Source organism: Cuculus canorus, chromosome 3 (genome assembly GCF_017976375.1).
Source record: "Cuculus canorus isolate bCucCan1 chromosome 3, bCucCan1.pri, whole genome shotgun sequence".
Lineage (NCBI taxonomy): Eukaryota > Metazoa > Chordata > Aves > Cuculiformes > Cuculidae > Cuculus > Cuculus canorus.
The window spans coordinates 91,735,618-91,879,796 of record NC_071403.1 but is presented as its reverse complement, the minus strand read 5'-3'; the positions used below and the strand labels follow the sequence as shown (position 1 = coordinate 91,879,796).

General features: G+C 39.0%; 1 protein-coding gene across 1 annotated transcript; it reads left to right on the top strand.

The window, feature by feature from the left end:
- The first annotated feature begins 81,024 nt into the window (after positions 1-81,024).
- On the top strand, positions 81,025-122,350 carry LYPLAL1 (lysophospholipase like 1). Its single transcript, XM_054062630.1, has 5 exons — positions 81,025-81,207; positions 86,906-87,005; positions 96,527-96,696; positions 109,088-109,203; positions 109,759-122,350. The coding sequence occupies exons 1-5, from the start codon at positions 81,123-81,125 to the stop codon at positions 109,996-109,998; spliced, it is 711 nt and encodes a 236-aa protein (XP_053918605.1). The 5' UTR covers positions 81,025-81,122; the 3' UTR covers positions 109,999-122,350.
- The last annotated feature ends 21,829 nt before the right edge of the window (positions 122,351-144,179 follow it).

Genomic DNA, 144,179 nt, shown 5'->3' with positions numbered 1-144,179 from the left:
CATCAACTGCAGTATCTGTAATTATTTGATCATCTTTTGGTTTTATACTTTGTTCATGGTTGTTTTATTTTTTTCCCTTGATCCCCTGGTAATCGTCTGATAGCTGACTCCCTCTGTGTTCTATGTTTACTCTGGGAGAAGAATATTTACAGTTGGGTAAGGAGGTGCAATATCTGAGATGGTCTAATTCTGCATCTCTGAATGTCTCCTGCCTCCCAAACATTCTCTATTATTTCTCTATTCAAAAGAAAGAAAAAAAATATTTCTCTGCCAGAATTTCTCTGTATTTTGCAAGATAAAAACATAGTGGATATGAAGGAATAAGGCATTTCTGGAATGTTGGCCTATTTTTAACTCTCTGCATTTCAGTGGTCAAAGTTACACAAGCATTTTCTAAAATAGTGCCACGTGTCCTCATAGTGGAACATGCATACCTTATGGTTTTATCATCAGTTGTAGAAACAGCCTTAAACATCGCAGTAAGACAGCTCAGTGGGTGGTCTGAAACTCTTATCTTTCTTCTTAGAGCAGAAAGGAAACTCAAATATCAAGTCCTTGCAGAAGAGACTAATGTGTGGCTAGAAGATCAGATAATTACAGGATGATTTACACCAATAGGGTCATTAAACCTTGATTTTCTCAGGTTCACATGATTAACAATTTTTAATCAGCAATTTGAGTTTGAAGAAGTGGGTGGCCAGTTAGTATCTCCTTCAGCTTTTCACAATCAATTTAATAATATGCTATGGATATTTTAAAGCATTAGAATCTTTATAATCATACTATAGGTTGCAAAGGCAACTTCTATCTCTGTGTTGGATGGATTTTCCTTCCTTTATAACTACATTAAAATAACCTCTACAATAGGCATGCCTGCAAAAGACAACAGTAGAAGCTTTTTCTTTCTTTCTTTCTTTCTTTCTTTCTTTCTTTCTTTCTTTCTTTCTTTCTTTCTTTCTTTCTGTGAAACCCGTTGTTCAGTAATTTGCTATTTTTAATGTAGTAGTGTAGCATAGTGCAGTGTTCACCAAAACTTTATAAATTTCTTCACACAAAAATTACAAGGTAATTCATCCTTCTGCCTGGATTTTTCAGATGTAATTTTTTATCTGTTGAAAGTGTATCTAATCTAAAATATAGATGACATTTTCAAAATCTCTAAGTTTTTATTTAAGACTCTCATGTTATATGAGTTGTTAACTGAGGCCTTATTCCCTCAGACTTTTCCTTTTCAGACTTTGGATGTAAAGTAGCTTCATTAGCTTGACAGGAGTCTATGAAAGTACAATGAGCCTGCCAACTGAAAACTTCCCTAAAATCTGCTGGTCAAGGACTATTTTCAGATCAAATTAACTTCCACACACTTGTTACTTAGGTCACTTCTGATGGATTTAGACTAGTCATATTCTGCAGATCATATGCCATATAAGATTTGGTTTTTTAGTTCAGGTTCTTAACTTTCCTCAGAAACTATTTATAGTAGAACACATCCAGCAAACTTTGGGACTGTTGTGACAACTTTTCTTTTGGTATAATAGCTTAAGTTTCTTAATAAGTAGTCCATTGAAACTATCTTGAGTTTTCAGATAAGAATGTACATTTTTAAGAACAGTGAAAGATTAATAAAACCTGATGCCTTTTCAAGAAAGTTTTTTATTTCCATTAAATATACTCTCAATACACTCAATCTAGAGTGTATCCCAAAGTCAGAAGGACGGCGTTTGTATTAGGGCAATATTAACTATTCTTCAGTGTAGGTCACAGATTTCTTTTTCTCTTTTAATCAATTCATTAAAGTATTCAAATGAGAAAAGATGTTGCAAAAGCAAAAGATTTGTGAAAATTAGGGAAAAAATGTTTTGGTTAAACTCCAAGCTTCATGATTTTTTCTTTTTCAGTTTGACTGAATGATGTTCAAGTTTTGAAAAAGTAAAGCATTAAAAAAATCACACACACTTTTGAACAGCAATGATGTTTAAGTCTTTGGACAATCAAGAAAACCAAAAGGCATAGGGAGTTTTTCTTCTTCCCGTCTCCTTCCCTTGATGGCAGTTTGACTAAGACAACACATTTGGTGATGGGCTGCAAATGGTGCAGGGCAAAGTAGCAACAAATATTTTTAAATAGCTCTAATTTACCTTTGTCTTTTTAAAATCTTGAAAATCATCCTATTAATGGAGCCTGTTGTAGACTTTCTCTCCTTTCCTACCAAAGCTTAAACTTTTGGTCTAAGTTACTTGACAGTGACCCTTTTCAAACAGTCAAATAAAACATATAACTTCATTTGCAGTTCCTGAGGCAACCACTGTAAATGGCAGGAACACAGAGAATTGCTGTAAGTTTACTGTTATGTCACTATGGTGTCCATATATAACAGCAAACTACTGTTTTCTCTGGAGCTGTAATAAATACATTTTAAGGCGCCCAGTTGCTAAGGGTGCTGATTGCTTTCAAGAAAGAACTCAAAAACAAGTTTTGCTGGTGACTGGAAAGGAGCCCAGGCAGCCCCAAGTGTCCCACCCTGGCGCCCCGCAGCACACCCTGCGACGATTGTCTCTGTGCTGGCTGGCAGAAAAAATAGAAAGGGCTGAGTTCATCCTCCAGGCCAATGTCTCAAAACTGGCGGTGATGGGTAGGTGTCAGGATGTCGGGCAAGATTGATGGCGGGAGACCAGCAAAGCTACCAGTGCTCTTGGGTGGTCTCCCCTCATAGAGTGGTACAGCTCCCAGTGGGTTATCAATTCTGATGACTTCTACCCTCCCCACGCAGCAAGTAGCTTAGGAGTACGGACCCAGACATTCTGCGATTACCATTGCAAAGCTCCCAGTTAGTCATGTGTAACCTTGAATTTGTGCACTCTCAGGCAACCTGTTGGGATCAGGAGGAAAATTTGATGGTGCTACTTAAAAATTTGGTGCTGCAAGGATTCCTGCTATCTTGCTAGTTCTTCCCTAGACATTTTTTAATGGGAAGTAATCACAAAGATATTTTAAAAGGAAAAATTATTAATGAAGCATTGGTTTGAGTCCCATACTTAGCCTATTTTTAGATGTGTAAATGATGCAGCAGGAAACTCAACTCAGGAGAGTCTTTGTGGTAGAGAGTCCCTGCCATCACACCAGGTATTTCTGCATCTGACTCCATAAAATACATCCCACCCCCTTTCGTGACATTTGTTCTTCAGATAACAAGCCAAGGTGCAGACAGAGAACTCTTTCTTCTCTGGCAACTCATGACTTCAGGATCCTGCTAACTGGCATTAGTTGAAACAGTCTGCAAGTTTCTTTTGCATTTGTTATATTTTTTATAATATACATATATTATAGCCTTCCTATGGAGCAGTTTGTTTAAGAGACCCCTCATTCACTGAGAAAAGAGGAGAGAGGAAACGTCTGCACACATTTATTGACAAGGAACTTGGAAGAAACATTCCATGAGCACAAGGGATTTCAGAAGAGGCTGCCTGTTTACTGTTTATGCAATTAAGCCCAGGTCTACACTGATATATGTGTACCTCCAGCACTGTATGCATATGTTTACTGGTGCACCCAGGAGTAGAGGGCTCTGGATGTGTTGTACCTTTCCATAGTCAGACAGGTAGAATTCCATTTTTCATTCTTCTCTCCTCAGTCTAAATATAGTCCCCAAATATACACTAACTGTCCTGATTTCTTTCCTTAGAAAATAAGAGTTATATTTCACAGAATCACCAGGTTGGAAAGGACCCATTGGATCATCGAGTCCAACCATTCCTAACACTCCCTAAACCATGTCCCTCAGCACTTCATCCACCCGTTCCTTAAACACCTCCAGGGAAGGCGACTCCACCACCTCCCTGGGCAGCCTGTTCCAGTACCCAATGACTCTTACTGTGAAGAATTTTTTTCTGATATCCAACCTGAACCTCCCCTGACGGAGCTTCAGGCCATTCCCTCTTGTCCTGTCCTCTGTCACTTGGGAGAAGAGGCCAGCTCCCTCCTCTCCACAACCTCCTTTCAGGTATTTGCCCTAGTATTCAGAAATTTTAATGTTTCAAGCCGGCTGCATAGACAGATAAAGACAATTCATGCACCTAACTCACATCAAAATGTATTTAATAGCATGCAGTTACCATCAAGATGCTGTTAATTGCCTTTTAAAATAATTAAAGCTGCTAACTCACTATTATCCTTACTTTTCACATTACAGTAAGGCAGGAGCTGGTGTGAGTAAGTAGCTATTCCCTTTTCAGAAACTGTTCTTAGAGATCTCAGAAGAAGTGGACATACATTTACCATATTTTCCTGAATGTTGCCCCTGTCATACCTGTATGTAATTTCCTGAGGCAGCTGAAATATTTAAAGATACATAGGTCATCTTCATTATAAAATATGTCTTTCAGTCCTCTGCCTTTGTTTCTACTCATCTTGGTTCAGCCTTATAAGGTTATATTTTAAAAGTACTGAAGTATTGGGGCATGCTATCCCTTCACAGGTGTTGTAATGCAGTTTTAAAGACAAAATATAAATACAGGTAAAATTGCATTACTTTTAGACTGTTCTACATCTTAAAAAGAAACTAACACAAAAATAAAGCCTAAGAGGTAAGAAAGTGTTATCCCAGAATTCTGGTTTTTTTCCTAATTGGGCACCACTATTTCTCAAGGCCAGAATCCTGAAAGCCAGGTCAGACCTGCCCCCATTTTTATTTTCCCTTGCTCTCCTGCTTTTTCATGTAGGTGTTTCTACCAAGACCCTCGAATCAAGCTCATGGTCCGATAAGACTGCACAGTGAAATAACAGTAAGTAATTTGTCTTAGTCACACTGTTGTCAGCTGAGAATCATCTGAAAGTAAACAGCAATTTTATTATCAATAAATTAATTTTAAATGTTTCAAAAAGCTTATGACTCCTGCAATGCAAACCAGACACAAGAGAAATTGCAAGTGATGGGACACTTTTAAGCCACTTTTTAGTTTAGTGACAGCTCTATATTTCTACAGATGCTCTACACCTAAGAAAGAAATTTGTCTTTGTCTCTGAATGATAAAGAAGAGCATGATGCACAGCACCCTGGTGACACGAAACCTCGCTACCAGCCTTAGCAACCTTTCCAATACCATTGCACCAGCTGAGTTTCTGGTCCATTTGGAAAACACAAGACTGGATTTATGCTTTCACATCATCTTAATTTTCTTTCAAAATCCAGCAGAGGCAAGAACCTTTCTGTTGTCTCCATGGTTATGCTTCTGATACACCTGTCAGAAGGGGCACAACTCTGTCCTGTTTGGTCGGACGGCTGTCCAGCCTCAGAGGTGAATGTGCAGAGCACTCTGTGGACTCCGCTAGCTGTGGTGTGGCCATGTGAAGTTAGTACAGTTGCTCCCATCCCAGTTAATCCACAGAGTTGTGCAAAGCTTTTAGTGAGGCTAAAATTTGTTCACCAACAAAAGTAGTAAAATTATGTTATAAGTGAGAATGCAAGAGAAATTCAGGTCCACAGTCAGAAAATTGCATAACTGTGTGGTTACCACTGAGCACAGATGTAAGTTGCAGTGGCTGTGATGAAAGTAATTAATGGGAGTATAACCCACATGTAGCACAACACTCAACCCTTGCAATGGTGCTATGGTGAATATTGAGGCTACAGCTTGTGCCCCTCCAGCTTGCTTTTAACGATGTAAGCAACCAGAGGATGCGAGGCAGAATTTCAGTAGCAATTCCTGTTCTAAAATATCATGACTTCTGAACAACTTTTGGGACTGTTTTAGGAGGAGGAGAGGGCATTGGGGTAAAGGAGGTTGCTAAAAATCAAAATGAAAGATTCCTATGGCTCTTCCATGTTTCTATTCAAAAGCTGAAGACAGTGAAAAAGGAAGTTTTAGCAAACCACAGATACACTGATCTTAACATCTTTCTCTCCAGATTCATATTTTTTAAACATAAAAAGAAGAAATTCTGAACACATAACCTTTTTTTCTTCTTGTATTAAATATGGGAAGATAAATTCTCTAGTGAGCAGAATTTCAAATGGTATTTTTCTATTATTCCTTTTTGAGTGAAAAATACCCCTCAACTTGTACTAGTGGAAAGCTAAGGGGAAGTTTGTGAAAATATAAGTATGTAGAAAGGATGACAGTAAAATTCTTAAGGGATCAACATGGCAATCAATTAGTTCAGTATATGTAGTGCCATTCCAAGTAAGGGAATCCAAAAGAGATAGAAGCATTTTCTTGTGACATGTACAATGTATATCAGGAATAGTGCCAGGAAAACTCAGAGGAGTTCTAAAGATAATTTTTAAACTGAGTACATGGGTTTGGTAAATGGACAATAAGATTATTTATTCTGAGCTAAAAATGCTTTTGGCACAGGAAAGTACACAGCAGGAACCCAGTGGCTGATCATCTGGAAATCAAACATTTTATTCTGTGAAGCCCATTAGCATTTCTTACAATGTCCAGATTCAGCAAGTGTGGTGAGAAAAGACCTTATGTTAGGCAGCATGTTAAAATTCAGCATGTTAAATAACCACCCAAAGTAGACGTATAGACACATTTATGTTTTAATTAGAGCTCTCTTAATTGCATTTTTTTCTTCTGCTGAGAATTGAGAGGTAAAAGAAACTTGGTCTATGTCTGTGCTTTGTGAACTCTTTGATAAGATTTGTCTCATGTCCCAAAGAATTTGTTAAAAGAGACAAGATTTCAGCTGAGTTACTCCAGATTTGATGGTATTACCAGGGAGCAACCCAAGGTAGGAACTGCACGTATGCTTCATTTTAAAAGAAAGAAGACCTAAGAGCTAGGAGGAGTTACCAGAAGCATCTGTTGTAAGAGTCAGCAACAGCACAAAGAAAGAGCAAATTCAAGATGCATAAAAGGATGTAAAGAATGACATTAGTGTATCTGGAAGAATGCAGAGCAGAATATGCAAGTGGAAAATGAAAGATATAGGCAGGTGTGAGATGACAAACACAGCTTCATGAGTAAAAAGTAGCACCAATATTCATGAAATTCAACACAGCAGGCAAAGAAGAAAAGCCCACTATGCACAAATCATCCCTCATAGAAAAGTCTGAGTTTTCAAAAGAAAATTACCATAGCTAGGGTAAACATTGTGGCTGTATTTAAACACCAGCACAAAACTGCATCTGCAAAAGGAGAGAATGAGTCTGCAAACTGTGTGATGTTTCTTTGGCTGACATTCAGCTACTGATACCATGAGCTACATCTTTGTTCCTGAGGGGGCTTCACAATAAAGACAATACAAAACAATGCTTTACTTACACAGACACACTTATCCTTAAACTCCTGAAATTACTTGTGTCTACATCTTAAAACAGCAATGAGGAATGAAGGAAAGGTGGCTTTCCTCTGAAGAGGGCCTCAAATGAATATAGCAGCAGATAAAATCTTCTCTTGCAAAGGTCATGGCCTCTAGAAAACACAGTGATTAATAACTGCCAACTCCAGCACCACCTTTATGTAATGGATGAAGTTAGGAGACTGTTTCTTAGTGATTCTGGTACACTTGGTTTAAGCTGCTGGATTTCTGAAGCGTGGGTGTTCCTGACTCTCTTGTTTATACACATAATATTTAGGAAATCTGTGTCTTCCCAAGGGTCCAATTTTAGTAACAGGGGTCAATGGTGATTGAAGTCAATGGGATTTCAAAATATGCTTAAAGATAAACACATTTTGTTACATTGCTCAATCAGAGCCAGAACAAACGGTGCTGTTCAGCATTTCTGATCAATATGCTCTCGTATTTTTGAGGCGTGTAATATCGGGTTATGGCCTTTATCTGCTCTCTGCCTTAAGACTCCTATTTGTCCTTTTGTTTCAGGGGTAGGTTTTTAGTTTAAAATCTACCCTGCTGATCTGAGAAAATATTCTGAGATGCTTAATAGCCAAAATTGAATATCCACACTATTTTATTTACAACTCACATTTGGCCTTTCAAAGTCCTTATTTCCAGAACCTCTCGAATTTTCTGCTCCATGAATTCTTAATGAGTTCCAGTTGAAAGTACTACAGATACACATTTGGATCATAAAGCCCCTCTGAAAGGTACCGTATGGCTTCCCCCAAATACCCACTCCACCCCACTGGTCTAGCCTCCCTCCTCTTTCTAAATGTTGGCAATTTCACCAGCAGTCAGGCCGACCCGCTATGTTTTAAAATCCTTTTAATCCTCTTTATAGTAACTGAAACATTTGAGAATGATCTTTGAAGGCTTTGTACAGTGCAGAACACCTGCAGCTTAACGTGCCGTGCTGGCAAACACCCTGCATGAGTCTAATGTGGTCTGGCACGTAAGAGCACTGCTGCACAATACCACTGCAATAATGAGGCCGTACCCTCACCTTAGGACCCTTAACTTCACCACTAAATTTACTTTATCGAATGGCATACCAGCCCAACAACTGAATGCATCTCATAGGTGTCATTAAAAATTATTCACTATGTTGACTTGAAGCTGAATGCATGGATACTCCTTCTATAGTACATGGTCTGCCGCTCCATCCAGAGTTATCTTTCTGCTCTGCACCTGGACATATGAAAATTGGCTAACGTGAAACACAACGTTAGATCCAGGCTTCCATATGCACTCATAAAAATATTGTTGCTCACAACCTGAAGCACATGTGACTTTAGACATTACTCTAAAAAAAAAAAAACCAAACTGTTTGCAAACACACAGACAGAATGTACTTGGGAAGAAGAAAAGGTATCAGAAACTTTTAACGTCTTTTAGGAAATGTTACTACAAGAGATGCCATCTATTTCCTACTTTTTTCTTGCTGTCTTTGAGCTGTTCATGATCATACATTTTTTCTTTTAGAAGGACTCATGTATAAAATAGATATTTATTAAGGTGTTAGTTCAGCAACCTCTCTGAAAAAGACATAAGGAGAGAGAGGCAAAACATGAGAAAACCAACCTGTGCTGAAAGATGAAAAGCCACAATTACATGAGTATATCCACCTTGGTATCTCATAGCCAATAAATAAGGGAGTCTAGTGCAAAGGACAGGCAAGGGGGCCATGTAGGCAGTTGTGAAGACTAAAACCTCACACAGGAAGCTGCAGAGCAGGAGCTGCACATTGCTTACTCTGGATTTTTGAGTTTGCTCTGACTGTTTTAATAAGCACAACCAACAGGCTCCAAATCACTAGAAAAGGCTCTTTTTTTTTTTTTTTTTTCACTTAACTTCCTGGCAACACTATAAAGTGCAATTCATCATAAGCATACATTAAAAGACCTTGAGATCCCCAGAGAACACGGACCACAGAAGCGCAAAATGCAGTCGTGACAAAGGCTGCTAGCAGTGGGTTGAATCCTGAGTGGCAGTAACTGGTGGGGCTCTGGTCACGTAAAGGAAGGGAATAAAAATGTTTTTTCTGTTTTATGTACTGCTGACAAGCGTGATCCTGGAGAGAGCAAACGTACGTCACATAGGAAGGCAATAAAGAATTTTGGCTGGCTGTCAGTGTTCTCTCCACATTCCCTCCTCAGCTTTGAAAAATGTAGGAGTTAAATGTTCCCAAACTGATAATGGCTTACACAAAAAATTAATTTTCATTACAAACTAGTCAGACTAGAAGATGATATTTTTTAGTGAGAAATAGCTAGAAAATGCCAACTGCATTTGACCTTTTAAATTCCCAGTTCACCAGCATGTCATTAATAATAAATAATAATTTAATTCATAAAGTACTCTTAAAATTCCACTAAAACATTTTAATGAATCTTTACAGGCTTGAAACTGCCTTTGAACAGAAAATATTGAACAATTTGGTATAAAATGAAAAAGTAATACAGTATCAGGCTATACTTTGATTTTATTTACACTGATGAAAACATGGATTTGCACTTGCACTTCTAACCCACTTTTACGTAAACCTACCATCTTTTCTTTGCCCTGGATTTTTTCCTTGGAAGAAAAAAGTGATGCAATTTTGCTGGTTCAGCAAGTAAATTCCCACCAAAACCAATTTAGGGATGACAGAAAAATAAGGTTAGGTCTACATTTTCTGGGAATTTTAGAAAGATTTTATGTCTCTCTTGACTTGCACCAGTAAATGGGTTTCCAGGAAATAGGGTGGTCTGCTCATTGCCGAGTCTCTGTGACCCTCTGCCAAAGGGTGTGACACTCTTTGGAGTGACCATGGCTTCCATTGGAAAAAGTGTTTTAAGATGATACATTTAGGATTTTCAAAGATTATTCAGCAAAGTGCGCATACAAACTTTTCCATTTCCAAATTGCAAGGTAGTCCTGAGTTAATCTTTAAGAAAATGAGATAAACTGTTGATATCATGCAATTTCACACCGGTTTTACCAGCTGCCATAAGCGCTCCAGATCACACAGGTTCTCAATCAGAGATCTTTCCCTTTTGTTTTTCATTGGAGCTCTATGGTTACATCCTTTACACGCTTAGGGTTGAAATGCCATATGGTATAAGACCCAGAAACTCCTCTGAAATTTCCAAAACAGACCTCAAAGCCCTTCTTTGGAAATTGTGTAAGATAAAGGTTCCTATTTTGAGGGGTTCCATTTCCACCTCCAGACTTCACTCTGACAAATGTAATTGCTGATGAAGCCCTGTTTTCAGATGCAAAAAGTATAAAACAGATCCTTTTCAGCTAGCTCTAACCGAAACCATAAGCAGCACTCTGAGCCAGGCAGAGGAGGAACACTGCTCCCAGCTGAGCCAGGAGGAGGTAATTGTAGCTGCACCATTCAGATGAGGTTACAACACCCTGTCCTTCTGCTTATTGCCCTACTGAGTAATGACTGACACACTGTTCAGTGAAATCTCAAAATCTCCTGCTTTTGAGCTATCCCAAGGAATGTGCACACATGCTTAAATAAATAAATGGGTATTTTTGAAAGTATACCTTAGACCTGAGTGATAGCTTTTCCCATTTTTTTCTGCAGTTGCTATGGAGTCTCTGCTGAATTGTACACTGTAATGCTCGGGTCATTGGAGCTGCTGCCCCACACAGGTCCGTCATCTCAAAGCACTATTGTTTTAACTTGGCATCTGTAAATGGCAGAGAGAAATGAGATGAAGATAGATTTATTTCACTGTGATTTTATATCTCATATTTTCTCACTGAAGTAGTACCTAAATGGCAGAACTCTGACTGGAAGGAAATGCAATATCAAAGAACAGAAGTACAGAAATTGAGAAATGATCCTGCGTTTCTTTATGTTGAGTTCTGGTTCAGTTTAGGAAACATGTTGGAACATTATAATGCAAATCATTAGCAGTACCTCTTTCCTAATAATCTGAAGCAAAAGCTAAAGCTGACCCAAAGCTGGAGGAAATTCACATCAGAATCTAAATTTCAGGACATTGATCCCTACAGTGATGCAGTAATATGCAATAGAAACACATTCTATGGGATGAATAAAAATGTGTCAAACTCCTGCTTGATATTCAAGATCTCTTTCTAAGAAGCTGGATAAACTCTGCCTTGCCAATATTAAAACTAGAAAAATATGTTTTACCTCCATATACTCCCTCGCCATGCACTCTCATCCCCAGAAATTAAGGAGACAAGGAAAAAGTCATGTGAGGGATGTTTCTGCACCCTTCATCCTTGTTTCAGAGGCTCTGAAAAGCTCATAATTAAATAACATTTGTCTCTAACTGAAATTACTAGCCTTTCTTCCACATTTAGAGAGTTTATGCTTGTTTCTTTAATATAGCTCCTCTGAGGATCTGCCAACTTCCTACGCTCGTTTCCTTCAAACTTTTCTCCATCTGTAATTCTGAACGTGTTTATTTTATCAGTGAAACAGAATTCTTAATTGATCTAAGGAAAGGCAATATTTTAGGTTAACCAAGTTCTCAGCTGTGCAAATAAGAATATTTGTAGGTATGTTTCAAAACATGAGCATCAACCATCAAATGCAGGCAAGATATCATGTAGCTGATGTTATAGTGAATCCATATTATGTTCTTAACTAAGACCATGAGAAACATTCACAATAAAACCACACAGTACAAACACAGAAACTTAAATAATTCTCATTGAAAAGTCTGCCAAGGTTCATGAATCTTTTGAGCAAACTTGGGCCTATTTTGAAACAAACACAAAACATGATTTTGTACTGAAACCAGGTGGGAATCAGAGGTTTTTGTTATTTGGGCTTCATTTGGACTTGAAACTTGAAGCTGAAATCAAAGGATAGAACCCAAAAGTCATCCAGCTGAAGAAAATCTTTCTGATATGACCAATGAGAAATCAAAGATTTTTTGGTTTTTTTTTTTTAAGTGAAGCAATCAAAACACATATGCCATTAGACTGTTGAATCAAATGGTTTGATTGTGCACAACTTTTTTGAGAGTTTTGCAGATACTGTCTACAGTAGAAGAAAAGTAGCTAACTCGTGTCTTATGCATAAAGAGACTCAATCTGCATCAGTGAAGAACATATGTCCTCCTCTTATCTTTTGGATATAATCAAGACAGGCAACTAAGTCCAAAAGTCCAAAATTGTGTATTAGCATTGCCAGAGAGAACTATAAGCTGTCAAATGTGATAGACAAACAGAAGAAACAGGTTTTTTCTGTCCCTGTGAAATGCTAAGCATTGAGAGAGTCCTGAAGTTTTGAAGACACTGGTGGCCATAAGACTGTAACAATATGATTATGGGCTTGTATCAAATTATAGAAGGTACATAAACACGGAACTGGTTTTTATTGTCCAGTTGGAGGTCTCTAAATTTGTAGTCCAGAAGTCTCAATTCAGCTAGAAATGAACTCCCTTTGGTGTCACTTCCTCGGTCTACAAAATACATTGTGTGATGCAGAGCAGATTTTGTGAGTGATTTTTAAGATTTTTATTAGAAAAGCACAGTATAAAAGATAACATATAGCATAAAATAGTGAAAAACCTAAAACATGTAATCGGAGTTGCTTAGGTAAATACTCACTTAGATTGGATAGTAGAAGGAAAAGGAACTTATAGGTAAATGTTTAATGTCTTTCTTGATAGCCATGTAAGAATGGTGGGTTCTTTTTTTTTACTAAATATGTGGACAACAAACAACCCACAAACTAAACAGTGTCTTCTGAAGTAGATTCATTTCTGAAGGCAAATTAGTAGATGAAGAAGGAGCTGACTGGCGAAGATTTGGAGTTTAAAACTATTTGCACCAGAAATTATGTTTTTTCACTAGTTCCTACACTAAACAAAGAGAACTTTAAATATGTCTTTGAACAGTAACTGTTGCAGATTTCACAACACACAAGAAAACAAGGCCAAATTAAAGCCCATTAAATTTTCAATACCATGAAATCCTAAAGTGAAGGCTCTGGGGAAAAGTTCAGCTTATTGCCACAAAAGCAAATGCATGAGAGAAAAGTCCTCGCATCCTTTTCCTACCAGAGCTAAAGACGAATGTGGGAAAGAAATTGATTGAATTTTTTAAAATTTTAATGACATAATTTTAGTGGTTGTAAAAGGCACCAGATTGAGACATCTCTGGAGATGGCAAGGACCCTGCCATCCCGATTTTCCCATGTCATCCACTGGGTAGTTTGCAGGTCAACCTAGCTAGTAGAAGTAAGCCAAATCCATTAAAATCATTCCATAAAAACATTGAAAGAGGATCCTGGTGACCTATGTTCACCTTGACATCACAGTCTCTGCAGAGTTTGAAACAGGCTCAACTCAAAGGGTGCCCTTGTCTTAGGTATTAATTTATTGATCCAAAGTTCTCTAAAAGTCTATGTGCTCAGATCAACAACTCCGGTTCATATTGACTTTACACAGTGATATTACTTGCTTAAGAGGATGAAAACAAAGAGCTTGCCAATATAAAATGATCAAAGCTGGTGGAAAACATTTGTTTCTAATATGATTTTTGAAATGATTTAATCAGTATCCCTCTATAATAAATAGGGAAAAGAAGTTAGATAGACTTTTTGTATTTAAATGGAAGTAACCAAATAGAAGTAATTAATAGACATAATAAGGTTAACTCTTACTGCATGGAGTCTGGCTTCATGCTGAGCTGATACACTAAAGTCAGAGGAATGACTTTGCATTTGCAGTTTTGAAGCTCTTAACATATGATGTGATCAAAGTGCTCTTCAATCAAAAATGTGAATATTAGGGCAGCAGAATTGCATTTTCTCTGAGAGGTGACCCACATACAGTCTTGGGTTCCTTTATCACACTGTGCCCTCAGGTCTAACCTGGGATTGCTGGACAAGGAGATAAGAATGAGAGGATTCCGCATAACAGAGATGTTGTGTCTCAACCTGCCCAGTCATCCAAGTACATTATCATCAAGCCCCATGTGTATAAACATCCGAAGTAAGTGCTCACAGGATTTGGTGTCCAATTAGCATTAGCAGATGGTAAGGAACTGATGAAGTAACAACAGCAATTTTCACTTCCACTACACTGCTTATCTGCCTCCCGAGCTGCTTTCTTATTGTTTCAAGCAGTGTCTGTCCCCCCTTCCCTAAGTAATTTCTTTCCACATCCTTTTTCTCCCTCCTTCATTGTACCAAATGGGGAATGGCTATACGGCTGAGTTGTACCCAAGCAGGGGATGCAGGAACAAGCAGTTGGCAGAGGAGGAAAGAAAGGAAGAGAAAAAGTAATCCCATAAACTGATTACAGTTTACTGAGTCCTTGTCAGAATCCAGAAGACAAACAATAAGCATCAGTTTAGCAACCTCATTATTTTAAGCAAGTCTTGTGAGAACTTCATTCATTTTTTCACATTTGGTGTAGCGAATGCTGCCTATTCAACAGTAACGTCTCCCAACTCTTCTTGCCACTCAGCTTCCTAAAATGGAGGGCAATTTTGTGAGTGGGTTTTGTTGTTTTGTTGTTTTGGGGTTGGTTTTTGTTTTTTTGTTTTTTTTTTTAAATAGCAATGATTTCCCATACTCACAAACAAAATCAACAGCTCCCACATGCAACAGTCACAAGTCTTCACTCACACATACTGCATGGTAATGAGAAGAGGGAAGTTCAGGACAGCGACTCTGTTTGCTGGACAACAAAAGTACTAACAAACTGGACAAAGAGCACAGAAGGATTAAAAAAAGTGCTTCTGATTCAAAGCAAATATTTTTATTTGAATTTTCAATGAATGTACTTTTACTGCATTCCTTAACCTCTGGGCTCACTTTCCATAAACACACTAGTGAATGAACTTTATAAACAGCAATAATTGCTAAAAGCTAATTTTAGAGACGGAGTTTTCAACTGTTCTCCAAAACTAAATTCCAAACCAAACTTTAATATGAATTTTACACTTTGCAATACAATTTGGGCATACTTGGCCTAAAGACCACTACTGTTTACCCAGCTATAGCAAGTGCCATCCCCAAAATCTGCTCCCTACCACTGTTGCCACTAAAGGAAACTCTCTTTTGCTCCAAGCCCTAACAGTGCAGCTCTGCCCCCTTTTCTCTCTAGCTCAGCTCTGTGAAATTATCATGATTTAAAGAATGCGAAACTTATTATATTTGGCATTTTTTTTAAACTGAAATGCATAAGACCAAGCCAGAGACTAAAGAAATTCCTAATTAATTATTTAATCAACAGATCGAACAGGACCACAGCTTCTGGCAGAGGGGAAGGGACAAGCAGTCAGGAATGGCCTGGGAGTGGTAATACTTAGCACAGGTCAGCAGCACTTTTTCTGACTTTGACTGCATGCTTTGAAATACAAAGTTTTTGGTGAGCTGTACAAGCCGTCTCACTGGGGAGCACAGCTAAAACCACCAAAAAAACTGCACAATACTGCTCAAAATGAGGTTTTGCCTAATCAGCTGCTTTCCAAATGCACCCCAAAAGTTGTTTTTGCAAAGAAACAAAAATGAAGAATACAAAACATGCTAAGTAAGCATGAACATAAAAGCAGCAATGCCAGTGAATAAATTTCTACTCATTAGTTTTCTAGCTCTAAAGAAAAGTTGCTTCAAACACTTCTCATGGATTGCTGCATCAACTGTTCTACACTTCCACAAGAAGTAAATGGCCAGTTGGTGAAAACTTGCACACACCTTACTCTCCCCAGAGAATCAAGAAGCAACAAGGTTAAAAATTAATCTACCATGAGATATAGAGACATAGAACAATATAAAAAATATGAAAGCAACATGAGGTTTCCAATGAAACCACAACTGTGAGAAAAATCAGAGTTAAAGGAAGTGAAATCCCAGCTCTGGTTCTAACTCACTGTGTGGTCTTGGGCAAGCCACAAAGGGCCATATTTTGAACATCTTACTCACACTAGTAACCAGTTCCTTACAAAGCAGTTCTGCTTAGCACTGCAGTTCATGAAACTTGCACTTGAACTATGGAAACAGCCCGAACATGGGCCTGCTTCTGTGAGGACAAATTTTACCCTTTTTGCCTTGATCTATCCGCAAAAAAAAGCAAATAAAAGGTCCTGCTGCCATGAAAATGGTGTTACTGGGATTCAGTCTAATTAGTTATCGTTTGCAGAGCTCTTGGAAAATGTGAAGGGAGAAATAAGTGCTATGCAGTGGGAGCAGATGTAGTTTAATCTCCCAGATTTGGCTTTGCAGACTTTTTTAGTAGCTGCAGAGTTGAGCTGTTTGTGTGCGAAAAGAGAATAAAAGGCTGTCAGAATCTTTCCAGTCAGACCAAAGCCTCTAAAGAACACAGCACACGTTATTCTAACTTGTATTTCTGTTTGCCTGCTGTGTTATCAGAGTGGCCTGCCACAAGCCACAGACACTGCTTTACATATCTTCTAATGTGCTGGAGAGTCCAAGAGTAACTACACTCCACATCACCATTGTTACATAGTGTGGATGCAACAGCAGTGTATTTCACATATTCCAAATCTTTTCCATACATTTGGCACTGTCATATCTTAGTCCCCTAGATTTTGCTCCACCTTTCTTGTTTCACTAATACGGTTAATGCTACCCAGCTGTTTGCAGTCAACTTTAAACACTATAACTAAATTAGCATTCCTGCTGAATCTTATTCCCTGAGTATATATTCTCTACATTAGTGATGTTCTCCATGCATTTCTTGACATTCAAAAATGGCTCCGCTTTTATGTGCATAGTGTTTTGTTTCAAAAAATAACAGTTATTTGAAAAATAGAAGTGATGGGCCTGGATCAAAACTCTGGATACAGACATTCCCTGGATGCTGGATAAGTTTGTATCCACTCTGAATTAGAAATGTGCAAATAAGCCCTATCACTCGTCAGATTCCCTGTCCTGTCAAACTATGTTCTTACAGCATGTATGTCCTAGTAGTAACAAATTAAGACCGTTCATTATGATAAATTAGGGGGATAAGTTCAATGACAATTATTTAATGCAACAATTACATGTTTAAACTCCAGGGTTGAAATCGTGTCACGTAATGCTTGCACTGCAGAAATGCATTTAGGCATCTTTAATGAACCTTATTTTTCACCTATCCTGTGAAAACTAGGGTGGAGAAAACCCCTGAGATTAGTTATTATATTTATTACTGGTGCGCTGTGCAAGCTGCAGAGCTCCAGCACCAGATTGTGTGCTGGGGGTGCTCAGAGTACAGCCTCACAGCTGGCCTGTGCAGTACCTACACTGAGGCTTTCTTCCCAACAGAGATCCTCTGGGGCCCTCAGGATGTCTTGTCTCTCAGGTTTGGCCCCTCTGAGGTGGGTTGTTATCTTGGGTTGCTGGTTCAGACCTTTCAGGATTCGGTCCTAGAGAAAACGCATGTTTCAGTAACACCAAGGTATCAGAATGTTTGGTTTTCTTGTGAAGCAGCAATGTAAACAACCCCTCAGTATTTCATGTGGCCCTACCTGGATTTCTAAATCTACAAAAAAAATAAATAATTTTTATTATTCATCCACCACACAGTCCTTCCATCCCTGTAAACATCCTGTTTGAGAGTGGCTTACAGACATTTATTGAACAGGATTGTTCACCTATCCAGTGCCTGACTAATGTGAATTTCTTCCCTTTCTTGTTCACTATAATCTGAACAAAACAAATTTCCTCCCTTATTCACTGTTCAGTACCTCAGCCTGTGGTGAGGGTGTTTCCCACCTCCCACTGCACCCTCAGGTACAGAGAGGTGAGTCAGACCCAGGCACCCCTGGAAAGGGCTGAACCTCTCTCAGAGAAACAACAGCTTAATGAAGGAAGAGGCAGGAGAGAAGTAAAAACACATCTGCACAAGACAAACCAGTCCCTAGCAAACTCCGGCTACCAGACTGCACACCAACCTCTGATATGGCAAAATATCTAAACAGAGGCTAAGTAATGATTTCACTGAGGGAGAGAGGAGTCTTTGTGAGTAGAGAGTTCACAGCGTGCTGAAATAATTTGTTCAGTCAAGTTTCAAAGGCCTCCTCTGTCATTTTCAGCACTAAGGGTCAGATTATTAATTTAATGGAGTGGTTGTGCTATACAAGGAAGTGGAAAAAATCTGCTTTCACCTTGGTCAGAGCAGTAAAATCCAGAGCAGGTTTACAAGTTTTTTTATCACTGTTAGTCCCTGCAAGAAGAAGAATTGCATCCCTGCTGCTCCTCACACCAAGAAATGTTAGTGTCAGTCTCAGCATGATCCTTCCTTCCTTCCTCCACTTTTTGCTAGTAGAAAATCACTGATTGAAGCAGACCTAGTGTTTATCCATTGCTGATCCCAGCACAGCCCGCTCTGACAAGCCATCAGTGGATCCAATATAATCATCAGGAATGCATAGCACTAAATATGCACATCAGGGTTTCACATATTTAATTCCAAGTTTTGTTTGAGGGTCTTTAAGTGTGGGGAGGGCTGGATAATTATATGGCGGGGGGTGGTGATGGTGGTGGTGTGTGGGTTACACTAATTTCATAGGAGAGAGATACTTGCAAAGCAATGGTACTGAAAGAGAGCTAATGGATATTAAATTGGATATGAAATTTCCATCTGCTAAAATGGCAAAAAGCCTCATGCAAATATGGGATGCATTTACAGACAATTCTAGTCAGAGGCCAAAAAAAAGGAACTTTCTTTCTTTAGATGGCAAAGTACCAGCAATGGCATAATACCTAGAATGCTACAGTTAGCTCTTGACATTATTGTGTTCAGAGAGTTCAGAGAAAATTAGCAGAAATGAAGAAAGCTTGGAAGAGGAGACCTATAAAAAGTGTTAAGTGACTGTGTGTGTGTGCAGGAGAAGGACACAGTCAATTCAGGCTTTGGCCCCAGAGCACAGTCCAGAGAGAGTCCAACATAACCCAAGCTGCCTTAAGCTTGCATGAACCAGGCCCACCAAAACAGATGCATCTCCAATTCCAAAGTGAAATTAATCCAAAAGTAGAGAGTCTCCCTCCACAAAACTGAGCAGGAGTAGAGCTAGGAGTAGAGCTGGATGCTTTTCAGCACAAAATATTGAGAAAATAGAGCTATTTTTTAAAGCGTTTCCAAGAAACTGTATTCCAGCCTCCTTGTATAGAAAAGGAATCCAGAGATTTGCTCTGAAGATAGTGTGCTGAATTCATTGACCACAAACATTTGATGTGTGCAACTTTAATTACAATTTTCCAAAATAAAAAGAAGTGCCTGAATATCCCATGAAAATAATCTATTGTTTTCTCTTTTATCACTTTTAAACACAACCCGTACCTCAATTTCTTTCTGTGCTTGCCCTACCACAATATCGTGTCCCTGCAGTTTTTTTCCTGCTCTCTTTATAGCCATTTGTCCCTCCCAATAAAATGGGTAATTCACAAGTACATACTGCTCCACTGCAGAGAGTCCAAATAGTCCAACTCTACTTTGTCATGAATCTTGTCCTCACTTGACCTAAAGGTTTAATTGATGTAGATGTTGAATATAATCCAGTATTAGCATTATATAAGTGGTAATTACTCTTATGTTTGAAGGAAGAATTATGTGCCCTGGCCTCTTTCCTTATGGCTGTCCCTCTGGCAATGCTCAGTGGCAGAGGACTATTTCCTTTACTGTATATCCCAACTTAGGAGAACTCAGAAACTTGATATAAATGCGTTTCTGATATTATTTTCTACTTAAATAAAGACTGGTAAGGGACAGGAAAGCACAGTGCCAAAGATGCTTTAGAGGCAAGTACATTCAACTTCAAACTATATCTGTAGTTAGCATTTCAATCCAAAACTGAAGGTTATGACGTGCATTCTGGTGAAATTTACACCTGACCTACTAATTATGAAAGTTATCACAGGATATGCTGCTCACTAATAGGAAATAATAAATAACCATATCAACAAAAAACTGTTTCCTCTACTGCTAATTGCATAAGAGAAATTCTTTCCGGTTAAAGGAAATGATTTATTCAAAGAGCATTATCATTTCTGAACCTAATTGACAAAATGACTAAATGAGTGAGATCAGGAAATGAAGTCCCTGTCCCTTGGAGGGACAGGAAAGCAGCCTGTAGAGATGCTTCTGAGGTGGAGTTCTCACCATATGGGGACCAAACCTAATGAGCAGGATTTCCTCAGAGACCTGGCAGAGGTTGGGAGGAACCCGCGGAAATGCTGAATGGGTTCTGACATTTAAATATGGACAGAGAGGAAAAATGTATTAAAATAAGTTTGTCAATAGAAATCATCATGGAATTAGCATGCCACATCTTTAGGATCTCTATGAAGAATAAAAGCATTTTGAGGAGATAATTTAAAAGAAGGAGACTCTCTGGATCAAAAGTTAGCTCTAGATAAAAACATACACAGTTGTTGGTATAGCAAAGAACAGAAACTGGTGTAACTTTTTTCTGGTCCAATAAAACTTCCAGAGGCTTGGAGTAGCTGAGCTGTCAAATTCCCCAGAGTTGTAGAGTGTGGAAGGAAATGGCCAAGAAGATCTGCCAAGGAATGAATCCATCACTATTGCCCATTCCCCATACTCCCTGTTCTCACATCACAAGTCATTGGAGAATGGCTCGCTGTACGTTTTATTTCAGACAGTTCCCATGTGAGTGGATACAATGATCTGGTTTTCCAGTGATGCTTCCAGGTTTTTGAGGAGTTGTACTGAAATCAGGATATCATCCTGCAGAGTTTGGGAAGGAGGCTGGAAGGAAGAGAATAAAGGGTAAACTCCTGCCAACCAAAAATACGGGCCCCCAACTCATTATTTCCTATGTTCCTTCCTTCATAGTTCATCCAGTCTATCATCCCACTGTGTCATCCTGTGACACGTGTTTCACATCCTATCCCTTGTAGCTCTAAACTCTTTTTCACCGTCCTTCAATTTCTTTCTGCCCCGTCTTTCTTTCAGCAAATAGCCACCCTACATGAGCTGAGCAAATGCACTCACACTGCATGTCGTTAGAAAGGCTTCCAGAGTTGCCTTCCAAACTCTGATCACCCTTCCAGCTCAGAATTGATGTTGAAAGACTTGCATAAATACACACCCTGTGTCTCTTCCCCTGTTCTGTTCTTCATCCTGGTGTGAATTAGGGAAAGTTCTACTAGCATGAGCTATGTTACAGTGGTAGAAAAACGACATGGCTGAGCGGAGAATCAGGTCCATCCATTTTCTTCTTTCCAAATAAAATGACGTAATTTATTTTCCTCCTTAAAATGGAATGGCCTTTCAAAGTTTTTTTTTATTTGCACTGGATATCACATGGGTCTTTCGTTAATAATAACAATAGCTACAAGAACAGACTAATCAAAGCACATGGTCTCCCGATGTTGTTTTTTATTATTATTGCTCTCAAAATTCACTGTTGAGCGATATGTGAAAAGCAGGAAAATAAGTCAAAATATAACCTCACAAAGATTGATTCAAGTTGCTGTTCAGAAGATACTGCACCATATGGAAAATTTAACTGAGTAGCTGACAATTCTGTTTAGTTTAAACAAAGGTAGGTAAGATCAGATAATGCATGGGATCGTTTTGGCACACAGTACAGCTCTTCCAGCCTCATTGCATTATGCCTATCATTGAGTTAGCTCATCTAACAGCACAAAGTGGAACACCCTGACCCTTCTTATCCCTGTTAATCAATTTTAAGTAAATAATACTTCTTTGGAGAATAGTGATTCATATGCTGCAACCAAAGATACAGTCAAGCTGTGAACTAGTCTTCCTGCAATGATAGGTAAAGTCAGGGAGCAAAGATAAGGAAGGATTTTGTCAGACTGTTATCACAACTTCACTTTTTAATTGCCTATCAGTTTTTTAAAGCAGCAGGACAACATTGAAGAACACAATCCTTTCTGTTTTCTTTCAAGACAGTTTCTAAACAGCTGTTCTGTTTCTCTCCCATCGTCACCTATTTAATTTTAAGATAAGGGATCCTTAGGAATCATTTCCTCTGTGAGCAGCTAGGAAAGGTTATATATCTCTAAAATGTCCTGTGTTATTTCCTTTAGAAAAAGTCAGACCATTTTTGGTTTCCTGAGGCATTGTTATAGCCTTGATCATGCAAGACAAAAGCTGAATAAGAAGTTGAGGAGCCTTGTAGTTCAGATGTTTACTTTTCTGCTTTTAATTCTGCTTTCCTTTCCCAGGACCTGCTTGATACTGATATGCTCCTGCATGAACACAGCTTGTGATAGGTAGGATTAGGTTTTTGATGATCTGCCCCTAGTAGGATTTTGGAGAGCAGGGCAGTCAGCTGCCAATCGCTCTCTTGTTACTTTTAAGCTCTTCACTAAGACATGAAACTGAGGTATATCTCTAACTCACCCAGTAAGCTGGCAGTAATAGAGTTAACTCTTATGCACCCATAAGGGTTGTCCATACTGTGAAGGACAAAGTGATACAGAATCAACAAGCTACCTTGGATTGAGCTGTTGTGCACTGTGTGGCCAGGTAAAGAGATACTTGCTCAGGTCCTCAGGTTGGAACAATAGTGCTCATGCACCACATTTCCAGGGCTGGTGACCCATATGGCTATATGGCTCAACTTCTGCTGCTATGGTGTTTTACAGTAATGCTTTTTTCTGTTGTGGGTTAAAAGCCAAGATTTCACTCCACAAAATGTTTAAGTTAGTTATGCAAACTGCTCAGAAACTGGAGTAATTTTTTTCTCATAAAGATGTATGATGTGTGCAAGATGCGTACTTTGCAATGGACAGGTCAGGAAGCTCTTCTTTATATATTAGACAGATACATTAAAAGTTTAATTTCTCAATCCATTTGAAGGAAACACATCATGTTTCAATGAATGGTGACTGTATGTTTTTTTTCCTTTTATTCATGAGATCTTGTAAGTAAAGACGGTGCTGGAACAGACCTGGCTATGGATTTTAAATTGTTTTGATTTGCTCTCCCACATTTTGCTGAGGCTGGGGGAAAGATTGGCATGGTATTTGAGTTGTCTTCACAATGAGTAGGTCCAATATATTGAGAAGTTTAACATATGTGGATGCTTTTATTCCATCATTTCCCTAAGTACTTAGATCATGGTGCCCACTGTTAGTTTTTGTCAATGATTATGTCTACCAAGTCTGCTCAGAAGTCAGCAAGAGGTCAAATGTCCATCTGGTGTAAATCAACAGTACCCCACTGATATCCACAAAGTGAATGGAGCTGTGCCAGTTTAGAGGATCTGTGTGGGCTCAGGGTTTGTGCTGGACTGAATAAAGACTTTTGAGGTGTTTGCAGTTGACTTGAACACACTTATCTTTAACACCTCAGTCGGAGAGACCTGATAATCTCTAGAAGCTGATCTTGAATGCTTTATTTCCTGAGAAACTGATGCAGGGTAAGAATGTGCCTTTCACAGGTCTGCAAAACATATGTAAACTGCTTTGGCAGAGAACCAATTCTTTGTAAGTAACTAACGCTGAATCTCCATAAGACAAATACTTCTCCTATGGAGGTTTTCTGCAGATGCACATATTTGCTTTTTTTATCTCTTTACTTGCCATGATATGCATAGATCAATCCTATAAGTTTGTCTATTTTATTTGTTTTTAAATTCTCAAATATTTAAAAAATTTCATCTCCCTATTTACTGTATGCATTTTAAGATTTGTTAGGCCTATACAGAACTTGAAATAGTTACGGTTCTATTCAATGTAGGACAGAAGGGGAAAAAAAGAAAAAAAGAACCAACATTTTGCTTTTATTAAGTGGGTGATTTTTTTTCTGATACACTTTAAATTTCTGATAGTCCTTCAGAACATGTGTTTAGCATGACTTTATGTGTCAACGTACAGCAAAAATGAGGGATCTAGAAGGACTCTACAAGAGGACTTCATCTTGGGCATTCTTTGAGCCTCCACAAGAAAATGAGGCATCTTCCCCTATAGCACAACAAAACTCCACATGACAAATAATTTGTTCACACTTCAGTGTCAAAACGAATCTACTCTATGTTAAGTACTATAAGTCAAACAAGTGAAAGTTTATATTCCTATAAATTCATATACACATAAACAGGCACACAGGCTCGCTGAACCACAGAATACTTTGTGTTTCTTTATTTCACTTCTATGTAAACAAAACAGAGAGTGCTTACCCAGTGCTTTACTGCTTGACACCACCACTATGCTCAAAGAAATTTTTTTAGTATCTTTGGCACAACTTTTCTTCATGTGTTTGTATCTCTTCACATATAGTTCTCTTCTATCTTTTGGACTTGAATAAAAAATCAATAGTTCTATAGAGACATGCAACATTTCACTTCCAAAAGATGTCAGAAATAGTTTAGTGTCAGAGTATGAGCTTAAAAAATAACAACAAAATAACATATTTATTAAGTTTTTTATCTTATCGTGATCTTTGAAACTTCTGGGTGGTGAATTCATTAAAAAGATGCCAAAATGTAAGCTCAAGGTCTCAAATTTATTTAGTGCTATAGAAACCTTCCATTCCAGGCAGAAATGCATCACTAACTGAATGTGTATATCAAACACCAAACCAAACTATGCCATGTTGATGGCAATGGCTTGAATATTGAATAGTTACCATTAAAACCTTGACACAATGAAAACATTTTTTTTACAGTTTCTGCATTTTTTCCTGACTTTGTTTATGGCAATCAGGTTATGCAACATGTAATTCAGATCAGAATTTCCACCGTACACAACCAGTAACATGTGATGCAAATTAAGGGTGGGCAAACCCATTCAGATACAGGATGAACAAACTCAAACCTGAAACAAGAATTTACTTCAAGGTGCTCAAAATGTGCTCTCAGATTTGGAATGTTTACTCTTTCATTTTCAATCACTTTTATATTTCTTCATTCTGAACAGGCCAGCAAGTACATGTGAATAAACATTGTGATACGTGCTTTCTTAAAACACTCATTCTACTTGTCTTTTTTCATGAACAACAACATTGATTCTGCCAGCAGTGCCAGTCTCGGTCCAGCACCGATTTCTTCTGCCATCTAGCATTTTCTATTCCATTATCCCAAATCCCACAAATTCAGTCCCTAAACTCTGTTAATTTACATCACCTTGAGATGCACCCGTTTAGGAACTACACATACCCCTTTGCTTTCTTGCAAAGTTCTGAACTCTAGGTAAAAGAAGAACAAAACAAAAAGGGAAGCAAAGAAGGCTAGAAAGAATACAGGGTATAAATAGACCAAACCCCCTCACCCCTTTCCTTTACCCCAGAAACCGTGTTGTGAGTGGAGGGAAGGCAGGTATCTCCTGGACCATATCTAGTTTAAAATTTTGCACAAAACCTCTTGTTTCCTTTTGCCCTAATAGTAGGAATTTTACTAAAATTAAAAGGTACTTGGACACATGAATTGATCATTCAGTTCTTAAGCAAGTTTTTTTTTCACAGCTCTTGGCTGAACCAGCTGACTCCATAGCAGGAATTATTACAGAGGTTAAAATTTCGTGAAAGACTTTGTATACATAGAACCAAAACCTCCCATCTGCTTTGAGGGAGCTGCTCCAGAACCTGAACGGGAAAAACTAGTCCACGAAAATTTAATCTTCTCTGCCCTCAAAGAATGACAGCAAAGGAAACTACTTCTCGATAGCAAACCCAGACAAACACTGAGGCAGTGGTCATGGATTTAAAGGAACAGCATGGGAATATTCAGCATGGAAAGAAAACGTATAGAGAACAGCACAGCTCAGGCTACTGGTACCCATTGCGGCTGCAGTGGATGACAGGTAACTGCATGGACACCATCTCATTTCTCTTTAAATGTGCAGAACTGCACAGGCAGTAGTTTTTTTTCCTTTCAGGAAGAACTCTTTTCATCTGATTCCAGCTCTGTTGATCTGTGGGCCCCAAAGGGACAGTGCAGAAGTTATACCACATGTGGACAGATGAAACAGGTTAATCTGCTTCAAAGTAGAGCACTTATAGTTAGTCCGGTTTGCTTAGGGAGTCACATGGGGAAGAACTGTACTTCTTATAGTCAGGATGGAGCTTGAATGCATTACCTGGGAAATATAAGTTTCTTTGTAGAAAATCAAAAGCATCCTTCCTATACCAAGCAGCCAGCATACACCCCCACAACTGCAGAGCAGTCATGAATTCAGGTGCCTGTGACCTAAGGCATCACTCAGAGTCAGAGCTCTGTGAAAAACTCCAAAAACCTGGTAAAAAAAAATGCCCACCATATAAGATTTTTGCAATTCATCAAGATATTTTTCAACCTTACCTCAATGTTTCAACAGAAATCTAAGGCATTTTTAATTTGCTGCCTAAGGGGGGAAGCACTTTTCTGAACAGAAGAACTAACATTAAAACAAAAACCAACATAACAACATAATTGAGTAGGCAGGAACTGGCTTATCATTTCAGAGGAAATTCTGCTGTTTTGAAAGGAACAAGACCTCAAAATTCCCATGAAAAACAAATTTAAAAAATGTTTTAAGTCAATTCTAGCATCCTATCTAGTTAAAAAAAAGAAGATGTATTTTAGTTAAAAGTTGATCACTTAACACTTTAGGTTTTAATACAAAAAAATGGTCAACTTTTGCATCAGGACATGTCTTGGACATTATTGAAAGACTGTTTTATTTTTTTTTCAAAATAGACATCTATTAGAATTCATAGCTTAACTTATTTAGCTTTAAATTAAAATTACACTCCTCTTTCAAAACTTATTTTGTTAAAAATCCTTATTAATATTAATTTCCAAGAGCTGTACCTTTGTTTTCCTTGAGCAAAAAGTTAATGTGTTCATCACTGCTGGGGTTAGTTTCTCTATATCTCAAATACAAAAAAGTACTTTGTCTTATTTTATGTGTTGGATAGGATACTAATATTATTTTAATTTAGACACAGCTGACTAGCATATTAGCAGTATTTCATTCTCGGTCTTCCCTCACAATTGAAAAGTGTGGTTTTTAATTATTATCTCTTATAACATCTAGTCAATCATTTTGCTCATTTTCTGATTGTGTTGTTGTGAGAAACACAATCTACCATTTTCTCCACTTCTGTAAATTTATAAACCTGTTGTTAGAAGTTAGAACACAATGCATTTACAACGTGCATTGTCATGAATGTAAGTGCCTCTTTACATCATTACAACAGAATATGATACAGAATCCCATATTTTAATTCTAAGGTCAATAAATATATAATCATTTCTACATTACTTTTTCTACTTTCTAATTAGGTATTTTCACCATTTTATCCTTGTACATAACCATTAACTTGCATTTAATTAATGCCTGCCTTCCAGACTGGCATGGAAAACCCACCACTTCTCTATAAGTTCTTTAGGAGATAATAATCATCACTGTTAAATCTGCACACTCAGGGACAATCATGTTATTCATGCTCATTCAGAAAACTCATTTCTCTTTTTACATACGGTGCATTTTCTTGCTGCCAGGAAATGTCATATAAACCAAATTCAGTATGCTGCTTGGTCAATCACTCTAAAAGGTAGAGTGATTTCTGGATAGCAGTGGCCTTTTATAAACTAATTTTTTATACTTTGTTTTCAGGTGGCTAATATAAATTGGGGTTTGTGCATTCCAATAAAACTGTGGTTTCGGGTGCAATATATGAAAAGAAATATTTCAGCAATGTATGAAAAGAAAACAAGATAAATGCTGCATCCTTGAAAAGAGAGGAGACTGAATGATATTTCATAACTTATTTTTTGAGAACAGTTGGTTTAGATTTCCAAATAACTCTCATTTCAAAGGGACAGTATCAAAAATACATGCAAAAAATAAAATCCTAAATAAGGCGCAATAAATTATTTCACTGCTTAGGTATTGGATTTCAAAGGGAGAAGAGAGTATGCACAAGGATATTAGAGTGGACTATATTGTATCCTTGGGAATTGCTGTCAAATATTGATGAAAACAGAGAGACTGTTGGAGATCAGATAAAAGAAAGAAAAGATTACATTTGGAAGAACAATGTGAAAAGTGTGGCCAACAGAGATTTCAAATGTAAGCTAATAGCAATCCACCAAAGAACAAAGCTGGAGGAAGTCCCACATATTCAATTGCATTTATAGTCAATGAGCATATGTAAAAATTTATGGTCCATTTTTCCTTGTGCTGTAACACACAAAGTACACCGTTCAGCAGACCTGACTGTGACACATAGTTACAGTGCATTAAGAAGCCTCAACAAAACAGATACGAAAATGACAAGTACAGGTTTTAACCATTTTGTCATGACTTGTGCTTATCATAAAATGAAAACAACTTTTGTACTTTCTAGAATTTGAGTAAGAGACTTAATGATTGTAATGATTTTATGTGTTATACATGCACTTAAGAAAAACATCTTCCAGGTGCTATTTCTGTGAGTGTCATGGTATCTGGATATAGGACACAGAATATCACAGTTTGAAATTTTTATCCACAATCTGAAACTAAAAGCAAAGGTAAGGTCCTTTTGACATATTGCTTTTTCTGGAGTGACTCTTCCTTTCCAGAAACAGTCTCTCTAAACCACGGATTTCCACTAATATAACTGCCGTGATCAGTGAAGATTTTTAAGAACTGTCAAATCAAGATTTCCTAGGCCCACAAAAGATCTATTTGCAAAATTTTTAAGTTAGCATAAATATTTGGTTCTTGGTTCTATTGCTTTTGTAGCTTTGTTCTCCATCTTATTACAGTAGAAATGTAAAATGAGGATAAAGGTATCTCTTTAAACGAATCTTCACAATCCTGTTGCCTTGCCCTTTCGTGACCCCAGGGATATTTTGTTCATACGTGCTTGCAAAGCCTTGCTGAAGCTGAGTAAATCCCCAAGGCAACACAAGACAAAATAAAGATGTTACACCTAAGGGGAAATTCTTTGCCTTGCAGCGCCTGCTGCATTTGGATTTGGAAATGTGTAACATCACCCAAAAGATACAGCACTGATGATTCCTACCATGTTAACTCTGGCACACTTTTATTATAAATACACAGATAAAGCCCTAATTAGAGTAGAGCATTTCTCTAGCTATGTTTCTCACTCCTGCTGGAAGTGAAATACTGGCTGTTACGTGCATCACATAACACCTCAGATCCACACACACATCCCGACTTCTTACCAACTGCATTTTTACTGTATGAAAAAGAAATCCCAGAGGAAAGAAAAAACTTCAGGTAACCTGTTAGTCAGGAATAAACACAAAGCTCAAACCAAAACATATTTGCTCACTTTTTCCAAAAACGCCCATCATCAACCAACAATCTTCTGATTTGCATATCTTTGCCCATTTTTAAGAAAAATAGACATAGAAGATGAAATCATCTATTTTTTATTTTTTCTGTAGTTATGTTCTTCCAACAGAGACAATAGTGAAGCAGAAGGTGGCTTCTGGCTTGACAATCTTTTCTAAAGAGTGCTAAAACAGATAGAAGGTCTTAGAAAAAAGATTAGACAGTTTTCATTTGATACTATACCTAGGAAAAACCAAAGAAGTTGTATAAATCAGTAAAGAAGTTACTTGTTTGTTTCTTTATGAAAAGGAAATTACATTAAGTTGAAAACATACCATACTTCATCTTGTCTTTTAAAAGGTCATGCTGATCTCTCAGAAAGCGCTTAAACTATGATAAAACATCAAATGATCTTTGCTTTTACTGTGGCAGGTCCCCCCAAAAAAGTCAGCCCTGCACATTTTCAAGTTGTCATTTTTCTGTCTTGTGTATCAGTCTTAAAAAAATTGTTTAGTCTCCTAAAGGACATCATGCTGTTGCCATTCCAGGATGCAGTTAGGGATAACTAATATAATCGGGTAAATTGTTGATTACTAACATACGGCAACCACACAAGTATTGGTTGGAGGATTACTGCGATGAACAAAACAATCAACTGAGCATCTGGAGAAAAAGCAAGGTGTCATAAATGTAGCCTGTAGGAACTGGACATTAGAGGAGTTGTACTGGGAGTGCACACAATGGCTGCAGTGTGCATTTTCCTAGTACTAAGAGTACCGTTTATTCTGGAGAGCTGTTCACTGCAGATGAGGACATGACACGGATTTGGATTTTAGTGAAAAAAAGCATCATTATTGATAGCTCTGCATGCTGCCCTTTAAGCTGAACAGAACGGCTTTGATTATCAGAAGCTGAACAAAAAAACTCTGTGCTAAAAGACACTGCCATGGTCCAAATGGAAAATGGTAACATCCCAACTCGTAGCCATCTGCATAAGCTATAGAAAGTAGCTTATAGGTTAGAGAGAGGATGAACTCGGAGAAAACAGTAGTTTCATGAAAGTTCACATGAAATTACTATTCAGGGAACTTCAGCTAGACTTGGAGTTACTTGTAAATCACTGCTTTACTAAAGCTTATTCTATTTACCAAGTTTGGTTGCCTCTCAAGTTTCAGCCTCACATGAAGTATCTCAAATCCAACATTTAAAAGCAATTAAAGTTATGAAACAAATACACCACACCAATGCCAACAGGTTATACAGGAAGGCATAAGATTCCCTGTTTGAAGACTCTGATATTTTCTTGGTTTGCACTGTGTTTATAAAGTTACTTTGCTATCTGTTAAAATTTAATTTCCTATTTTATTTATGTCACAGTAGAGAGAAAAAATATATCTGTTATTGAAGCTTATAAAAGACCTAGATTTCACCAGAGAGGTTGGTGATGTGATCATTTGCTGATTTCACTTGGGCTGCATGCATGTAACTAAAATCAGAATTTGACAATCTGTCCCTTGTAGTGAGAATGTGCAGACATGCCAAATGTAATAAATGTTCCCATCTGGAACTGAGACCTGCACTTTTCTCATAGGGGCAACACATAGATTGGGAAGCTTGTCCTTAGTTCAGAGCTGGGTGGCCTAATTCCTTCTGTTTTAAGTTTTAGACCAAAATGAATGCGTACATATGGGTCGTAAGTGCTGAGAAATCTTGCCTTATAGTGGAAAAGATTACAACAAGCCCAGTGTTAGTAGTATAGGAAGAGTTGACACTGAGTGGTTGGTGGGCCTTTCCTATATAAAAAAAAGACTTTCAGCAGACAGTTTTGGCAGCAAAGAAGAGGAGTAGATGACTGCAGGCCTGAGGCATACTGGAAATGGACAAAGTCAATGACCATTCGGGATGTGAAAATTTGCTGGGTTTGTGTAATTTTGCAAATGTAATTTTGCTTACAGCAATACTGCTTTATTCAGCTCTTCAGAATTCAAGTAGATGAAGAACGAAGAGATTCAAATAAATGTTCCTGGTACAGACTAGCTCTGCAAGAGGGAATTCTGCTTCCATGTCCTCTTATCAGTGGTATTACCAGTTCATGGTCTTAATGTCCATGTCAAAGGTTTCCAGGGAAAATGTAAAATGTCTTTTCCTCAACAGTACATTCAAGCTACTAATGAGTGAAAAACATAAAACTCCTGATTAGCCAGAGCTGCTACTTTGCCCCTGGCCAGCGAGTTCCCTTTGCCACCCAGTACTGTGAGTGACCTTACAGACTACACTTGGAGGAAACAGTAGCAATGCTGTTTCAGCTAAGAGGTGGAGGGGATGGAAGATATGACAAGGAAGAATAGCAAGAAAAAACATTACAAGCACTGGTAGTCCACATTTGGTGAATACTGGCTTGCTAAAAGCTCAGGTTTATGTACACTTAGACAACGTATTAGAATTCTCCACTGTAAGCAATATGGATGGTTTAAGATCATGAACTAACTTATTGTGTCAAAATAAGGAATTCTAAGTATCTTTTGAAAGGCAGAGACTGTTGGAAAAAAGCCAGCCACTCTCCTACTACAGAGGGAAGCATTAGGTCTGCTCCTGACACCCAAAAGGGAAATAGAGCTTCGGTATTATACTTTCTTCCTCATTCACCTTTAACTAGAAAGGCTTTTATCTACCTTCAATTTCATGGATCACAGATAGCAAGTCTCTTGGCACTGGATTTGAAAATTTGAGCATTTCAGGGTCTAGAAAGTCATCTTGTGCCTGAAAATCTTAATGTCTAGGAATAAAGCGGTCCAGGACTGCAATGAAGTAGCAGTTGCAGTTTGTGCCACTCAGTGGTTCAGGTACAGCAGTTTCTGCCTCTTGACAGAGCACCTCTTGGTTTGTGCTCAGCATTCACTTCAAGAGAACGGAGCTTCTTGCGTGGCAAAGGGAGAGGCTGCACTATCTTTCCCTCTGTTCTGAGGACATTATGCAAGAGTAATATACACTCTCTCACAACTCCTCAGTGTGATTCCACATTATCCCCTGCTGAGTCAGTTGCACAGTTTGGCCTCTCTCTCCGAATTGCAGGGATCACCAATGAAAACACAAGTTGTTGTGGAGGTCACTTGATAAGGTTTTGTTTATGCACTAGGAGTAGTTTCTCAGAATCATTAAATTAAATTAAATAACACATTAACTTTTCCGCCAGTACCTAAACTCTAGTGCTAGTCAGTCATCAATTTTGACAGTGGTAAATCCTGCATAAATAGAAAATACCATTAACTTTAAGTAATTTACATAATAATTACATTACCCAGATGAGTATTTCTTCCAAAAGTAGGTTGCATTTCTGACTTTTTATTGTTTTCTGTGAATTGGGAAGACCAGTCTGCACGCAATAATATTGGAAGAGCAAAGCATTATTTAAAAGACACTAGTGTCAAAAGACTGTTCCATAAAAACACATGCACTAAAACCTTCAGCATTAATTGAATCATGCTTGTGTTTTGGCAGTGCTGGAAACCTGGCTCAGTCATAGCTCTGGTGATTCATTAGTGCTAATTAATGCTTTTTCCAGGCTAGTAACAAACTAAAGAGAGACTGTTTTTCTCTACTGATCATTCCACAGTTACAGTAATGGTTTGATTTATGGATCAGCCACTTAATGCCATGTTTCATTCATTTCTCTACAAATTTCAAAAGGACTGAGGGTGCTTATGTAAAAGTTTAAGTCAAGCAAACAGACAGATGTGTTTTCTGTGGGTACTGCTAAGCAACAATGGTGGCTTTTTCAGGGCCTCCTATCCAACCTGCTCTGCCTTTCCTTCCCCAAAACACAAACACCACCTGTCCTCCCAGTAGGACCTTCATGCTCCCTTCCCTGTCCCTGAAAGGCTTGGCTGGGCTGGCAGCTGCTCGTGCCATGGCAGGCGCACGGCTACCAGCCACCAGTTGCCTGGCCAGACTCCTGGCAGGGACCTGCCCATCCCTTCAACGGAGCCACCAACATCATTCGCTTGTTGCAGTTCTGCTGCCAATTTTCCCAAAACCCCCTCACAACTTCATACAGGCAGTTCAACCTGAGGACACAACTGTATCTTCAGCCCTACACTGCAGAGCTGAACTTCAATATTTTTCTGCTCTGAGATCTACAGGGTAGATTTTGACTCCAGTATTTCGCTTTCTCTACAGGCACAAAACTGTCTGTGCCAGCAATAGCATAAAAAGTGTAAATGCTGCAAAAATATGTTACTATTTCCTTTCACTCTGCTGCCCAGTTTAGAAATTTGGCTGGAGGCATTTGCTGCAGTTTGGAATTTTCTTTTAGCATCATTTTTCTGTAATTGTTTTCTTTTACATTTTCGAAACATTTTTAGGGCTTAGGAAATGTCTTAAAGGGGAGACTGGAAACAGAAGCAATTTACTTATCCATAGATCAAGAATAGGATGAGCAGTGCCCTTTGCTGTCAATGAATTTCAACTCTTAGATGAAGTGATCTCCTCAGTGGCCAAGAAAATATTTCAAGCTTCATGCACATTCAGTTCTTGGCCACTTTTGGCTGAGCAGTGACAATTCAAATGTTGTGGATATCTTTCCATTAAGTACAAGGCTGACATCATCAATGCTTTTCCCATATGACAGCAAAAAGTTTCCAGATGGAAACAACTTTCCAAACACTGTTAACGGGACATGAACTATAGTAGTGACACAGAGGTCTCTGCACATCTGAGTCAGAGAAAATTGCTATTGTAAAATAATAATAATAAAGATGATGATTATAATAACAATTATTAATAATAACAATAATTACTAATAATCATACTGACCACATTAAAATACAGGGCTCAGCATGTATGTGAGAGGAAAGGAGGAAAGATATGCTATATAAAGTCTGCTCATGGTACAACCAGAATGGGGTCAGACAGATACCTTTTTACAGAAACAATAAATCATCATGGCCTTATAAGGAAGGTAGGGTAAGTTTACACTTAGAAAACTATTTGTGCTCTCTGTCCTGTTGATATTTCAATGATGAAAATAACACCTCCAAATATATTATATGTATATGTGGAATAATAACAAAATATTACTCTTTCAAAACCCAAATTAATATCAGTGGCAGCTATAAGGCATTTGAAATAGCTATAGCTTAAAATCCAACTAAGGAGAACAAACAGAAGGAATTAGAGATCTGTGTGCAGTTACAGGGTTGCAGCCTCATTGGGGTAGCAGAGGTGTGGTGGAATAGTTCACAGTACTGGAGTGCTGCAATTGACTGATACAGGCGCTTCAGGAAAGACACAGTATTATTTGACAATGTGATGCCCATCTACAAGAAGGGCCGAAAAGAGGATATGGTAAACTACAGGCCTGCCAATCTGACCTCGGTAATGGGAAAGAATATGGAGCAATTGATTCTGTGTGAGCTCACCAGGCATGTGCAGGACAACGAGGGGATCAGGCTGAGCAAGCATAGGTTCCTGAAAGGCCAGTCCAGCTTAACCAACTTGATCTCCTTCTCTGATCAGATGACCCATCTAAGCAAATTAGGGAAAGGCTGTGGATGCTGTCTACCTGGACTTTAGGAAAGCTTTTGACACTGTCTCCCACAGCATACTCCTAAAGGAGCTGGTGGCTCATGAGACATACTCTTCGATGCGTAAAAAAACTGGTTGGATGGCCTGGCTCAGAGCATTGTGGTGAAGAAGCATTGTGCCTGTTCACATCTATCTGTGGTGAGGCGGACACTGTCCTATTCTCCCAAGTAACAAGTGATAGGATGAGAGGAAATGGCCTCAAGTTGCACCAGGGGAGGTTTAGAGTGGATATTAAGAAAAAATCCTTTGCTGAAAGAGTGGTTAAACATTGGAATAGGCTGCCCAGGGAAGCGGTGGAATCATCATCCCTAGAGGTGTTCAAAAAAACCTGTAAATGTGGCACTTCGGGACATGGTTTGGTAGCCATGGAGGTGTTAGGCTGAGAGTTAGACTTGATGATCATGAAGTCTTTTCCAACTTTAACAATTCTATGATTCTGTGACAGGCAGAATGGTGAAGAGTGAATGACACCCTGTCAGAACAGCAGGAAATCATGGAAGTCTCCCTAGGGAGGGATGACGAACCAGCTGAGAGTTTATGGGCCAGGATTAGAATGCAGACAAATGAGGACAACATTGTGGTATGTACATGCTAAAAGACTGTCTGACCAGGAAAAAGTAGATGTGGCCTTCTTCAGGCAGCTGGGAGAAGCCTTATGTTTGCTGGCCCTGGCCCTCATGGGGACTTCAAGCACTCACATATCTGTTGGAGGAACACTACAGTAGGGCACAAGCAATCCAAGAGGTTTCTGGAATGTACTGATGACAACTTGCTGACATACGTGATCAAGGAGCAAATGCAGGGAAGTGGTCTGCTGGGCCTCAGACTTACAAATAAGACACATTTGTTATCTGTGTGAAGATCAGGGGCAGCCTTGGCTGCAGTGACCTTGATATAGTGGAACTGACGATCTTAGGAGGATAGGAAAAAAGCAAAATCAGGACCATAAACCTGGACATCAGAAGAGTAGACATTGTCTTCTTCAGAGGCCTGCCTGGAACATCTTTATGGGAGACAACCTTGGAGAAAAGGGGGGTACACAAAGGCTTGTAGTGATAGGACTAGGGGTAATGGGTATAAACTGGAGAGGGGCAGATTTAGACTAGACATAAGGAGGAATTTCTTCACAATGAGGATGGTGAGGGACTGGAACAGGTTCCCCAGAGAAGTTGTGGATGCCACATTGCTGAAGGTCTCCAAGGCCAGGTTGGATGGAGCCTTGGGCAGTCTGGTCTGGTGGGACATGGCCCTGCCTGTGGCAGGCGGGGTGGAACTAGATGATCTTTATGGTCCCTTCCAATGCAAACTATTCTATGATTCTATGATTCTACAGGAGACCTTGTTGATATTCAAGGATTACCTCCTCCAAACTCAATATGGGTGCAATGCAATGTGCAAGAAATCAAGCAAAGGTGGTAGGAGGACTGCATGGATGAACAAGGAGCTCCTGGCAAAATGCAAATACAAAAAAAATAAGTGTACAAGAAGTGGGAACAGGGGTAGGTGACCTTGGAGTAAGACAAAGAGCACAGACAGATGCAAGAGGATCAGGTTGGGAACACTTACGCAAGCTGAACATCCATGGGGCCTGAAGGGATCCACCCATCATTGCCGATCAGCGTCGCTGAGAAACTACAGTTCATAATCCTTGAAAGGTAATAGTGATTTGTGGAGGTTACTGAGGGCAAAGGACAAGAAGGAAGATCTGGGGAACTACAGGCTGTTCAGCCTCACCTTGACCTCCAAGAACATGATGGAGCTCACGCTTATGGAAAACATTTCCAAACATAAAAAGGGCTAGATGATTTGAAGTAGCCAGCATGGAAATATGAATAGGAAATCACACACAATCATCAGTGGGCAAGAGGAGAGCAGCTGAGATAGTCTGTCTTCACTTTGGCAAGGCTTTTAACACCATGTTCATCAGAAAAACTGATAAGGTACAGACCAGATAAATGGGCAGTGAAGCTGGCTGAAAACTGGCTGAACTGTTCAGTTCAGAGGGCTGTAATCAGCAGCTAGAAATTCAGCTGAAAGCTGCTCACTGGTTGTGTGCCCAGAGGCTGATCCCAGGCCCAACACTTTTTAACATCTTCAGTAATGATCTGGCCAACAGGACAGAATGTGACCTCAGCAAGTTTGCAGACAAAGAAAACTGGAAGGAGTGGCTGACACACTAGATAGTTGTGCTGCCATTCACAGGGACCTCAACAGGCTGGAGAAATGGACAACAGAAATCCCATGACCATCAGTAAAAGGAAAGGGAAAATCCTGCACCTGGGGAGGAATAGCCCCACAGGTGGCTTCCATCGCATTCTTTGGTTTTGTAATTCTGTGTTATTTGATTCTGATCAGAAAATAAAAAGACTTGTCCACTGCATTATTACAAGGGACACAAAACTTCTAGTGATCATTACATTAGGAACCTTGCATTTTAATAACTTTAAAGCATTACCACACAGAAATTTTTTACAAGTTGATACATTTTAAAATAAGACAATAGACTAATTTATTTTTCACTGTGAATGCACTGTAATCTTACCACCTTACCACCTGTTATTATGTGTTCAATTTAGAGAAATTATTAGATTTAGGACAATCCCTTTAATTTATCTATCTGAGCTGCTTCTATAATGAGATAGAGGACTCTTTATTTAGGGAAGTGTCACATTTTAGAGGCAACATAAATCTACATGCCAAATACAGAGGACATGAAACAGTCCCTGACACTTTCTCAACAGTATTGCTGTTAAACCTGCTGAGCATGAAAAATTCAGTTTCCAATAATTATATATTTGCTTCTATAAAAGTCCTCCTTTGACTTCAGCTGGCTGTAATTTTTCCAATTCTCCAATCAACCTTAGAGTTTATAAGCTGTAATTCAACACAAATCAATGCATTTGCACTGTTGCAAAACTATTTCGAGAGCAGAGCCTGATGCAGAATTCTCCTAAATTGTGCTTTCCTGGGCAGTGCTGAACAGCTGCCACACTTGGCTGTAAAACCTTTTTGTTGGGTACATGGGGCATTGATATATTGAACCACAACCAAGTTCAGAAGACAAATGTGCATAGTCAGACATGTGGTCACTGAAGTTATTCCAGATTTATACTACTAAAACTCAGATCAAAAACATTAACTTCTACACAATAACTTTTACATGTTTGCTCAAGACTTTCAAAGAGCTTTTTTATTTTTTAGGTCCAGTTGCAACACAGTTACTAGGAGCCACATTTGTATGGTATTGTTTTTTCAAGCTTTAGCTAAATGCACCAAAAAGGAGGAATGCAATGCAGACCACTTGCTTTGTGGGAGCTGTTTAAGATGTCTACAGTATATATGTCAGTAGCACCATGATGGTGTCCAGAGGGAATGTACAAAAAGTGTAACTTGCATTTAAGGACATTGCAGGATTAAGAATAGGGAACATATTCATTGTACTAACATTAGGAAACTGATAGCTCAGTATGTAAATTTTTATGCCAACTTCAAGACTGGTCTAAAAGCTGAAAGCTTGTAACAGTGTTTTTACTTGCAAAACAGCATGCAGAACTATCAAACTGAGATTAAGATGGATTATTGTTTATAGTCATAAATCTAAATCTGATTTTCACAACAACAAAAAAATTATTGGCAAATATTTAGACCATGCATGACCTTGCTGAATCAACTTGGCATTCTAAAGAACAACAAAATAAAACCAGATGACAGATTCTTGTTTTCAGACTCTACACATGCATCACACAACATGCGACGAAGAAAAATTGCAGTGGATACAAGGAAACTCATCTCATCCTCCATGAACTTCAGGTGACATTTGCCTAAGGCTTTACACATCACTGAAATCTTTCAGGTAAATCCTGAATGGGGCCTTCAGCACAGAGAAGTTTCATTATGAATGCATGGCAGAGCAGACTGTCTAATTAGGAAATAAAATGTCCTCATAAAAGCAAAATCTCCTGAGGGGTACATATAGTACAGCTAATTTTCTGAGCTTTTCTGGAACACAACCCCTCAGAGAAATTTTTGCAATAAAGGTTTTCATGTGGTCTCCCCAATATGTACAGTGGGGAAATCCATGGAAAAAATCCAGTCCCAGCTCTGTGTGACTCTCATTCTTCTGCACTTTTCTTTGGATGCAAATAGGCAACAAAGCCTATTACTGGTCGCTGTGACAGAAGCATCTGAGGCTGGATGTGGGAAACCGAAAAGCAAAATTAGAGTTGCTGTTGTTTTCCTGCACTTTCCACTAGTATCATGTGCAGATATGGGATATAAAGTGGCTGTTCCCAATTCCAAAGCCTGCTTCAGCCATGTCTCTTTCTACCAGAGAGATCTTGAGTTACATGCTAGAGCTGCTGTGGACTTTTTGGGACGATGACTGGAGAATGCTCCACTTGTTCTGCCAGGAGGATCACATTGTTCTAACTCTGCTGCAGGAGCAAGAGCCACTGAACACACACACTCTGCAGTCTGGGAAGGCATCTGTAACACACTCCCTGCCTCCTTCATCTATGAATGTGCATAACAAGAAAGGTGAAAACTGGCATGGTGAAGCAACATAGCCACCTCCCTGAATTTGGCTTTTCTTAACTGGATTAGAAATTGGCAAAAACAGCCTTGTGCCTGTCAATGTCTTGAAAGATCATAACAGCATAGACACAAACGCTCAAGGAAGCTGAAAAAGAGAAAGAGAAACATTGCTTGCTGAATGAAAAATCAACTATTTTCACATGTAGAAAAAAATATTTTGCAGTCTTGAATGTAATCATAACACTGTTCTATAACACATAATCATAGCACAAGCACATCCCTCTCTAACTGCATCATTTGTTCACTACCTATGCTGCCTCTAAAGTAATGGTACATTTTCTTTTTTACTTTGCATCCAGAGTCATGTTTTCATTAGTCAACGTTCACACTTGATTAATGCTCCTCTGCCATCACTACCACAAAACTGACATTTAGCCCAACCATGAACAAGATGTTGGCTGCAGTCCTTCTATCATTAGAGTATATTTCCTTAATATCCCATGTTAATATGGTGTATATGACTAGACAACTAAGCCAGTAGCAGAATTTTCATATTTCACTTCAACACATTGTATTATAGGAGTTGACATTTTGGCACAACACAACTCAGGCTGTAGCTCAGCAAAAATATCATTTGCTTTGCAAGATACTTGTGTACAAGTTGTTAATCGAAAATTCTTGCTCTGTGCTTGGTTGATCTGGATGAAATGCAAATGTATATTCCTGACACTTTGCCTAAGAGGAAGGAAGCAAGGTAGCAGGCTTTCAATGCTCTGTTAGACTGAGATCTGAAGCTTGAAACAAGTGATATTCCTGTTATTTGGTAGGCAAGGGGACAGGCTGAGAAAAAGTAAGAATCCCACATGCTAAATTAATAATAACAACCTGCTTTTTATAAAATCAAAGCTGACACAAAACCTTCTGAAAGGTTTTAAAGTGTTTGTTTTTATTTCCTTTATTTTTATTTTTATTTTCTTTTATTTTTTATTTTCTTTTATTTCCTTTATTTTTCTGTTTAGCACCAGAAGCAGCAGTGCATGTTGAGGCCCGGGAAGGTGATTTTGTTACTCTCAGCACCATCAGACTGGCTGTGAAAGACTGTATGGACCTCCCAGGGCTCAGTTTTGTAAAGGCCTGGTTCTTATCCAGTAACTCTGCTGAGTTTTCTCTTGGGCTTTGTGCTGCTCTTACACAGCCATCGTTGCTCTTCCTTCAAAATAATTGTTTCTGAATCATACCACAGGCTGTGAGAGAGGAGCCGGCTTCTCATTTCCAGTGTGGTTGTACTGGGGTATATTTGACTCATGGGTGTCAGATAATCTAGGTCAGTATCAGCTACACATGCAAGCTCTTGGGTGGTTTTTCCAACTAAAACCATGCTACTAGCTCCAAGCACTTTTTCCTTCGCGAATTGATAAGTGAAAAATGCACACAACTCCAGATGACAGAAGTTACTGAGGAATGGGGAACATTTGAAACTTCATAAAATCATTCTGCTGCGATTGATTATTAATATAGTGATTCCCCAGATAACTTGCAAGGCAACTGACCTCATCTTCTAAAGTATGGCCATTGATGTGTGGCCCATATGGCTGGACTTCTCACATACATACAGCACTAACAGTTCTATGTCACTATGTATTTATTCACCCATATTATGAGCCATGCCTCTCACTTTCAATTTGAATTTACTCCCACCCTCACAAACCAGATGGTATCTTATTAGTAGCAGGAGTTGTGGGGTCATAGAATTTTTGGCAATAAAGGCATGGGCTATAAGCCCAGCCTGCTTTGGAGATCAAAGGAGGAACATAGTCTGAACATCTTCACAGCTTGGTGAACAGACCTCCTGTTCCTTGCAAAAATGAACCTCAAATGAGGTCAGATTCACACTACTGCAACTGACAGGTCCATTTGCATTATAGAACTAAACGAAATACAAGGCAAGGAGAAAGACACAAACTCAAAATGAAGAACTGGTCTTGTCTTACACAACTGCTCATACACCTTTCTTTGATTATAATATGGGTTTTACCCAGCTTTCTAAAGAAAGCTTGGTGTATATTATTTCATGGATTAGAGCTCTGTCAGCTTTCTAAGGGAATTATGACAAGAGAGTCCTAAACATTCAACTTACCAAATTTAGAGCTCTACATTTGACACTGCAAAGTCAGGACTTTCAATTGTTTGTACTCTGTGTAAGAGACTTAAAGAGGCATAAAAAGGGCTGAAATTCCTCCAGCAGACCTTGTCTTGAGAAATTCTTCACTAAAGGAGAATTTCCAGTGTTTGCACATCCAGATCCTCCCACCACTGGCACTGCTCCCATATTCAAGGTATACTGGTGGTGGAGGACAGCATGCGGCAGTGATGGGATAGCAAAGTGAGCAGTGCTCCATTAATCCTCCAGCTAGTACAGTCACAGAGAAGAACTGTACATCCCTCTCATCCAATTTGGCCACCTAAATTTTAGACATACAGCCTACATTAGTAATTTCCCCTCTGGTCTACATGCTCCACTTCATTTCATCCTAAACCAGATTTATGAGGGTGCCTACCTATCTCCACTGACTCCAGACAGAGATAAATTAGCAACACTGAAGTTAGATGAGACATGTCCAACTCTTAAGGATCATGATTCACAAACAAGATTCAAAGTACCCCCTCAGAGATTTCAGGAAGAAGAATTATTACAACTTGACACATAATATTTCTCACAGTTAACTGTTGATGCACTCTATTGAACTGGTGCAAGCAGTGACACTGGATGAATTTGATCCTGCTTATCCTACAGCACCCTACTCGCCCACCAACAAAAAACAAGACATAATACTGACACGATCTCAGTGATATCACTTACTGAAGATAGTATCCAGCCTCTGATGCTTAATCTGAAAGAAGGTGTGATAAAAAAATCAAAATAAACACATTTTGTGATTAATTACAGCTGCGACATTAAGTGAAGCGCTGCTCAAACACGTCTTTTTGTCATAGAACCAAAGAATCATTTAGGTTGGAAAGAACCTTTAAGATCATTGAGTCCAACTGTTAATCTAACATTGCAAAGTCCACCACTAAACCATGTCCCTAAGAACCACATATTTTAAATACCTCCGAGGATGGTGACTCAACCACTTCCCTGGGTAGCTTGTTACACTGCTTCATCACCTTTCAGTTAAGAAATTTCCTAATATCCCACATAAATGTCCCCTGGTGCAACTTGAGGCCATTTAGTCTACTCCTATTGCTTGTTAATTGGGAGAAGAGACCAACACCCTTCTTGCTACAACCTCCTTTCAGGTAGTTGTAGAGAGCAACAAGGTCTCATCAGCCTCCTGTTCTCCATCCTAACAGCCCCAGTCCCCTCAGCCACTTCTCATAAAATTTGCGCCCCTTCACCAGCTTCTTTGCATATGCTCCAGGACTTTAACATCTTTTTTGTAGTAAGGGGCCAAAAACTGAACAAAGTATTCGATGTGAGGACTCACCAGTGCTGAGTAGAGGGGCACGATCATTTCCCTACTGCTTCTGGCCACAATATTTCTGATACAAATATTTCTACTATTTCTGTCATCACTGTAAGGTATTTAAAAACTCAGCACAAGGAGTTCCAAATGAAAACTCCATAAGTTTTAAAGTCCTTTCATTAAGTCTCTAAATCTCTGTAGCTTTTCCCATATATCCCATGAAAAAGATTTTAAAAAATATTTCAGTGGCAGCACCTGATATATCTTCCTAAAGGATCATTAATTAATTAAATATCAATTGCTCCAGTCTTTTTTTAATTTTCTTAACATAAAGTTCATTAATTCACAAACTATTAATTTCTTTCTTTCATCCCTTTCCTCACCTTCTTGTTTTCTTCTTATTGAATCTTTTGATCTAAGTCAAATTAATATACAAATATTCTTAAGGCAGGATGAAAAAATTAACCATCTTCCTTCTCTCTCTCCATCTCTTCCACTCCCTCACCTATGTGTCAGTCCCAATTAGTATCAATTTTCTCACTGCAACATGAAGGATGTTGCATCCTTATAAGAAAGGCACCCTTCCATGGGCTTTAGAATTCAGGTGAGACATTCAACAAAGCACTATCTTGTTCTTTTTCTTTCTTTTTCCATCTACATTTAAATCAGTTCTTTTCTCTCTGTGTCTTATCTGTGTGCTCTGCAAATGTCAGCAGACATCGGTATCGGACTGTGCATGAGAAGTCTGCAGGTTTTCCAAAACTACTGTAATTAAAGCACAGGAGAATTTAGTTCGATCCCTACCAGAACCTATAATGATTTAGGGATCTTGTATTTTCTTGTACAGTAATAACTACTGATCAAATCTAACTTTTATTTCTGGCAGCTTTGACTGATCTGTCTAGTTCATAGATGAGATGAAGGTCTTCCGGACTCTGGCTTTGTGATGGCAGCCTAGTCTATGTAAGTGGGCTGGTAAATCAGACTCCCATGACTCTCTCCAGCAGATATATTTTTCTGGTCAGTTCTGTAGGTCTCTAAAAAGTATAGTACAGCATTTAGGTTACTAGATATAAAAACAAAAATAATAATCCCCAAAAGGATACTCTATTTGAGGAAGACCAGAGAGGATCCTGGAAAGCTGATAGTCTTTTGGCATAATTCCTAGAGGGTGATTCATCACAGGACTGTGATAGGATGGGTGTCCCTCTTTACTACTGTTCCTTTCCCACTCCCCAGCTACTTGTTGCCACTCCTATATCCTGGGGGAAAATCTTTGCCTGCAATATTCCTGTAGCCCTTTTTCAGCTGAGGAAAGGGAAATTTTTGATGAAGAGGCAGAAATGGATTTTTTAAACTGCTGTTTTAATTTCTTACTGACTTAACTGTCTAGGACAATTGACAAGCCTAATTTTGACCTCTTGTCTTGGGTTAATGTACCATTGTCCTCTGGCACTAAGGATCAGAGCCCTGTGATGGGCCAGCTCACCTTCTGGAGGGCACTTGGGTGGTGTGAGAACAGGCTAATCATCACACTCTCATCTTCAGTAAGAAGCCATAAATTTGCTGTAATACACAATTAATTATAGCTGCCTCTCCAGCAGTTGTCCCATTTGGACAACTGCTTCAAGGTCCATATGTTTATCTGTACATCATCCAAAGCTGGGTCCTGTAAGCAGGATGGGAAAACAACTACATTTCTGTTTCCTCTCTTCTTGCTGACTAGCAACTGAAACAATTTCCTTAGGGAAAGTCAGAGAGGACAGAACGGAGAACAAAGAACCATTCTAATAAAAAACGTGTTTTCCTGACCATGATGACAATGACAGGTACTGAATTCAGGAACTGGCAGTCAGAAAAACAGTGGAAGCCTTTTTACCTGGGCCTGAAAATGAGATCACACATATAAAACTCAATGAGGACAGTAATCAGGCTTTGAAGATGTGCAGAGTATGGAGCAGATGGGGAGCAAGAGAGGAGCAGAAGCTCTGTAGTAAGAATGATTTTCATGAACAGACATCCAGCAGGGAACAAGCCAGAAAAACTTGACTTAGTGATTTTACAGTCTAGTAAGTCACTATTAGCATTCCTTTAGCAAATGGCGATTGATTTGCTTTCTGTATGAGAGATTACCAAATGCAGAGATAAAAACTGAAGCTATGCCATGCAACTATTGCTCAAGTCCCTTTTTAAAAGTCATTTGATACCTCATTTAAAATCAGTGTGAGTGGTCACTGGACAACATTAGCTACACGGCATGGCTTCCATTGAAAATGAAAGTTTATAGTTACGTATTCATGCAAATAGAAAGTGTAGCATAAATAAGTAACTCCAGCCTGTACTTAACATCACAATGGAAGTGAACTAAGGCAAACCCAATGCATAAAATCTTTATTGGATCTCAGGAGGAAGAAAACGGTAACTTTTTCATTGAAATGCCCATTGGTCTGTGCTGTCAACACTAGTCCCCCGATGCAGAACAGTCTTCCTAATTGTCCACAGGAGAGGAATATAGTGTTATAGAAACCATTTGGTAAGTTCATGTTAACCTGGTTTCTTCTGCACAGAAGTTTTAACTGTTTACTGATAGTTGCCATGCTGCTCTTGAAGTATAGTTTACTTCTCATTTCTCGTTATGAAAGTTAAAATTAAATCCCCTTCTCGTGCTTCAGTATGAAGTCTTTGGCCTCCTCTCTTAGGACTGAGTGTAGAAACTTCTGTCTTCCATATACTATTCTTTGCAGCCCTCTTCCCACCCATTTGCTAGGAAGTGATACAAGCAGAACGGGACAAGGATCCAGCCTTCTCTTCAACCCATTCTGCTCTTTGATGGGACATGATTTGTTTCACTGCATGAGTACTGGAGCACAGTCTAAGGTAAACTGAGACATTTCCTTCTGATTTAATCCCCATCAGAAAAGCAGATGCTGTCCCAAGCACAGAGGTTTCCCTTAGGCACAGCACAAAAGCCAAGCAAGGAGGGAGGATGACCTTCTGTGGTCCTCTCTCTCTAGCACAACTCTGCATGATGGCTCATGCAATGAAGTTCTCAAAAAACTTGAAAAACAGAGTGAGAGAGGACTGTACAAATGCTGTAAGGTCTAAAACTGACTTATGGATGGTGTGCTGGTTTGGGCTGGGGACGAGTTAATTTTCTTCATAGTAGTTGCACAGGGCTATGTTTTGGAATTGTGCTGGAAATAGTCTTGTTAACATAGGGATGTTTTAGTTACTGCTGAGCAGTACACAGAAAGAGAGGAAGAACCTCTTGCTTGCTAAGTGGCAAAGACATTTTATTGCACTGAATACAAAATAAATAAAAACCAGAAAAAAAAGTTTTCTTTCTTTAAAAAGAGTGGGTCTGATTCTCAGCTTCTGTAGTGATCACAGTTCTAAAACAAAGAATCAAGGGTTCAACATATGCTGTCTAATCAAATAAATTCTAACCAACAAATTCAACTCCCACCAACTTTAGTAAAAATACACAGTGCTGAGTAAAGGACATTCACACTGGGATTCATGTTCCCAGTAGAAAGGAAGAAGCTTATCAGTTTTTATGTTTCTCTAAGATATGTGTTTTTTAAATAAAGTTTGTGAACATATTAAATACATCAGTAAAGAGTGTCTTCAGACAGGAAGAGTTCTGAAAACATCATACCAGAATGTTATGACTTTGTTTAAAATAAAAGCTATTGAAATCATATTTGTGAATATTTATATTTAATGATAAAGAAAAACTGTAAAGAACACTAGCCTCTGCTGTAGCAGTTAGAATTTGGAGGAATTAGTATAAAGTAATTCATCTAATATGGTAGATTTTACACCCAGGATGAGAACATACTTTAAAAAATGGAAAATAAGGAGGTGATCAGTGACAACCAACATGGATGCACCAAAGGCAAATCGTGCCTGACAAATTTGGTGGCCTTCTACAATGCGGCTACAGCATTGGTGGATAAGGGAAGAGCAACTGATATTATCTATCTGGACTTGTGCAAAGCATCTGACACTGTCCTGCACAACATTTTGGTCTCTAAATTGGAGACAGATGTATTTGTCAGGTGGACCACCTGGTGGGCAAGGAACTGACTGCATGATCACACTCAAAGAGTTGCAGTCAACAGCTCAATGTCCAAGTGGAGACTGTTGAAAAGTGGCATTACTTAGGGGTCGGTATTGGGACCGGTGTTATTTAACTTCTTTGTCGCAGACCTGGGCAGCAGGATGTTGAGCACCCTCAGCAAGATTGCCAGCGACACCAAGCTGTGTGGTGTGGTTGACATGCTGGAGGGAAGGGATGCCATCCAGAGGGATCTTGACTGACTTAAGAAGTGGGCCTGTGCTAAACGCATGAAGTTTAACAAGGCCAGGTGTAAGGTCCTACACCTGGGTTGGGGCAATCCCAAGCACAGTTACAGGCTGGGTGGAGAATGGATTGAGAGTAGCCCTGAAGAGAAGGATTTGGAAGTGCTGGTTGATGAGAAGTTCAATGTAAGCTGGCAATGTGCGCTTGCAGCCCAGAAAGCAAATCTTATCCTGGACTGCATCCAAAGAAGAGTGGGCAGCAGGTCAAGGGAGGTGATTCTGCCCATCTGCACTCATGAGATCTCACCTGGAGTACTGTATCCAGTTCTGGAGTCCTCAGCAGAGGAAGGATGTGGATCTGTTACAGCCAGACCAGAGGAGGGCCACAAAGACGATCCGAGGGCTGGAGCACCTGCCCTATCAGCACCTGCGCCAGACCTCAACGGTGAGGACTGGCTGAGAGGGTTGTTTAGTGTGGAGAAGAGAAAGCACTGGGGAGAACATATAGCAGTCTTCCAGTACTTAAATGGGGATTACAGGAAAGCTTGGGAGGGGGTCTTTATCAGGGAGTGCAGGGATAGGACAGGGGATAATGGTTTCAAGCTGAAATTTAGATTAGATATTAGGAAGACATTTATTACTGTGAGGGTGATGAGGCACTGGAACAAGTAGCCCAGAGAATTTGTAGCTGCCCCATCTCTGGAGGTGTTCAAGATCAGGTTGGATGAGGCTATGAGCAACCTTATCTGGGGAAGGTGTCTCTGTCCCTGGTAGAAGCGGTGAAACTGGATGATCTTTAAGGTCCCTTCCAACCCAAACCATTCTATGGATCCATGATTTTATGAAAGAAAGAAAAAGGTGGGTTTGAATTATATGGTTTTCTATTGCCCTCTTACTACACGACTTTATTCATTGGTAAAAAGAGTGAAACACCTCAGACCTCACAGTTCTCGTCTGGCTGATCAGTGGAGATACATTAAAACACATTAAATATTAAAATTAATTTCTGAAAATTGACTTTTTCCATTTGTTTTAGAAGCACAACGGTGACCTGAGGAGCTTGCAGCTTCTCTTGCTGTTTTTAAACACTTCTCCAATGTTTTAAGAGGCATAATCTTCCTTCTGAAGTACTGCAGAAACTTTTGTGGTTTTAATATCCATTTTGTGTTTAATAACAGTTTTTACTTCTGAAACATGAGGTTCCCAATACAAGCATTCAAATCACAGGAAGAAATAATGCTTTAAATTTTTCAATCAATATTTTGAAAATAAGAGTCTCCTTTCTTACTTAGTCTGTTTGAGATCTTTAACTTAGTCTTCTGAAAACAGTTCAGAGGTGTGTGCACATGTGTACTGTGCAGGGTGGGGTTGTTTCCAAATAACTCATAGTTTAGATTACCACCTTTCTTTATTTTCCCACAGCTGTAGTATCCCAATATACTAAGCAGAAGAAAAAGAAAAGAATTTTTTCCTGTTTTTCTTGCCATAGATACTTTCCTAGATGAATTAATTTCCACCTAGAGAACTTTTTGAGTCATCTAAATCATAGGAGACGAGCCTTTTCCGTGCAGAGGGCCAAGCAGACCTTTCATACACCTTTCAGAGGCCACAGATTAACACACAAATTAGTGTTATTTTATAATCTGGGACAGAAAAAAATAAAGCTTCAAGTTATATAAAACAAAGTTGCAGGGTAATTCTGCCAGTAGGTTCTCACATCTTCTACATATGACCTCCCTTGCACAATGGACTCCCACATTTATACATCTCCTTGAAAAACAACTCCCGAATGCTTTATTAAAGGAAATATTACATATATAGCATTCCAGCCCTAGAAAAAAGATCACAAGGAATGTCTCTGAAACTACATAAAAGTGTAGCCCATCTTTGACGAGGTGCTCAATTAGCTTAAAAAGATACCTGCTAAATTAAGAGGACTACATGCATTTTCCCTTGCCAGCTTCTTCTCTACACTGCTGTATTCACTAACAACAGGCTGCACAACAGTACCCGTGGAGTTCTGTTACTGGATGCCAGTTTTAACCTCTCAAAAACGTGTATGTGTAAGCCACTTCAGCTGAGGGAGTGTGAAATTGCCAAGGATCTGGGCACTTTAGACAGGCTGAAAGTCTGCAGGTCTTCTAACAGACAGGAAGAACAGGCAGTGCATCCCACCCTCTGGTCACCCTGGGCATCCACTGCCTGCACACACCACTACCTGCTGAAGCACATCTTAGGTTAAATTCATACTGTCATTTCAGAGGAAGCACCAGGGGAATTACTCACATCTGTATCTTCTCCCAGCTCACACTAGAAAGAGTTCGCAGGACTGTATGCAGTTCCTCAAAGCTATGTTCTGCCTTCACCCATCTCCTGCTCCTGCTCATATCCTTTGTGAATTCATGCTCTTCTCACTCATGCATCTGAAGTTTTCTTTATATGACAGAAATACTCCCATACAACATGAAATGCCTTTGTTCTCTCCCCAGTATTTGTTGAGGAGGATGGAATAGATGTACAGAAAGATCACAGCAGGCATGTGAAAACATACCTAAAACTTAACTTAAGCCCACATGCATTTAGAGTAGAGCTCAAGGCTTTTCTATTGAGGCTTTTAGGACTCCGAGCTTGCTTGCATGCTGTCAGTTAATGACATTTTTGCATGAATTTGTGAAAGGCCACACGTAACAAGTTGTGTCACTAGCTATACATACTAAATGTTTTGGGTTTCCCAGAATATATCCCCTCTTTCTGCCTGGAAATGTTCTCTGGGTAGTAAAAGGTAATTTTTCCCATTTGTCTGTATAAATTAGGCCACAGAAAAGGTAGCACTCTGGCTGCCAGATGTACAGCAGTCCTAGGCAAGTATATGTGGAGATCACCAGGTGGATGTATTGCTTCATGTAGAAAGTCAGATGGATCCCAAATGCATGGATTCTGTTACGTACAGTATCTGTGCCACTCCTCTGGTGGGAAAGCCGGGACAGAAATATTGGAGCTTTATTAGCTAAAAGTCCTTGGGTTTACATTATATTATAGTATAGAAGTGACATCCTATACTTTTTCTTCTTAAAATACTCGTGCCTGATTTTCTACTTTTTCAGCATCTCCATTCCACTTGAAACTCTCAGACTTGCCGGTCCTTGTTGCAACAAGCATTTGCCACTGGTCTGATGATAGGTATTAGGTTTAGGAGATCTCAATAGTGCAAAAATCCCAGCCAATATGTTGGAGAGTAAGGGGGTTCAGGTAGTGTGTTACTGCTAAGAAGACTCCTACAGCATCACCTAATCAACTCCATCCATTTTTGGCCGTCTTAACAGCCTGAAGTTTCCAGGAACCAGGCCAGTGGCTGAACCACTGAAGGCTGAGGGGGTGAGTCAGCAACGCGTGCTCCTGTCCTCTCCACTGAATGAAAAGCAGTTCAGAAGTTGATCCATTGACTGTGTATCTCTGGAGATGGAGCCTGTCTTTGGAATTTGTGATTCTAGCTACCTATAAGAGTTGCCATGAATGTTTTACATGTTGCCATAAACCAATTTAACTTGTACTCCTAGTTTTAATCACAAACTAACCAGCAAGCAACTAGCAAAGGCATGTGGAAGTGGTGGCTCAGGGTGCACATAAAAAGAAACATGAACTGGGCATTAGAGCTGCAGAAGAAGACAACTAAGATATGATGCCAGCAGCAGTCTTTTTGTGCTTTACTATGACCACAATCTCACCCAGCAAAAAAAAAGGCATGTGCCTGCTGTCAGGCTGTCTTGCAACTATTGTAATACAGTAGTGAAATCTCCTCATCCTGCCCTACACATTTCAGCTATGTTCTCACTGCTCTGCGCTTCCTCCAGTGAAAAACAGTAAGCTCCTCTTCTCTCCAAAGCAATAGAGAGCCACAAATCTACCCAGCCTTGTTATCAGATGATTTCTCTGAAGCTGTAGTGCACCAGGAGCTAAATGAGCTAACCTTCTGTAAAACAGCAAATTCTGGGACATTTTTTCCACTTGTGCAAATATTAGTCTGTTTAAGTGAATCAAGTACTTAACATGGCATGATTTGGAGGAACCCTGGGGAAAAACTAGTGAGCTCATAGTCCAAAACTGATGCAGTCATAGTACTCAAAGAAAAAGAAAGAAAAAAACACTCAATGTTTCCACTATGATAAAACCAGAAGCAAGTGGTAGAATGAGTATGTTTTGACATCCATTGTTCCGTGTCACTAGAATGTCATTTTTTTCATATAGCAGAACAGTGGTTAATTCATAGCTCTCTGGATTTTTTTTCAAGCATAAATCACTATAGGGTTTCCCCCCCTCCCATATCAATCAGGGGTTTGTAAAAATCCGCAGGGAGAAATAAACCATACTAGCTGGCAAGTAGTTTTAGTGGCATTTAAAACAACTGTGGTAGTTATAAACAGTAAACAAAACATAGTAACCAATTTAAACACTAGAGATTGTTGTATCGTAGGAGCATAAATCATTAACTTAATAATTTCAGCAGCAGTGACTCAAATACAAAATTAAGCCAACAGTACCCCCTGTGGCAATAACGAAGTACTGTATTTCTTAAAGAAAACAACTGACACAATTTGTCGTTGCAAGCTTTGAAATCCTCTGAAGGTGACCACTGGAAGAGAGATCTCCAAGCAGCTTTAGCACAAAGTACGTAGTAAGGAATTATATTCCAGATTTATTTTCATAAACACAATCCAGGTCCTATGAGCAATGGAGACGAGGTTAGAGGTATTTAGAGAAGAGATGCACACATAATTATGATGGCAGATCACTCCTGGGATTCAGCCAGTTCTGTGTTTTTACATAACATTACTGGCTAATCTTCTGAAGAACCTAGTGACAAATCAGTGTTAGAAGTAGGAGATTAAAACATAGAAGGGTGTGAAGATGCAATATTCACTCCGGTTAAGCTCGTATAACAGTAGGACTAAAGGGTTAGGTTCCAAATATCCCAGCTGATCATTTATGAAACACTAAAGCTAATCTGAAATGAAACTACACTCTCCTCCACATAGCCAAATCCACGCTACTCTTCCTACCGCCTGGAAATGAAGCTTAGAGTGACTAGGCTTCTCTCTAAGCATTACTCATGGGTTGAAAATTAGGTGGCTGAATCTTAGCTTCAAGTCTCCTTAATTTTCCAAGAAAATTGCAGAACTTCTAGGATACATGAATGCTACTCAGCCAAAAATTCATTCAATTATCATTTTCAGATTTTGACCTCATTCAGAGAGATGAGAAAATAAAAAAAAAAAAGCTGTCAGAGATAACATATTTCTGTTGTTCAATTATTAGGTGATACTACATGGGGTGAAAGGAAGGAAATCATATGTTAATACCTCACTTCAGAAGTGCCTTTTAATTAAGGATCTCAGAGTTCTTGTTCCAGAAGTCTACATATGGATTTTAACATATGAAAACATGCAGAAATTTAGTCTTAGATTTGGTCAAAGCTCAGGTAGAAAAAAGTAGGAAAAAGCACTGTTGAAGCATAGGAAATTTTCAGATGGAAGAAATGGAGACAATATTGGTCCCTGTACACCTTTCAAATAGCTGATGCAGTACTACAATCTTTTCTGCTATTTCTAGCTCAAAAAGAAAGCATGTGTAAGAATAGGGCTTACTTTTTATATATTTAAAATGTTAAAAAAAACCCAACCAAACAAGAAAAAGTGGAAAATATAAACTTTCAAACCGGAAAAAAATTACAATTGAATGCTATTACAATAGGAATCGGATGGAAGACCTGATCTCCTTTTCTACACAATTAACACAAATCCCAGTGTAAGTGTTGTCCTCTCTTTGCTTCAGTGCCTAAGAATCCTATTTAGATGGTTGGAGCCTTGTGTAGCATGAAGTAAGGTAACAAACAGTGTCCCAGTGAAGTTATAGTATAAGACAAGTTATTAAAAGTTGAATCAGGGGTGCAGGGACACAGAATAACAATTCTCCAGCAAGTAATTGAGTAATACTGGTTTTCCTCATAGAAATTACTCCAGTCAAACTCATCTTCCTCTGCTGCCCTTTGTGATTTTGCACGGTGGTGACCTGTAACTTCAGCCTAGTCTCTTTTTGAACACAACTAGATTTTTGTTCTGTAATTATGTGTCATGAGATACAATAATGCTTACAAGAAATATGAAGTCCTTCTCTATACCCTAGGTAAGACACAGACTGAAAAGTAAGAGATCAATTGCAAACCTTCCTGAATGTGAATCCAAGCTATTGACTCAGGCTTGCATATCACTTTCAACATACACATTTAAGAAAGAATCATTATCTACAATGGCTTTAACAGTATTACCTTATCGTCTTGTCTGAAATCCCTGGAAGAATATGAGGTCTTTTTTTCTCAGTGTATCAGAGAAAAGAAGGTGCAGTAAAGTGCCACTTCTGCTACTAAGTAATGTGGATGAATTATCTTAGTAACCATGGGGACTGAGTCAAGCCTCAGCTATCTGAAAGCCTTTCTCCCAGCACAGTCTTCTGAGAATTAATGTCCAGTACAAGAAAAAGAGAAGAGATTCAGGGTGGACACTGTGAAGCTTGGAAGGGACATTTCTGTCAGGATAGCAGACAACAGAAAAGCTTAATTGCCAAATTCATGGCAAAGCTATCACAAGTGCTCTGAGGCCTCAAAGCAGAGCCCAGGGGTAAATTGTGGAGGGCAAGTGCTGATGGCAAATTGGACCCAGAACTCATGCCAACAAGATTAAACATTTGTTAAGGGCTGAGAAGTCATAATGTCTTCTGTTAAAAAGTAGCAGGCAATACTCTATGCATTAATACTCCGTGTAAACAGGGAAGGGGTACTTTGGCATTTTCACAGAATCATAGAATTGTTTAGTTTAGAATAGATTTTTAAGATCATTAAGTCCAACCATAAACCTACCACTGCCAAGTCTACCAATAAACCATGTCCCTAAGCACCACATCTACACATCTTTTAAATACCTCCAGGGATGGTGACTCAACCACTTCCTGGGCAGCCTGTTCCAATGCTTGACAACCCTTTCAGTGAAGGAATATTTCCTAATATCTAATTTAAACCTCTCCTGGTGCAACTAAAGGCCATTTACTCTTGACCTATCACTTGCTACTTGGGAGAAGAGACTGACACCTCACTACAACTTCATTTCAGGTAGTTGTAGAGAGTGATAAGGTCTCCCCTCAGTCTCCTGTTCTCCATACTAAACAGCCTCAGTTCCCTCAGCCCCTCCTCATATGACTTGTGCTCCAGACTCTCCACCAGCTTCATTGCCTTTCTCTGGACATGCTCCAGCAGCTGAATGTCCTTCTTATAGTGAGGGGCCCAAAGCGGAACAGATTGTTCGAGATGAGTCCTCACCAATGCTGAGTACAGGGGCACGATCACTTCCCCGCTCCTGCTGACCACACCATTTCCGATACAAGCCAGGATGACGTTGGCTTTCTTGGCCACATGAGCGCATAGCTCCCTCATGTTCAGTCAGCTGCTGACCAACACCCCTGGGTCTTTTTCTGCCAGGCAGCTTTCCACCCACTTTTCCCCAAGCCTGTAGCGTTGTACGGGGTCATTGTGGCCGAAATGCAGGACTCGAAACTTAGTCTTGTTGAACCCCATATAGCTGGCATCAACACATGAATCCAGCCTGGCCAAATCCCACTGTAGAGCCTTCCCTCAAGCAGATCAACACTCCTGTTTTGGGCAGCTTTAAGATGGTGTCGTTTACATGCTAATAGGAAACAGATCAGAATCCTTCAGTCTCAGTGCTCCAGATTCTCATATCAACTTTCAGGGTGATCATTCAGATTTATATCTATTTAATACTACTTACAGAGTAACCAGTTGCTGTGTACGCTGCCAGTCATCTGTAAATCTAACCTGTATGTGAACTATGCAATTGAGATGTGCCAGACTTTGGGATGAATCCAGTTCATATGCAAACATCTATCCATCATCTCTAGCAGTAACACATACAAAAATATCAAGTACCTTGCCTGGGTTGAGATTTTCTCCTTTCAGATATGCCTTAGTGTTTCCTTTATTTCTGAAGCAGCATTGGCCAAGAGAATCCTGACAATGGCCAACGATCGTTGCTGTGCAGCCAAACTGAGGATTAATACCACATTTATCGAACAGCAGAAGGTTTGAGGATATTTCCAAGCTGAAATGTGTTTTAGGTATAAAACACTGCTATAGATCTTTGCATGCAGGATTCTGCATCACTCACTAGGAAAAGTCTCATGACCAAGAGGAATAGTTGGAGAAGACTGAAAACTAAATAGATAACCTGGCCATATACTTAGCTCTAGCTACTAGTAAAAAGCTGCTCAAGAGGAAGAGGTGATTTGTGGAGATTTGCACTACACAATACATCCTGCATTTGAGATTTTTAGCTCAAGAAGATTGGAATCTCTCGTTATCTGAAAAATCATAGATATTGGCCAGGACTCCAGCTGTGACCACTTTGGGAAACTGTGAGAGGAATGAATGCTCCGCAAGTGAGTGCCCCACCACAGGGTACACCCTTGAATAAGTGGGACATTTTCACCCATGAAGGCTATCCATTCTTTTACAACAGAAGCCAGGTCAGACTCCAAAGCCATTGCTAGGTAGCACTGAGGTAGCCCACTATTTACTTATAGGTATGCATTAAAAAAATGCTAAGAACTTTCTTGAGTTCACAGGTTTGTAAAGCATTGTAAAATAAAGACTCCCCTTCAAAATGCAGGCTGATGTTGACCACACAGAACTAAGGAGGCCTTGTTTTGCTCTGCATAGGCAGCAAACATCTTCCAGCTCTGGGTCTAGTTTAATACACATCCCTGCAAGAAATAATTAGGTTGTTAAGTGTGAGTCAAATGTTACTTATGTTATGAATAGTGCATGTCTGTGTGATGAAGAAATGCTGACTACATATGAGTTCAGCCTCTTAACAAAATTTTCAGCCAAAACTGCCAGCAGTTACTTAATATGTGTGAACAACATAAACTGTAAACAAAACAAAACAGGGAAATTTGGTCCCTGAAATACACCCTTCTAGGTCCCAGAGATCATTAAATCAGCAAGTTAGCTCTATCATTAGTCTCTCTTGAGCAAAAGTCATCTATTTGTGTTCAAGTTATGCTGACAATTAAAGACTGTGGAATAACGTTGTAATAAAAAAGTTGCAGGGTTCCAGGCAACACTGCAAAGGTATGGTAGAGGTCACATTGCTGTTCTTCAGCTCCTATCAAGAAACATCAAACACCGCTAAAGATTTATTTTGGAAACATTATGCAAGATATTTAACAAAATGGAAAACTAAATGAGGTAAAATCACAAATTTTGTGTGAGACAAGATGAAACATAACTTCATTTATCCAGTTCTTTATAAATTCTTATAAATCATGTTAATTTACGTTTAAAAATTCAGAAATGCCTTTCATGCGGCACAGTACTTAGCCACTATGACAGCATACAGACCAGAAAACAAGTCACTGTTCTATGAGCACTCTTCTGAAAGCACATCAATGCTTCTCTTCCAAGTTTTCAACCAGGATGAAATCTCACTACAAAGTAGTCGTCATGATCTTCCCTTCATTTTTCCAAAGAGTATGTAAAGAAGTTTTCACCTAAGCTGACAAGTCTCCTTTATAATAGTTCTGCTGCTGAACTAATAGTAAGGACCTCTGCAAGCACTTAATCTTGGTTCCCAGAAACATTATTCTGATCATCTGGAAACACAACCCACCATCAGAAAGGACTAAACCAAATCTGACTGCAACCAATATGCAGTCATTATTTTTGCCATGTGAATATTCCATTGCAATGTGGCCTGCTTATACATATCAACCCACCAACTTGTCTGGGTTGCTTCTACTGTAACTCCAAGCATTTCAATAATATTCATACAACTCATATCTCTATAATAGATAAAATCTGCTATTTTAATGGCATATACAGAACAAAACTCCAAAACCCATGTATGCTTAAACTGATAAAGGAAATGTGACTATTGATGCTTCCAGGATAATTAGAAGTTAAAGGACTTTAGTTTTGCAAAATTACCTTATCAAGAGATTTGCACTTTCTTATAATTTTAAAAATAAGAGCTTGCAGTCTTTCTTTCCTATTCTAACAGCTCATAGCCAAAATTCCGGGACAGCAGCATCATAAATTGTATTGTAAAGCATATTTAAGGACAGAAATCCAGTATATCTAATGTGTTTGAACTTTGTGAATAACCAATAATGTAAAACATAAAACTTTTCCAGGAAAAGACAAGGTATTTGTGATCCCCATTTATTGCTCTAAAATAAAGTGAAAAAAATACATTTTCTTCATATAAAAATGCAGTGACAAGCCCTAAATACAAAGATGACTTCAGCATAATCTTTGAAGATCCTGCATGAGACCAGGAATAACTATAAATAAGCATATACTTGATACTTAGTGTTACCTTTTAATGCTGTTTTAAAATGCTCGATACAAGTAAAATGGAAAACCAAAATTGCATCTAGTGGTCTTACAGGCGATCATTTTCTTGTGCACCATAATCCACGTGCTTAAATAACCATCATTTCTAACTTGCCATCTCTGTTGAAACACTGAAATACTTCACAAATGTATGATGTAATCATGTATTAGCAAAACCTGGGTATGGTTATGATAGCATTTGCATTGATGTGATAATTGGAAGGGCCCATCAGAATCAGACCCCATACAAGGCACTATTCAAAAGAAGAGAGAATGAAATGTTACCCAACTAAGACAAGATGCCATAAGAGCGTAAAGAGAATTGTGCAGCCAAGGTGAAAGAAGCAGTATGAGAATCTGCTTTTACAGTATCACCAAATGTCTACAAGTAAAGAGGGGCATTCTATTCCATCCTCTGTGGCTACATCTTTGTACTGGAGCCTGATGTCCAGAAAGGGGGATAGACTGCTCTTTTTGTAAAAGAAGTGGCTTTTTAAAATGAAAAGCAGTGATTTCTGTATTGAATTAGATTAATATTTGCCTCTGACAAAATGAGATATTGATAATGCAAAAATTCTGCAGTTGTTTGTATTGTGAATGAGAATGGTAGAATACACTTTGAGACAGTCTAAGAAAGCGAAGATTGCCTTTAAGAAACTAATTTGAGCTTAAATCACTATTAATCTCTTGCATAACTTAACTATTCCATAAAATTGAAATTACTCCATCTAATTATACCCTGCTATCACAACAAGAAGCAATATGTAAACTTTACCCAAACATTTACCAAGGGACCATTTGTTCTTTAGTTTCTGTTGTACTCTCCAGCCTTCTTTAATATGACAGTATCATGATCTATGATGCTACTAAGACAAGGCAACCATCTTTGCACTATCTTAATATGACTAAAGGCCACTCAATCCCTGAAATGGTTATTTTATGTAATTGAGAAGAAGTGACTGGGAATGTATTGTTCAGAGCTCATAAGAACTTCCTCCTTGAGGTCACTCCCCAGTTCACATCTACTTCAGGCAGATTCTGACAGGACTAGATGAAAGCATAATCCCAAAGGAGTGTCTGACATGATCTTCGAAGAACTGATAATGGCAAATATGTAACATTGGCTACAAGTTAGTCCTCTTTCTTCCAGAGATCTGTTTCAACATATCAAATTCAATTTGCACAAACACTGGACATAGGGTTTATCAGCACTGCTAGATTTGGCATCTCTGCTGTGTTCCCCTGCATCGAGCAGGGATGTCTAGAATTGTCTGAGAACATCAGCCAAACATTCCAGGCCAGGAAACGTACAATAATTTTGCAAGTATCATAATGCAAAGTGAATACAGTTTTGCTAAAAATTTCCTTCTGTTTCACTTTCTTGAGGGTGCATTCGGAGTAGTCTATCTAATTTGTCCTTTTCTGCACTGAAGAAAGACATTGACAAACTGGAGTGAGTGCAATGGAGAGCCACCATGATGGTTAGACTGGAGCATATAAAGTAAAAGGAGAAACCGAGGGGCTTATTTTTTTCAGCCTGGAGAATAAGAGGCTAAGGGTGGCATCTAATTCCTGCCTGCCACTCCCTTATAAAAGGGTGATCATAGAAAAGACAAAACCAGATTACTCTCAAGGTGCAAAGCAAAAGGAAATGTGACAACATTCACACATCATTGGAAACAAAATTCTGCAGCATTGGAAGAGTCCACAGGTGTAAGCCTAGACACTTTCACTGTTGCAAGAGGAGTCAGTCAAAGTTCACCAGGAGAGATTCTGGGCTGCAAGACCTGATTTTCTCAGAGAGAGTAAACATCAGGTCTTTTCACTGAAGTCTGTATTGTATGTCAACCTTTATTACTTTGAGGAATATAAAGGTAGGTCACTGAAGATTCAAGGACCAGATTTTTTAAACTCCTTTGTGGAATGTATTGAACATTGAGGGCAATTATAGACACATCTATCTGTTTAGGTACCCTAAAACTTGTGCTAAATTACCATAAAAAATTAGGCCCTTACTGTTTAACGTACCTCTTTTGTTAGTGACACAGGTCAGATTTGTTTTACTAGCCCACAGTGCTGTATGCGGTTCTGTGTTTATTTTCCAGGTCAAGTAGTTTCATGCAATGGAAACTCAACTTTGAAAAAATAGTATGAGAAAAAAAAAAAGATAATCTTAAATCTACCAAGTTTAAAGGGAAGAGAAAAAAATTCAGTTCACATGATTAACTGTCATAAGCACAGTACATACCATCAGAGGTGCCAAAGCCTGACTTGAAAGGTTTTAAATGTTTCAAGCTGTGCAAGCATGCGTTTCTTCAAACAGGCAGAACTTATTATGATGATCACAGGCAAAACCTTAGTTAAATAGAAGATGTGCAATTTTTGTAAATCGTTATAGAGCAATTACAAGCCATTGAAATAAATGGCTTGCATGTTTATTAGCATTAGAGTCTTTTTTTCTCTCTTTTGTATCCCTGGGAAGAATAAAGAATGTTGCAGGTGATGAAGACAATTTTCGACATAAAATAGGACAGGCAACAAGTCTGGAGAAAATCAAACTTGATCAAGTGTTCATTAGATTTCAAAAAGTTTGGCAAAGTTTGGGATAGTTTTCATTTCTGAATAACTTTTATAACAGTTAAGGTCAAAATGCCACAAAAATGCAAATTTTTTAGATTTTTTACCCTTTTACTACCTAAAATATATACATTCTGGTCATACCAAGAAGCTGAATGAACATCTGTTCCTCCCTGTGTCAGAACCTGTACACACTCGTGTACACTCAACATTTCAGATGAATGAATGGAAAGAAGCATAAGAAATGTTGAAAGTAAGGATAAGGTCACAAAATCCATATGATATTTTAATGTTCGTGTTCCTAACTCTATGAAAAACCTTACTCAGCAGAGCTATATATATTTTTAAAAACCAACTTAAACTGGCACAGCTCATTGCTTGGACACTCTTAAATCTTATTTAACTTGCACAAGACTGAATTAGCAAAAAGGTATGAAGCAAGCTAAAAAATTAAATAGAGCTTAGTAAGAGGACAATTTTGTCAATTTGAAACCTAAGTTGAACTGGCATCACCTGAAGACTGTAAAGGCACATACTATCCTAGCCATGTTGTACCTCTAAAACAGTTAAATGTTCCACCTCCAAAACACAACCTTCACTATCCACCAGTGGATCAGAGAGATGAAAACACCTGGAGGTGAACAAGTAAAACATCTGAAGATTGAAAACCTCTTTACCTAGAAGATGATGGGAGTTTACATATTTAGTTTAGGTGAAGGCTAGTTCTCCTTGCTGACAGCCAACTTCTATCATATGGCCAAATGAATCAGTAGTATTGTAGCAACATTTTTTTCCCAGAGTCTTGTTTTGATTGTCTTACCATTTGCCCTTCCAGCTGGAGACATCTGAAAGAGGTGTGATTTTCAATAAATGGTGAGTACATGCCCTTCTTTTAAAAATGCTGCAGCCATCAACCTTCTCATTTACAACACAGCACTCAGGCTATAATTCACAGGACCCTCCCTCATTAGGATGGACCATGCTTAAGTTTGCTGAAATGAGGTGGTGTTCAAACATTATCCTGATTAACTTATGTTTAACATTTTCCTGGTGGGGATTCCTAATCACTTAAATTCAGTGCACTTTGAATAAGCTGGAATTATTTGCTCCATTTTTTGGAATATGACTAAATTTGATTTGTTCAGGGTGACAAAACATTCTGACTTCTATGCCTGGCTCTTAGCCATAATTTCTCTTTTCTTCCATTTCATGATCTATTAGGTGAAATATGATCTGTAACCAGCAATAAAAGATTGGGTTTGTTTTTTTCTATAGACTGAGCATCTCATAATGAACTTGCACACCAATTTGCCAGCATCTCGCCTTCTCTCTAAACAAAGACATACACTTCCATCTATCTATACTTGGCTCTTTCTCATACATGTACTCTTTACAAATACATATCAATTCCTGCATGTGTAATTCAGAAGAATAATATAAAATCTATAAGATGTTGAAGTTTTCATTCTACAGTATCCTTAAATTTGTAATGGAAAAAGCCAGGCCCAAAGGGAAATGTAAGAGGTTGATTAATACCAGAAAAGGAATAAATAAGATTGGAAACAGAGTGAATGCCTGAAAATCTTACTTATTTCTACCTAGGCTCACTAATTTAATTTTCTCCTACCGTCCATGTGGTTTTTGTTTTTTAATTTCCAGGAATTCCTGACTGTTTATTCTATAGCAAACCAATGGGATTTTGAGGCCATGGTATGTTGTGGGAAATGTCTCAGTAGTGTATGTTCTTTGTTAAAAGTTGCTGAGGATTGGTATGACTGAATAAACAGTATCCCAGTTTTAAAAGGGAGCATAATCTGCACATCAATTAAGGATAACCGTCTGCTCAATGGTTAATGGTTAAAACACTGGCTGGTGTTAAAAAAAAATCTTTGAACAGATGTGTGAAAGCAAATGGCCTGTTTATAAACGCTTTTAATAAGAACAGTGTTTTTCTAATAAAATCTTGTGTGATTCATCCAACATGTAAAGCACAACAAAGGAAAACGGAGCAGGCTGTGCACACACATGCACACGCGCGCACACACACACACACACACAAACACACACTGCAGATTCTGACCATGCAAAGGACTCCAGTGCCTGCCCCAACCCAGTGCAACAGTGTACATCCTCCCTCCCACCCCTTTGCCCCAGCTGCCTGGATAAGTATGGGGATCTGGGATTTGGCCTTGTGCCTTGTAACACAATAGCCACCCTACCCCCTCACCACATCCCTCTCTGTTTCTAACGAAGCCTTAATGTTAAATATAGATGTAATTGTGAAAGAAATAACAAAGGTCCTGCCATTGGCATTTGGTAGATGTCTGTCCCTGATCTAGGTCCAACCTCACTTCCTTACCTCCTCCCATTGCTAATAAGCTCCCAGTGCTTCACAGATGTTTTCTTATCTTGCTACCAAGTGGTTATTTTTCAAGTGGCTTCACAGAGCAGATGTTCTACAGGCACGTGCTCTTTAGCCTTCTGTTGACATTATTTCTCTTATAAAAGAAGCGCCACTGCCACGTTACTTTAAAAAAAAAAAAGTAGGAAAAATAAACCCCGGAAGTTCAAATAAACAAATAACTCATTGGAGTTTTTAAATACCTGATCATAATATTATAAGACAGCCCTGATCTGTCTGGATGTTTAAGTTATTGTATTATTATTGTACATTTCACAAAGTAGCTCTTTCAAAACTTGTCTTGCTCAAAAAACTCTAGTCCCTGTATATAGTTCCAGGACAACTCATTTAACGCTTAGCAATAAAGGCTACATGAGAAATAAAATGCAGCATGCATCCATTTACTCTTTAGATATACACTATTTCACCATCACATTTTGATTATTTTCTTAACAGAAAAGTCCCAAAATAACAAAAATGTGTCATTTGGTTTTATGCCAGCAAGTTAATTAATTCACACTCAGAGAATCCTGCTCCCTCAACCAAGTTCATACACTGGGGCATGTTCTTTTATTTACATGATCCTAGCATCTTTCTAGTCTCCTTTTAGTGCAGTGCTTCTTTCCAGCTAGTAACACAGATATCCTCACTTACTGCAGTTGTGCTCAGGTCTTCACAGATTGTTTGGAGGCACTGCACTTACACCCAGATAGTTCTCAGGTCAACACACCAAAATTAGCAAGGAAGAACTCATTGCAGAGAAGTATCATTGGGGTTGGATTTCAAAGGGAAATGTGCAGCAAAATAGTCATGTGGAAATACAGCCGGGTTGGAGGTACTATCCAGGTGGAGAAAATAAACAAGTGCTACATGAGCTTGGGAGCTACAACCAGTGGCCACGTTTCCCCCAGTGAGTATAAAACTGGAATTACTGGAATTGCTCCATGAATTACAACTTGGTTTCACAGGAGCTGTGCCAGTTAAAACCAGCTGAAGAGCTAGCTCACAGCTCTTGGCTTTGACCAAACTGCACATCCTACTACATGCCCTTGATGTGGAAGCGTGGCCTTGAGAATAAGTACAAGGGCAGAAAATCTTGACTCAAGTTACCTCATGCTTTTGCTCTAGTTGGCCTTTCTACACAACCAGTCCATTAAACAATACTTCAAGTGCCTGATTCATCCTCTTTTATGCCAGTGAAATTGCTGGATCTGAACCAGCATAAAACTGGAGCCACACAGAGCTCAATTAAGCCCAAGGATTTTGAAAGGTTTGATTAGCCAATGCTTTTTCAGTTCTTGTTAGTATAAATCATGAAATGTGTTTCTCTTGCAGAGGCTTTTTTGACTTCCAGAAACTTATGACAGTGGGCTGGGGGAGAGCAGCAGTGACAGGTAATCAGGGACTGGATTATGAGATAATCTATCCACCAGGTAGCCTTCTGTAACTCTCTAAGACTTCTGCTCTGAATGGCAGCTTCAATCCTGCACTCACCAGTTTAGGAAAAACAAATCCGACTTTTCCTGTTTACAGTCTCTCCCTCCTTAGCCTAACATCACTCCTTTCTCACTGTCCTACATACCACCAAAACATCTGGGGTGCTGGCCCATGCCAGAACTCACACCACATTGTCCAATTGGTCATGTCTCCAAGGATAGGACAAATGCCTTGCATCAAATGTCTCACTATCCCACTAATAGTTTTGCTATACTAAGAAAACAGTGCAATGGCTTTAAGAAAAAACACAACCTACCCCAAAACACAACAGTGGGATATAAGCACTTTGGAAGCCAAAGTGAGGAGAGAAAGAAAGAAAGGCTAAATATAGTTGTGTGTGTGCATGCATGCATGTATTTACTCACACAAATTATATATATACATATAACATTTGCTCAAAATACATGAGATGGCCGAGATATTTCAAGGGTGAGCACAGAATATTACCAGAAAGCATAAGAGAAATAAAGTTGCTGACTTTAAAAAGAGTGGAAAGTACTTTTGATTGGATTTCTACTAACTGTGGGAAAGCTACTGGGGGAAAGTGGGAAATGATTAAGCAACTATTGGAAAGAGTGCAGCTGAAATTCTTCCCACTTCAATCTAAACAGGGAAAAGTGCAACATAGGCCATTGTGGTTAGGTAAGGAATGACATGCAAAGAGTTTTACAAGCAGAGAGCTGAAAGCTTTTAAAAAACATAAACAAATCTGGTGCAGAGGATTTGGAGGTACTGTATGTAAAAATAAGCAGAAGTAAGTTAAAGGATCAAATTAAAGGAGCAAATGGAATTACCGAATGCTAAACTACATAAATATCTCAACTGACAACAATGGGCTCTTTAGATATATTCACATTAAAGAAAAAGGAAACTATAATAGTAGTCTCCTAAAAATGAACAAAAAATCAGAAACAGGGACAAAGGAAATGGTCTAATAATAGGATAGAGAAGGAAGGGAAAACCCAAGGATTATATTATTCTTCCTGATTTAGAGCCCATTCCTACAGATATTGAAATGTATTTCTCTGTTCTTTTAGGGGCAAATCCTCTTCTGCACCAAATGGAGGCCAAGACAAAAAAGGCAGGACAATGTGTGCCACTTTGTCCACCTTTTCTCCCAGTTGTAACCATGGTCTGGTTCAGGCTGCTGTGCTTGTAAGAGGAGCTACAAAACTCCTGCAAATTTCACCTGGCTACAGCAACCTTAAAGGCACTGTTTTTTGTGAATTTGGGAGTCAGCTATTTTCTGATCACTTAATAAATTCAGCCAAACTTGATGCTAGGTAGCAGGGTGTTATAAACCCACTATAACAGTGCTTTACCACCCTTTACTCCAGAGAAATCCCAAGGCAGCTCAGCAACACCTAGGTAACTCCCTGCTTATTTTGTTTACACATTGCAACCATGAAAGGAAAAATGGATTCTAAGCTTAAGACAATATTAAATCTCAGCATAATGTAAAAGGCTATGAAGGGGTTTGAACGACAGTCACAGTCAGTGACCTACAATTCTTGGACCTGGAAGACTTACTAGCTTTACATGTCTCTTTTCTGTCGTACGGACCTTCAAAGCAAGGCACTAATGCAGAGGAGAATTTGCAGAGGGAGTGGGCTAGGAAGGCTATACTCCTTGGCATCAATATATGCTCATGCTGTTCAATGGAGAGAAGTACAGCACTGCCGTGGATAAACTAGTATTTTTCTTTCAAGTTCTCTCTCCCTATTTGGCTCCACACCTGTTATGTGTTAAGCTTATTTTCAGTGACTATGAAAAACATTCACGATGACTTAATAGATGTGCACAAAATAATGAAGGAAGTGATAATGATGCATGTGGTAAAACATCCACTCATCCAAGAGGCCCAGGCCCAACATCCATGAAATGTAACAGAAGCATTCTAAACATAAACACAAATACAATCCAGTAAGAACCTTTTTCATAAAGATAAATAAACACCTGGAATAAGTGGTCACACTAGGCAATAAAAACAAATTGCAACAGTGCTTGAAGTATTTTCATACTTCAAATAAAAATATAAAACACTAAGAAGCAGGAATGAGATAACTGTAACGAAAATAAAAAGAAGACACCTGGACATGTCCATGTGCAGACTGTGTATAGAAAAAAAAGCAACTGTAGAAGAGCAACTGTTTATTATTATTAGAGTTATCAATTCTTTGTTCATTCTTTTAACACCAAATGTATGAAGCCAAAGCCAAATACTTACAGTGGAATTATGAGTATATTTATGCTTACAAGGTTTGCAAGAACAAATCCTAGTTTCTTATTTTCAACTACCACTGTTGAAGATGTTGGCACTGACATATTAAGGCTGACCACTCATGAAGAATTTTAAACTTCCAGAAGTAAGAACACTGTTAGCAAGAGCATTTCCTGCTTTGAAAAACCCACCCAACCTCTCAAACAGATTTGCTCTCCTTAAAGCTAGCCCTGAACCTGAACCCCAGATCCAAAACCTTAAAGGTATGGTCCGTCCCTAAATTTGAAACTTAGACCCTTCCCTGGGCCTTATTCTCAACTGCTTTATTGGAGCCACATTTATTTAAATTTGCTGAGTGTGTGGCTCTCTAGGTTTATTCCCTAAAGCCGAGCTGAAAAAGTAGATCGACCCTGTACCCAAAATACGTGTTTTGACATAGCCACTGAAAGTACTGTTAAATCCTTAGTGCTGTCAAAAATATGGAAGTACATTCGATTTCTTCATCAACAGCTCTACTCTCTCTCTCAGTTCTGTTAATTTTTGCCCTGAGGAACAAGCTCAAGTGTTCAGATACCGCCCAAACATGCGGGACAACAAACCTCTGTTTACTCATAGGACAACTCTCAGTCCAAGTTTCTCTTCCTAGCCTTCAAAAGATGTTTTCATGTTGTTCTCAAAAGACTGTGTCTTAGGGCAAGAAGCAACATGGTTTCATTATTGCTTTGCTTCGTTGATTGCTAATTATCACCCACTATGGATGTGGGAGATTGTGCTGTGTTTTGGCCCAAATGTGCTGCAGCTCTCACACCACGTCCCACAGTCAAAACAGCAGAAGATGGTAATGGCTGTCACTCTCCATTGCCTTCTGCCAGCTTGGAAACCAGCCACTGAGAAGCTGCATCTCATTACTGCCGCTGGACAGCGCTGAGCTGTGTTTGCATATAATGATTAATTCAACGAATTTGGCATGCAGAAAATAAATGTCTCAAAATTGCATTATTCCAGTGAAAACACCTGGATACCCCCAGGAAACAAATATAACAACACTAGCATTGAGAAAAAAGAATCACTCAGAATTTTAAAAGGGGGAAATAATTTTAAGTCACAGCTTTTATGTATGAGAATCAGCTTGGTAAGACAGATCTTGTAGTGTTATCAAATGCTCTGGCACATGGATCACATGCAAACTCCAGGTTTCCCATTCTGCTAAAATATTAGCGTCATACTTCATCCACTGAAAGTTTTGCTTTAATATTAAAAACTTTGATAGGTGTTTTCTACACTGCTATGAAACAAAACCATATCAAAAGGAGTTATATTTGTATGCCACATAAACTAGATCAAAATCTATAATTTGTCTCACAGTCAGTAATGACTCTCTCCTCCTTCCTCCTCCAGCTTTTTGACAGAAGGCACTGGAGAATTTGAGCACCACTCAGTCTTCTTGCTCTCCCTTAATAAATAAAGTAAAGCTGAAAGCTTCAGTAATGCCGCTCACCCCATACTTGTGTGTCAAAAGGCTGAAAGATACTGGTAAAACTCAGAAGTAAGAGTGTCTAAACCAGTACTTTTTCTACATCATTATCACAAAGTCTCTAATATTAAACCACTTCAGCTGATTAGAAAGTATCATAGTGGCCCAGACTCCTGGAGCCTTTCTAAAACTGAAGTTCAGAATTACAAATGGTCACACAATGCAAGAATCAGCAAAAAAGTTTTGCCCAGCTGGTCTGATTTAGTATTTTGAGTAGTTACCATATGGTATGGCAGTGACCAGTGACTCCAAAATTCATTCACTCACTCACTCACTCACTCACTTGCTACTTTACTCAATGATATTTATTTAATATCTAATTAAAAATAATAAAACTCTGCATTCCTAAGCATTGGCACAAAATACATAACAATTGCATGTACTCTGAAATTCCTACCATGTATCTCCCACCTACCCACCTGAGGACAATAAAATCCAATTTCAGTACTCAGCTAATCAAACCATGGTGAGAGGGGCAAGTGTTTCCAGTACTTTTCTGTGGAAATTTCTTGTGGCCCATTCTATTAAAACAAAAGTGAAATTCCTCTTAAAACTATAATTTCTGTATTCAGCCAGCAAAGATAAGTTCATATATTTATTTTCCATTTTCCATGGCTATGGAGTCCTATCTTCTCGAGCTCACTGCCTGTAACACCAATTTAAATGACATATAGCAGGTCAATTAATTTTTGTCTTGCAGCTTTCACCTGGCTTGCAAAATCCTTTCAGTACTTAAAGTTCATTAATTACTTTTCTGAACTATTTTATCAATTCACTGGTGTGATGAGAAGAGTATCTTCGTTACACCAGTGGTCTCTGGACCATATTCACTTGTAAATTAATTTGAACCAACCACCTTTGAAAAAAATACGGGGTTCAAACCCGTGGTGTTTCTTTAATTGAAATACAAGAACAATTTGCACTTACAGGCACTGTGAGAGCATACCCAAAGGTATTAGGTGCATATATGAAATACAGCAGAATTTCAGTTGCACCAGTCTTGCCAACACAATTGTACCTCTGTATACAGATGATAAATGCTTGCGCCATGTTAGGGACCTCCGTAATTTTTCGTTCTCTGCATCTGAATTTAAAAAATGACAAAAAAGTCACATCATGACCAATAACTGAAGCTAAGCTCAAATCCTTACACATTCACATTGTTGTTTGAGCACTTCAGTATTTTCTTGTTCAAGGTCTTACTGCAGTATTTTAGATGAAATAATTATAAAATACTGACTGTGTTCATTATAAAATAAGACCATAACTGAAATCTCCTACCTGATCCTCTACTGAACCGTTGCTTAATTTTAAAAGAAACCAACAACTTAGACAGCTGCTTTTGCTTCTATATTCTATAGTATTTCTAATAAAGAAATACTCATTCGAAAAAACTTTACCTCAAGTTCATCCCCATCCTCCTCTTAAAAAAAGGAATATTTTTACTTCCTGACCTCTTTTCTAGCGAAGACAGATAGAGTGTGTGCAGAGTTTATTACAAGATCAATCAAAATAATTGAGGGACAATTTTCTCAGCTATTTCTATCATCATTTTAAAAGGCAGAGATTATTATGTTTCTTTTTCACCCATCTGGGAAAATACACTCTGTTCTTAGGTAATTTGAACGGTTCAGCAAGGATATAAGATCATCTTTTTGGATATAGCTAATAGCCATGCCATTAGGCCATCCTCTCTTGAGACTTCATTCTTCTTATTAAAAATTGTCTTTGCTATTTCTCTTTCAGAACCAACCAACCAATGTCTAAGTCGTTTCTTGCTCTCTGGTACACCACCAGCCAACATTAAGTCCAAATAGTGGCTAAGGTTCTGAAGATCCTTAAAGATCCACCTGCTCCTTATGAAAATCTTCAGGTACATTCCCATTCCTATAGCCCACTTTTTCCTTTTAAAAATGATTATTGAACACTTATGTGAAAACAAGCTTCTTTTTTTTTTATGGTCACCTCAGAATTAAACTCCAAGTCTCATATTTTTCCTGGGGCAACCACAAGCAAAGTTCTCATTAATGCTAATCTTTCAGTGCCATAATTTAAGTGAATTACAATCAATTGCATCTAACCTTTTGGAGAACAAGAACCTGACTTTCTGCTTTGTTATTTTTCAGTTGGTTGTTTTTTCCCCTGTGTGCTATTCTGCTTCTGGTAACTGATATCAGTTAAAAGAAGCATTCCTGTTCTGAAATGTTTTTTTAACCAATATTAAATAATTTTCAAATCTGCAATGATAAAGCTTTGTTTTATTGTGATGACTTATATTTCAATCTATTTTAACTACTAGCTTTCTACCCAGGAATTTTGTATCAGTCGCCTCCAGTCCTTAATTCTTGAAAAGGTTAAGACTTCAAATCTTCGCTTAATATTAAGGTAAAAACAAGACATCAAATCGGTTAACAACATATGCATGAGTGTATATTATTGTGTATACAGTTAGTATTAGTGGTTTGAACCATGACTTTGTTATTTTTCTAGAACTGGCAGCAATAAAACGTTCCCGGTGGATTTAAAATAAGTGATTTCCAAGTAAGTTCATGTTTTAAGTATATCTAAACCTCAGTGCCCACATTATATCAAAGCATCTGTGTCCTCATTAAACATTCCTATCCATACACGTATACATAATCTTTGATGTACCTTGAGCACCAAACCCAGACACTTATAAACATAAACAAATAGAGCTGCTTACTCTGCATTTGACTTAGAGTAATAATATTAATAAATGTATACTGCTCCAGCTTACTCTTCAAAAAGTTTTTCTCTACTACCCAAAATAAGGCATTTGAACTAAATTGTTATAAGAAAAGAATTGCAAAAGTGAAAAATCAAATCAGATCAAATAGTAAGCTTTGAAAATTTGGATTATACTGGTGGCTTTTAGTTAAGCAGAACTTTTTAAGGACTGACAATATGTTTTTAAAAGGAACCACAAATTATTCACTATCTATCTGGAAAGTTCAAAGCACTACAACATTTTACTCAAGAGTTTGCCTGTTCTGACTGGCAGCAAAATAAATACGATGGGTGGTCTGTTTAAGGCACTTATCCAAGCCCAATCATATTACGTTTTCATAGTATCAACATTTGAAAACGCTGTAGCTGCTGCATCAACAAAAGTGCATGGGAGTATCTCCAAAGCAGATGGCAACTAGCACATCACAAAACCATGCAGATTCCTGAGCCAATTTATATAGCAAAACAGCATCTACTATCATATTGCAAAGGGAAGAATAATTAGTATATACAAATGTTCAGAACCTCCCAACAGCACATGGTTTATGCTAAGGACCAAGAAAAGTAAGTGCTCTCACGTAATACTGGCTTTCATTTGGACAGGACCAACTTACAGCAGGGTTTATTCAACTGAGTAATTCCCTTTGAAAGAACACACAATTAATTTGAAAATATTGGCTAAACTTCGCATAATAGAAAACATACAACTCTGGACAACAATCTTCTTAATTAGAACACTTAAGTATTTTGGTGTCAGTTCTTTTAAAGCAATATGGTTCTTATGTTGTTAACGTATCAAGGTTTATTGAAACTGACAGGCATCTAATAAAGTCAATGTTTCAAGACAACAGTGAGCAATCTGTACCTATATAATACATAACACTTCAAGACGGATTTGTTCACACAGTGCATGCCTAGATCTCTTTGCAATTGTTTCTGAAAACACATTATGTTACACAAATGTAATGTACATGTTTCACATTGTCTGAGCATCTAATTATTTAATTTGCTACATAATTTTCTCTGTGCTAATTGACCCAGAATGGAGTCATCCAATTATCCACAGGTGGCCCAGTTTTGCAGTTCTCACATGCATGGGAAATCATGCAGATACGTAATGTAAAAAACCCTCCTCTACAGCTAGGCTTAGAGCAGTCTAATTCCACAGTTCTTCTGCTGCAGGAAACAAACCAAATCCTTGTTATTGCTAGCTTAATGGTGCTGAATTTAAACATATAGGTATATTTCTGATATGACAGAATTGAGCCATAACTATTTTGTTGTTACTCAGCCACCACTCTCCAACAATGAGCTTACAGATCCAGAGAGGGACCCAATTAGACTGCTGAGAGACATCATTTTCAGTGGCCCACTAATAACAGTATGGCCATGACATGGAATATGACAACAAAAAACACAGTAGAAACTTAGGACATGCCTAATCTCACTAAACTTGAGATGGCCAGAGTTCAGTTGGATATAGTTGAGCTTATGGCCATAGGCACCCTTTACAGACCATAGAGAAGACCCATTGCCTCTATTGATTACAGAGAAGAGCCAATGTTACAGACTCAGAAAAAGATACCTGCACCCTTAAAGTCCAACTGAGCAAAATAGTAAGGACGAACCACAAATTTTGCCCTTAGCACACAGGAAAAATAGTAGAATCATAGAATAGTTAGGGTTGGAAGGGATCTTAAAAGACCACCTGGTTCCAACCCCCCCGCCATGGGCAGGGAACATCCCACTAAATCAGGCTGCTCAAGATCCCATCCAACCTGGCCTTGAACACCTCCAGGGATGGGGCATCCACACCTTCCCTTGGTAACCTTAGTACATCCAGAACTTATTATCGGAGATTACTGATCTAGTCTTTTGGGACTTATTTCATAAATAAAACATAATAAATGTATGTATGACAGTCATTCTGCACGCTCATTTTATATTCAGTCATAAATTTCTATGCAGGAAAAATGTATTGTTGTGTATTATATGTCCTTATACTATATCTGGTCTGTAATGAAAAATATACACCACAGTGTTTTATCTTAACGCATCACAAATGTTATTTTAAAAGTCTCAAGTACATTGTTGCACCATTTAACTTACATCAATACTAAGATTATATATATATGTATGTATAAACATGTTGGGCACTCCCTTTTGGAAGAATTCGGTGCACTAACACTAAAATAATTTAAAATATAGCACATTCAATTTAAAGAAATGGAGTTTCCATTAATCCACTGCCTGAAAATGGAACCATATATTCTTAGGACACTCTCTGGTTTCCAGTCTTCCAAAGGTCTTGGTGGCTGGTCTTTTCAAATAGTCACAATATTGTACTGGAAATGCGAACAAGGTACTCACATTTCCAAATGAAATGTTATAAATTTAGGCCAAGGTAAACCTGTCAGAATTATCCCTCTACAAGTTTCACACCGGGGTGTGGTGCTGCACAGTCTGGGAGCTGAGGTAATAAGTGTCGAAAAATGAAATATGCTGCTTTATGGCATCGTGTAAACCGGCACCAAAAAGAAAAAAAGCTTGCAGCTATGCCTCAGTTTTCACAGATAAACACCAAAATGCGGAAGCCATACAAGCAAAGTCCTTCTGATATGAAAGCAGAGGAGAGGTTTGGTTTGTCAGGAAGCTCCATATTATACGTTTCCAGTGTTGACATAAAAAGCTACACTTTACCTGCCTAGGATCAGAAAGGGTAAATTAAACAAACACAGCGTGAACTTAGATACTTTCTATTTACAGATTAAAAAAAGCAATTTTTGCCATTTCTATGGTTTACTATCTTTACCGCGTTGTGAGTCCAAAAGACTCCTTTGTTGGGTTCAACTTAACTTTGAGTCAACCAGAGGGAGTTACTCCAGACTGACAGTCACGTAATAAAAACCAGATTTTAGCATTAAGAAAGCAAATTTAGATTTTGTTGTGACTGACTGTATAAAGTCTTGCCAATATATTTATGACCAAAGCCCTCTTTCAGACTTCCAATTTATACTGGCAAAAGTAGTCCAGATTGACACAAGATACTTTCATTGGATAGCTTGCATTTCTATGAAGAAAACAATGGAGCTCGCTAGCACAGCTATGTTATTTGAGAGTGTGATAAGTTTAACACTCCCGATTCACATAAACATGAATGCAGAAAGGGGCAGCACAGACCTGGGTACTCTCATTTATGAACTCTAGGGCAGTAATCTCACTGAAGCACTCCTGTTAATTTTAAATGTTCCTAATTCGTAAATCAGAACTTTAAAAATGAGACAAAATTATGAGAGTTTTAAATAAAGAATCTTGGGGATTTTTTCTTTTAAGTCCGGACTTAAGGGTTCATGTTTTCGTAGCTTTTTCCTCGGTTCAAAAGAGCTTAAGAACCTGAGATTCGTATTCAGTAACCCGTATGCAAGAACACAGAAGAAATACCAGAACACATGACAAAATCACAAGGTGTAACAAACTTGCCAGATACAGTTTAAATTGATGAAGGAACCTTCATTCTGAGTCCAGAAATTTTACCAAAGACTGTGATAATATTGTGGTTCCAGTACTGTCATACTGTCACAGGCAAAGTTCCAATGGAGCTAAACCCTTCCACAGAGCTTCAAACTTTCCATGAAAGTCCTGAATTCACATCTTCCATAGACAAGGTGAGTTCCCAACCAGGATAAGCACCTTTGAAACACTGTCTGATATATAAAGCTTCCCTACCTACAGCTGTCAAGTCAATGTAAAACCAGTCATACCAGTTAGCAACCATAGTTCTAATCTGCTCTAGAAGGCAGATACCACCAGTCCACATATTAATAGAAAGCAGTTTCACTACTTGTTGAGAATAGTGTTAATGTGGTTTTGTTAAGCCCCAATCATGTCTGCAACATTTTTTGGGGAATTCTGGTTGAGGAACATCCCTCCAGGCTCCAGCAAGCTATAAGCCACTCAAGATGGAGCAAAGAACTTGCCTGGGAGATGCCTGCAGCTGCAGCAGCTGAGTGGACATCCAAATGACTCAGAAGCAGCAAATCCACTGCAAAGAACAAGCAAAGGAAACACAGGCACCAGTAGTGCAGCCAAGCCTGGATTTGTTTTGGCAGGCTGTTGGCTAGTTGCAGGCTCATATTTCTGAAGAAGGGAACTGCCTCTTGTTGTCCCTGGGACTGTGCCCTCATTTGTTTTAAAACAAATTGGATGGCAGGCAGTAAATATCTGGCTCCTGCTAGCAAAATTATCTCACAAGACCCTAAATACCAATTATCTCTTGGGCCAAAAAGAACATGATTTGTTTACTTATTACTTGTGTACCATGCTGTGGTAACTAGAAACATTGGGTCAACATCCCTTTGTGCCAGACAGTATTCAAATGCTGAACACAACTTGCTTTTCTCTTTGTGGACTGATTTCCCTCACCCAACTCAACCATTCGTATCTGTGACACACAGAATTCGGGATGTGGCCTAGCCAGGGAGGGTTTTTTTTTCTAATAAGGAACAGGAGAAGTCAGCATCAAAATATACTTCTCCCTGACAGGAAAATAACTTTACAAAATCTGCATATTTTGAACATTGATCATTTGCTAAAAACTTCAAAAAAATAAAACGTGAATGGAAATATATTTTTTGGTTGGCTTGGTGAGGGTAGTTTAGTATGATGATAGTTTAGTGCGATAAATGGAACACTAGGTTGTGTGCCTGAACAGCAACCCCTATGGCACTTCCTACCTCTGCTGCCACAGTTGTGCAGGGACCTGCTTACAAGAACTTTATAGAATAAACTACGCCAGGATTTACACTGAAAGAAGAGACCTAAAAAACCCATGCCATATAAATTCTATGTCAAAGCACTGCCACTGATTTCCAATGAATGATGAGCCCACCCACAAATTTGAGGTTAGCTGCTTATTTTTATCAGATCATCAGAACTGGCATGGTGATTTTAAAATCAGTGGACAGATCCTTCAGCATGTAAAAAACTAGGAGAAGGACGGGAGCAGGGTGGGAGGTACAAAAGAGTCAAAGAAATTCAGCATTTAATTTTAATACCTTAATAATGTAGAAAGCAAGTATAGGACAGCTATCATTCAAACAATAAAGAATGGATACTAATAATGTCATCTTCTGATATGCTGAAGATAACGTATTGATACTGAGAAAGAAATACAGAGTGTGTGTGGAAAGATCCAAATATTTGATATTTTTATTTCCACACCAAAATCCATGCTTCTGTTAAAGTTAACTAAATGTAAATATAATCAACTAGAAGTCTGATATATCTCTCTGTAATCATTGATCAATCATCTGTGGATTTACTCATCTACTAAAAAAACCCCAACTGTAAGCATACAATACCTGCAAACTATTTTTCAATGTGGAGTGCAAGCGCCTTCAGGCTTCATAGACCACTTTAGTTGTGTTTCTGGATGTTACATATGTACACATGCTGGATGTTAAAATTACTCTGCAACATACTCTTTTCAGCTAAAGTTAATTTTAAAGTGCAAAGCCATTTTAAATGAAAAAAATATCAAAATGGTCACAAGTAAATTAAACTGGTTTCTTCTGAATAGAGTCAGTGTGAGAGAAGAGTTGGAACAGAGACCACTATGAGCAAGAGCTTATCTTAAGGAACAAGGTGCACCTCACACTTAACATATACCTGCTTTAGAAAACTTAAATAAGCCCACATATTTACATCTGTATATTTATTCAGCATTTAAGTCAAAATATAATCCATTTATTTCATTAAGCCCAGAAAAAAAATTTAAAAAGCAATTGCAACAGAACATGCTTTTAAGGATGTGGGAGGACATTTTATTGACGCTGTGAAATATAATAAATTCCTTTTGGAGATGTTACATGTCAGCAGCGAAACTTGTAAAAAAACATAAGCATCAGAGCTTAACCATATGTAAGTTCAAGAAAAATGTCAAGCTATTTTTATATTGCCTATAATTTTCCACAGCTATTAACATACTGTTAATTCATTTGGGATAGTTGTTTCAGTAAGTTAGGCTAGGTTTTAGAAGCAGCGATAATTTTCATTGTTTTCACAGGTTACAACTATGTCCTTCACAGGCTTCATAGGTTTGGCCCAGGGAAATAGATATAAGCCTTTTCCAGCTCTTACTCCAAGCATGCTCCCTACTGCCCCTCCTTTGAGTACACAGAAAAGCTGTCTAGCAACAGAAAATCTTAGAAACAATAGAATCATCTCCTGGCCCTTCCTGAACACTTTACTCAGGCTTATCACAATTAGAAGGATTTTTTTCTGTGATTTTTTTAAAAATGTAATTAAATTATAGTTACTATCATTAGCTTTCAATATAATTAATATACCTAGAAGCAACCCAATAAAATATTTTTCCTCTGGTATAAATTACCATAATTCATCAGGATTGTAACTCAGCATTTTTCAATTTATGTTTGTTCAGAGCTCCTATTCTCTCACAAGTTTCTACATAGTTCCTGAAGCCTTGGAGTCCTTTCCACTCAGGGAAAGATAAAGATAGCCCTTTGCTTGTTTTTTAATGGGAAAAGAAATAATAAATCTGATGCCCTGACAGTTTCTCTTTAAAAAAAAAACCAAACCAAAAACACACAAAATCCTCCAGACCTAGAATACTATTTTTGCGTGGTCTGATATTTTATCCTTTGTTTTATTTCTGGCATCAAGCTTTATATGTTGGCACAAATAGATCTTTATCTTCCAAGCTTGCAACTCAGAGGCAGGAAATTACAAACCATAGGCTTCAAAAAGGCTTGATCATGGTTTGTTGCCATAACTGTGCAGAACAGTTACCCCAAAGGCACACATCACCTTTGTTCAGTGATCCTTCACAATGATAGTAGCCCTTAAAAATTACAAAGCTCATGAATGATGACAAGATAAATGCAAGTATTATAATGAAGTGTAATTAAATGAGTGAATATGTCTTATAATCGTGATTAAACTTTCCTGCTAAGCTAATTTGAAAAAGAGCCTTGTTGTCTCAAATATCACAATTATTTTTGTATACTGCAAGTGAAATGAAAAGTAAGGTATGTCTCAGCTACTAGGCACTGGCAATAGTGACCATGGTGGCATTACTTTGCTGCAATTTTGTGTTCCTGAATTGGGCAACTGACACTGTAAAACATTTTAAGAGCTCTCTTTCATCCTTCCCTGCCATGCAATTTTCTCCTATCTCCAACTGTCAGATTTTTCCTTCTATTTACTTCTTGGGCAAGCTGCAGAATGCTTCTAGATGTATTAAAAAGATGGTTGCATACATTTTGAAGGAGCATCATAACACAATTTGTCAGTCTACATTTAACTGGTGCCCTAAAATTTCATAGCCTAAATACATAGGAAAATAGCAGTCAGGACAGTAATTTGAGCAGAAATATAAGCACAGCATGCTCGTCATATTACACAAGCACCGATGTTTCATCTACTTAATCCACAGGCCATTCCGAAGGTAATAACATACTACCTCAAGAGGCTAAAGTTTCATTACATTTTTAAGGGCTAACAGGTGTGCCCCTATGGTCTGCCAAAATACTTCATGATGAACTGCAAAACTAATCTATAGACTTGCTGCTCACCTCACCTCCTGGCTCACACTGCACCTGGCTAGTGAAATGGCAATAGCAGAGTTTATGCCTGGTCATCCTTGTTACACCACCACTGACCTGAAAGCACCAAGGCGGTTAATCAACACACCACTGAAAAAAACATGTCTTATGACCCTGAAAGCATGTAGGTGACCTAGAAGTGCAAAAGAAAGCTCCTCCTCCTCATCCCCTACAGTAGGTCAGCAGAAGCCATCAGAAGCACCACAGCAGTTGTACTCAGACATGGATTAAGGTCACACAACCTTTCAAATGTCCACTGGACACTGATACGGCTAGTTCTTGTAGGCCTTTGCTTTCTGAAACACATTGGAGGAGCCACCAGAGCCCCCTGCTACCTGCTTCACCTCCACGTACTTGCCAGCCAAGCCTTAATTCCTGGAAGCATACACCTGGTGAGGCTGACACTTAATTGCCTTTAAAACACATACAACCACACGAAAGGAGTGGTCTTCCCACCCCGAGTGGTCTTCCCACCCCTACTTTTTGATCCCCTGTTTGCCTACCATATGGCATTTCTAAATATGGGGTCTGTAGAGAGATAGTGGTGTCCCGCCAGGGTCCATACTGGGACCGGTGCTGTTTAATAGTTTCATCAACAACATAGACAGTGAGATCGAGTGCACCCTCAGCAAGTTTGCGGATAACACCAAGCTGAGTGGTAAAGCTAACGTGCCACAAGGACAGGATGTCATCCAGAGGGACATCGACAAGCTGGAGAAGTTGGCCTGCGTGAACATCACAAGGTTCAACAAGACCAGGTGCGAGGCCAGGTGGCCTGGCAAGGCCAGGATTGCACCTGGGTCGGGGAAATCCGTGGTTTCAATACAGGATGGGGGATAATGTGCTTGAGAGCAGCCCTGCAGAGAAGAGCTCAGGGGTGCTGATGGAGGAAAAGCTGGACATGATATGGCAATGTGGCCTCACAGCCCAGAAGGCCACCCATATCGTAGGCTGCGTCAAAAGAAGCGTGGCCAGCAGGTTGAGGGAGGTGATTATACTGCTCTGCTCTGGTGAGACCCCATCTGGATTACTGCAGCCAGCTCCAGGGTCCTTAACATAAGAAGGATATGGAAACACTGGAATGGGTCCAGATGAGGCCACAAAAATGATCAGAGGGCTGAAGCACCTCTCCTACAAGGACAGGTGAAGAAACTTGGGGTTGATCAGCTTGGAGAAAAGAAGGCTCTGGGGAGACCTCATAGCAGCATTCAGTACATAAAGAGGTCTATAGGAAAGATGGGGACAGACTTCTTAGCAAGGGCTGTCGTGACAGGACAAGGAGTAAAGGCTTTAAACTAAGGAAGGGTAGATCTAAACAGGATACAAGGAAGAACTCATACAATCATAGAATGGTTTGGGTTGGACGGGACATTAAAGATCATCCAGTTCCAACCCCCCTGCCATAGGCACAGACACCTCCAGCTAGATCAGGGTGTCCACAACCCCATCAAAGCATCCACATGGGGCATCCACAACTTCCCTGGACAACCTGTTCCAGTGCCTCATCACTCTCATCATGAAGAAATTCCTCATGTCTAATCATTCTTCCTTATGTCTAGTCATTCTTCCTCATGTCTAGTCAAATGTTTCACAACAAGGGTGGTGAAACACTGGAACAAATTGCCCAGAGAGAGCACAAGCCCCACCCCTGGAAATACTCAAGGTCAGGTCGGATGAGGCTCTGAGCAATAGAAAGTTGTCCCAGCTCCTGCAAGGCATTGGAGGGGACAACCTACAAAGGTCCTTTCCCACCAGCACTCTATAGCCTCTCTCCAGACCAACAGAACTCTGATGATGATGTGACTGAGAGCTGCCCTGCAGAGAAGGACTTGGGGGTATTGGTCAATGAGAAGCTCAACATGAGCTGGCAACGTGCAATCGCAGCCCAGAAGGCCAACAGCAGCCTGGATGGCATCAAAAGTAGCGAGGCCAGCAAGTCGAGGGAGGTGATTCTGTCCCTCTATTCCTCTCTTGTGAGACCATATCTGGAGTATTGTGTCCAGTTCTGGAATCCTCAGCATAAGGAGGATATGGAGCTGTTGGAATGGGCCCAGAGGAGGGCTACGAGGATGATCAGAGGGCTGGAGCACCTCCCATACGACGACAGGCTGAGAGTTGGGCTTGTTCAGCCTGGAGTAGGCTCCAAGGAGATCTTATAGCAACTTTCCAGTGCCTGAAGGGGCTACAAGAAAGCTGGGGAGGGACTTTTTACCAAGGCTTGTAGCGATAGGACGAGGGGCAATGGGTATAAATTGGAGAGGAGCAGATTTAGACCAGGTATAAGAAGGAAACCGTTCACTACGAGAGTGGTGAGGCACTGGCACAGGTTGTCCAAGGAAGTTGTGACTGCCCCATTCCTGGAGGTGTTCAAGGCCAGGTTGGATGGGGCCTTGGGCAGCCTGATCTAGTGGAAGGTGTCCCTGCCCATGGCAGGGGGATTGGAACTAGATTATTTTTAAGGTCCCTTCCAACCCAAACCATCCTATGATTCCGGTGCGGGTCTCGGAACGCTGCCCGCCCGAGCACAGCCGGGACAAAGTCCGCTCTGTCCCCAGAGCTGCAGCAGCCCCGCGGCCGCCTCTGCGCCGGCGCCGAGGAGGAAGAGGCGGAGAAAAAGGCAGAGAGCAGCGAGCATGGCGGCGTCTGTAACGCTGCAGAGGAGCGTTGTGTCCCCCGCGGGCAGACACAGCGCCTCCCTCATCTTCCTGCACGGCTCAGGTGGCTGCTTCCCCCACGCTTCTCTCCCCGGGGCTGGGGCTTCGGGGGGGGGGGCGGGGGGCAGCTGGTGAGGGGGGTCCTGCGGGAAAGAGAGGAGAAGGGATGTGAGGTGGATACAAGAGGTAGTTATTAAGACAAAAAGTGGATTTTTTTTTTATTCAAGCTAAAGTAGAGTGAAGTTTCGTGTAGGTAATTGTGTTGTTTTCAAAGTCAGACAGAATGTGCCTTCTGATTGCATGGGTTGTTTGAAGTTGTGGGTTTCCAGGCAAATTTCATTCTTTGGAAGTGCTAATGTCTTGTGTGCAGTGTACTCTGTGCTGTGCAGATGTGTCTTTGTCTGCAATCATCTCCCTTTGCAGCCTTTCCCCACCTCAAAGGCAAGGGCAGGCAGAGCTGGAGCCAAAGCTCCAAACTAGCGAGAGTTTTGACTATTGTGAAGTTTATAGTAACAGACAGCAAAATAGAGTGCGCCTTCAGCAACTTTGCAGATGACACCAAGCTGAGTGGTGCAGTTGCCACACTGAAAGGATGGATTGTAATCCAGAGGGTCCTGGACAGGCTGAGAAGTGGGCCTGTGTGAACCTCATGAGGCTTAACAAGGCCAAGTGCAAGGTCCTACACCTGGGTCAGGGCAGTCCTTGATTTCAATACAGGATGGGGGTTGATCTGATTGAAAGCAGCTCTGGGGAGAAGGACTTGGAGGTGCTGATTGATGAAAAGCTCAACATGAGCCAGCAGTGCGTGCTTGCAGCCCAAAAGGCAAACAGCATCCTGGGCTCCATCAAAAGTAGTGTGGTCAGCAGGTTGAGGGAGGTGATTCAGCCCCTCTATTCTGCTTTTGAGAGACTTCACCATTGTATTGTGTCCAATTCTGGAATCCTCAGTGTAAGAAGGATATGGAACTGTTGGAATGGTTCCAGAGGAGGGCTACAAAGATGACCGGAGGGCTGGAGCACCTCCCATGCGAGGACAGGCTGAGAGAGTTGGGGTTGTTCAGCCTGGAGAAGAGAAGGCTCTGAGGAGATCTTATAGCAACTTTCCAGTACTCGGTTACAGGTTGCCCAAGGAAGTTGTGGGTGCCCCACCCCTGAAGGTGTTCAAGGCCAGGCTGGACGGGGCCTTGGGCAGCCTGATATAGTGGAAGATGTCCCTACCCGTGGCAGAGGGGCTGGAACTAGATGATCTTTAAGGTCCCTTCCAACCCAAACTATTCTATGATTCTGTGATTAAAATTAGTCCTTGAAAAGTAATAGAATGTGCCTAAGATTTCTGGGAAAATGTATCCATATGCACGTAAGTGGGAAATATTTTCTGTCCCAGCTCTTGTCTTGCTGCACACGACTGATGGAGGTCACTTTCAAAAGGATGCTTACTTTCTAAAACTCCAAAACAAGTCTTGGAAAATTTTATTTGCCGGCATTTTCAGTATCAAGGTGTCCGTGTCCCTCGCCGGCTGGCAAGTGAGCAAAGCAAGTCTGCGTAAGCCTGGACCAGAACTAGGGTCAAGGCGGCTCCATGGAGGTGGTGCGCTCTGAGCCAGTGTGGCTTTCCTCACCATGAGAACCAATGTGAGACAGAACATAGTCTCTGAATTCATCTACTTGAAGTGTAGACCCATGCCAAGGATGAGAAAAGGAGGCTTAGGGGAGACCATATCACCTTATCGTTGTCTACAACTGCTGAAAGGAGGTCGCAGAGATGTGGGTGTTGGTCTTTTCGCCGAAGTGACAGGCGATAGGATGAGAGAGAAAGGCCTCACCTTGCACCATGGGAAGGAAGCTCATATTAGACTTTAGGAAAAATTTCTCTACTGAAGGAGTGGCCAAGCATTTGAACAGGCTGCCTAGGGAAGTGGTGGAGTCACCAGCCTTGGAGGTGTTTAGAAGATGAGTGGACAAAGTGCTTAGGGATATGATTTAGTAGTGGGCACGTATGGTTGGATTCGATGATCTCAAAGGTCTTTTCCAACTCGGCGATTCTGTGATTCTATGATTTTCTAATTAAATTGCCTCTTGGAATTTTTAGGATCAGACTGAGAGTGTTGTCATCACCCTTTAAAAGCCTGTGTTGATAGACTGACTTCTCCCTGTACAGAAGGGTTCTACCCGAGTTCTGACTGACCTCATGGTCAGAGCGTGTGATTTTTTTGTTTCTTTTTTTTTTTCCTTAAAATTTATTTCTAACCTGCCAGTACTCTTCCAGTACTTAAAAGGGGGCTGACAGGAAAGCTGTGGAGGGGTGTTTTATCGGGGAGTGCAGTGATAGGATGAGGGTAATGTTTTAAGCTGAAAGAGGGTGGATTTAGGCTAGATACTAAGAAGGAATTCTTTATTTCGAGGGTGGCAAAGCACTGTAACAAGTTGCCTAGGAAGCTGTGGATGACCCATCCCTGGAGGTGTTCAAGACCAGGATCGATGAGGCTTTGAGCAACCTGATCCAGTGGAAAGTGTCCCTGCCCATGGCGGGAGGGTTGGGACTAGATGATCTTTAAGGTCCCTTCCAACACAGACTATTCTATGATTCTTTGATGCAATGAAATAACAACAACAAAGTCCCCATCACTTAAAACAAAAAAAAAAAAAAATCAAATGAACTAGATCAAGCCTTGAGTGGTAATTCTTTTGAGCTGTCCATGTGCATAAGGCAATCTGCTCAACTCTTTCAGAGTCAGAGTTTTGCTTTTAGCTTCTGTTTAGTTTAACAAAGGTGTGCATGTTTATTGAATTAATTCCATTTTTGTAATCTAGTTTAATTTTGATTTTTGCGGATTCTGTGAGGTGAAGACTGAAAGCGAAAAAGAGTTCATGAGATGTGTTCGGCTCTCTTGTTAACACTAGTGCTTTAATACTTGAGGAAATAATTTTCTTGTTGGAGGAGTAAGGGAAGATTATGGTTAGCGTTTGATTCCATGTGTGGTTAAAATACTCTACAATTTTCCATTTTTTATGTGATTTCATTCATAATGTTTGCAATGGGGAAATGCAAGAGTGCTTTTATTTGGTTTTGTTTAGCAATTCTGCAAAATGGAATTTAAAACAGAAGTAGCCACAGTGCCATTGCTGTGGGCTGGCCTGTTAACCTGAATTGTGTTTTCTGTACAGTGCTTGTGATGGAAAACGGCAGCCACGTGGCATTAATCCATTTTGTTCATAATGCTTGCTCTAGACAAATCATAACTAGTAGAGAATGTAAATGCCAAATAGTATAGAAAAATATTAGAAAATTCCATTGCTGTACATCACATGTATGTAGAGGATCCATTTGGTAGTTCAGCAGGGAAGGCAAATAGGCATTACAAATGTGAAATAATTTTTTTAGACTTGAATTTGTAAATTCAAGCTATATTTGAAAGGAAAACAATTCTTATTTTACTTGAGAAGAGAAAAAAGATAATAGTGCTGCCATCAGATTTGGAAAGAGTCTCAAAGCAAAATTGCCTATGCATTGTTTGCTTCTTTATTGTGGCATTCAGAGGAACATACAATGCTAAAATCTAAGAACAGCTTGGAAGACAAACCTTTTAGAAGGTTGTTTGGTTTTGTTTGGTGTCATAGTCTCCTCTCTTTCTCCTTCCCCTCCAAATCAAATTAATTATCTCTGCATGCAAGCACTCACAGGAGTTGTAAGCATTTGGACCATGGGGACTCCTGACACACAAAAGGTCATAGTTAATTTTTCTTTTACTTAATGAGTTTTCTATGAACTTTTCATGGATGAACTAGCTTCATTAACTTTAAATGTTTCTGCTGATCTTGGCAAAGCTTAAGAAATGTGAATAAACAATTAAAGACGTGTCCTGAACCATTAAAGAATTTGTGAAGACCTAAGTCCCAATTCCTTAGATAGTTGCCTAGGTTGACCTACCTGAGGATTGGTCCTGTGCAAGTATTTGTAAAGCCTGACTGAAAAAAGAGGCATGTATAGGAGAAAAATGTTTATTCAAGCCTCCTTAAGATACGCTGTTCATAAATTAGGGGACAGCAACCATGAGGAAACCCTTGCATGTCAAGAGCGTGTACTAAGAATCAGAGGTGTATTTGGATTTCAGACCATAGTACTTACATAAGTAAAGGGCTTGTGGAAATATGTTCTGAAGCATCCAGTTACATCTGTAACTTTTATTTTACTGTTTAAGGTAGCACAGAGTAAGATTTGTGTCAGTTTTGCAACTCTTTTGCCTATTTGTTACTTGGAGTATTTAGGTAAAACAAAACTTCAGGTTTTGACCTGAAGTTGGGCCACTCCTGCTTAACAGAAAAATGCTGGATTTGGGTCCTTTTGCCTTAAATTTTAATTCTGAACATGCATCAATTGCATCTTTAAGTAAAGATCACTGAATTTTGTTTTCAGTGATAAAGCAAGAGCAAATCTTCTCTACTGTGGAATTATAAGAGTAAATTGGTGTATTCATGGGACACTGTTCAGATGAACCCATGTAATGTGGCAGTAAGCCTGGCTTAAGGCAGTGATAATTTTTTTTTTGTGGTTTGGCCATTTTATTGAGATGAATAGAGTGAGTTCTAAAGTCAAGCTGACCAATTTGAGATGAAGTAATAGAGAATATTGTTAACTCGCATTAGAAGTTTGAGTTGGTAATGTGTGGGAACCTCAACTTCAAATAAGACTAAAGTCCTATGCCATGAGTGGCAGTAGTGAAATTCCCTTTTGCTATATACCCGCCAAATACTGTTGACTATTACTATATGTTGTATTACTGCCTGCTGTAAACCATATTCCTTGATGAGCCAGTTTCCGCAAGCCTGAAGCATTGACTCTTATTGGAGAATTTTGTGTGTGTGTGTTCTGTTCAGAGAGGTGGCAGGGAAGTTATATTTGAATATACCAGTGATGCAAAGGCAAGCTCTAGAAACTATCTGACGTATGTAGTGATGATGTATGTATACTCATTTGAAATGAACACATGCTGTCTGCATAAGAATTCATCCCTTCAGTCTGCAGGGGGTTTGGCTACTGGCTGAGTTGATAAGGCTAGGAAAAAACACATTGAGGGTCAGATCTCAACTAGCTTTCAAATGGAATTGTGGGATTAATGTTTTTGAGGAGGTAGACAGATATTTTAAGACAAACTCATCTCTTGAGCACATTTACAGAATGTTGGGAGTGTTTGATACTTCTCTTAAAGCATAATTAAATGTAAAGATTGTTTTTATTGCTCTTGACTAGGTTTTGAAGTGGGTTAACATAAAATTTTGTAGTAAAAGTAATTATCTTTTCTAAGGGGAGCGGCAGGTATTTTATCTCACTTTTTAAGAGGTTCATCAGTAGGTTTTGTTTATCGCTGTTACCAGCAAATAGGGTAAGTTGCAAGTAAGTTGTAAGGCCTCGTGCCTGACTAGGAGAGACTTAAACCATCGGATGTAGTATTTATTAAACTTACCCTGTGGAGCCTCTTAAGTAGTCTGTTTCTAGGAAGTTTGGAGTCCGTCTTCCTTGGAAAGGAGATTGAGTTTATTCTAGAAGGTTCCTTTTTAGCATTTTGGAAGAGTAACTTTATGATTTGGAAATTAGGGCAATCTAGTATAAATATATTTGACATAGTATAGTTTTTTTTCCTAAAGGCACAGAATAATTCTTGTACTCTTCTATTTGATGCAGGTGATACTGGCCAAGGAGCAAGAGTAATTCTTGTAGAGGTACAATAATAAGAATAATTCTTGTACTCTTCTATTTGATGCAGGTGATACTGGCCAAGGAGCAAGAGCATGGATAAAACAAATTTTGAATCAAGACATGGCTTTCCAACATATAAAAGTAATTTACCCAACAGCTCGTGCCAGGTATTATTTAATATATTTTAACTGTAGGATTAAATTACTTTATTCCAGTACTGTAAAATACACTTCTGAATATTGGTACAGACTGTCATAATACTTCTTTCTTCCTCATGTTTGAAAAGCTGGAGCTCAACAGTGCATTGCTGCCCAGGAGCTGTAATTTTAAGTGGTTAAGACTCTAAATAGTTAAGATTTCATGGAAGTCATAGTCTTTAATTAAATACAACTATTGTCCTAATAGTATCTTTCAACCTCCTTGATATACATAGAAGAAGATACTTCTTCTTCTATGCGTGTGTTGTAACGGCATTATAGAGCCATTTCTGGATCACAGTCCTGTCTATATGAAATGCCATATATTAACCACTGAAATATTCTGTTGTATTAGGCCAGGTTTCAGTTCTGGAGGTGGTCGGTCTGTTTGGCAAGTAGGATGTGAAAGATCTTCAACTGTTGGAGAAAGGACAGGGAGTTTAAAATTATGCATTTCTTCTAGTTTGAATCCTGACCCAACTCTTTCAAAGAAAATAGAGTTCAACATCCGCTGTAGGCACAAATCTCATTATTAAATGGCACTGTGTGTTCAGTGGTTAACCAGTCATATAGAGAAAAGTATTTACCCCTGGGAATTTTGAAGTTAATCAGATCAAACCTAAAGGCTAAGACTTGGCCACCTACCTCCGTATTTAGCTGTCTAAAGACATGGCCTTATTTTCAGAAGTTAATTTTTTTGTAATATAAATTCATATTTAAGGTGTCTGTGACTAAGTTAGGAAAACGTTTCCTTGAAGGGGATTGGGGCTTAAGTTTCTTTCTGAATTTGTGTGTTAAGTGTGGATGAATGCCGAAAGGAAAAAGAAATTGTGATGTTCTACACAGACTTTTGAGGTACAGGGGTTTGAAATTCAGAAAAAAATTCTTGGAGGGTATAAACAAGTATAATAGCAGATTTTGTCTGGCATTTATGTGAAAAAAATCCAAAAACTTTCCTTGACCATGTATTTTTATGATCTGCTTAGGCAGGAAAAGCAATTGAGAGATTGCAGTGTGAATGTACTCACTGTTACAGAAAAATAAAGCCAATGAGTGGAAGTCTTTGAAGCAATGTGTTTTGAATTAGTAGGTCCTGAGTACGATTTTTCTTTAAATAACATGCTCATTACTTCATTGATGACAGGCTAAAGTAATGTCTAAAGTTATCAGTGGCACATCACACATACTGGTGGGCTCCATTTCTTCCTTATCTGCACAGCAGGTACTGGAGAAAAGCAGGAGATCTTGCTTCCCTATGAAATGATCTTTCTTCATGTGTTACATGCAGCGGGAGCAACTTAGACCACCTATTAGGCCTGTGCTTCACTTTTCCATCCTATTACATTTCTGGACTCCAAACCTTGTCTCCTTTGTTTTGGTTTCTTTGGATATTTACAGATGTAAACCAAATATAAATGATTAACCAGCAAGATCTCCTGACTCAAATGAGTGATGTTTACGGGCCATTTATTTTTATCTTAAGACTTTGGATTCCAGTACTTTGGTAAACAGATAAGCACCATTAGCTGACATAGTGAAATAAACCAGATGCCCTTAAGTACAATAACATTTGCTACTGTTACAGAATGCTGAAGTGAAGTTTGTGAAGATATGTGTTATTGGTTGAAACCAAAAATAGCAGAAGCCTTTACAGACCCATTTCATGTTGTTTTGGTATTCAAGTCCAAAATACACTGTGCTTTTTGAAAACATTTGTAATGCTTGCTCTCCTTTCTTCCACAGAAAGGAAAAACAAGGCCTAGAACATCCAGACTTGAATGGCAGACATTAAAATAATTATATCTCCATTAGGAACTTAACTACCTTGTCTGATTTTGCATGTGTGTATGTTTATATGTTTTGATAAGAATTCCAAATGCATCTGGCACCAGTAGGGGAATACAGGCATCCTTGATAATGAGGGCTGTCTGTCGACAGTTATGGGTATGCAGACATGCTGAAGAAGGTTCTGATCCAGTCTTTGATTGTGTAGAAACAGAGCTATAAGCTGGTGGAAAGCTATGCTGATATGAGCGAGAGTCTCTGTGGGTGGCACAACGTGCCACAGCATTGTCAATTATAGGACCAGAGTGCGAAGCTTGTCTGTAGGTTTTTACACTGATGCCGAAATCAAAGCTTGAAGTTAGGCAAGGCCATACTAGCATTGCTTGGCTTATATACTCTTCTGGCATAATACTGTTAATGTGGATGTAGTTCATACTCTATAAACTCCTGTCTTTTTCCAGCATAACTTAACCACATACACATTTAACGCTCTCTGTCAAAGTAGTTATGCCAGTAAAAGCAGGTTTGATGATACAACTGCAATGCTAGGGGCTTTGGCAGGATAAACTACAGGTCAGGAATCTCTTCATGTTTTTGATGGATATAGTTCAGCCAATAGAGATATCTGTAGATTTGGCCTTATACATTCTTTACTTCTATTAAACAGAGTTCTGAAAAACAGTGCAATTTACATGTTTCAATGTAACATTGAACTTTTTTCTTTCTTTTTGGAAGATGGTTGGGGTTTAATTTTACATTTTGTTCAGATGTTATCCCAGGCACTGAAACATACGTATTTTTCATTTACTACAACACCCAGAGGTTCAGACATGTTTTGAGACATGAGTCAATATGTTTGAAAATTATTTTGGAAAACCAGTCCAGCATATAATCTAGAAGAATTCTAAAACATGTTCTGTGACTGCATTAGCATTGATTTCAGCAAACACTAGAGAGAATACTTCTGTTTTGCAGGTAAAAGGAATAGAACATTGCTGAACTATCTCTTAAAAAATGGTTTTTGCCATTCTGTAGGCCTCTGTAAAAAGTTACACTTTTAGAAAAAGATGTACTTTTCTATAATCACTTCTATAACGTGTAGGGCTTGTGTAGAGAATGATCATCAGATGTCCCCTGGACAGATGAGGTGTTTAAAGCATTCTGTCACATTGATCCCTCATCACTTTGGAAAGTCCTGAGTCTCATATTTCTTTCCTGAGTGAAAGAAGCGGAATGTAGACAGTACAATTTACTAGTAAAAAGGAAAAACCTGCAACATTTCTGAGTAAAACGTTTATGGTAAAAAGTATGCTTAGATAAAAAAGTGAAAAATATGTGGATCTGAAGCCTTAATGTGATATGGTGAGAGTAATGGCACCAGAATTTGGAATATGTTTGGAAATTAAATGCATGCAGCCAGGGCATACAAATTTACAAATGAAAATTTTTAGGTGTTGCTTGGAGTTGCTTTGTTTTTCTCTGTTTTGTAGGCAAATTGGTTTTTTTCTTAACTTTATCTAGGTTTCTTTCAAGATCTGTGCTTCTGTACATAGATTAAACTTGTTAAACATAACAGGATTCTGTATCTTCTCTTTGTAATGCTAATATCCATCTTTAATTAAAAAAATAAAAGCTCAAATTGTAGCCCAAGCAGCTGATGCAATCTCTGAAGCCACGTCTACAGTAATAGTTTTAAAGGAAAGGGTTTCCTTTTTCCTTTTTTATTTGGGTCAGGGTGGCTACAGCTTTAAATACTGTTTCAGCTGCTACAACTGTGACTTAAACATTAGGTTTCTATTGAGTTTCTAAATCAGAACTGAATACCACCCAATTTAACCTTTTTTTTTTTTAATAGAAAATGATAGTTTAAATTGGCATTGCAGGAGCTAACGTGGTAAAGTTAAAACCATTTCGGCTCTACTTGTTTTAATAAGTATACCTTACCTTCTATAATTCCCTTTAAAAATCTAGGTCAAAGATTCTTTGCATTGTCTAGCATTCCGTTCCGACAGTCCTTCTCTCTTGCAAGTCAGACACTAAACTATAAATACTCTTGGGTCTATTTTGTGATCTTCTTGAAATGTGCTCAGCATACTTTTCTGTGGCAAATAAGTCTCCGTGCAGAGTTTGTTGTCTGTTTTTTTTTTTTTACTAATTTATTCTAATTTCCCTGTCTCCAAGTATGTGGCTGGTAAGGACTGCTCGGCATTGTATGATCTGGTACTCCATCTTTTCACCTAAGTTCAAATCTGTGCTCAACTTCTGGGTGGAAGTGAGTTTCATCTTATCATAGTCCCCATTTGGCTATATCACAAAACCACCAGACAGTTTGGCATGGTTCAGCTACATTGGCAGTCTCTACTTGTGAGAGGCTTAGGACTGGAAAAGCAGCAGGGGTACTGCAGGTCAGACTTGAGGTGGATTGGTGAAGCCATGTAGGGGAGCACGCACGGTGTCTGTCATAGAATGTTTGGCTCAAGGAAATGTTACTAATCCTTCATTTTTGTAAGCCCAAACCTCATTCATAAATTTAACACGAAGTTTTTTCGGTGGAGGAATTTTGAGTGACAGTTGGAAAGAATTTTGGTTGGTGTTGTGTGTGTTCTTTTAGCTCCTTCTGAAATTTAACATATTTTGCATAATAATGATGGAATCATGCTTGGATGGACTTCATATTTTCCTTTTACTTCTCCACTTGAATTGAGGAAAACATGTAGATACGCATACATGCAATACTTAGAACTTATACTAAATACCATGTGGAATGCAATAAACACTTGTCAGAGATACTTTAGTTTTGCTTTGGAAAACAAAGTAGAACATGATGGCAATAATCTTGGATTTCTATTCCTCTTAACTACATCACGCTCTTAGACATCCTTCCTCTTATTTGTCTCCTCTCAACCATTTTCCAACACAAGAGGAAGTGAGGCAGTCATTTTTATATGGCCCCTCCAGTAAGCAGGTGTGGGATTCTAAGTTATGTGTCATTCTGTGCTCTTGCTTTACTGTTTTTTCAGGAGTCTCTGTGCTTAGCTAATGCTGTTCATCGAAGTGTTTGCCACCAGCTTGTGAAAGATACTACTCTGTCTGGGAGTGTCTTTCAAACCCTGTAATGGAGAACTGATTCAGGTTGGACCCTAGGTTGCCTTTTGCCATTGTATTTTGATGAATTCTTAAAGCAGCCATTATTATTTGATTGCTTGAGGATCTGGCAGTGTCTAGAGAATGTCACTTATGGTCTTTCAACCATGACATTATTGCCATTTCTCTCATTGGTACAAATGCCCACATTTTACACCACTCCACCCCAAAAAACACCCCAGCAGTGGGGTTATGGTAGCAGAGAGTTTTAGAGTGGGAAGTAACTTTTCCTTCATTGGAAAAACCTGCCATCAGCTTTAGGAGAGTCAAGACTTGCTTCTAGAACTTAAGCACCCCGGCACTGTGCTCTGTTGATTTTCTAGAAGGCATAGGTAGACTTCCAGAAGACAACGTTACAATGCCTTATGCGCTCCTGTGCCTCTTAGCTGAGAGGACATGGATTTGGGAAGGAGGCAAAAGTGAGAATTTAAAAAAAAAAATAAAAATCAATGATCTTTTTCTTTCTTTGAATGTTGAAGCCTGACTTCACCATGAATTCCCAATTCTGTCTGACATCTCAGAAATTTCGATCTGGAACGTCAAGAAAGCTGTAAGACATGGTTTAAGTTTTATGTGACTGTGTTAGCAGGATGATTGTAGCACTGAGTGTGGAAGCAGCAATAAAACTGTATTAGGAGAAGAAATGGAGGAAAGAATATTTACTATTTACCAACATGCTGTCTCTTACTCTTACATTTCTCATTTAAAGCAGCTAGTAGTACTGGCTTGTCTTTTAGTGTAAAATGACAAGGATGGTGGTTAATTGGGTAACAAACAAAAATACCTGTATTTTTATGTGAATCGCTATGCTAGTAGCATCTTTTGGAGATGGAATTTGGCATGGTTTTAGATCTGAACTTAATGCTTGTGTAGTATCATGCAGTTGCTGTCCACTTCTGTTAATTTGAGGTCATTTCAAACTATTTAGCACAATTCTAAATGTGATTAAGAAGGTCTAGACTATATACTCCATGGTCCAGGAAGGCAGAAAAAGATGTTGTTACTGCTTCCTGCTTTCATTATATTTTCATCGTTAGTTCATAAGTCACAATAGCAGAAGCTAACGTATCATCATTTTGTGAAAACTGGAATGATCTGTATTACTTTGAAACTTTGCAGTGAAATCAACAGGGAAAATTGCTTCTATTTGAATATTTTTAAAAGATTGAAAGAATCTCTTACAGACATATTACAGGTATATTTTTCTTTTAAGGCATTCAAGTATTAGGTGTGTAGGATGTTCTTGAAACTGTGGTCTCATGCAAGAAGTGTATGTGTGAGAATACAGTTGTAGATCGATGCACGCCCTTAAAAAAGACCTATAAAGTAATCTGAAAACGTGGTCTACAGTAGTTGGAGGACATTGGGGAGCATTTTAAAGTGCTCAGAGTGCCTGCAGTTTCTTAAATGCTTTTTGATATTAGCCATGTCTCTTTTACATGGTCTTTTCGCTTTATTTTTAAATGTTAGGAATTTGTTCAATTAATAGGAAATTGGGTTTCAAATGTCTACTAAAGATGGGTACAAGTTTGGAAGTTGGATACACCCAGACAGAGGATTCTTGAGTGTTCTTGATTCTTGTTTTCTTATACAAGTTTGAATCTTCTGTGCACTCTAGAGCAAGCAAAGCAAGAACACACACCCTCTTTAAAACTAAGGAAACAACACCACAAAAAAACCTCCCCTCATGACTTGGGAGGCTATGTATTCTCTTTCCAAGTTTCAGCAGGACATTTTGGAGACCTGAAACTTTACTTCTAGTATCATTTAAGAAAGAGAATAAAGAAAGTGAAGTACAGTGGGAAAAATCATCAAGATTAATGTTACAAGTTTTGATTAAACGTAGGAAAGCAAAACATCTAAGCTTGTTGCTGACCGTTTCGTCTGACACTTCTTTGTAACTGACCATGCTTATCTTGCTGGATAGAGTTTTCACTTCACTCTGTGTTTCTTTGCTTTCGTGCATTTTGGTCCAGCCTCTCCTGTCACTGTAACATAGGGATTTTTTTTCTTCTTTTCTTTTGTGGTTTAATTGTATGAAAAAAAATTGTGCTGTATTCTTGGAGCTGTACAGATGGTTCCATGCCAAACATATTTGTTTACCATGGTAATGTCTGAGTTGTAGTGTGCCAGCTAATAAAGGGGTTTATTTAAGGAACAAGGTGAATGTCTAAAACAGATGTGCCAGTTGAGTGAACCATTAAAATAATCTTACTTCTCAGCTTTATGTAAAGGTTATTTTTAATGCATTTTTGAGAAATCGTGAGTGTTTTTTAAGACAGCTGAAAGCATCTTGTCCATTTGCTTGGGGGGTCTTTTCCCGTGGGCTTAAGACACATTAATTTTTATCTATCTCACTGGGGAATTTGCGAAGCCAGCAGGTACAATTCCTGAGTTTCATTGTCTGATCAAGTATTCTGATCTCATAGTGGCTTTTGGCCTGTTCATAAATTGGATGAGTCTGTCTTTCAGTTGCAGAGAACCTGTTTTAATATTTCTCTGGTGTAAATGTAAACTTCTGTAATGTAATGCAAATACATATCTTCATTCCATGGAAATATTGGGTAACCCGCTGTAATAATACTAAAAACATACATATCTTTTTTAACACAAATATAAGTTGCTCTGTTTTTACTAGAAAATAAAGGATTCTGGATGGTAAGCATTTTAACCAAGATTGATCTGGTTTGATGGAGAAGCTAAAACCATGAATTAAATGCTGCTTGCCTAACCACTTAGTCTGTTGTACATCACCTTCTCTGAGTGATCTCCAGAAACTAACTGATTCTGCTGCTGTTGATATTTTTGACTGGACTGTCTCCTCTTAGAATTTGGAAGACTTGTGAATTGGAGATTTGTAATCTAGTTTCTTAGGTGGTATTCAATTTAAGAAGAATCCTGGAGACAGCAGTAATACTAAAGAAAAGTTAAAAAAAATTAAAAAACAAAACCATTTAAATAGGATTTTTTAAACTTACCTTTAGCTTGCTGAGTGTACAAAATATTCCCACTGAATTTCCTTTACTTTAGAAGTTAGTTTTTTTAAATAGACAAGTAAAGGCTGGCTTGAAAACAAAATTAGTTGTTCTGGTGCTTAAGTATAGGGTTTGTTTTGAATGAAGCAAATGAGGAACTACTTAAGCACACATTGTACTAACCTTGACCACCTTCTTGTATGCCATTTTGAATAACAGTAGATTGTTTTGGACTTTAGGTACTTATTCCTGAAGCTGTGCTAGGGAAGATGACCATCTAGTCTGTCTGTACCTGTCTGTTGCTGTTTGTTGCCTCTTTCTTTGTATTTGGCTTACCAGCTTTTAAGTCATAGACCATGTTTATTTCATGTTCATGGCACTGGGCAGAAGAAAATCTGTGTTCTCTTATTTTTTACTTTTGTGACTCATGCAAATAGTATACTGCCTCTTGTACTCTCCTACTAGTGGCAGTATTTCTGGTTTAGAAATGGCTACTTACATATGTGAAGCCTTTCTGGTATTAATAAAGGCAGAATTTGTTCATTAAGAATAATTGAAATAGTGGATTTCTTGTTTTAGATCAGTTGTATTTTTGTCTAATCCTAATCCTAAAAAGAAATCCAGAGACAGCACAGAAATCAGTGTTAGAGTTTTCAGTGGGTTCACATCTAAGGAGTTTTATCAGAGGCTGCCTGTTTGTATGTAGTGATTGTAATCTGATCTGAACTTAAGTAAAAAATGTGCCCCTTGATTAAACATTGCAATTAAGGATTTTAGGAGGCTAGGTTTTGCGATGAAGCATTGATCTCATAGCAGTATGTTTGGTATTAAGTTGTAGAGCCATTGCAAGGGAATTAGATCATCTTCCTTGGGATTTCAGGGCTCGATCCATTTATTTAAAAACAAAGAAAAGACTGCTTTGAATGGTAGCTTCCTTGATTAGCTAAGGTTTGGGGAGCATGTTAAAGCACTTAAAATACTAATCTGACAACACAGTATTATGGCAGAGGGAATATCATGTCTCTGATCTGTGTCTGTGCACCAATCCAGTAAGCACATGGCATTGCGTTCATTTATTTTTATAATACTTGATACTTGCCCCATTAAGGTAAAGATGGCTGTCTTTATTTAAGAAAAAGAAAAATTGACAGGAGGAAGAATTCCTGTAAATACAAAACACAATACCTATCTCCTGTCAATTTGAACAAGAATAAGACAAGTGAATTCCATAAAGTTAGCTCCTGCAAAGCTGTCTTGTTAAGCAGTTACTTCAGTTTGTCCTGTTCCCAGGTAGTCTTCAACTCCAGCCTCTTGACAGTGTTAGGATTTAAAATATTTAGCTGATCCAATCAAGCTTGACGTTGAACTGACTGAAACTTCAATTTTATACAGCTTCAAAATACTGTCTTCATTCTTGAAGGGACAGTGTTTTGAGTGCAAGGAAATATAGTGTGACTGGATATGAATTGAGTTAGACCTAAAAGATATTCCTTCTCTTGTTCGCTTGGAGAGAGACTGAATTGGTTTTATCAGGTATGCTGAAGGCTTTTGGTTAATCACTTGTTTTCTTTCCTTCCACCGCTCCAGGCCATATACACCTATGAAAGGAGCCTTTTCCACTGTGTGGTTTGACAGATACAAGATCTCTAATGATTGTCCAGAACACATTGAAAGTATTGATTCTATGTGCCGGGGACTTACAGACTTGATCAACGATGAGATTAAAAATGGCATTGCAAAGAATAGGATAATAATAGGTAAGAAAGACTAATTCTTAATGTGTTTATTTTAATGCTTTTTAATTGTTAAGAAATCACTTACTTTGAATTTACTCTATCCAGAAAGCTCATGAGCATACCTTGCAACTTCTTAACAGCCTCTTCAGCAGCCAACCCCCAAGAATATTGAGTCTTTATTTAAACCTATTTCAGACTGGAAATGTGACTGACTGCAAGCATTGGACTAAAAAATGTAGTACAAAACTGTTTTTATTGTAAATAGTCATTTCACAGAATCACTAGGTTGGAAAAGACCTCCAGGATCACTGAGTCCAACCATTCCTATCAACCACTAAACCATGCCCCGAGCATCTCACCCACCTGTCTTTTAAATACCTCCAGGGATGGTGACTCAACCACCTCCCTGGGCAGCCTGTCCCGATGCCCAATGACCCTTTCTGTGAAAACTTTTTTTCTGATGTCCAGCCTGAACCTCCCCTAGCACAGCTTGAAGCCATTCGCCCTCGTCTTGCACCCTGACACTTGGGAGAAGAGGCCAGCTCACTTCTCTCTACAACCTCCTTTCAGGTGGTTGTAGAGAGCAATAAGGTCTCCCCTCAGCCTCCTCTTCTCAAGGCTAAACAACCCCAGCTCTCCCAGCCGCTCCTCATAAGACTTGTTCTTCAGCCCCCTCATCAGCTTTGTTGCTCTTCTCTGGACGAGCTCCAGAGCCTCAACATCCTTCTTGTACTGGGGGGCCCAGAACTGAACACGGTATTCGAGATGCGGTCTCACTGGTTCCGAGTACAGGGGCAGAATAACCTCCCTGGACCTGCTGGTCATGCAGTATCTGATACGAGCCAAGATGCCATTGGCTGCCTTTGCCACCTGTGCACACTGCTGGCTCGTGTTCAGACGGCTGTCAACCAACACCCTCAGGTCCTTCTCCTCTGGGCAGCTTTGTAGCCACTCTTCCCCTAGTCTGTAGCACTGCACAGGGTTGTTGTGCCTTAAGTGCAGGACCTGGCATTTGGCCTTGTTAAACCTCATCCCATTGGTCTCAGCCCAGCGGTCCAGCCTGTTCAGATCCTTTTGAAGAGCCTCCCTACCCTCCAGCAGATCCACACTTCCACCCAGCATAGTGCTGTCCGCAAACTTACTTAGGGTGCAATTGATCCCCTCATCCAGGTCATTGATAAAGACATTGAACAGGGCTGGACCCAGCACTGAGCCCTGGGGGACACCACTTGTGATGAGCCTCCAGCTGGAGTTAACTCCATTTACCACTACTCTTTGGGCCTGGCCATTCAACCAATTTTCCATCCAGCAGAGTTTGCGCCTGTCCAGGCCAGAGGCAGACAGTTTTAAAAGCAGAATGCTGTGAGAAACTATGTCAAAGGCTTTACTGAAGTCCAAGAAGACTACATCCACAGCCTTTCCCCCATCCAGTGGGCAGGTCACTTTGTCACAGAAGGCAATCAGGTTAGTTTGGCAAGACCTGCCTTTTGTGAACCTGTGTTGGCTGGGCCTGATCACCCTGTTCTCTTGCATGTGCTCTCAAGATCACCTGTTCCATGACTTTCCCCAGCACTGAGGTCAGACTGACAGGCCTGTAGTTTCCTGGGTCAATTTGTAGTTGTTATTTAAAATACAGGGCGGACAGTGATTTACTTTACAAAGTACATATTTTTACTGTTTACTTTTAGGCCTTTTTGAGGCATGAAAAACATATTTACCCCAAATTATTTGTATTTTTGGGAATGCAGATGTAGCATATAAATAATCATGCACTTTTCCTTACTGCTGTAATAATTTTGGGTTATTTCAAGGAAAAAATAACATATTACACATCACTGAAGATTAACACTTGATAACAAATGAAGTAGTAGCTGTCATGGTTCATATACATCTCTCTTCCTGTCCCTCCTAATTTCCACAAATTTCTAGTATCTTTCATAGTACTTCTGTGAAACAGATAGTGGGATTTTGAGGCACAGGAGTTGATGGGATGGGGTAGCCTGTGAGAGGGAATGAGAATTCACAAGTCCTTGGCCCATCCCTAGACCACAAACTATTCCAGGTTGAGGTAAAAACTCTTAATGTGGGACCTTTATAAATTTATGGCCAACTGAGTCATGCCATCAAAATCCTGCATTTTGGAGCCCCTACCATTCAGCCTGCGTGTTTTCTTGGTCCAGTCCCATGTTGTTCTTTGAAGGCTCTGTTTACTTTCCCTTTCTGGCTCATTGCCCTGGCTGCAGAATGCATTGTTTTGGATGGCTGTCAACACAGTCTCTTTGATCTGTCTTTCCTCTCTTATACCTGCTGGCTTGAAAACAGCTGAAGAAGCGCAGGTGCTTTTCTGTAGGGTGAGCTGGGAGATGTTCTGTATACAGATCCAACTTGCTGCTAGGCTTTTCTCCTTGATATGTAACCTTCAAAGTTAGATCTTGTGAGACTAACAAGGCATTGTAAGTAGTTTTCAAGTCATAAGAAGGGTAAGGAAGTTGGTATGCACCGATTGTTTCAGCCCATAGATTCTTTGGAAGCCCCATCTCTGTATTTGCATTCCTCATCTATAAATCAGAAATAATTATACCTAATTCCTTACTCTTCAGAGCTTTGATTTTAGGCTTCTAGAGTAAGAAACTATTTCCTTGCCTACATGAGAGACTACATGCATACATCCTCGCAGCTGAATCTAATATTCATGCAACAAGCAAAATAAGGCACCTTAAATTAGCTCCATACAAAGTGCAGAAGAGAATTCATTTGAATGTTTAAGAAATTTGCTGGTAGAAATTTAATTATGTCACTTGTGGCTGCACAAGATTAAGTGTTATTCTATGAGAACTTTGTGCCTTCTCTGCACTGTTTTTGATGATTAACCAGTCTGTGATGCAGTGAAGAATGAAGCATAGAGATCCTGTAAGGTTTCTGTGCATAGAGATTAGTTTTAGTATCAGGCTGAGTCAGTCTATTGTGACATACTTAGTTGTTTTAGATGGGACTTCATGCAAATAATTGCCTGTCTTCTGGCATTGTCTCTTACAGGAAATTAGGAATTCTGTAAAGGCACCCAGCAGCTTTATAACTTTTTTGATCAAAAGAGAGTATGAGGCCAAGATTTGGTTGTTAAGATATAGGCAGTATGTCTGCACCCAGCTGAAATATACACTGGAAAAAGAGAAATGGGAGTCCTGAAATTTTTCTTAGTCTGGGATAGATTGGTGTACAGGAGATAATGGATGAGATGGTCACTTGCTTAGAATGTCGAAGAACTAAGTCCTAACAGATCTTCTAGATTTCTCTTTGAAAAAGTCAGGAATATTCAGCTGGTACAAGAAGAGGAGTCTTGAGGTAACAGGTGGAGAGCAGACAGTGGATTTGTGGCTGCTGGTACTATAGAGTTGGAGAAGGCAGCCTTCTTGAGGTGCAGGGAACAATAAGACCATTAAAGCAGAGGAAGCCATGGTAAAATTTTGCTCTGTTTCCTCTGTGCATTCAGTGGTGTTGAGTCATGTTGGAGATCCATGATGGAAATACTGGTATATGTATTATTATGGAATAGAGAGACAGAATAGTTGAGAAAAGAGACTGGAGGACTTAGGAGTCTGTGAAGAACAGTAGGGGCCTTTTCAGGTAGGTCACAGGAGCTAAGAGGCCAGAGCAGTTGCATGAGGAGGCAGTTAGAGGGAATTAAATGGGCTTTAAAGGGTTAAGGAGGACTGGGTTGTAGGACAGTGTTTTGTAATGAGTGGGAGTTTTAATGAGTGGAAAGAAAACAAAATGACTATGAGGAGGGTAACAAGACTGAAGGTTATGGTTTTATATGGAATAGCAAACTAGGAATTACAGGCTGAAGATGAGTGTCACATATTGTTAGATGAGGGCGAGCGAGGTGTTAGGAAAGCAGGAAGGTGGGTAGCTGCTGACAGCTCAGAGGTGTGGGTTAAGAAAGCAAGATCTGAGGGAGCACTGTGCAAAGGAGAGTGAGTGGGAAGAGAGGGGAAGCAGGAGCAGGCTTTCAAGCAGTGGAAAATGAGAAGTCCTACACATGATGTTCTGGATGATGATTCTCCTTCTGGAGCCATTCAAACTTTCCACAAGGCTTAAGATTGTGGGTACAGTAAGATCATTTGTTCTGAAAGAAATTATAGCCTGGATTGTTTGTTTCAGTAGCGCAGTTAGCTCTGAAATCCACAGGTAGTTGTTTGTAGGGCAGAACTCCAAAGATGGGGATGGAGTGCAGGCTTTGCAATGACAATCCTCTTTTTCTATATCAAGAAAAATATTGGTGCTGCCTTGTTTTTAATAGCTGCTCTATGAATCTACTTCTAAAAAAATTAATTTCTTTATTTACTGGAGGTAAACAAAGTCTTACTATTAAAACCTCTGTAACAGTAGTATAGGGCTCATCTACCCATTCCTATTTCCAGACAGTTTCATTAATTGCTTTCCTATTAATACAGAAGTCTTTTGAAGGAAGTAGACTTCTGGTTCATTAAGGTTTATTGCACCTAACCTTGGAAGAGGAAGGAAGGGAGACTGACTGCACTGTATAGTTATTGAAAAATAATTATATCATACTCAGAATTTGATAATGGAAGTCTCTTTTTAGCTGAACATTCTTGTTGAGTTACTGTTGCTGGTCTTCTGGCTAAAGCACTTCTTGCAAATAATCCTGTAAGCAGGTTTATATTGACTTCAGCGGTAGAGGATGATAAAATTAGTCAACTTCTGACACTTGGAGCACTTGGAGCTTTTATCCCTTCTTAAAAACTGGATATATTCTTTCTTTATAAATGCCTGAATTCATTGCTAAATTAGCTAAACAAGCAAATAACCACAGTGTGAGATGTGGGACAATCATTTCTTCTTCTATTTAAAGCTGAGTTGGGTTTTCAGGTGTTAGTGGTTTTGCTTTGTTTTGTTTTCTAGTGTTTGTTTATTTTTTAACTGCATCCATAGTGTTAGTGCACTGCAAAATAACTCTACTTAGGTGGAAATAGAGATTTCAACAGTCTTATTCAAGACGTTAGAAGCTCTTGAAAGTAATGGCCACTTCACATATGGAGCTTACTGATAATACTTTAGTTAATCACACTTCAGTGAAAGGCAGTTTTTTGTTCTTTTTTTTTGTTCTTAATTTAGCACTATTTTCCTTCTTTTACAGTCACTTTTTGTGTAGTGCAGAAATGTTGATCCAAGCGTGTTGGTCTCTGCCACCTGTAGTCACTTGTGTAAGCAGCCAGTGAAAATAAACTTTCCATAACAGTCCTGTAGATTTGACTGTATGCCAAAAAACACATACATGATTCCTGACCCCTTGTACTGTAACAATAACACAAGACACACAACCACTTTTTGTTTATTGCTAGACTTCTTACATAGCTACTGAACCGTGGTGCAAGTAACATGAAAGCTCTGCACTTCTTGTAAATATTAGCATTTTCATCTCTCTCAGTGTGTGTGAGAATGGGATGTGGAAGAATTACGTTGGCTTTGACACCCCAGAGAAGGAGGATTCTGTACATATAAAAAAATCAACAATAAATTGTTAAGACATTGGCCAAACTGCTTTACCTACCATTTAGTATTTTACGTCTTTGGCTTCTTAGCCTTTTGCTGTCACTCATCCTATCTTGTATCTTCTGTTTGTATGAGGAAAACCTCTTTCATTAGAGGCACTTGATTTCACAGAGTAAATTATGGTTTTATATTGCCATGTGTCACTGCAACTCAAATGAGATTTCTCGTTCTGTACCACCTATTATGTGGCTTTGTCATTTATCTAAATTATGCCTATGAGATGCTTGGTTCAAAGCTGTACTGTTAGTCTGTTTCCTTTATAACCCCAGCAGACATTTCATTCATTTTCAGTGTGTCTGTTTAAACTTACTTTGCATTTGTACCTCAAGGAAAATGTTTGCTTCTCTGAACTGGTCATTTATTTTTCTTTTGCATTTCCACTACTCTTTTTTTCCTTCCTGAAATACGAACAAGAGACACTAACGAATGTTACTGTTTCCTTCTTAAATCATTCAGTAGGAGATAAAAATGCTAATAATGTTAACCAGAGAATAGGATCCACCACTTGTCACTTTGTTTTCCAGCTCTTGACAATGTCAGTATTACCATATCTAAAGATGAGGGTCTTTCAGAGGTTGCGCGTTCTCAGTTTCGATCGGCCTGGTGAATGACAGGTTTAGTAAATCATAGTGAAGATTAGGATTAAATAAGGTGCACAGCAGTAAAACCAAAAATAATCACTCACGATATTGTCAGATAATGAAATAATATTATTATCAGATAATGGCTTTGGGAAGAGAGAATTATAAAATTAATTGAACTCTGATCTTTTCAGCCTTAGCAGAAACTCTACTCAAAATGTGTACTTGCTCGTCTTTAATAAATGCCTGAATTTGGTGCAAAATTAAAAGAATGGATGGGGTTTTAGAATGCTTGAGAGTCATGTGTAGACATGCCACAGGGTACACAGTAACCTGTACTCTCTTCACAATCATGTCTACAGGATCACAGAAGAGTGAGGCTTAGCAACTTCTGCTAATCTGTCTTAATATGTCAGTGCAGGTTCAGCTCTATTTGAGCTATCCTTACCATTGCTGGCCTGTTCTAAAAGATTTCCATTAATGGAAGTTTCACAGCTTTCCAAGGCAATCTGTTCCTGAGCTTCACTATTTTCTGCTTTAGAGAGCCTGTTTTCTAGTTCCTTTTCTGTGATTCAGTTTAAAGTCATATATACCATGAGCATAAAGAATGGCTTATTCTCTTCCTTATTACATGTCGTGTGGTTATGGTGAATGTAAAAATACAGGTAAGAGTTGCAGCAGGGTTGTGCTGTCATTCTCAGAAACAACCAAAGAAACATTCAGGTAAATAAAGCAAGCCATAGGTTTAAAGAAGTAACATCTTATTAAAAATTTCTGTGAGACTTTTCATGGATTCAGTTTTCCTTCTAGTTCTAAAAATGATTATTCCTTCGATATGCATGTTGGATTCCTCTCTACTACCTATATCGGTGGGAAATAGAACTGTAACTGGTCCTGGGTTTAGTGCAAGTTTGATATATTAAAAACTACTCTATATTTGTTTTTACCAGAAAGTGATAAAACTTGTGCCACTGAAATATGCATTTAGAAATGTGTTCTGGCTGGTGAGAAAGATTGATAGCAAATTGATTCATATTCCTAATGAGGCAATGACTGACTCAGTCTAGTAGAGACTCTTGGTTACTGAGTAACAAACAGAATAAAAAGGCTGTGAAAGGTGGAAGCCATACATAGCAGTTCTACTAGTGTCTAGTGAAGTTTCATGAATAGATTCTAAAGAGAATTTCTGCTGTGAGGAAATTCACTTGAGAGAAAATACACATTTGAGCACTTACACAAAGGCAGTGTTCAGGGAGTTCTGTGGAGAAGGAAATTTGCTGTTCCACTGGCAGTCCTACTCTTCACTGATAGGTGTATATGAATATTGTTAAATGTATGTAATACTTCCATTCGTGGTTGAAAAGGGAAGGTCAAAACAAAAAGCAGTCTCCTTTGCAGATGATCTGTAGAATAAGGTTTTGCTGTGTTACCATTCACAGAGAGTAAATCTCAGAAAGTCCCTAGGGAGAGCAGTAAGTAAACTGAAATGTAGCTTTAGGGAAAAAATTCCTGATAACAAACTGACTAAAGTAAATCTTAAGTTGAAATATCCAAAGAAAGGAGAAATTTAGAATGAAAAATGCTGGGAGCATGGAAAGACAATGAGGCAAGAGTATCATAGAATCGTAGAATAATTTGGTTTGGAAGGGACCTTAAAGATCATCTGGTTCCAACTCCCCTGCCATACAGGGGGAAACAAAGAATAACTACTAAAGATAAAATAGTGACATAATATTGCTTAAAATAAACACCCCAAAACCCACTCTTACACCCAAGTCCTCATCTTTATCTCATCAAAGTCTGGGGCTTAGCTTCTTCTCTTCCTCTTTTGGTTCTGTGCTGTAATGAAGTAGTTTCTACCTCTGCCATTCATTCACGCTAGAGGAGCTCGAAGTTTGTCTCTGTAGGGAGCAGATCATCTGTACTCAATATAGATCACACAATTCACACACTAAATATGATTAATACTAAAATTTGTTTCCTATGGCAGGGAAAACAGCTCTGATCGTGTTTTATAATTATGCTGGAAAGACCAAAAGAGTGATCTGGTTTGTTGTCTTCTAAGTCCGTAATAATTATCTATAACACTAAGGCATTTTACAGTCCGATCTACATGACTCAGGAAGTAATCCGCAATGTCTAAGCTGTGTTTGTTAGAGAGGTGTTTTTCTGTAAAGAAGAATGAAAACCTGGAGAGCTTTTTTTTGAACGCAGGAACAGGTCGTTGCAGGCACTAAAGTGGAGCTCTAGGGAGAAGGCAGAGTTGTTAGTATTCTCTCATGTATGCAGGACCAAAGAGAGAGAGACTAAATAAAGCAAGCATTGTGCTAGGTGATAAAGCTAGTCATTTCTTGAGATGCAAATCCAAACGTTGTTAGACCAACTACAAATAAATAAATAAAGCTGAAGTTTGACATTAGGTAAATATTTTGTATATTTTGTTTCCTGAACTCAATTTTGAAGTGTCATCATGGACCAGATAATCATTTCAGACAGATACAAATGAGGAGCGAATTAATATGTCAAGATCTTTAGCAAAAGCGAGCTCAAGGTTTTATGCAAATGCTCTGATGTTTAAAAGGCTCCTAAGGCCATTTTTAAGCGCTGGAAAGAAGATTTAATCACTGAAAAATAGCAGCTGTGATAAGCATTTCTATTTTATTCAAGCAGGAATAAATTACATAGGAGAAGTTCAGTCTCTGCTCACTCTGTGTTACATTATCATATGGCTGGGGTTACTTTATTATAGTTACAGATGACAGTCTAGCAAAGAGTGTTTTGGTTTTAGTAAAGTATTGCATAGGAGTTTCCTTCAAATTCAAATTCTTTAATTTGTAAGTGTGATGATCCTGTGATTTCAGCAGATCTTTCTCAGCTAGCACAGTTACAAGCAGCTTCTAACTGCAAAGGGGTATTGCCTAGAAATCAGCGCTACACAGAAGCAGATTTGAGGTCATAAATGCATACTGGAGTGAAGTTTCTTTGCAACTGAAAGAAAAGTGTTTTACTTAAATTGGGTCTGTTTTGTATGTGCTTACCTATTAGTCTGTGTATAAACCTCCTTTGTAAGGCAGAAAAGTTAATGTAGTTAGATGCTTTCCTGAACTGGTATCCTGAGCACTATAGAGCCAACACTTTTTAACTTTTGAAGCATTAATCACAGATCTCTTTAAAAATACATATAAGGGGGAAAATGGAAAGTCAATATACTTTTTCTGTGAAACCTATTAGCAAATTCTGAACTTCTCTGTACACCCTCGGTACTTCTTGGAAATGGCCTGGTCTTGAGCTTGCTGTGTTCTGCTCATCTAAGGTTGAAATGTTGCCGTGTCATTTTTCATCTTTATTAACACTCATGACGCAATCTGTGAGGTTAGCCATGCTGTGAGGTTTATGTATTATTTATGCTGAGATCATTAGAGTATATAAGCATACTTGTATTTTCTTTGATGTTTTGCTTACATTCTAGCTGTCACTTCATACATTTGTTTTGTGTAGAATCTGTACCTGCCTTTTGTTTTTCCTTAACCCAGAATTTGAATTCTTATGAAGTTCTTGACTGAGCATGTCTTTTATATGTTATATCAAATTTATATACTCATACTGAAATACTTCTTGTAATTAAAAAAATTGTCTCCCAGCTTATTCAAATTGTTGTTTCTGAAGCATTTGCTATATGGCAGTTTACTCAAATTGTTTTGGTATCAAGTGATAAATTCCAGGTTTCCCCCTTGAAAACCAAATGCAATGAACTAGTCTTTTGTATTACATTGTCTCATAGTAGTATGAGCCACAAGAAGAGCCATTACCTAATATCCTTCTAAACATAAGGTGACGACATTGTCAAAGACTGCTGGTGAGTAATTTCAGATAGTGTTGCCAGATTGTGACTAACTGGGTACAAAATTTTAGATTAAATCATTTACAAACTAGTAATGAGTTTTCAATGTAGCTTTTATTTCCTGTATTCTAAAATATTTAAAACTGACTTAATTTTATATATGGTTATACCTGTATTTATTTGTATGCAAATGAAAAATGGTCTCTTAGAGGATAAATCCTACTTTTTAGGTTTGGGGATGACAGCATCATTCAGAATGATCAAAAGGAAACGAAGAAGTGAATTATCAGTTTCCACAGAGAGAATAAAGGAAATGTCAGCAGAAGATATTGTTGTTTACATAGGAAATTTGCATAACTGTTGTATTTTATATACTTTCTCAGAAGGCTGCATTTTTCTCTCTCTGTGAATGCAGAGTCAATGGTGTTAAATTTTTGGTTTTACTATGACACTTGTCCTGTATGTTTTTATTTTTATTTCATTGTAGAATTTGTTTTACATGTGACAAGAACTCGTCTGGTAGGAAATGATGATGCAGATGAAAGGCTGGCAGTAATATTTACAATACTTTTAGTTTTGTGAAGACCAGTTTATTTAAAATTTCACATGTGTGCTCTTAACCTTGTTTACCCACATACGTTCCTATTTTTCCTCAACAATCTTTGTTTCTGAATTGCCACTGGCCATGTAGACATGCTACCTTAACTTTGAACTGGTTAAAGATTGGTTTGTAGTATAAATAGCAAGTCCTGGCTTTATTTACCAGAGATAAATATCAGGGCGTTATCGGACCATTGGGTGCATACCTAGGGGATTCCAGATTAATCTAGATTGAGAACACAGCTCTTGTAATTCAGCTGATGACTGTGCTTGAAAAAGAGGAAAGCAAGACTCCTTTCTTCCACATTGTATGATCTTGCTCTTTCTCCTAAGATCCAAATCCTGTAAGTTAGGAACCTGCAGTTACTGCTTTTGGCCCTAATTGTCTCTTAAGACTACAAGATGACAGTAAGTAAAAAGAAGAATCAGAAATTAAGTAGGAATTCTGATCAGAATAAAAATATAATGTTGTAGGGGAGATAAAAAGAAAGAAAACACTCAGTGTCTCGATTAGTCTTCACAAATGCAGCTAAATCTTCCAGTCATAACATGGAATGGAGTGTGAACTGGAAGGTCCTTGGATCTACTGTGGCTTGCAGATAAACATACTGGAAGAGGATTCTCCATTAGGAACAGTCTTGCCATGACCCAAATGATAATTGTGAAGTGCAGCGTTTTTTGCCTCCGAGCTTGTCTGCGTCAGAGATTTCTCATGTGATAGTGTCACTGAGTACCAAAGTTGCAGGGTGTCACTGGGGCTTACATAGTCCTGTAAAAGAGCTGTTCCCATCCTGGAGTCTCATTTTAATTGCTTCAAAAAGATAACAATGGTTTGGTATTCTTTCTACTATTTTTGCATTTCTTCCTCAATCCCTAGTTTCACGTCTCTTGTATGAAAAGGTTCAGGATCAGAATTTTGTACCTAATTAACACCAGTTAACTATCTGGCACAAATTGTATCACTAGTACCCTTGATGCTAATGCTGCTTTAAGTAGAGCTGCAGTCATAATCTTTCTGCTCTTTGCCATCTGTGTGCTAATAGAGATTTCAGCAGCTGGTCATTCTTCACCCTAGTCATTATCTGGATACACTCAATATAATAGCGTATGTTCTGTTCTTGTGAAGTAATGCTATAGTCTGGATTTCTTCCCTAATGAATAAGCATTTGTCATGTAAAGAAGATCATGCCTGAGAAATTATCTCACATAAGGAATTAATATAGCTGAAGAGACACATGGAACACAGAAGGCCGTTAATTGAGATCCTCTTTAGAGCTCAGGTGGGGTACATCACAGTTTTCCCCTAATTGTTGTATATCATAAGGTGTAACAACAAAACCCCCTCAACCTCCATGTACTAGTCTAATGTACATTGATTATGTAAGATAGTGATACAGATCTTTCACATGTGAATGCTACTAGCCCAGGGTAAAAGTAAGTTGAATCAAAAAGCAGTGAACATTATCCGTCTGTGCATTTTTGCTTTCTTAGCATTAGAAAATACATGGCCACAATGTTGAACTACCTGGTAGGGACAATATGCAAATGGCTTATAAAGTAATGGCATTTTGGCTGTCTTTTTTTTTTAATTATTTTTCTCTCTCACTAATAAATCTTGAGCACTACTTCAGCTATCCAACTTCTTAATTGAATCGCTCTTTGATTTAAGATCACTGTAACCTTTATGTTACTCTGGATGTTTTTTGATTGCATTGTGTATACAAGAGACAGGTCTGAAGAAAGAAATAAATTGGATGCTGGGTTACAAAGACATGTAGCAAAATGTCCAATCTTTGTTTCTTCGGTTGCATCCTAGGAGGCTTTTCGATGGGAGGTGGAATGGCAATGCATTTGGCCTATAGATTTCATCGCGATCTGGCAGGAGTATTTGCTCTGTCTAGTTTTCTCAATAGAGACTCTGCTGTTTACCAGGTGAGTGTGTGGTACAAACTGCTTAGCTAAAAGAAAATCATGATAATTAAAATCGAATGTAGCATGTTTATTCATCTGAGGCAATTGGTTAGAAGTCTGAACTTATGACATTTCTGGGAAATAGGTAAGCAGGATATTAGGGAAATGAGGCTTGTTTTATTAAAAGTAAGTCAGTGCAGAAGGCATATTAACAAATTAAATACTTTGTAAGTCGTCCTTAGTTGTTAGAGAGTACAAGTGTAACCCTTCTTTGAAAATTTATTATTAATTATAATACTCATGAGCTCCATCTGCTGTCATGAATATTTTCTGTTTCTCTTTTTTGGAGAGGAACATAGACTTTTGAAAAATGATATGGTTTATTTTAGAGTTAGTGCATTGGAATTTAAAGTGCAGGGGTTTTTCCAGTATTTCCTTGTTTGCGTTTGTAGAGATAGTACAATATGACCACTAAAATGCAGGTTAATGGATGAAATGCTATGTAAATTATCACCAGATAATTGTAACTATTCTAAAATTTTTAATAATGTGTCTTACTGTTTCTTCTCCACCTAGGCTTTGCAAAGAAATGAAGGTGTTCTTCCAGAATTATTTCAGTGTCACGGAACTGCTGATGAACTAGTTCTCTTCTCTTGGGGTGAGGAGACCAACAAGATGTTAAAGTCACTGGGAGTATCAACATCACTTCATACTTTTCCAAACCTTAATCATGAGTTAAGCAGAACTGAAATAGAAAAACTAAAAGCCTGGATTGTAAAGAAATTACCTGTTGAACCAGCAAAGGAAAATGAATAAAAGAAGATGCAGCTTTCGTATACCTCCTGGTTTTTGTGGTTTTAAGATTACGCGTGGCATGTATATGGGTGTCCCATATACTTTATATAAGCACAGCTTTAGGTAGACGCTGTTACATTCATAAAGTACACTTAAACGATGAAAGGATGATGCTGGCTATTAACACTTATTTTATCATATGTGTTTCTTTTTTCTGTTCTCTTTTCCAGTCTTTAAATATACATCCATTTCAGTCTATGGAAAACAATGTCTGATAATATAAAATCCATTCCTAAATAATCAAAACTGGATTCACAAAGCATTGCTCTGAGTTTCCTGGTTATGGTAGGAGAGGAATCGTGTTGGCTTCAGTTGGATTCTCAGCATGTGGGAATGAACCTGCATCAAAGCAGAGTTGTGCATAACCTCTAAAAATAACTGAGGTTTGCCTTATATTTTTAAAAAATCATAAGTAGCTGTGTCTAGCTGTACAACAGACTGTTGGTGTTACACATTCTCATTGTCTTGTCACTCAGATCTAGCTTTATGTATGTTGCTTGATGCCGTCATGATTATTGAGCTCTATCCTGTTTTTGAAGAAATCATTCCTTGGGCATAGTTCCTGTAGAAACTTATTTTTGCCAACAGTTCTATTTTGGTCTGCAAGATCAGTTTTTAAGTTAAAGGATGAGGATATTTGACTCCTCTGTGAATACTTAAGAGTTATAAATAATGGTTGGGATATAAAGAAAACTTGTGTCCTGTTAGTTTGATGGTTGGTGATTCATCTCTGTGCCAGTTTGATAAATTAACTCTAAGTATAAATATCTATTCTTATGTAATTTTAATGCTTTTTTCCTTTTCCCCTCTCTGCCCCATTCTCTGCTTCCCAAACTCAGTAATTTTATTAGCGTCGCTTGCTAAATCTTCTTCTCCCTTTTCTGAGGAGTGGATCTAGGACACTGTTGTTTGCTTTGTCACAGCAGATTGCTGCCAGTATTGGCTATGACTCCAGCACTGTCAGCCAGCTCCAGGGGACTATGTTTTGTTTGAATTCTCATGCACCGAGATCTAAGCCAGCTTTTACCTATCCTGAAGAATAAGCAAAGGGGAAAAAATGTTAAAGTACAAGGCATGTAATTGGCAGTAGCAAGTAATAACTTCCTGCTGCTAAAAATATTTTGCTTTATTTCATTTTGCTAGTATTAACAAGTCAGCAGTCTGCTCTGAAAAACAGGATTTTAAATGGCATATGAGAACTCAGCTATTTGAAACAGTGATTGAAAAGCATTTTTTCCTAGTGCCCTAGGCTTCCTCATTACTACAAATTAAATTGAAACAGGTGTATTGGAAGGCAGCTGAGCTAATGTTGGCTTGGCCCAACTCTAATTACAGTCCTTGACAAGTGAAGTTGTAGCATTTTAGTGATAATGCATCATTTTGAGTTTTGCGCCATTTTCCGCTCTTCCTTCACTTCCTGAGAGGAGGCTATTTAAAGCACTAACAGAAGGCAGTAATTAATTTTGGTGGCAAGTGCATTCAGATGGGAGAGTGAAGGGCTTCTGGCAAGGTGGTTTATAACAAGGTCAGAGAACAAAACATTTGAAATAAGGTCATGGAAAGAACAGAAATTATTACCAAGCCAAACCCAATTCTTTGGATTGTTTTTGCAGTCTCGGTAATTGCAAATACAGTGGATACAGAGACTGGATTTGTTTCCTTGATAAAAGCTAAGAAGGGGTTGAAAAGTCTGCATTTCATTACATTCTTAGAAGACCCCAGTTTGCATCTGTTTTCTTACATTTTTCTCGACTTGTATGTGAAATGCCAAATAATGAAGAGATGCATTGTGACATAAGATTGGAAAACTGTTAGGTATATGTTGAAGAGGGGTCCCAAATTTTTGAGGTCGCTTTGGGGATGTTCGAGAACTAGTCAGTATGGTACTGTGTTCCTTCAGTCTGTAGGTAGGTACAGTGAGGACAATACGATTTGCCCAGGTGGTGCCTAGCACAGGCTGGACAAACTGATTGAAGTTTAGCCCAGAAAAAGTTGGACTGCTGGTTGGTATTGAGAAGCAGCCAGAGACAATATTATTCCTTGAAGACAGTGGGCCTGCTGTTAGATCTCTAGTCAAATGAAAACTTTAATAGTCAAAATTAGCCCAGCTGCTGGACAGCATGTTTCAGAAGTAATCCATATAGATTTATAATAATATATATATGTCTATAATCCATATAGACTGATTGGGCTTTTTTGACCCGGCTCCTTTTTACTAAACTTAAAAAAAACTATTTTCAGATTGATACTGGAGCACAGGGCAGGGGTTCCTTTGCCAAAAGGGCATCTCAGTGATGTTTATGGCACTACGGATCTGGAATCTACCTGTTGATTGCTGGGAGGAGTCTGAAGTTCTTTGTAGAATGTTTAAGGATCAAGATGATTTCCCAGCCTAACTGGTTGGATGTTTTGGGGACACTTACAGTAGTAGGTGCTGGGGCATACAGAGCCTTGAACTGGGATGTCTTATCAGTTCTATCTAGAATTAGATGAAGAGAATGGAAAAGAATTCAACTGTTTTCATTGATCCCTAACCTTTCACTCCTGATACCTTTAAGGACATAGATGCCATGTACACTTAAGAGGAGCAAACTCAGAGCTCTGTCTGTTTTATTTTTTTTCTTGTACATGGGCTTTCTCCTGTTTCTTTGTTACAAATTGAAGGAGAAAAACATGTCCTGTACATCATTTTGAGGAATAAATTGCAAAATTTCAGTGCCAACCATCAATCTTTATCACTTGAGCTACTGAAGATATGAAAACATAAATTGGAAAGAAAGTGGCTTTGTGCTCTCCTGATTCAGAAGAGGCAGGAGCAATTAGTTGGCATGTAGTTTACATTCCTACTGTAACTCTTTCAAGGCATTTTTTCCCCCCCCAAACTTAAAAAAAGAAGTTTGGCATTCATGAACAATCTTTTGATACCATTTAAAAATATAACTGAAATAACTGTCTAAATCCATTCAGACTGATGTTAGTTTGTTGGAGCTTGGTACTGTTTTCATGAAAAAAATAATTTAGTAAGCAAAAGAAAAGTAGTTTAAATTAAGGTTTAACTCTCTTGGGCTCAGTTAGTATGTTCCATACTGCTCCAGAAACAAAGCACTAGTGTTTGTACTTTTTTTTTCTTTCTGATTTTCTAGCATTACACATTTGTATTTCAGATGTTTGAAATTTGTGACTAGACCATTGCTGTGAACTTGGGTGCCTTCTGAGTAATTAATGTACTACTACATACACGTAGAGCCAGAGAGCAAATATGAATAATGCTGAAATCAGCTAATCAATGTGGGAAGCCAGAAGTCATTGCTAATGTAATTTTGATATTAAAGTAAGATGTTCTCTCCTTAAATGAATCTCTTCTTATGTTAAATCTTTAACTCTAGCTTTTTAGTAAATCATCCTTAAAGTGATTTAACAAGTCTCTACAGATGAAGTGAGCCAAGTGGGTGAATGTAACTTGTATTTATAAAGATGAGATCCAGATGGCAAAACATAGAAATGGGAACCTAGTGGACAGGGTTAGAATGAAATTTGTTAAGACTTAGATGGAGTAAAGGAATAGTTTACTTTCCATTTCACACACTTTCTAGGAAAGCTGAGTAGGTTGTTTGGGAGATCTTAAAAGAAAAAAATGCAATTTTTCCAACTTGAGTTAGCCTGCATTTGTGATGCAGCTGGTTAAAGGTGCTCTAGAGAAAGGAAATAATACTATGACCAATTCGTGTAGTTCCCTGTGTTTGTTTGTTTATTTTCCAAACCTCCTCCCATTGCAGGAATTTGAAATCACTACTCAGAAGACACAGCAGCTGGCAGCTCTATTTTCAATACCAGATTGTCTGCTCAAGTGTTTCTCTGTACTCTGCAGTGGGACTTAACTGCGTCTTCTTCATGTCTTAGTTACCAACTGATCAGTAGCACTTACCCAGCATGTGGGAGACAAGTGCTTTTCCTGTACAGAGCTGTAAGTGAGAATATTAGTCTTTGCAAATGAGAGCCAGAAGGAAAAGACGGTGATTTCCCCACTGCCATTCTGTACTTCAGTTGCTAGTCTCAGCTAAAGATGTGAGTCACCTGGCTTTCATTACTCTGCCCATCTGAGCATGTTCACCTGTATTCTAGGCCTTCAGATGTTACCTATATAGCTTGTGGGTCAGAATAAGAGACTGAGGAACCAATGGGAACCTTGTGGTTGGTGTATACTACAGGTCACCTGATCAAGGAGGGACAACTGATAAGACCTCCTTTCTCCAGCTATAGAAGGCTTTGCGCTCGGAAGCTCTCATCCTACTCAGGGACTTCAACTGCGCTGACATATGCTGAAAAACTAGCATGGCAAGCTGCAGGCAATCCAGGAGACTCCTGGAAAAAAATACCCACCTGAGGGAATGCAATATGGGACCTGATGGTCACTAATACAAGTGAACTCATCAGTGACATTAGGATTGAAAGCAGCCTGGGATGCAGGGATCACATGCTGGTGGAGTTCAAGGTCCTGAGGGATATAGGGCAAGCGAGGAGTATAGTCAGGACCCTAAATTTCAGGAAAGTAGACTTCCAGCTCTTCTAGGAGTTACTCAAGAGGACTTCCTGGGATGTGGTCCTCAGGGACAAGGAAGCAGAACAGAGTTGGCAAATATTTAAGGATGCTTTCTATAAAAGGCAAGAGCGCTCAGTCCCCAGATGTAGGAAATCAGGCAGGAAAGGGAAGAGATCAGCATGGCTGAGTTTAGACATGCTGGTCAAACTGAAGAACAAGAGGGAACTGCACAGGCAGTGCAAGCAAGGATAGGGAACCTGGGATGTGTACAGAGACACTGCCTGGTTGTGTAGGGATGAGGTCAGGAAGGCCAAGGTGCAGTGGAGTTGAACTTGGGAAGGGAAGTGAAGACCAACAGGAAGGGCTTCTATAGGTACGTCAATCAGAAGAGGAAGGTTAAAGAGAACGTACCCGCACTGATGGTTGAAAACGGTGACCTTGTATCAACAGATGAGGAGAAGGCTGAGATACTTAACAACTTTTTTGCCTCAGTCTTCACTGACAACTGCTCTCCTCACCCCTCCTTGGTCATGGGACAACAAGATGGTGACCAGGGGGGTAAACCCCCTCCCACAGTAGAGGAGGATCAGGTTCGTGACCTCCTGAGAAACCTGAACATACATAAGTCTATGGGACCTGATAAGATGCATCCCAAAGTGCTGAGGGAATTGGCCAATGTGGTTGCCAAGCCACTCTCCATGATATTTGAAAAGTCAAGGCAATCAGGAGAAGTCCCTGGTGACTGGAAGAAGGGTAACACTGTGCCCTGTGAGTGTGAGATACTGACCTGCACCCTGTCAGGCAGAAGTGGGAAATGAGCTTGTTCCCTGTGTAAGCATTGTGTTTACTGAACAGTTAGATTAAAAAAAAAAAATAAAATCAGAGGAGCCAGCGGTGTGAATCTAGTAAGGCCCCTTATTCCTCAGGGCACAGCAGTGAGCCTGACTACCTTAGCTACCTGCCATCTTCAAGACAGGCTCTGCGTGTCTGATTTGAAGAACATAAATTCCCCTCTCTTGTTAAATATTTGAGGGCTGTAGACACTGCTTTGGTGAGGAGGGACCGAAAATCTTTTGTGGGTTCATTGTTTAAATCTATAGGCTCCTTTGAAAATGCAAGCAAAATTTGTTGGCATCTTGCTAAGTTATCAAAACAGGTTGTGTTAAACTTTATTCTTGGATCATTAATTGCTATTGACAAGGAAGTTAGATTGCTGAGAACAAAGCTAATGGAACTGTAACCTGGGCCTTAAAACATAGTTGCACTCAGACAGTTAAAATAGACCAGAGAGTATAGTTACAACTTCTCCACTGCTTCACAGGGCCAGTATTTTGTGGTTGGAGGTTATGTTGCTCAGGGTTCTTGAAAGTGCTTTTTGTTTTAACTTACATACATTGTGAAGGAGTAATAATCTAATATGCTGGAGCTTAGAATAAAACCACAGAAGAATTAATTGGTTGGTTGTGCTCTTTTCATTTGATTAAAAGTGTTTGTCAGTGGTGGACATCAAGCACATAAAATTGTAATTTGAATTAGAAAAGCCATCGAGAGATGTTACTGTCATGTATACAGTAAGGAATTTTATAAAAATATGAATTCTGCTGCTTCTTGGCCTTGAAAATATGCAGAACTAAATCTGACTGCAAGGTTTACCTGTTACCCTAGTTGATCTTACTGTAAAAAGTCCTTTCTAGAGCACATTTCAGCCAAGTACTCATAGTCAAGCATGTGAACAACCTCTGCTGCCTTAGACCCTATGGTTCCCACTGATGGATCTATGTAGAGTTTGGCTTCAAAGATGGAGTTTGTTTTGTTTGCATTTGGAGGGTTTGGGGTGAAGTTCTTAAAGTAGCCAAGGTCTTGTGGGGGACAGCCAAAATAATTATGAACCTTGGTCATAGTAGTATGCCAAAAATGCAAAGGCAGTGATTTAGCACTTCCAGAGTAATAAGAATGGTTGAATGCTCAACACTCCTTCCCTTCCATGGCTATGATTCTTAATTGCTAATCTTTACCCCAGTTAAGGTATGCTTATATCAAAGGAAGATCTCTCTTTAGGGTTTACTTTCTTTTAAAGTATAACTTAGAACAAGTTATATGATAATGTGATAGATTGTTCTGGCAGGAAACTTCATTTATTCTTAAAAGAAGACGGAGCTTCCCTTCATTATCTATGCACTGCAGAAATAATAATGGCTGATTGATGATCTTCTGGGCAAGACCTATTGCATTAGCATCAGCAGGAGTTTTCCAAGTATGCAGTAATTTAAATCAGGTTTATCCATAGACCCATCTTGACATAAGCCTTGATCCCACACCTTTCAAAGAAATTAATGTTTTTAGTATTTCCACTGAATAGGTTGCAGTCTAAATCCTTTAAATAAATGCCTAGTGAGGAGCTCAGGGTTTGAAAATGGGATGAACCCTTTCTTTGCTCTTCATCAGAGTATTTTCCAGGTAGGACTTAAAGGTGCCTGTCTGACTTTGCTTCCCTACTGGTTTGGGAAGGGAGAAGAAGCTTGTTTAGACGTAAGTCCTCTCTCCTGTTGGGCGGTCATCCTCTGGAGAATATTTGATCCCATGACACATGACATCAGATTTACACTTAAAACCACGCAGATTGGTTTTTTTACAGGAAGAGACTTTTATAATATGAACACCTGCAGCATGTACAAAGGTGATGTGGATTGCCACATGCTCATCAAAATCATTTCCTCAGTAATGAACTAGGTCAAAAATGAAGGATGGCACTGCCAGTAATTTTAATATGTTGACATATTTTTTGGAAACAATATGGCCTGTGTTTCTGTTTGTATTTATAATGTAGCATGACTCATAACCAGAAGTCAGAACTGTCCTGGTGAAAAGAATGGATTTTAAGATTACAAGTGCCAAGGCAGATTTTGTATATCAAAAGCTGACAAAAAGACAATTTGCAGAGGTTTCAGTAAGTGTATCATTAAATCATGCTTGGCTCCTTCTCTGTCTTTTTTTTTTTAAATGATGCTTCTCTAAGCAAAAATACAAACATGAAACACTGAAGGTGACTTTCCTGGAAGAACTGGTTTATTCCCCACTAAGGAAAGATATTTTTTTCTCAAGATGTCCAATTGATTAATGCCAGACTGCATGAAATAATTAAATGAAATCCTTAAGATGTTCTATTGTTTTTACAGCACAACTTGGTTGCCAGTGTTTTTCTGAATGTGAAAATATTTGGCAGGTTTTTTGACCAGATAAGCAGTGGTATGTGAATTTTGCATTTTATACAAAGGCCTTTGGTTTCACATTTAAAATGTAGGGGTTTGATGTTCAGCTAAAGCAGTGGGTAAGTGATTGCCTTCGTAATGTCTGTAGTGTCTGAGAAAGCATAGCCTTACGTCCTACTCCACTCCACCAGAACTGGACTTAAATTTTTAGTGTTCCTGAAGGCATTTTCGGACACAGCAAGCTGTCATGTCTGGAATTGCCTGTAGCGCTGCTGGCCTCAAACAGCTCTCTGCATCGCCTTTGTGGAGACTTAGGTTTGTTCTCCCAGTGTTAAAAGCAAGTTCTGTCTTCATAGGGAAACCCCTTTACTATGTGTGGCATAAGCAGTGCTGAGAAACATACGTATTGTATAAATTGCCTTCTTGAAGCACTACCAGTACTTTGGTTAAGCCACTGTAAAACTACTGGTATGCATTTGTTCATAGTTTGGAAAATACTGTTTTCATTACAGTAAACCAATATAAACATCAGCAATATTCCTATCAAACAAATTAGTTCTCATGTGAAATGTATGGTAAGTAAATTTGTTGTGCAGCTGAATACAGTGTTATTTAATGGAACTTGATTTGATGCCAACCAAACATATGGATCTTTAAATGCATTTCTCTTGTGGCTATGTTGAAATCATCTACCAATAACATGTGCTGAATTCCTTTCCAGACTTGCAGGCTGGCTGCCCTTATTGTACGAGGTTTTGAAATGCAACAAATGGTATGGGGGTGAGGGGGATGGGAATACAGTGCAACAATTTCTGTTTTGTTAGTTATTTTTCAAAAAAAGTTTGCTTGACTAAAGCTTTTCTTCCCTCACCCCCTCTTTCCTTTCAGCCTGGAAAAGAGTTTTGTTTTTTCTTCAGAAACCATAAAAGTTCTTCCTTTGAGAATAGTTGTCTCCATTTTTCTTCTACTTCTTTCCTTGTTTACCAGGGGAAATTAATAAAAGGGAAGATAAATGGAAGACAGGGAAATACAGGTAAATATTTTTGCCTTGCCTTTTTACAATATTAAAATTATGTCCATAGGAAAAATATTTTTCAGGAAAGCTATGCCTATTTTTTTTTCTTAGTTGTAATAATGTATGTTCTTTGACAGGAAGTGGTATTGGGAAAGCTATAGTACTTTAGCCATCACGTTTTTAACCACAGAATTATAATGGGGAATGCAATAGGTTAGACTACACTTGTAGCAGAAGTAATAGCATAGATCCTTGTCTACGAAATGCTTCTGTGCATGCTTAAGTTGATTGCTGTGTGTGGTAGTATTTGAAATCATTGTCATTCCCTTCTCACAGTGAAACATGCACAAATGTCAGAAAGTTTAATACAGTGTTCCTCCGTAGCAGTCAGCGTGCTAAGGTGGGCTTTAAAAATTACTGTACTCTAATTACCTCAAGTCATTTAAATTTAATTCACTGCAATTTCTTTAAAACCTTCCCTTTGTACTTAATCAAATGCTAAAGTGGTGCTAAGAAGGATGGGCCCCATTTTACATTGTCAAATTCCCTCCGGTGCTATAACCACAAGTGTGTTATAATGATTTACACGTATAACATCTGTGTGCACTGATGTCTCTTGTATTCAAAATTGTGTTTTGGCTTACTGAAACAATTAAAGGGCGCAAATTGTGTTCCCAGATTTGTGCCTGCCATCATATCCAGAGTTTTATACACATTTAGCTTCTGGCTGGCTGGCCAAATCTGGTAAGGTTACCTGATGGTGGCACACAAAACTTGCAGACATTCAAAACCAGCTTAACATCCAGCTCCAGGCACTGGATTAAGACCACCTTGGAGGGACTTGGCTTTAGAGAGCAGCAGGAAAATAAAACATTCTTTCAATAAATAATTAGGAGGATCTGTTAATGCCATACAAAGTAAAGTGGAGTTGTCTGTGCCAGTTCCTTCTGTAAATTTGTGTAGCTCCTTTGGGACAAGTCAAACCATGCCAATACACATCAGCCAAGGACCTGACATGAGTGGAGTTGCTGGGGGTTTGACTCTGTGCCAGCTGAGGAGCTGCTTCTTCTGGATAGCACATCAAGTAGAAGAGGATGTTGAAGGAGCAATTCAGCAATGTGATTATTTTTTTTAAGTCTCAAGTAAATGTAGGTGAAATGGTGGCATGATGCTGACAGCTGGAGAAGGGGGCACTCGTTGCAATTAATACAGCAACCAGTGACAAGCTGAAAGATGTTCTTACTCCCTCAAAAACAGAATTGGGGGCTAATTATAGATCCACTGGTGTAATGGGAACATTCTGACCTACCATTATTGTTGTAATCATAGTTGTAAGTCTGGTAAATTAAAAGGTCTGTTTTCCTTGCTTTCTGCACACAGATTCCATTTCAGAACATTTTGGGGCTATTTCAGGGAGGTTCAGGGCTCCAAAGGTGATTAAACTTAGTCAGCAGCAGCTTGACTTGTAACTCACCCAAGGACTGCTTGTAATAGTATTGCTTCATTTTGTTATTTCTCTTGAAAATTCTTAGCTGAAGGTAAGATGTGGTCTAGAGAAACTCAAATGCCAGGCTGAAATATGAGAGTTCTGTGGAGCTAGTACAATCTGCTGTCCATTTTCTTAAAATCTTGACAGGAGGGGGATAATAAGGAGAGGAAGCAGTCTGAGAGGACTGAGACTTGTGTGTTGTCCTACAGTGGAGCGGTGTGTGTATGGTAGCAGTGGGCTTTGTGGTGCACCATCTGAAACAGGACCAAGAATAGGAATCTGTGCAGTTCTGTGACGTTACTGCACAAATTCAAACTCAGCCATCACATATGTGCTGACACACAAACTTTGTGTACTTTTTTTACCAGATGAGTGCACCAGCTCTGTCTGCAACCTTATGCTTAGGCTTATGTTCCTCCAAGTAAAGTGTGGCTTGTGTCTCAGCCTGTCTGCAGTGGCAGTTAACTACTAACTGTTTCAAGGCAAAACCAAACTTTCACTGTAGTCTGTACCATCACAGATCACTTAAGCTGATTTGGTCAACTTTGCCCTGAAATAGTTTTGATGTGCTTACCCTGTATTCTCTCATCTTATCAGGGAAGAGATATCTAGTCCCTTCCCAAGGTATTTTCAGATTGGATCCCTGCTCTCTCACTTGGTGCGAGTGGTGGTTTGGACTCGGAGAAGAACTGAAGAGGGATCGGGAGCTAAATGCTCAAGAAGTTTCTTCTGCCTATAGGGGTGTCAGTGTATGGATTACAAGGGCATCATGTATGTGGTCAACATCAGTAACGTGAGCTTGTCAACATGCTGTTAGGTTGGTTATGACCTTGCCCATTCAAGTCAGTAGTAAGCTGGACTTCGCTTCATTAGCCAGATACATAGACAAAACATCAAGGTCTTGAGTGTGTTTGGATTTAATGTTGCAACCTGAGGTGTTGTGAGGTGCTGTGGTAGCAGTATTCATGGATGAGAAACATGGTCCCAGAGGATTTGAACTTCAGGAAGAAAAATGAAGAGTGCTACTGTTTTGGTTTCCTTGTTTGTTTTTTTTTTTTAAATTTCTTTATTCCTTAGGATCAAAAACATTGTGTAGTATAGTGAACAAGGGTAGTGTTTGAAGTTGACAGTCAGTACTAGGGAAGCAGATATCAGAGGCACAAGCATGATGCAATCCAATGACACGGGGTTGGAGAGGGTGAGGGAAGACAGCAGAGATGGTCAATAACCTTCAAAGGAAAGACCCTGGGGGCCATAACCTCAGTTCAGAGAAGATGTAATACTTACTTACAGGGGCCAAAGAGGGAGTAGAAAATGTCAGAAGCCTTGAGAGAGGCAGAAGGTTATGATCTGTTCCCCAGCCACTACTTGGAGATAAACTTCTCTTTAGGAAAGAATCAGCAATATATAAAATTTATGTGGTATGCATAAAATAAAATGCTTTGTCAGCTGAACCCTTCGCCAAATGTAAAACAGTCAGAAGCTTTTCAAAGCTTTGTAATCTTTTAAACTGTAAATCATTGTTTCTACACTGTATTGAAATTGTCATAAACTCCCAGCCTTTGTCATAAGCTACCAGAGAAAGGACTAGAAGCCAGCAAATATTTCTTGCTAACAACTTCAGAAGAAACTCCTAGTTCTTATTCCAAAATTCTGTTCAAACTGGTGTAGATAACTGTGGTGCTTTGGTTATATAGGGAATAACTCTTTAGACTACTAGTTAAAAGACACTTGAAATTATGTTAGTTTACCAAAGTAAAATTAAAGTCGTACTGTAAAAATGAGAAACTGCTCAGCGTAGTTCCTCTGTCCCAAATAAAACATGAAAAGTAAACCAACTGCATAATGGAATAAATGAAGAGCTAAAAGCTGGTTGGTTTTTCTCAAATTTCGTTATTTTGTCATGTATTTCATGAGGCTATAGCTCATAGAGTCATGATTATGTGAGCATTTTTGCTTATTAGCATATCAAGTTTTTAGTCTGAAGTACAAGGAAACTGAAAATATGCTGTAAAACCTCTAGAAATAAAAAACAAAGGGAAAAAAGGCTCCGAATTATCTTTAGTTAAAAAGATTATGGGGGTGGGGGGTTAAGCTGGTCATACAACTTCAGGGTATATATCTGAGTGCTATGTTCGAGTAAACTGTATTTGAATGCTGTGTTGCACCACCAACATCAAAATGATTATCTAGCCTCAAGAGAAATATTTGCTCATTAGTGTGACCAGTTCTAGATGAGGGCAATTCCACTGTATAATTTCATTGCTATGTGAATTTACAGGCATATACTTAAAACTTCATTCTTGCAGATAAACATTTTTTCTTACTCTTTATGAAGTGAACCTGGAAAGCATCTGATCAACACCCTCATTACTTTTTCTTTTTTTTTTTTTTCATTTTGGGAAACTGTTGCCGCTTATCTGGGAATGGACTATCGAGGGACGAAATCTAAGTTTTCAGTCTTTCCTTATGTCATGTTTTGTAGATCTGTATAACTTTTATTGTTCTTCTGTGGTTTACTCCTTTTTAACACGTGGTGCTTAAATTGGGTAGAATACTCTGTATGAGACCTTGCCATCGCAAAGTTGCACAGAATAACTACTGCCTGTTTCTCTTAGGAACAATGTTCACATTTTTAAAGCAAACCAAAAAGACCTTGCCCTCTTGCAGCATAATGATATTGACGTGTACTTGGTTTGTCATCCACTATAACCCCAGATCCTCTTAAATTAATCTATATTTTATAATAGTACAAAAATTGAAAGAAACAGGGCTCCCTTTTTTTTTTTTTAACTGAGCTGTCTTAAAAAGTAGCAAATTCAATGGAACACTCTCCTTCAAAAAGAAGTGTGGGGGAGCATTAGATTTTGGGTGGAGAGCTTTTATTTCTAGTTTCATCCCAAAGTGAATTTTTATGGCTGTGTTACAAACTCCTGAAAATTGCAGTTCATAATGGAAACATTGGCAGACCTTGAGCAGTACTGCTGTAAAGTACTATGAAGCTTTAAGTTTTTCCACTTTTAGACCTGGAATAAAACTAAATTACAATACTTTCCATACAGCCATTTGATTTTTCCCCCAGTAATTTCTATTGGATCTGTCCAGTGTTTCCTGATTTCCTATGTTGCCATTGGACTTCTTTCCTATTGACTAGGCAGTTCATTTCATTCGATCGGTAGATTTACCAATGGAAATACTCAAAGTGTTGTTTACTGGGGCAGAGGGTGCTAGTAAATGTATTGCTGACTTGAGGAAAGGTACAGTGCAGATTTATGGAATAAATTTACAGCAAATGGGGCCAGAATGAGTGTTATGGGACTCACAAAAGATGTGAAATAAGGGTCCCTACAATATTGTTCTGCAGAACAAAAATGTTCTTCCAGACTCCATCCAAAACACAAAGGCAATCTAAGAAGAGACTATCAAGATTGTTTTCCTTTCCCAAGGCAGGAGAAATAGAGCAGTGATGTGATTTTTCATAGCATTGCAATATGCCAGGATATTCCAACAGGAGCAGTTTTATCTGAAAATGGATGTGTTAGGGCCTGCTCCTGACACCACTCCTGTTTGAGCCCCCTCCGACTTGCACAGTTGAAGAGGGAAGGTCATTCGATATCTGTGCAGCAAATCGCAGACTGACACATCTCCCCAGGTAAAATCAAATGCAGAGTTTATTTTGGACACAGGGAAAATAAAAAAACAGATACTCAGGTGCACTTCGAGTGGCAACTTCCCAAAGTTACAAAAACAGATCTCAATCTGGTCAGATCACAGTCTGATACCCTGAATACAGCCAAGGTTGCAAAACAAAACTCAAATTCGATCTGACACACCATATCGCCAGGAGAGAAAAAGAAGGCACAGTAAGAAAAGTCAGAGAGAGGGAAAAGGTAGGTAATGGGGGAGTGCGGAGAGGGGAATGAAAAAGAAGGCTCAACACTCTAGTGGGCACAGCAGTTTCTCTGGAAAACGTGGTCCCTATCCAGCAGCAACTTCACCAGCAGTTCTTCAGGAACACATAGTCACTTCTCCAGGCCAGTTCTGTTGGGGTTGTGGGTGCACGCGCCGTGCCTTCTTGGCAAGTTCTATTTATAAGGCAAGTCTGTGCCCCATTAGCATTTGAGGGGTGTTCTTGAATTGAGGCTGGGGGCTCCAAGGCAGTGAGGTGGAAGGGGGAGGAGGGGGGCAGTGTCTGCTGCTGCACTTCCTTCTCCCCAACTCCTGCCCCAGGAGCCACAGAATAGCAACTCAGGCACTGGTGGGGGCAGCCCTGCACTCAGACAATGTTTAAGACAACAATAGAAGTAAAGTTGATCTTTACAGGATGTAAAAGCAAAAGGCAGAATGGAAGTCAGCAAGTGAACAGGCTTTTTTTCTGGAATTATTCCTGGAGTTAGCTCTTATACTGGCACAGGCTGCAGGAAGCCAAAGATCAAAGTGTGGGTTATTTATCAATGACTTCAGTGCAAGCAATCTCTTTAGCTACTTCAGTCCTTAAGGCAGGAGTTCCAGTGCCACTTGTTTAGCCCCTGTGGTATTTCTCTTACAAATTATGGAACCAGCAAGTAACCTACCCATGCTTTTCTATTTTGAGTCCCTCCTTGAAGATGTTTTTATTTGTTTGTTTGTTTATTATTATTATTTTTCTTGTTGTTATTGTATCCACATGGTTCTGTGGTTGTTCCCGGCATGAGCAACTGAGTGTTATGATATATTCCTAGCTGGTTTGTATTTAGCTGCCTTGTCCAGTCAATTTTGCCTTCAGCCCTGTGACAACTCCCAGAGCTGTCGAGATGAGTGAGACTTTTGTATGTGGATGTGCTCACCATTTCCGGAGTTCTCCATGGGGAGCAGGTAAATTTCTTTGGGCTGCAATGGGAATGATACTAACACAAAATATGGGAGACAGGTGCCTGAAAATTAGGCTTAAGGTCGTAGATAAAAGTGATACCTACATTCCCTGGATGACTGAATCATTTCTGAAAAGTGAATTATCTTAGGTTGGATTAGCGTTTCCACTGAAGGCTTTATCTATGTCCATACTATTTCTGCACTTGCCTTCTCCTGGGTGTAGGAGCAAAGCCTGCAGTCCATTGTAGGAAAGAACCCAATTATTCTTCCTCAGCCAACTGGAGAACTTTTTGGGGACATTCTAGTACTGACAGAGGGCAACTAAGAAACTAGGCAACTCTACTTCTCATTATTTTCCTCCTTTTTCTACAGCAAAATAAGTGGATTTCAGCATAAAGCATATCTAAAACACAGACCCTTCTAAAATTATTTTAGATCTAGATGACATAAACACCTTCACCCAGATATGACTGAAATTGTACCTGTCATTTACAATGTAAATGGGTTACAGTACCTGTAGCTCTACTGGATGGAAGCATATGCAAGCTCCATAATCAGCTGCAGGAAAGATTAGTTCCTCAGCTTTCACTGAGGAGCTGAGCTATTCCAGTTGACTTTATAGGTGAACTCCATTAGCTGTATCTGAAAAAATGTGTAGTGTTGAGCCTCCAGTAAAGATAATGATAAACTGGAGCAAGTTCAGAGGAGAACCACCACAGTGGTGAGGAAGCTAGAGTGTGAGAGATGCTAGGAGCTGCTGTTGGAATGGGGTTTGCTGGAGAACGTTATGGGTGGTTGAGGAGATTCAGTTGCAGTCTTCCACTATCCAAAGTGGAGGAAGTGAGGTCGGACTCTCTGAAGATCACCATGGCAATGGGGCAAGAGATGGTGATCACTAGCTGTAAACAGGGGAAATTGTGTTTGAGTGTGAGGGACATATTCTTCATTACAAGAGTGACTAAGCACTATGAAAAGTCCCTCCTGGAAGGTTTCAAACCTCAACTGGCCACGATGTTACTCTGAACACTTCGAAGCTGGCACGTGCCATGTAAAAACTCATCATTGACCAGATAATAAACGAGCAGAGACACAGTAACTGGTGCTCCACAGTGCTCATTGTGGAACCTATGTTGTGTACAAAGCCAGGAGGCAGATTTGGGATCTTTTTGGGTCTTCTGTAGTCTGAGCTAGCCTGACTCACTTCCCTCTGTTCTGCTCGGTTGTTAATACAAGAACCAAAATCAACTAAAGGCAGATAACCTTCTGTTATAGGATACTCTTTGTTTTTAAACACTGATAAGGGCACTTTGTAAAACCAGCTTTTGATTTGTAGTTCTTTACATTTGGAAGAGACTGAGAGATGCTGATGTCTCTTCTGGCGTTTGTAGCTATTTTGCCTTCTGAAGATTTGTGGGTTTTAAATGGCATAAGATCAAGCAATAACAAAGCTGTGACAGGCAGGATTTCTGTTGAGGTACAGAATTAGTCTTTCCTCTCCAAAAATGTTGCTTACTTTGCAAGTCAGTGTCTGCTCACTCCAGTGTCCCCTTTTGTGTAAGGGTCATCACTTCAGATGTAAGATTCTGCAAAAAAATACACAGTTAGATTGCATCTGTGAGTAGATGAAAGAAGGCTCTGAGCTGGGATTTCTTTTCTGCTCAGGTAGGCTTTTTCCTGCACCATAGATGTCCTCACAAGACAAGCAAACATAGTCTCTGTTATTAAGCCAAAAGGAGCAGATAAATCTGACAGATTTTGCTTCTCTGCTGTTTTTTTTCCTTCTTGGTTTATAAAAGGTCACAGTGTGAACCACTTCAATGCCTTCCAGGGTTTTCTTTTACATTTTATAGTGCTTGCATGATCTCAGTAAGGGAGCATATTTATTGTGCGTGCCATTCAATTTAGATTCAACTGCAGCACATGATTACAGCAACTTAGAGGAAAAAACTGGAAAATAAGTCCCTGATGTAAAACTGGTAACTGAGCCAAAACAGTAGTGCCAGTTATTTCAGTGCCTCACACAGTGATTAATGAATTCACTGCAAACACGTTTAGCGATTTATTGGGACAACTGTGCATATTAACCAGCTGTCTTGAAACTTTAGGTGCAAACTTCTTTTGATGATAATTTTTCCTTTTAATATTTTACAGAGGGGCATTAGAAGGTGACAGTAGGGAAAGCTTGTGTTTACATCATACTTTTCAGTGCCACCCGTGAGTTTATCCCTTCAGTCTCTACTGTGTTATGTTATTTGGGAAAATATATGCAATGTGTCATGGAAGAACGAATACCTACAGCACTGATCTGAATCCTATAGCTATTTAATGAGCTGACACATAAGCCATTTTTTTCACACATGTATTGCACATGCGTGTGACTATTTAGCTCTTTTAGGCTGAAGAGCATGAGAAGCAGTTTGTAGTTAGCATCACTGGTTGTCGTCCTGCCTTTGCTTGCTCTTTCCTAATTTGCAGAGAAGATCGCAAGTAAGGACAAAATAACTTCTAGGAAATGTCTGCCAACTTCCTGACTTATAGCAGCTCACGCAGTTATGTTCCTTTTATTTCAGGCAGGCATTTACTTAACTTTATAATAGTTTCTATCACAAACCTCCTGTCCAGGAAAGACATTTACAAATCATGCTTGTGTCGATGTTAAATGCAGAAGTTCTGTCAAACATTTCAAACCATGTATGAGACACCAAAATACATTTTACTAGAGAGTATTACAGCTGCCATCTTCCCCCTAAACCTGCAGTGAGAAATGAATAATTGCTACCTACAAAAAGTTGTAAAGGGAGATGGAATTAATGAAAGTTCCAAGTTATTTCTTTATGTTCAATTTGGAGGCTGAGAGATGCAATAGCTCAGATTTTTTTTTATTCAGAAGGTCACATCCCACAGCTTTATCTGTATGATCTAGGGGAGCCTATTGATGAAATCTTTCTACTCCAGCTACAGGACACATCCTACTTGCAGGCTCTCATCCTGCTGGGGGACTTCAACCACCCCGACATCTGCTGGAAAAGTAGCACAGTGAGCTCTAGGCCATCCAGGAAACTCCTGGAATGTGTTTAGGGTAACTTTTTAATCTGGATGATAGACAACCCTACTGTCTATAGGAGGATGTGATACTGGACATTATGGTCACTAATTCAGGTGAGCTAATCGGTGATGTCAAGATTGGAGGCAGCCTGGGCTGCTGTGCTGGTGCACTGGTGGAGTTTGGAGTCCTGAGGGATATGGGGTAGGCAAAGAGTAACATCAGGTCCTTGAATTTTAGGAAAACAGACTTCCAGCTCTCCAAGGAGTTAGTCAATAGGATTCCCATGGAAACTCCCCTCAGGGACATGGGAGCAGAGCAGAGCCAGTATATCTATAAGGATGCTTTCCATAGAGAGAAAGAGCTCTTGATCCTCAGGTGTAAGAAATTGAAAAGAAGGCAAGAGACCAGCAAGGCTGAGTCAAACTAAAGGGCAAGAAGGAAATAACACAGGGGCAGGTATCCTGGGAAGAGTACAGGGTCACTACCCAGTTGTATAGGGATGAATAGGTCAGGAAGGCCAAGGTGCAGCTGGACCTGAACTTCGCAAGGGATGCAAATACTGATAGGAAAAACTTCTACAGGTCGGTCATCCAGAAAAGAAAGGTCAAAGAAAGCGTACTGGCCCTTATGAGCAAGGCTGGCAAACTCAGACTGTTCATTCAACTGTTTTGCCTTAGTCTTCACTGGCAATCTCTCTTCCCACACATCTTCAGTGGATGAACTACAAGATGAGAACTGGAGGAGCAAAGCTCCCTGCTGCTGGAAGCCAAGATTAGGCTCATGACCACTTGAGGAACATGAACATAAATAAGTCTGTGGGACTTGACAAGATGAAGCCCAGAGTCCTGAGGGAATTGCCTGTTGTAGTTGCCAAGACACTCTCCATAATATTTGAAGAGTCATGGAAGTTGGGTGAGGTCCCTGATGACTGGAAAAAGGGAAACATTGCATCCATTTTTTAAAAACAGTAGCAAGGATGAGCCTGGGAACTACTGACCTGTCAGCCTCACCTCTGTGCCTGCCAGGATCATGGAACAGATCCTCCTAGAAGCCATGCTAAAACACATGAAGGATAGAGAGGTGATTTGAGACAGCCAGCATGGTTTCACCAAGGGCAAGTCATGCCTGATCAACCTAGTGACCTTCTATGATAGAGCGACTGCATCTATGAGTGAGGAAAGAGCTACAAATGTCATCTATCTGAACTCTCGTAAGGCCTTTGACAAAATCCCCAACACCAGTCTCTCTAAATTAGATAGAGAGGGATTTTATGGGTGGAATGTTCAGTGGATCACAAACTGGTTAGAGAGTTGCATCCAGAGGAGAGCAGTCAATAGCAAAATGTTCCAATGGAGGTTGGTGACAAGTGGTGTCCCTTATTGGGACTTTTTAATGTCTTAATCAATGGCATAGAAAGTGGGATAGAGTGCACCCTTAGAAAGTCTGCGGACCATACCAGGCTGAGTGGTGTAGCTGACACACCAGAGGGACTTGGACAAGCTCACAAAGTGGGCCTGTGCAGCATCTTGCACTTGGGTCAAGGCAACCCTCCATATCAGTACAGGCTGGGGGTGAAAGAATTGAAAGCAGCCCCATAGAGAAGGATTTCAGGGTACTGGTGGATGAAAAGCTGAACATGAGACAACAATGTGCACTCACAGTCCGGAAGGCCAACTGTATCCTGGGCTGCATCAAAAGAAGAGTGCCTAGCAACTTGAGGGAGGTAATTCTACCCCTTTACTCTCTCAAGACCCCACCTGGAGTACTGCATCCAGCTTTGGAACCCTCAACACAAGAAACGTGGACTTGTTGGAGTGGGTCCAGAGGAGGGCCACGAAAATGATCAGAGGGCTGGAACACCTTCCTATGAAGAAAGACTGAAAGAGTTTGGTTTGTTCAGCCTGGAGAAGAGAAGGCTCTGGAGCGACCTTATTGCAGTCTCCCAGTATAGAGAGGGTGGCGTTTACAGGGTGTATGCAGTATACAGGGGCATATGAGAACAATTGGGCAAACTTTTTAGCAGTGCCTGTTTCAGTAGGACAAGAGGTAATGGTTTTAAACTAAAGAGGGTAGATTCAGGAAGAAATGTTTTACAATGAGGGTGGCGAAACACTTGCACAGGTTGCCCAGAGAAGTGGTAGATGCCCCATACCTGGAAAGTTTCAAGGTTGGTTTGGACAGGGCTTTGAGCAACCTGCTATACTTGAAGATGCCCCTGCTTATTGCAGTGGGGTTGGACTAAATGACCTCTAAAATTCCCTTCCAATCCAAACCATTCTATGATGGTAAGGTAACACAGCAAGAGGATAGTAGAAAGTAAGAGCTGTCTAAGGATTGTAGCAGGAGACTGCAAGTAAAGACTTGTGTTTTTGCACAGCGTAAAAGCTTGATCTCTGTCATCCCATCTGGCGGGTTAGCTGCCAATAGGGTCGATATCATTTTAAACACTTTAGAAGATATTCTTGTTTTTGTAAGTGTTCAGCGTGGCTTGGGTCATGACAACAGTAGAAAAGATCCCTTTACTCTCACTGCATACATACTGCATGTGCCTAGGGCTCAAGTGTCTCAGTCTTGTTGAATATCTGTTTTTAAAAGCTACATATTTTTATAACTTACGTATAGAGTCTCCAATGTACATCTACATGCTACAATGAGGTCATTTTTCTGGATAATTGGGAAAGTTAAGTAATTGCTTGAAAAAGTAAACATTTCTTTTAACGTCTGTGAAGCAAATCTTAGAGCTGTTTCATACCTGTGCTTCTGAAATTAAACAGTGGTTTACGTCAACATGAAATCCATCTTGAGCTATCCTATGATGTCATGTGGTGCTGCCAGAGCATGTACAGGCTATTTCAATACCCTTCATTCATGATGGGGACCCTCATTGTGTTTTCACTTTTCCCTTAGACAGTGAAAGGCAATATATAAAATGTGGTATCCATATGATTTGTGTGTATTTGCACTGTATCTGTTGACAGCTTAAGACACCAGTGGGACAGACTGGGAGAGCGTTCTCTCTTTTATTGCCTTTATGCTCTCCAAAGCACAACCTTGTGGCTTTAAAGTAATATACCTGTTGGCATGCTCATGTGACAGCAACATACTTTTAAATCACCCTCTTGTTTTCATGATTGTTGTATTTATTCAGGACAGAACCAAACGATCTTGGCCTGTGTCTAGGCTTCCTTATTTTATGTGGTTTAAGGTCATAATTTCCCATTTCAGCCCTCTCTGCGAATGCAGCTTCTGTGCTGATAATGCCCAGCTTTCTCTGGCGCACTTTAGCACTTTCTTGAGTAGAATTTCCCATAAAAGTTCCCTAATTCATCAGTCTCTGGATAGGATTTAATTATAAGATTAATATTTGTATTTGCATGTCAGAAATCTTGATTCTGGGGTTACTGCTTCTGATGTAGCATCAGAATCTAATTGCTGCTTTGTTTTCACCTACTCTTACGTGATTACTTACTTACGTGATTTTTCAGACTCTTAAGCTCAAGCTCTATCAGACGAGACTCATCTTTTTGTCATCTTAGTTTGGTAACTCGAACTCTGACTGGGGTGTCATTTAATTATTTCTACTCTGGTTATTCACATTAAACAGTAATATTCAAGTCACTGAGATGGGAATAAATTTGGGTAGCAAAAATGCCAGTTTGATAAGAGAGGGGCAAAGTTAATGATCAAATGATGGCAAGAACAGATTTTAGATTTTGTAGCAATAAAGATGAGTGCACTGCATAGAAAAAGGGAAATGACCTGGTGTCAGAGGCTGAGATTCTGCATAATGGAGTAGACAATGGAGACCTCAGTTACAATATGAAGGCTGAGAACACATATAGAGTTGGAGGGAGTTGACAAAGTGGAAAAATAAGAAATCCAGGATGACTTACCACGAAGGCCAGGGAAGGGGAACCATAGCATCTGAGCTTGAGTAGTCATTCTTGACCACGAGGAGCAAAAAGGAAGAAAAGAAACAGAAAACTAGTGCCAGAAGTGGATCTTCAGCAGAAGTCACTGATAAACTCAGTCCTCTGATGAGTGGTTATATATCCTGTAATAGTGCAGAGGATGTAATAATTCAGAGGGGCTTAGCTATGTTTGACTTTGGCTTTCATTTCTCTTCCATTTCATTCTGTGGTAGCCTGATTTGTGTTAAAGTTTATGATGGAAAGTCTGTGCTTTCCTCACTGACAAGCGCAAGTCACAAAGGAATCTTCAGCAAGTATTTCATTATCTTGGTTAGAGATGTGAAGTTTTGAAACATGAAAAAAAACAATGGAGTTGTAAAAAGCACAGTAGAAATCCGTGGCTCATGTGACTTTGGTGCAGTAGATTAAGAAAGAATGGAACAAAGGGCAAGAAGCTTTAAAAAAAACAAACAACAAAACAGTTACAAATGATCAAGAAATACAATTCAATCTATTTTCAAGCCTCCCCTAAGATGGACGGCTCTGTGAGAATGAAGATGAAGATGAAGGTAAAACAGGACCAATATAGATGTTTAAAACCTCTTTTGCATAGTAATAATTGCAATTACAAGTTAATGCCTGTGTTTTCTATTTCTACACATGTAAAATTGTGTTCATAATCCATTTGTTCATTCAGACACCAATCAAATCTGACTAACATACTGACCAAGCAGTTTTCGTGAAACCTGTATTGATGGGCACCAGAGAGCCAAATAGAAAATAGTAATTTTTAACAGGTTAGGGTTTTTTATCCTACAGACATTGTAAGCATGCTAAAGCATTTATTACAACACTTTAGGGTGTGTATTTAACTTAGGAACAATATGTAATTTTTTCTCCAAAAGAAATCACAGAACAAATTATCTTCCAGGTAATGTTCTACCTGACTTCTGATTAGACCCCTCTGAATAATTTTGTAGTTCATATAAAGACCCAGAATTCACCAAATCTTGAGAGAATCTGTGTTAGCTTTCTCAGCACAAGATAGAGTTTGTTTGTTAACAATTATGGGCTTTGGAGAGAAGCCTTATTCTGACTCAAAGCAGTCAGTTCACTGATCAAACTATCAATGTTTTTCCCATGCTCTCTGGGTAACACCCCAGCTGTGCAGGCTTCCTGCAGAAAAACACTGCTTCGAGTGCTTTGTGACCACATTTACAAACTTCTCCAGTTGCAGAGATCTTGGTACGGGAGGGAAGTAGGTGCCTCAGGTCGGGTGCAGAACTCCATTACCTTGAAGTCTGGTTGCTTTACCCTGCCCTCATTATAGGTGAACAATTGGATTTTTCACACAGGCTTTTGATACCAAAGAGGGCAGGTATTACTTAGAAAACATCCAAGTACTCCACTATGAAAGTTTTTAAATGCAGGATTTCTGCTTTTGTTTTTCTTTCACTTTTTGAAGTGCAGATTATTTCTACATTCTTTTTTAAGTTACTAGCCACTATTCACGACTAATTCATTATTAAGGTTCAGTTAAAAACTTACCTCAGCTCTTAGAGGAAAATAATGTCTGAAAAACTTAGCCAAAGAATGAATCAGTGTACTTTGCATTTTGTGCGAACAAAATGTTCTTGATTGAACTTTGATTATTTTTATGAATCTTATTTTTTATTTAAATAAATCAAAGAAAGATATTAATGTTTGCTTTGAATCTGTTTGCCTTTTAACTTTCTTAAGTTCGACTGTTGTGCTGACCTAAGAAGACAGCTGGATGCATAATGGATTTTTGACTATTATTGTGCAACTACCTTAACTCAGATGAATCCCTGCGCTTGTTCCAAACTATGCTGCTTTTGGAGTATTGCAGAATCAGTAAGCAAAACTTGCCTTCCAATTCCTGACCCCAGACAGATGATGGATACCACTGAAAATAAGCACTACGTTTCCTAGGATCAAACGTGCTTCATCTTGCGCAAATAATTTTAAATAAAGTAGGGATTCACATTTCTAAAATTCCCTTGAACATAAGAGCATGGTTGATATCCTTTAAACTTTTTGGGGAAGCTTTCAACTTTACTTACTTTGCTAGATTTCAGTAAGAGAAGGAACAACACCATTGTGAAGGGTGCTGCTGAGATAGCATTAAAACCACACTACACATCTCTAGTCATCTCTGCTCTGAAAAGATTAACTAAATTAAAGCATGTGTCTCTTCCATGAAGGGAGGGTAAACACTTGGCTGTTCGGCTAAAAAATGAGAAAGATGACTGATCAATGTGACCCAGTCATGGGGATTAAGGGAAAAGGAAAGAATTACTTAAACTAAATTATACTCTTGGCCTATGAACAAATGAGCTCAAACAATCCATGAATAAATGAAGCTTTCAGAAGAAGCTTAAGTACAGGGTCTGGAACAGTCTTGTAGTCAGGAGAAAGGGGTGAAACACTGACCTACTTTCAGTTGGAGCACCATCAGTTACAAAAGGAGCTTGTATAATGCAGTTATTGAGTGGTCCAAAGATCCCAGGAGATCCCTCTCCAGTCTGTGGTTCTCTATCATAGGGAGCATAAAAACAACAGCAGCATCTTAACAGGGTTGTCAGTGACAATCTCTTTCCTCAGTGTTCTCATTGCTTTTCATGTGTATCTTTATTCTTCTTTAATTAAACAAAAAAATCAAATTGACAAAACCCCTGCACTTTAAAGATTTTTTACTGTAAAATATTTGAATAAGGGAGCAAGAAACAAAACTACTTCTTGAAAGAAGAAAAATACAGTAGAGCCGTCTCTTTTCCCTCTTGAGTCTTTCTGTTCCTTGTGCATGTTTGTGATCTCACCAAGAGCCTGTGTTGTTGGTCACACAGTTTCAGTAAGGCAAAATAAAAGAAAAATGAGTCAAAGGTATTTACGTGATCTAGCTTTTTTGGAGCTACTGGTTTGGGGTTTTTTTGTGAATGTGAAATTAAAAATGTCTACTCTGGTAATGATGACTAAAATTAAGTTTACATTGTGGGTGACAATCATTTCTGTCTAGTATTGCAGGTGCGTTCTAGTGACCCTAATCCACTTTCTCATTGAATAAATGGCAGGATCACAAATTTGGTTCTCTGCAAAATGCTAATTAACACCCTTCAAAGCAATTTTAACTGAGGCCAAGCATTATTTGGGCACAGGCAAGGATGAATAGGCACAGCTTTTTGTCTATAGCAATAAAGTCATTCAGGGGAGATCAGAAGTACAGTAGATTAGCGTCTCCATTATGTGCCTGCCTCCTTTCTGAAAAAACCTCCAGTCAAGGCAATAAAACAGGCTTCAGTCCTCATGACTGTTCAGCTGAAAGCCATGTCAGGGCGCATATATCAGCTTTCCAAAGCAGTAACAACACATTAGCTCATTAGTAGCTTCATACAAAACAGATCTGGAGTCCCTCGGGGAATAGTTTATAGCTGCCTTTGTGTAGCAGGGATTTTGACAAAGCACTACAAAGTGTTTGAGGCTCTAAGGAGGAATGAGACTATGACAAAGAAGAGACAATAAAACATGTGGTGTATCCCATTAGGTTATTGCCATAAACCTTCCTCCCTGATTAAATCTCAAGAAAATCTGTAATGTCTTAAGACAAGTACACGTATGTAAAAGAAAAGTTAAAACTGCCACCTCTTGCTTCTCTAATTCCTATAGGCACTAGGGGCTGAAATCACATTAGATTTCTATGAGGCAGGTTTTTCAGCGTCAGTATCCATTTTTTTTCTGAAAAAAAAAATGGGATTTTTAACACAGTCAATTCAAAATAAATAAAATAAAGGTTAAAATTTTCAGCTCAAAATTTCACTCTGCTGTCCATAGATGGTAGAAACTTTTGGTTGAGGCAGGGTATTTTGCTTATTACAAAATGTTTTGAGATCTTTTATGTGAAAAGCCAGTTGATCCAGTTTTTATGGATTAAGTTTTATTGTTTAATCACCAAAAGAGACAGAAATAGTGAAATCCTAATGATGCTTTCACAGAAATAATCATATATGGCTAGATACTTTTGAAAAAAAGCTTCTGAAGTGTCTGTAGCTTTAGAAATACATCTAAAAACATTTGAAATTTAATTCTAATATATTCAAAATCTAGTTCCCATCAGACATATATTTACATGAAAATGTAGTATTAATTTTCTGTATGATCAGAAAGCCAGATGCTTGCTACCTCCTTCATCAGACATCCCTCCCCCCTTTGGCACAAAACATATTTGCTGCGAGCATGGATGTAAAGCTGCAAACAAATGTCGTAGCTATCATAGTCTGATAAAAAAAGCAACATCACTTTCATGGAAATCTGACAGCCTTAGCAGCAGTTTAATTCTAAAATGCTGCTGGTAAAGAAAAATCTACTTACGTGTTGGATATTGTAAAATGTCCACCTCATCAAATACTCTCAAAACGTAAAGGCTGAAACTGAGCAGAGTAATACAGCAGTATGGATCCTCTTGCCATAAAAAAGGTTTTAAAAATAGCATTCATTTACTTTAGTTTGCCCTGTCTTTTCAGCTGTGCTTCAAGGATAGTGACTGAAAGGAATTACTTTACTGCAGACAGGTACGGCATTGACAAAGGATGGATTACTGAAAAATACATTCTTTATACAGAACCTGGAATTTCATGTTCTTTCTGAAGATATTACAGACACATAGGATGACGTTTGAAGATATTCAGCCCCTAACTATGTGAATTAATTCCTGCTGTCACAGGACTGGATTAAGGGTAGGAATTTATTGTAAAGGCTATGAACATATTTTTTTTTATTTATTTATTGCCACAGGATATTTTGAGAGTAAGTGATGAGTGCAACGGAAAACAACTTGAAGCTACCACAGCCAGTCATCCAAAACCCTGAAGGTTGCCCACTGACTTCTCTCCCTGTTGCCAGTTTCTGCAAGCATGGACATCTGAATTTAGTCATTTCCTGAGTGTCTGTCTAGTCTGCAAGGCAAGCTGTATGTCTCAGTCTAGCTGTTCTCTGCAGACCTTTCCAGTTGGTTGAAGAGGATAGTTCAGCTATATTTAACAAGACAGATAAAGACAATTCATAGAGTTCTCATTTGTGAGAGTGGACTATACACAAAACTTTAATACTGATGTTAAAGCAGTAATGATAAAACATGAATAACACCTTCCACCTCATATGTGGTAGCTTTCATCTGAACTTTGCTTACAATTGTTTTGCTGCTTCTTTTTATACCACTATTAATCTATTGAGTTTCACAACATTTGCACGAGGTAGATATTATTGATAATTTGCAGACCAGGAAGGTATAATACAGATGCTGCATCTCCTTTTGGGAAGTACCAGTAACATGGCTACCAATGCTGCTATTATCCAGGGAAATGTTGCAAAATTTCCTGAGAGAATAAAAACACTAAGTGACTTGTCCATGAGTCACCGGAAGAATTAGAATTTTAAATCAGGAGCTTTGCTACAGCTCCACGTACTAACCTAATACAGTGCCTACAACCATGCTTATTTGATAAATTGCTCAAATCAAATGACGATTCTTTTCCAAAATAAAAATAAGCCATATGATATAGAAGTGCTGCAGCAATCATTTGACTTCTCCATACACTGAAATAAAGAAACAGGATACCATCACTTCTTAGTGGAAAAGAAAAGATTTCATTCAAGAACCTATGTTTACTATCCGTTTGTTCCCATTTTTTTAAATCCAGATATTGACCTCCCTGTAACACAAAAGCTAAGCCAAAGCTGTGAAATGCAGAGTGTTGAGTTGGGAAATAGAAAGCTCTTGGGTCCTGCTGTTTTGTTGGTTTATTTTCAATATCACATTGCAAATTCTGTCTTTTGGAAAAAAACTTGTTGAATTTTAAATATATTTTTACATTTATAGGAAAATACTAATTCATGAAGGTATGGCAGATCTCAGAATTAATGTTGAGTAATGTTCAGGATTTTTTTTTCTAGGTAAACCTACAAGATTTTTTAAATCTTAAAATACGTTCTATTTTTAAACCTTCTATCTCTGCCAACCTGAAATGTGTACTATAAGTCATCCAATTTGTCATCTCTTTAAAACTCCTTTTACATCAGGTCTTCAGGAAATGCCTTCTGGAAAGGGTCTTTGAGAAGTGAACAACTTGTATAATTGACTAAGCCTATATGTGTGTGTATATATATATATAAATCGAGCTGGAAATAGTATATAATTTTTTTTTTATAGCTTCCGTTGCCTAAAATACCTTGAAAGTAGTTTTTCAAATGCTGTAATGCCATTTTTTAGTTCTGAACCTAAACAGAAACCAGTCATGAGGTTTCATATTTTTTAAAACTGGGTCTTGCTCCTCTTAAGCATCACCAATATTCTCAATGAAGCTGGAACATAATCATGACCTTATTTCAATGCCATAACTTCCCATAGGTATTCAGGGTTATTTTGGTTTTTTTTTACATTATGGGATTGTATAACCACTACTCTTCATTAAGATGTAAATGCAAAGAGAAAGCCTGATTCACCTTTTGGTGCAGCCAGTAAGAGCTCAGGAACAGGGCAGGAGCAGGCAGATATGAGGAATAAAAAGAACATGCTGGTGGGAACTGGTTAAGGACAGAAAAAGCAGAATTGAACAGGAGTGACTTCTTTTTATGCTACTGCCATCTTTCTAAAAATTTTAATGTTAAGGAAAAAAGTCCTCTCTTCCTCTCCCATTCATGACAAAGGAATATTTCCACCTTCAGGAAAGTACAACTCAAGTCCTAAAAAGCCTCTGCCTGCAAGCAAAAGTTGTAATATCTGGCGGGAGCTGTAATTCATAGAATAGTTTGGGTTGGAAGGCACCTTAAAGGTCATCTAGTTCCAACCCCCCTGCCATGGGCAGGGACACATCCCACTCGATCAGGCTGCCTGAGGCCCTGTCCAACCTGGCCTTGAACACCTCCAGGGATGGGGCAGCCACAACTTCCCTGGGCAACCTGTGCCAGTGCCTCACCACTCTCATGGTGAAGAAAGTCAGCCTGATAGCGAGCTGACGCCATGAACTCTTTCTCTTCCATAAATCAGGATCTGCGGCTGGATTATATCACCCATAAAATACCTTGGCCAGTGCTTCCAGGAGGACCATCTCTCCCCTCATCCTGACTGGAGACCGTACTGAGAGCACTTTGGTCATAAATAAATACAGAATGCAGCTTGTTCAGCTGACTCTCCAGCTTCCTGCTGAAAGGCAGGTGCAAATGTCAAAGTTGCTGTGGATAGTGGGAGGCCATGACAAGAAGGGAGAGTTAAGAGTTTGGTGTATTTTGCAGTAGTCAGGGCAGAGAATGAAGGAGAATGTAAAAAGAAAAAAGAACCCTGTCTTCTTGGAAACCACAGATTTATAGTATGGTTGGACTTGATGATCTGAAAGGTCTTTTCCAGCCTAGGGATTCTATGATTCTATGAAAATAGGGGTTTGAATGTTCACCAAGATCTTGTCTTTACTGTTTGTTAGCCATACCAAACATCTTAAATCCCCTACACAATCATTGAAAACGTGGCAGTGAGAATCTCTTTGAAATGAGTCCCAAAACTGTATTTGTATTTGCCTACCTTGAGGAACTGCTTTGCCTCTGTCTGCTCCAAACAAAGTACAGATCAGACATACACAGGCAGCATGGGCAACGAGAGCTCAAGTTGAAGCCCAGGTCCCAAGCACAGTTGCAGGGTCTACAAAACCTCCAAAGGTCACTAGTCATGAGTAGACTCTTCATTTAACCTCTTAAAATGGCAACTGTTGCTGAGCCCACCAAATTACCATATATTGGGAAAGTCAAAGTATCTTTCACCAGTCCTATTATGACAGGTTTTTGCTCTCTTGATCAGAATGATGAAAAGGAGATGGACTGCAGTTTAAACTGAGAGGTAGAATAAAATCAAGACCAACAGTAATGGGAAGAACCAAGGTTGCAAAGTACCCCCAAGGAATAAAAAGGCAAAGGACAAGGTGGAAAGTCTTTCAGGAAAGAGAGGACTGCCTCCAGTGGTGCATGTCTCCTCAAAAAGCCATTCTTTTTCCAGCAATTCGAAGTGTCTCTACCAGGAGTGTCACAAACCAAGAAATTACTTACTAAGTCATCATTTTTTGCAGGAGGACTGCCTGGATGGTCTCAGCAGATCCTCCCCAATAACTCAGAGGTTATGACTGTGACTGAGCAATAACAGGGATAGGGAGGTAGATAACCTTCTGCTCAAACAAGTTTTGTTCCCAGCAATTTTGCCTTACCTATTAAATTTAATGCCTATGTATCTTCAGGGTTTATTTCTTCCCCGTAGCTGTATTATTTTGTTACTCTTCATCACTGCAATTATTCTTATAAGAAGAATATGAGATGATTTTTACAAACGCCTGCATACTGATGGTCATTAGAGACCTGGGAAATTAAGAAATCACTGTGTGAGGAAGTCTTTTTTAAGATAGTTACGGGTTATTTAATTTGATTAGCAGGAGTTAAATAATCTGTTTATTTGACAGCATATTTGAAAAGACCTCTGAGAGCAGATCACTGAATGAGTTGGATGGAGGCCACCCCTTGTCTCTAAGGCAGATGGATGGATGGGAGGAAATACATTTAAGACAAGTTTCCTGTGCTTTCATTTGGGAGGAAGGAAGAAGGCCCCCAGTGGACACAGCTTTCAACCACATAAGCATACTTTTGCCTAAGCAGGACAAATCTGAGCATGAGTCAAGGGGGTAACGTGAGATTAAGGTCTCTAAAACAAATGTATGAATAGTTTTTCTTATTCATTGGCCTTTTCTTTTTCCATTGTTTCAAATTCACTTTTTTTTTTTTTTTCATTTTCATTTTCATAGAATTGTAGAATGGTTTGGGGTGGAAGGGACTTTAAAGATCATCCAGTTCCAACCCCCCTGCCATGAGCCTCCCACCAGACCAGGCTGCTCAAGACATCATCCAACCTGGCCCTGAACACTTCTAGGGAGGGGGCATCCACGAATTCTTTGGGCAATATATGCCAGTGCCTCACCACCCTCATTGTGAAGAATTTCTTCCTTATGTGTAGCCTAAATTTTCCCCTTCAAATTTAAAGCCTCCCCCACCCCCCCATCTTATCACTCCATGACTTTGTAAGAAGTCCCTTCCCAGCTTTCTTGTAGGCCTCTTAAACATACTGGAAGGCCACTGTTAAGGTATTCCCAGAGCCTTCTCTTCTCCAGGCTGAACAAGCCCAGCTCTCTCAGCCTGTCCTCATATGGGAGGTGCTCCAGCCCACTCATCATCTACGTGGCCCTTCTCTGGACCCATTCCAACAGTTCCATATGCTTCTTACGTTGAGGATTCCAGAACTGGACACAATACTCCAGGTGAGGTCTCACAAGAGTGGAGTAGAAGGACAGAATCACCTCCCTCGACCTGCTGGCCACGCTTCTTTTGATGCAGCCCAGGATACAGTTGGCCTTCTGGGCTGCAAGCACTCATTGCCAGCTCATGTCAAGCTTCTCATCAATCAGCACCCCCTGACTTTATTTAAGGGTAACCGATTTGGAGTTTTCATTAATCCCCTTTATGCAGCCTGTCTGAAACTGTATTTTATTTGTTTAATTGGAGGAGGATTCCAGGAGTATAGAGGTGCAGATTACAGAGTTAACTGCTAGCCGGTAGATGCTGCAAAGCTGTAGGATAGGAAAAGCTGAACTTCCTGGCACTCAGGTTTGTCTTGCTCACTAAGTCAAAGTCTTTATTTGCATTGTTCATAACTGAGTTTGTGTCCACCCCCCTGCTCCCCTCTCCAAGTAGCTTCAACTTTGAGCCTGTGAGGGATCTGGTTATGTATTTCTTCTAAATCCTTCTGTTCATACAGGGTCAGTATGTTGTCACAGTGCTCTCTGGAAATGCATACTAATGACCTGGGAAACCAAAATAGCCCTCAGAACAGTTAAGGAGAATTTGTAGAAATTCCTTCATGCAAAGCTGGGCACCCTAAAAGAAAAATGCTTTAGAGTTCAAACTGTTGTTTATTTTGGAGCATGTTTCTCTCTGCTTTCAATGGTGACCCAGGAATGAGCTCACCATTGGAAGAAAATCTGTCTTCTGTTTCCACTCCTAAAGGATTACCTACTCTCTGAAGCGCATGGGGTTATTGATGACCTTACATCAAAAATTTGGAATTCTGTGGAAAAAATAAATTCACACACATACATGTGTGTGTGACACTGACAGATTTAAGTTTAAAAACTTGTTGATACTTTACAATAAAAAAGATTGAATTTGTAATAAATAGAAGGCTTCCCATATCCACAATATCTGGTCTAGCATGTCTATGCAGCAGAAGAGCAAAAATATATTGTTTTGTACTGTGCATATAGCATTTGGCAGCATCTCAAGACTGGGATCCAGTTAACAAAATCTTCACTCTGCCTCTGCATAGTATTATTTAACATCACTTTCTATGAGTAGATCATGTGAACTTGTGCTGCTGGTGGTTGATTATTGCTTCAGTTACAAACAAAGCAGAGCCTACTCTGCCCATCGCTCCATGCTGCCCTATATTAGGTGATTAACATCACATATCAGATCTCACTAACAACAGATCTGACAGAGTTTAGTCCACGGGAGTTTGAAGTCAAGCAGAGTCTGTCAGCACATGAAAAACGCATATGACAGTCACCCAAGATGTTGCTGCCGAAGATGCCCTCGTCTTGATTTCGTACCACCTTCTGCTTTTCCTATCTTGCAAGTGCACACTCCTTTGAATCTCACTCCCACACAGGGAAAGATGGTTCTAGGATCTACTTCATGAATGCATTAGGAGCTTAGCCATTTCAGCCTCTCCATGGTAGTGTGGGGAGGAATTTGAGAGCCAATGAGTGACAACTGGCCCAGCAGCATGCAGAGATGGGAACTTTTAAGCTGAGTTAAAGAGAGGTGGCTTTGTTCTTACTGTTGTAGTAGTTACCAATAAAATATTGATTCAATATTCACAGAAAGCCAGATACAGTAGTGGTATAACACCATGAGCAGAACAAAAAGGAATAAGATTCAGCACCTGTCTGGTGAAGTGTCATCTTGCTTTGAAGTCATTTATTCTGAAATCCTTGGGAAATTACCTGGCAGGTAATTTCTTAAGTTTGCCTTGGTTGTTCCTTATACAGTCCTCTCCTTCTCCCTTTCCTGCCCTTCTGTCTGTCCTTCACACATTTCAGAAGGAAGGATTATAAAAAACTCACCATAAAACCCCAAATCTACAGATGCAGGAGAGACGTCTCTTAAGTCATTCCTTCTCTTCTTTCACTGATGTATTCTCTCAAGAGTGATAATCATCTTTTTTGAAATGCAGGTCTAAGATGGAAGGAATTTTTATCTGGAAGAGTAATATAAATTAGCTTTGACTGCCAGTTTCCACTGATTATTACTTTCCAGGCGGAATTCCTACAAATTCTTGAGGCATGACCTCTGAAAAAATAAACCCCTTTAAAACTTGTTTGAGAAATTCCAGATAACTTTCACAAGAGATTTAATTTTAGAGTATTAACACAATCTTGGTTGGAAAGATAAAACTACAATGCAGTTGTTTGGTAGGAGTCATTACTGAACAGTGAAGTCATTTGAGCTTATTTTACTGTGCTTATCTTTTTGTTCTCTTTTTTTCCCCCCTCAAACTAATTTTATTATGCATTACTCAGTGCACTCTGGATTCACCCTCATAAAAGGATAAAGTATCTCAACAGATATCCAGGCTTAGGCAGTCAGTTAGAGAGTAAACTCACAAGCCTTAGTTATCTACACCAAAGAGCCAGTGCACAGGGTATCGTCTCCGTACTGTCAGTTAGTGTTCATTAGCTTGTAAATCTTGGGTTTGTGAGGCTTAAGCAAAGGTAAAAGCTGCCACAGATAGAAAAGAGCTGTTTTAAATACCAGTGCCAAGCACTTACTAATGTCAACTGCATCTTTGAATCAGATTTCACCTCTCCTAAGCAAATAAATTAAAAGAAATTTGCACCAGCAAATCATGAAAGCCACTTTCCTGAGCCTTTATTTGATCTGCAGATGCCTGTAAAGGGGAAAAACACATGTTGGAAGATATTA

Excerpts from the sequence above, each read along its gene's own strand:
- LYPLAL1 (XM_054062630.1), top strand. The coding sequence starts at position 81,123 with ATGGCGGCGTCTGTAACGCTGCAGAGGAGCGTTGTGTCCCCCGCGGGC. Across the intron at positions 81,208-86,905 it reads CATCTTCCTGCACGGCTCAG|GTGATACTGGCCAAGGAGCA; the intron begins GTGGCTGCTTCC and ends TATTTGATGCAG. Across the intron at positions 109,204-109,758 it reads GAGACTCTGCTGTTTACCAG|GCTTTGCAAAGAAATGAAGG; the intron begins GTGAGTGTGTGG and ends TTCTCCACCTAG.